Source organism: Phoenix dactylifera, chromosome 11 (assembly GCF_051530095.1).
Source record: "Phoenix dactylifera cultivar Ajwa chromosome 11, Ajwa_hap1_PhDact_Kaust_v1.1, whole genome shotgun sequence".
In the NCBI taxonomy this organism is placed as follows: Eukaryota; Viridiplantae; Streptophyta; class Magnoliopsida; order Arecales; family Arecaceae; genus Phoenix; species Phoenix dactylifera.
The window spans coordinates 27,866,826-28,006,915 of NC_143200.1; the positions used below are offsets into that span (position 1 = coordinate 27,866,826).

The 140,090-nt window shown below is 39.1% G+C and overlaps 14 protein-coding genes, 1 long non-coding RNA gene and 1 pseudogene across 42 annotated transcripts; 9 read left to right on the forward strand and 7 right to left on the reverse strand.

Moving 5' to 3' along the window:
• The first annotated feature begins 2,341 nt into the window (after positions 1–2,341).
• On the forward strand, positions 2,342–6,515 carry LOC103719028 (FAD-dependent oxidoreductase family protein). Of its 3 annotated transcripts, none has more exons than XM_008808081.5 (8): positions 2,343–2,937; positions 3,115–3,223; positions 3,374–3,518; positions 3,866–3,917; positions 4,012–4,158; positions 4,255–4,366; positions 5,537–5,663; positions 5,787–6,515. In XM_008808081.5, the coding sequence occupies exons 1-8, from the start codon at positions 2,683–2,685 to the stop codon at positions 6,238–6,240; spliced, it is 1,401 nt and encodes a 466-aa protein (XP_008806303.4). In that variant the 5' UTR covers positions 2,343–2,682; the 3' UTR covers positions 6,241–6,515. The 3 variants fall into 3 exon arrangements, with proteins under 3 accessions (XP_088563772.2, XP_008806303.4, XP_089782386.1); XM_089926260.1 differs by having other exon boundaries at positions 2,811–2,937; positions 3,031–3,223; XM_088707646.2 differs by lacking the exon at positions 4,012–4,158 and having other exon boundaries at positions 2,342–2,937.
• Positions 6,516–7,164: 649 nt separating this feature from the next.
• Positions 7,165–13,185, forward strand: LOC103719027 (proteasome subunit beta type-3). Its single transcript, XM_008808080.6, has 7 exons — positions 7,165–7,318; positions 7,434–7,615; positions 7,722–7,829; positions 8,140–8,229; positions 11,182–11,266; positions 11,851–11,945; positions 12,826–13,185. The coding sequence occupies exons 1-7, from the start codon at positions 7,313–7,315 to the stop codon at positions 12,872–12,874; spliced, it is 615 nt and encodes a 204-aa protein (XP_008806302.4). The 5' UTR covers positions 7,165–7,312; the 3' UTR covers positions 12,875–13,185.
• A 394-nt stretch (positions 13,186–13,579) lies between these two features.
• LOC103719026 (large ribosomal subunit protein eL39) lies at positions 13,580–17,994 on the reverse strand. Of its 4 annotated transcripts, none has more exons than XM_089926261.1 (4): positions 17,835–17,994; positions 17,575–17,678; positions 17,404–17,463; positions 13,580–14,313 (listed from the first exon to the last, which is right to left on the reverse strand). In XM_089926261.1, the coding sequence occupies exons 1-3, from the start codon at positions 17,835–17,837 to the stop codon at positions 17,415–17,417; spliced, it is 156 nt and encodes a 51-aa protein (XP_089782387.1). In that variant the 5' UTR covers positions 17,838–17,994; the 3' UTR covers positions 13,580–14,313; positions 17,404–17,414. The 4 variants fall into 4 exon arrangements, with proteins under 4 accessions (XP_089782387.1, XP_089782388.1, XP_088563774.1 ...); XM_089926262.1 differs by lacking the exon at positions 13,580–14,313 and adding an exon at positions 15,510–16,289; XM_088707648.2 differs by lacking the exon at positions 13,580–14,313 and adding an exon at positions 17,158–17,329.
• Positions 17,995–27,318: 9,324 nt separating this feature from the next.
• Positions 27,319–28,272, forward strand: LOC103719025 (ethylene-responsive transcription factor ERF003-like). Its single transcript, XM_008808076.5, has 2 exons — positions 27,319–27,528; positions 27,647–28,272. Exons 1-2 carry the CDS (start codon positions 27,446–27,448, stop codon positions 28,125–28,127), a joined length of 564 nt encoding a protein of 187 aa, XP_008806298.3. The 5' UTR covers positions 27,319–27,445; the 3' UTR covers positions 28,128–28,272.
• A 1,147-nt stretch (positions 28,273–29,419) lies between these two features.
• On the forward strand, positions 29,420–39,427 carry LOC103719043 (uncharacterized; annotated as a pseudogene). Its single transcript, XR_015971598.2, has 8 exons — positions 29,420–29,445; positions 37,439–37,513; positions 37,627–37,663; positions 37,839–37,922; positions 38,085–38,145; positions 38,254–38,360; positions 38,551–38,615; positions 38,763–39,427. The product of XR_015971598.2 is annotated as an uncharacterized LOC103719043 (transcript).
• A 2,335-nt stretch (positions 39,428–41,762) lies between these two features.
• LOC103719024 (uncharacterized) lies at positions 41,763–43,405 on the reverse strand. Its single transcript, XM_008808075.6, has one exon. The coding sequence runs from the start codon at positions 43,188–43,190 to the stop codon at positions 42,021–42,023; it is 1,170 nt and encodes a 389-aa protein (XP_008806297.2). The 5' UTR covers positions 43,191–43,405; the 3' UTR covers positions 41,763–42,020.
• A 4,542-nt stretch (positions 43,406–47,947) lies between these two features.
• On the forward strand, positions 47,948–52,212 carry LOC103719023 (uncharacterized). 7 transcript variants are annotated; one of them, XM_089926267.1, is made up of 7 exons: positions 48,100–48,238; positions 49,248–49,297; positions 49,489–49,616; positions 49,821–49,906; positions 50,112–50,179; positions 51,094–51,153; positions 51,971–52,212. In XM_089926267.1, the coding sequence occupies exons 1-4, from the start codon at positions 48,115–48,117 to the stop codon at positions 49,831–49,833; spliced, it is 315 nt and encodes a 104-aa protein (XP_089782393.1). In that variant the 5' UTR covers positions 48,100–48,114; the 3' UTR covers positions 49,834–49,906; positions 50,112–50,179; positions 51,094–51,153; positions 51,971–52,212. The 7 variants fall into 7 exon arrangements, 5 of the variants coding, with proteins under 5 accessions (XP_089782393.1, XP_089782390.1, XP_089782389.1 ...); XM_089926264.1 differs by having other exon boundaries at positions 50,112–50,167; XM_089926263.1 differs by lacking the exon at positions 51,971–52,212 and adding an exon at positions 51,397–51,596 and having other exon boundaries at positions 50,112–50,167.
• Positions 52,213–55,970: 3,758 nt separating this feature from the next.
• Positions 55,971–58,181, reverse strand: LOC103719021 (deSI-like protein At4g17486). 2 transcript variants are annotated; one of them, XM_008808074.6, is made up of 3 exons: positions 57,421–58,181; positions 57,037–57,324; positions 55,971–56,942 (listed from the first exon to the last, which is right to left on the reverse strand). In XM_008808074.6, exons 1-3 carry the CDS (start codon positions 57,551–57,553, stop codon positions 56,677–56,679), a joined length of 687 nt encoding a protein of 228 aa, XP_008806296.2. In that variant the 5' UTR covers positions 57,554–58,181; the 3' UTR covers positions 55,971–56,676. The 2 variants fall into 2 exon arrangements, with proteins under 2 accessions (XP_008806296.2, XP_008806295.1); XM_008808073.5 differs by having other exon boundaries at positions 55,971–57,324; positions 57,421–58,178.
• Positions 58,182–61,304: 3,123 nt separating this feature from the next.
• On the reverse strand, positions 61,305–83,611 carry LOC103710405 (Golgi SNAP receptor complex member 1-1-like). 11 transcript variants are annotated; one of them, XR_015971527.2, is made up of 7 exons: positions 83,398–83,608; positions 81,612–81,839; positions 81,176–81,343; positions 73,291–73,315; positions 72,989–73,102; positions 72,814–72,889; positions 61,305–61,357 (listed from the first exon to the last, which is right to left on the reverse strand). XR_015971527.2 is itself a non-coding variant. In XM_088707653.2 (6 exons), exons 1-6 carry the CDS (start codon positions 83,431–83,433, stop codon positions 61,329–61,331), a joined length of 651 nt encoding a protein of 216 aa, XP_088563779.2. In that variant the 5' UTR covers positions 83,434–83,610; the 3' UTR covers positions 61,314–61,328. The 11 variants fall into 11 exon arrangements, 8 of the variants coding, with proteins under 8 accessions (XP_088563779.2, XP_088563778.2, XP_088563777.2 ...); XR_005512425.3 differs by lacking the exon at positions 61,305–61,357 and adding an exon at positions 70,811–70,953; XR_015971528.2 differs by lacking the exon at positions 61,305–61,357 and adding an exon at positions 70,967–71,419.
• LOC103719020 (zinc finger protein 1-like) lies at positions 67,028–68,629 on the reverse strand. Its single transcript, XM_008808069.6, has one exon. It carries the CDS (start codon positions 67,975–67,977, stop codon positions 67,195–67,197), a length of 783 nt encoding a protein of 260 aa, XP_008806291.3. The 5' UTR covers positions 67,978–68,629; the 3' UTR covers positions 67,028–67,194.
• Positions 83,612–84,871: 1,260 nt separating the features above from the next.
• Positions 84,872–95,206, forward strand: LOC103710406 (translation initiation factor). Of its 2 annotated transcripts, none has more exons than XM_039127907.3 (8): positions 84,872–84,963; positions 85,077–85,338; positions 92,968–93,261; positions 93,346–93,392; positions 93,496–93,558; positions 93,797–93,929; positions 94,019–94,078; positions 94,153–95,206. In XM_039127907.3, the coding sequence occupies exons 2-7, from the start codon at positions 85,206–85,208 to the stop codon at positions 94,051–94,053; spliced, it is 705 nt and encodes a 234-aa protein (XP_038983835.1). In that variant the 5' UTR covers positions 84,872–84,963; positions 85,077–85,205; the 3' UTR covers positions 94,054–94,078; positions 94,153–95,206. The 2 variants fall into 2 exon arrangements, with proteins under 2 accessions (XP_038983835.1, XP_026661733.2); XM_026805932.4 differs by having other exon boundaries at positions 85,136–85,338.
• Positions 95,207–95,459: 253 nt separating this feature from the next.
• LOC103710407 (26S proteasome regulatory subunit 6A homolog) lies at positions 95,460–104,582 on the reverse strand. The gene is made up of 10 exons (XM_008796103.6): positions 104,334–104,582; positions 104,066–104,182; positions 103,403–103,510; positions 102,570–102,761; positions 102,133–102,324; positions 99,924–100,042; positions 98,761–98,848; positions 96,810–96,929; positions 96,553–96,693; positions 95,460–95,663 (listed from the first exon to the last, which is right to left on the reverse strand). Exons 1-10 carry the CDS (start codon positions 104,448–104,450, stop codon positions 95,586–95,588), a joined length of 1,272 nt encoding a protein of 423 aa, XP_008794325.2. The 5' UTR covers positions 104,451–104,582; the 3' UTR covers positions 95,460–95,585.
• A 15,511-nt stretch (positions 104,583–120,093) lies between these two features.
• On the forward strand, positions 120,094–126,227 carry LOC103710408 (two-component response regulator ORR23-like). 2 transcript variants are annotated; one of them, XM_008796105.6, is made up of 7 exons: positions 120,206–120,892; positions 121,225–121,377; positions 121,704–122,117; positions 122,239–122,315; positions 122,738–123,758; positions 123,867–124,018; positions 125,912–126,227. In XM_008796105.6, exons 1-7 carry the CDS (start codon positions 120,772–120,774, stop codon positions 125,981–125,983), a joined length of 2,010 nt encoding a protein of 669 aa, XP_008794327.1. In that variant the 5' UTR covers positions 120,206–120,771; the 3' UTR covers positions 125,984–126,227. The 2 variants fall into 2 exon arrangements, with proteins under 2 accessions (XP_008794326.1, XP_008794327.1); XM_008796104.6 differs by having other exon boundaries at positions 120,094–120,892; positions 122,738–124,018.
• A 2,582-nt stretch (positions 126,228–128,809) lies between these two features.
• LOC120111288 (uncharacterized) lies at positions 128,810–131,236 on the forward strand. Its single transcript, XR_005512424.3, has 2 exons — positions 128,810–129,198; positions 130,012–131,236. It is a non-coding gene; the product is annotated as an uncharacterized LOC120111288 (long non-coding RNA).
• Positions 130,147–134,222, reverse strand: LOC103710409 (uncharacterized). Of its 3 annotated transcripts, XM_088707656.2 has the most exons (4): positions 133,255–133,756; positions 132,831–133,166; positions 132,205–132,228; positions 130,242–130,713 (listed from the first exon to the last, which is right to left on the reverse strand). In XM_088707656.2, exons 2-4 carry the CDS (start codon positions 132,838–132,840, stop codon positions 130,412–130,414), a joined length of 336 nt encoding a protein of 111 aa, XP_088563782.2. In that variant the 5' UTR covers positions 132,841–133,166; positions 133,255–133,756; the 3' UTR covers positions 130,242–130,411. The 3 variants fall into 3 exon arrangements, with proteins under 3 accessions (XP_008794328.2, XP_088563781.1, XP_088563782.2); XM_008796106.6 differs by lacking the exons at positions 132,831–133,166; positions 133,255–133,756 and adding an exon at positions 133,926–134,219 and having other exon boundaries at positions 130,147–130,713; XM_088707655.2 differs by lacking the exons at positions 132,205–132,228; positions 132,831–133,166; positions 133,255–133,756 and adding an exon at positions 133,926–134,222 and having other exon boundaries at positions 130,147–130,713.
• Positions 134,223–138,383: 4,161 nt separating this feature from the next.
• On the forward strand, positions 138,384–139,588 carry TIL (temperature-induced lipocalin). Its single transcript, XM_008796107.5, has 2 exons — positions 138,384–139,015; positions 139,142–139,588. The coding sequence occupies exons 1-2, from the start codon at positions 138,635–138,637 to the stop codon at positions 139,325–139,327; spliced, it is 567 nt and encodes a 188-aa protein (XP_008794329.1). The 5' UTR covers positions 138,384–138,634; the 3' UTR covers positions 139,328–139,588.
• Positions 139,589–140,090: the final 502 nt, after the last annotated feature.

A 140,090-nucleotide genomic window follows, 5' to 3' on the forward strand; every position in this document is an offset into this window, starting at 1 on the left:
GACCGTCGGAGGGCCATCACCACCCTGGTGGTGGTGCAAGGCTTGTTTGCAGGTTCCTTGGCGGAAGGTGGAGCGCAACCAGCACCAACCAAGACAACTCAGGCGGAACCCCGTTCACACCGTCGTGTCAATCGTTCTCGGTTTGGACCACCAGCAACAATATGCAAAATTACCTACAAGTAATCCCCCTTGTATATTAAGGGTACTTTGAGTTTGAGCATGAGAATCATGCATCCTATGACTCTCTTGATGTCTTTTTAAATGCCCTGTTCCCCCACTACTACTACAACTATAAAGTTTGGCACATTTTTTACATCTAGCTTTCCAAACTCCATCAACCATAACTCTATCAAATTCATTCCATACAGCACTAGTCCTCTTACGAGAAGAGGTTTGATCTTCACTCGGTTCACCAGTTCTAGAGGAACTAGGAACATGGGGTTGGGGATTAGTTTCTTCTCCCTCAGAAACAGGAATGCCAAACTGACTTTCCTCAAAAGATGACATATCTATGATTAATTCAAAAAATAAAAACTAACCGCAAGGAGGAATTAAGTAGAGGGTCGGAGGGCAGAGGCAGAGCCGAGATTCCGAGCTTCCTCTTGTGCTCTCAACAGAAGCGACCTTCTCTTCTCAACAGGAACCTCCTCTTGTGTAGCACTTGAACAAACTAAAAATTAAATTGCTAGAAGAGCACTTTAGAAGAGAGAAATAATAGCAGTAGAGAAGGAGAGAATGAGAGGTTTGGTGTGGTGAGAATGAGGGAGGAATGGGCTATTTATAGAAGCCCAAAAAAATTTTTTTCCAAAATACCCCTCAATTCAGCCGTTATTGGACTGTTGGGAGGGGTAAAATGGACTTTTTCCCGAAAATAGCCGTTGGAAACGGCTATTTTCCTCTCCCCTCTCCAGACAGGCCGTGCCGGCACGGCCCGTCTGGAGCCGTTGCGGGCCGTGCCAGGCACGGCCCGTTTGAAGCCGTTGCGGGCCATGCCTGACACGGCCCGTTTGCGCCCGTTACGGGCCGTGCCTGGCACGGCCCGTGGCGTGCCGTGCCCGGCCCGGCCCGCCAATAGACGGGCCTGGGGCCGGGCCGGGCTGGCGTTCCGTGCTGGACGGGCCGTGCCTGGCACGGCCCGCTTCATAAGCGGGCCGGGCCAGGCACGGCCCGTTTAGTCCTTTGGCCTGGTGGGCCTGGGCCGGGCCGGCCCGGCACGGCCCGTTGCCCAACACTAGCTTTCGTAAACCATGCTGGTTTAGTGCCAGTATGATACGTTATGCTTGGTATGCATTAATTTGAACCGGTGCTGCATACGATGCTATTAGTGGTGTACCCTGTCAAAATTCTATTAAAAATTAGTGGACCAGAAATATTTATTTGTTCGGTGCTGCTCTTGACACATCTCATGTGAAGAAAGATGGTCTAATTTGTGTTGTTAGCACGGCCGATAACAATGGATGGTTCTAATCTCCAACTGTGAACAACACAGCCTAGCTGGTTCAGGATAGGATTAGGCGTCATATACAGGTATCTATTCTGCGAAACAATAATGTTGTAACCATGGACTGGTTCCAGCGCACGCAGACCCGCATAGCAATGTTGAAACACGGCAATTCCAAGGTTTCTTGAACCCCCCAGTACTGATGGTAGATAACAGCACAAAGTCCAGCATAGGTGCAGCCATCGCAGAGTGATTAGATTGCATGGCACCGTTCCAGTTTGCAACCTCAGGAGCTACAGCATAATAATCACTCCTGTGAGAAATGATTACAAGGAAATGAGCATGATTTTGTAAACAGCAGATTTATCTATGTTCCAAACACCTCAAGTTGCCTCAAGAACTTGGAACAGTTTTGTATAGGCGATGACCGCAGTTACGGCATTTGCATTGGTCATTGCGGTCGTCGCCAGCGCTGTCTGCGGACTATATGCAGTCATCATGAATATCATTAGATCCAAAAAGACCATAACATTATGACGAGGTTATGACAAGAAGTTCAAAACAGTAGATGCCTACTAAGATTTAAAAGTTCAGCACTCCAAACAAGCGATCCTATCATCACCATGCTTTTCTTGTTCAAAAAGAGCACCATGCTTTTCTTGTTCAAAAAGAGGATCCAAGTTGTGACATTGCCTGTGGCCGCCTTGATGATCCCTTCCATAGGAAGATTCTATATTATATCATGATATGTCGTACCGGTTCGAACCGAGCAGTATAGAGTATACCGTACCATACCGGTTTGATACCGGTATTCGTTATTGATGATGTAACGACACTTGATATGCTAAAAAAATTCCTTATCATATCGTACCAACTCTATACTAGTGTAATACCAGTAGAAGGTTCGGTATCGAAACGGCAAACCTTGCATATTATAGGCATGTTGACTTCAAGAACTATATCAAAAATAATCCATGTCCATGAAGCTATGCATTCTGATGGTTCTACTTATCTAAGCAATCATCATTTAATCTTACTAAACGATGGTCTTGATGGTGATTTCATTAAGATTCTAACCAACCACCAACTTCTTTCCTTCGAACAGCACGTGAGTTGCACGTTACTGCTATTATTACATAAGCCTGGGGAAGGCCGACAGAACTAGCGGAGGCCAAAGGCTTTTTCTTATCGGCGCGGGCTGGAGGAAAACAGTCGAACACCTGGCAGGCTTTCCTCTTCTCATGCCGCCGGCGCTCCACCTCCGCCCTTGCCTCCATCGCCTACCAACCGACTTCCCTGACCCCAACTCCAACGGAAGGAGATGCCTCCAAAGAGCTCGGGTTCCACAAAGAAGAAGCTACGCGAACGCCTCTTCTCCTCTCCTCTCGTCTTCTTCTCTCCTACAACCCTCTTCCCTTAGAAGCAAGTGTCCTTTCATGTATGCGGTCCTCGGCGCTGGCTTCGCTGGACTATCCGTGGTTTGGCATCTTCTGAAGGTCCGGTATCTTCTTTAGCTCATGACCAAAAGAAAAGCCTTAGAATTGCAAACACGGACATGGCTGCTAAAATGTTGCAAAATGGTTACTTAGCTTACTTTCTTGAAGCGAGGCCTGGCAAAACTCTGAGTATATACTTGCATTTTCCTCTTATCGGTTTATGTTGAATGGGCGCAGCATGGTCCGAAGGAGTCTCCTATGCGCATAGATATTTATGACGAAGTTGGGATAGGTGGCGGTGCATCCGGTGTTTCTGGAGGACTGCTTCATCCTTACTCCCCTAAAGGTCTGCGTGGCGATGTTTGTCTAAATTTTTTTTTTCTGAAACTCTGTGTTTCTTAATAAGCACCAGGCATGGTTTTTTAATCTGTCAAGTTTAGGTTGTCGCATTTGAAGCTGATACTGTTTTATTGCATTTTGTTACTGGTAATTGCAGCTAAGCTCCTATGGAGAGGCTCCGAATGCTGGAAAGAGTGCTTGGAACTGTTAACTATTGCAGAAAGAACGATGGATGCCGGAGCCTCAAATGGGATGATTCAAGATCCATCATGCGTATTTGACGAAACGATGATTTGGAGAAGGCAGTTGTCTCTTCCTTAAAGATTTTACTTTAGGTTTTGGTGAAGGATTTATAGTATTGGGTTTAAGTATGACATATTGGTATTCTATTATAACTAGTGTTTGTTCTACCATGTATTTGTATGTTCAGAGATGCAAGGATTGGACAGATGTTTAGAAATTTGGTAATACATGGTTTACATTAGGGAGTAGGTGCAGGGTTTTAGTATCCTGATTACTATAATAATATTTGAGCTGATCAATTATTTTCTATACTGACCTGCACCATCTCATAACTGCTACAGATGCTCAAATGCTTTAGCTTTCCTAGATCATCGCAGCCAATGCTTGTTTGATTGTTGCATTTCAGGGGAATATTAAGGCCTGCAACATCAGAGAAGAATATGGAGATTTTGAAAGAGGTATATTCAGTCAACCTCATGGACAACATCTAGTCCTTTTTCTTTACTGTCTGTTCGTGTGTTCTGATTATTTGGTTGCCTCTCAAGTGATTAGAATGCCCAAAATTGCCTCAAGAGTTGCAATCTAGAAGTTCTAGATAGGAATGCTGCTCAGTGTCTTATACCTGATTTATGTGTGCCATTCAACTTTGCTGTTTATATGCCCCTAGCTATGAACATCCATCCCAAGAGATATCTTGAGGTCTGCATATTCTCTCCTTCTTCTGTTCTTTATAAGTTTACAATTTTTTATTCTTATTTTGTTATATATGTTAATATGATTTTTTTTCATAAATAGGCACTGTTTTTAGCATGCCATCATCTAGCAGATGAGGAATCTATATCAGGTTCTGAAGAAAGAGAGATAAATTTGTTCAAGGAACCCGTCAGCAGTCTTCGTGGACTATCAGGCAATTTTCTGCACTACTTTCGGATTTTTTTCGATGTCAATGTACCTTTCATCAATAGCATGCCATAATTACTACCATGTATGTAGGCATGCTTGGTACATGGAAGACAAGAAGATGTATGAAGAACGATCATTCATGAACTTATATGGTCAATGAACATATTTCAGTATCATGTATTTATGCCAAAGAATGTTTAGTAACTTCTTTGTTATTTATTTAAGTTTAGAATGGTTAAATATGGAAATTCCTTTTGATGATAAGTTACTTGATGCAACCACTACCGGTTGTCCATCAACACAAGGTGCTTATTTTGTTGCATATGTTGGAATTCATCCTAGAGTCCAGCTGTGGAAATTCTTTGAGTTGTTCTGTCTTACTTATGAGGCATCCTAATATTGCACAATTTCAGTGAGTTAAACCTTAGCTTGAAAATTGGCTTGCAGAAAATGTAACAATGTATGTGTATTCCCTTCATGCTATGAGTTTTGTGGACTTAAAGGCCAACGGTCTGATGAATGTTTTTTAAATCCATTTTGATTTCTCATATATTGGCTGGTCGTCACATAACTTTCCATTTCCACAAATTTGTGGATCACAGCCAGGTGCATCACATGTGCCAATTCCATTTTTTTCAAGGTCTTTCTCATCATCGACATGAACTGTTTGCATCTGAACTGATTATGATAGTCATTATTTAAGCAACATACCATAAAATATGCTTTCAATCTCAAACTCCATTTTCGGTCTGCACTTTGACAGATTTCTGATTGTCTTCCAATTTTTGTCCTGGATGGAAATTAGTTTGCAGATTTGTTTGGCTATAGTCATCTGCAGCATCTTGCTGTAAGCTACTGGAAACAATAAACAGTGATTCTGATGATCTGCACGCACCAAAATTTTTGTTGCTGGGTGATACCCTCTTTAAACTTAAAACACAGATAATTTGTAAAAATCAACTTATATTCAGATACATAAAGTTGAATGATAATGCAAATAAACTCCTTATCAGATGGTGATGCCATTGAAGTGTCATTTGAATTTTTCTGGCCCTTGATATCATTTGTGGCTGTAAAATTGGTAGACTCCAGAAAATGCTGTCATTTGTATGTCGATCAACTATTCAAGGCCTTGTCTCTTAATGCGGTTATGACTCTAAATGAAAATATGCAGAGGCATATGATGCAGTGATCATCTGCCTTGGTGCTAAAGCGGACTTGCTTCCCGAGCTCTCAGGAAAGCTCCCTCTAAGGACATGCAGAGGTGTTGTTGCAGAGCTCCAATTACCTACTGATATGGGGTATGACCATCTATCTTCATCGGTGTGCTGGTTTCTACTTATGGTGTGTCATATACTGCAGTCAAACTCATCTATTCACTTATTTTCCCTTATTGGCTGTCCTGTTTCGAAATTCTATTGCAGAGGAGTATATGGTGACCAGAGCCCTTCCATACTATCTGATGCATGGCTTGCTTTTCAAGGGCCACGGAGTGTGTTTATGGGGTCAACATGGGAGTGGAGGTCTAAGAATTATGCGTCAAATGTCTCCGAAGAAGAAGCTTCAAGAGCAATGGAAGAACTTCTGCCGAAAGCTTCTGCTGTTTATCCAGCTATAAAGAAATGGACCTTCGTTGGAGCAAGGGCAGGTCTGAGGGCCATGCCGCCATTGACTCCTCAGGGATCACTGCCACTTTTGGGTTGTGTGAATGACGCCATTGGAACAAGGGGCAGGTGTATGTATTGGCTAGTTGGAGGCCTTGGTTCTAGGGGGCTTCTTTACCATGGTTTGGTAGGGAAATTGATAGCCCAAGCCGCGATCTCTTCTGATGAGAAGGTTCTCCCTCTGGAATTCACTTCATGGAAGAAGACGCTTTAGAAAGAACTACTTAGTGGTGTTTTCTGAATGTACGGAAAAACATGGGAAAGTTGCCTGAATTCCAAGTTTTGTTGGGATGAATCCTTTATTGCGTGCATCATCTGATAAATTGCCTTTTTTTTTGTTCTCTCTTAAGTGATGGTACCTAAATTAACATTACTTATCTGCAGAGCTGGTTATGCTATGCGAATGAAGCTTAGAATGATAAAGTTGGTGTATGAATAAGTTGACTGGCTCAGTTTGGAACAAAGTTTATATTCAGATGCATAAGAAAACATTGTATGTTTAGCTTGTATGCAGTATTTTTTTTTTTTTTCCATAAAGAATGAAGCTTGTGTTTTGCACAAAATGTAAATTAGTTATATTTAATATAAAAATGACAATAGAAATAAATTTTTCAATCAACAGTATAATTGTTCCAGAGTAGAACTTCAATTACTCTTCCGATATACTGTAGGCTGCCAAAGCCCCTGCCTTTTTCGTCCGGATAAAGAGTCCGACTGATTAAGCCCGGTCCATTTGATATCCGGCCCGGCCGGTCTAACACAACAAAAGTCTTTGTCGCCCTGCTTTTTTATAGAATATTTTGTGTAAATATTTTTCTAAATATCAAATTTTGTATAAATATTTTTTAAAAAATTAATATTTACATATATATTTTTATAAAATATTTATTTTATTTTAATTTTTTCGTATACATATCATCATTAAAAATATTTGCGATGAAGAAAAAAATAATTTTAAAATTTTATTTTATTTTTAATTAAAATAAATATAGTTTTTAACGAGGTTAGAAAAATTATTATATTGGAAGTATTTGCGCAAAAATAATATTTTATAAAAATACGAGAATAAATATAATTTTTTAAAAAATATTTATATAAATTTAAATTTTTTGAAGAATATTTATTCAAAAAAGTCTTTTTTATATTCTCCTGCTTCTTCCCCAAGTGGTCTTCGGAAAAGAGACGGGATCAAAACTCCTTTATTTTTTTCCTCTGCCCCTCCCTCTACTCTCCTCCATCCCGCAGGACCCGCACATACATCGCCGGCTTCTTCTTTCCTCACGCCGATGTCGGTACGTCCTTCTTCAAGAAGCCCCAATCCAAGTCTTTTTTTAACTTCTCCCGACGATCAAGTCAAATTTAGGGCGATTCTTTGTTTCTTCTTTTTTCTACCCCTTAAATGTATAGATTTTCGAGTACAATGGGAGCGCCCTTGTGGCAATGGTGGGCAAGAACTGCTTCGCGATCGCGAGCGACCGGCGCCTCGGCGTTCAACTCCAGACCATCGCCACCGACTTCCAGAGGATCTTCAAGATCCACGATAAGCTCTATATTGGCCTCTCCGGCCTCGCCACCGACGTCCAAACCCTGTGAGCGCCCCCGCCCACAAAAAAACCCTAGCCATAAGCCCCTCTTCTTGAGTTGATTGGAAGATTTAATTCGTGCTCTTGTTGTTGTTGTTTTCGGGGGTTTCAGGTACCAGCGGCTTGCCTTCCGCCACAAGCTCTATCAGCTGCGAGAGGAGAGGGATATGAAGCCCGAGACCTTCGCCAGCCTCGTCTCCGCTCTTCTTTATGAAAAGAGGTTTCATCTTTCGTTCTTCTCTACTTCTGCCTCACAATTAGAATTCTTGATTCGGAAACTTGTCGAGAAACAACCCAGTCATTTGTAAGAAGTTAGACTAATACCTCTGGGATTTTCCTTTATGCTTGTTAAATGTTGCCTCAATGATATTATTTGCGTGCCAGCACTGTGTTTTAGGTACTTGATGGTGTAATGGATTGTTCCTATAATTATTTCAGGGGAAAAGGCCCTTATTTGGGTTGATTTTTGCTTTATTATACTTGGTTTTTTAGCTAGATGACATGGCACAAAAATTTTTACGTTTTTGTAGGTTTGGTCCCTACTTTTGCCAGCCAGTAATTGCTGGATTAGGAGATGACAGTGTGCCATTTATTTGTACTATGGATTGCCTCGGTGCCAAGTATGTTTTCTTTTCACCTTTTATATTAGTTAGACATGGGAATTTTCTGTTGTTTCTTCTTTACAATGACTGCTGATCTAGCTGCTCTAAATATTCTGGGTATAGAGTTGTTACATATTTTTCAGATAATCATTCAACTTATAATCACCATCTTTATGGGAATGGTAGATGCAGAAATTCTCAGAAAGCTCTTTTTGTAAAAGTGCTTCATTCTCTTACATATATCTCATGTATATTAATTTATCTATCCATATGAGAGTGATAATGGGCCAATGGTGTATCTTAATTTCCTGATGACTGATCTTCCATTTTGTCACAATAAACATGCATAGATAGCTTTACTCATGCCTTCAAAGAGACCCAGAACCTTACTAGTAATTGAACCATACTATGATAATGTGTTGGACGAAAATCAAAATTTATTTTCTTTTATGAGTTTGAAATGAATGCAGGTAGCATTTCAGGGAGCAGTAAATATGCTGTCATATGCCTAATCAATATGTGCATTCTTGAAAGTTGAAACTTATATGTAGGGACACACCTTGGGATATCACCTCACATTTTAAAGGTGAGCAAATAAAGTTATTGAACATAGCATATACAGGATAAGGAATATGGTGACCTGATCTCGTTCTAGAAGATTCTCTGTTGCACATATTGTCTAGAACATAGCAAATAAAGTTAGTGCACATATTTGTTTAATCATTTGATGGTTTAATACATGAAAATATGGAATTAAGAGTAAGTGCTGCTATTCCAGTTTTGTGGAGGGATTGGCTGAAGGTAAACTTGCACCTGACATAGCCACATGTTAAATGCTATCATGAGGACAAACTTGTGCCTTTGGAGATGTTTCTGTGGAGCTGGTATGATTTGTCGGAATAGATGAATCATCTACTCTATCAATAGAAGCATAGAGCAGTTAGATGATAGAAGTTTGGTTTTCAACAATGCGGGGCCATCAGAGGCTCAATCCTTTTGTCCTCTTATGTATTGAGCAAATAAAAGGATATGGAGTGTAATACAGTGCTTTTAATCGAAGTGCATATGCTTATGGTGGCACGGCAAGTTTATAAGTCCTTTGTAAATGGTTTGGCAGTCATTCTTAAAGTTATCAATTTAGAAGCTATTTTTAGCTTCTAAATGTTTTCATTGCCAGAGTTGCAAAAGTTTCTTTTTCTCCATCCAACTTGTACTGTGTCCATATTGTCACACATATCCTAAACCTATTGTAGTGCAATATATCAGAAGAAATTTATGGCTAATAAACTCAACAATCTTGGGTGATAGAACATGTAGGCAAAAAATGTGGCTGTTCCAATTATGTTTGTCATTTGTACATTTGAATTGGGTCATTCCCAACTGATGTAAATTAGGCAATCCTTAAGTGGGAGCATAAGGTCAAAGTAGTTAGTATCTGATAAATTTTACTACTGCATATCCGAATATCTCCGGAAATTTCTTATTTTGTTTCTTTTACTATATATCTGATCAGTTTTGTTTATGACATCTGAAGAATTTGATCTGTTGTATCAAATGACCAGAATAGCATGTCTTGCAGATAGATTGAGCTTTATTGGTCAAACTAGGATGACACACTTGCATGTATAATACGTCCAACATAAAGTGTGGAATACATATATTAAACTCATGGCATATCTTGATGGTAAGCTTCCAAATTTCAAAGGATGGGGTATATCATTTGATTTTGAATTGGTCAATTGGGGATGTGATTTTGCTTTCTAGTGGAGGGTGGCTTTGATATTTGCTCACAGAACATGCCATAGAAAGTGTTGAGTTAGTAGTTTAGGATTCTTGTATTAATGGATAGACTAGCCTTGAGGGCTTAGATCATGTAACTGGAATATTCTGGAATGATCAGTTGTGTCTGGACCCGTTGCTAGGGCTAAATGCATAAAAGTACAATGTGTAGTAGCTGGATTTACTAGGGTGCTTATACAAGGTTTTCCTGCCCTTGCAACTCCTGTTCAGACTGGTCATGTATGCGCCTGCAGTGACATGTGAGTAATTGTGATGGTACTACTTAGGTGTGGGTTCTTGAGGGCATGGTGACTCTGAAGTAGCTGCGGCGAGACTCGTGGTTTCTACATACATGGACCTGAAGCAACAATTTGCCTTAAGTGGACTGTCATCGGATAATCAGAGATTTAAAAAGGTTCAGTCATTTATCACTGTGTTGGAAGATGAACATGTGGGAGGGAAAAACAGCAAGTCTTCTAGCAAAGCAGATGGATATCAATAACTAAAGGTCAATTAGCAACTTCTCATATTTTGTACAACTTTTCTTAATGCTAACTAAAAACTACATGGGTGAACTTACTTTTATTATGAGAAGACTGATAACATAAATGTTGGATACCCTGTGATAAGAAAAGAAGTTTGGTGAATGCAAACTCTGGGTTCCAGAGGATGTTTTTTCTGTGTTTTCTCTTTGTTTAAGGGTTTAAATTTAGTTTAAACCATATAGTTGTCTCGTAGTATGGTGATTTAAGTGAAAGTGAAAATCTCATCATATTGTTGGTTAACTTATAACCTAGGGTGATAATTTTGGTTGAAGAACTCATCTAAGTTTGAGGAATATGTATGCTTCTTGACTTTTGTTCAATCATCACATCACATGCTAGTATGGCTTATAGAGAAATTTAGGAAAGCTATATGGATGACTTTTTTATGATTTACACATGCAAATGAATTAAGATCAGATAGAATGCATAAAGAAGGCATCCTATGCACAAGAAGGTAAAATCCATGAGACCTGCACCATATCATCTGCAGGCTGATGGCTCCATATCTTGTCATGTGCAAAATCATTTTGAAATTCTATTAATGTTACTAATCTCCAACCATCTGACATGTTTTAGCTTTTTTTGTATACTTCTTGTAATTGTTTTGTGTGCATGCTCATCATGTGATTATTAATCTTGCATGCAGGGAGCTTGCCAAAGACTTTGTTGTTTCTGGTACAGCCTCGGAGTCTCTTTATGGTGCTTGTGAATCCATGTACAAGCCTAACATGGTTAGTCGGCTTTCCTTAGATTGAGTGCTTGATATCACATGCTGTCTCGTCCCTTCTTTGATTTGGTTCCATCTATATGGAAAGTTTCCAGTCAAACATCTATGACAGAAAGTATAAATATTATGCATGCTTAATGGTCATAATATCAGCACTTGCAATAGTGAGGTTTTGGAGTCTTCCCAATGATGGAAAGCTCTATCTGGTCACACTTCTGCATTCGCTTTGAGTGACAGTTGGTGCTTGACATTTCAGATGTTCAATATGAGCTTCATAGTGAATGAAGTTAAAGTGTGCATGTCCAAGCAGAATGAATACGAACTTCAATAAGCTGAAAACTCAAAAAAAAAAAAATGTAACTTGCTATTTTTCATGCAAACTTTACAAGACAAACACCAATCATGCAAAGTGGAAAATCAGGTCTCTCTCACACGATTTAGCGCATACTATAGAATTGCATAGGAAGAAACCAAAAGGATGGTGCCTCATTCTTTTTTCATTTTTGTATTTTATTGCCAATGACTGCATCTTGTATGTTACTTTTTCTCCCATATTATGTATGTTAACAAAGTTTTTCTTGTTATTAGGAACCGGAGGAATTATTTGAGACAATCTCACAAGCACTGCTATCTTCTGTTGATCGTGATTGTTTGAGTGGTTGGGGAGGACATGTTTTTGTGGTGTAAGTTCATTTATCTCTTGCTATCCATTCCAGTTTTTTAACCTCTTGACTTTGGCTGAAGTAATCTTTTCTTATTAAAGATATTGTAAATATGTGCAATCAGAAGAGAGAGATCATGGCTCTAGGCACTGCAGGCATGATCTAAAATTATTTCGTCAACTTTCCTCGATTCCATGGCAATCTGCTAAGTTAGCAGAGGAACCATGAAATACAGTTTTTTCAACACCATTATATCACTGAGCAACACCCCCCACCCCCCTCTCTTCTCCTCTTCAGTACCTTTTTTCGGACTCAGGATGCATATGTCTCCAAATTTCTCATATTTCATCCAACCCCGGGGCTAAAATTAAGTAAAACACCAGAATTTATTAAAAAATCATCACTAAGATTTATTACAATCATTTGTTGTGTTTTTGTGGACATCTTCAATTTGCGAGATCCTTACCTTATTAACTGCTAGAAGTAACCTACATTGCCCATCAAGTGACTGAAATCTTCAAATATTCGGCTTTGTTAATCTCCAAATTTTCAGCTTTTATTATTTTCAGTCAGGATAATTATCAAAGATAATCTTGTCCTTTTCAATCTGTATGTGACAATCATGAATCACTCCCATTTCTTTCTGCTGCGTAATTCAAAGGTACTTTTTTCTTGGAAGAGTACCGGACAGAAACCTCTAGTTAATCTATCAAGAATTTAAAAATATAATGGTTAAATTTCAATATCTTTTCTTGGTATGGCAGACCCTAAATGCCTTTGATACATCTCTTGATGACAAGATGTGCATTTTGTCAACAATAGAAATATGATGTGTTTGGCCGATAATAGAGATCTCAAAGTTTATGGTCTACTAAAGTTTGGCATTTCTTGGTTTCTGCAGGACTCCAACCGAAGTGCAGGAACGTACATTGAAGGGACGAATGGATTAATTCAATGTGAACCGAATACAGGCTATATTTTCACTCAACGCTTCTTTCTTAAGCCTCCAATTGCACAACTGATGGTTGATTACCATCGAGACTGTATTTTATTAGGCTGTTTTAGTTAAACCTGAGAATTTCTTTTCACCCTTACAGTGTGGCTATATTAGAATTCAGCATGAAATCTGGTTATGGGTTGTTGCCGTCTGCTTCTCAACTTTGCTTGGCTCTGTTACTTCATGGAGTTCGAGAAACATGTAAAATTCAGGATGCAGGATTTATGTCGCATTGTTATTTATCAAGTTCCGAGTTTTCCTCTTTTTTCCCCATTTTTTCACTGGAATGACAGATGTGTTCCATAGGGGATGAGTTTTTGACAAGATGCCTATATGGATCACCTGTGAAGACGAAAGAGAGGAAATCATGACATTCACAAATCACAAAACCTTCAGCTCTGCTTAGAAACCCAACTTATCTACTGCCTTTGGCTTTTTGTGGCACAAGATAACTGGGTATAAATCCATAATTGATTTCTCAATGCAAGATTTGGACAATATAAATATGGATAAGTTTTTTTTTTTTTTTTTTTTGTGGACAAGTTAATCATTTATTGAGAAGTATTCTCCATCAAGTTTGCACTCTGTTAAGCTGAAAAAGGCTTTACGAGGAATGATCCTGCCTAGGATGAAGAGCACATCGACATTTTCCATCCAGTTCGGACATTCATAACATGTTGGTTTCATGATCAGTCTTTAAACTGTTTCCATATATGTTCTTTCAGTATGGAAGCACAAATCTTTAGCTTTTCCCTAGTTAAAAGCCAAAATTTCTTGAATTCGAACAGCAAGTGACAAGAATAGGAAAGCCTGCCATTGACTCCCGAGCCTGCCACAAAACCATTGACTCCGTCCATCAATGTCATATACATAATTGCTGCCAAGAAAAGCCAGGTATCTATCTCTCTGCTGCCATTTCAATCTAGTGTGCTAGTGCTCGTTAATTCACCTGGCAACCTCCACGCGCCTCTTGGCCTGCTCGGCGATCCCAGACAGCTCCCTTCGGCTGCTCTTGTCGTTGAGGAAACCGGCCGATGTGCCTGGGGGCTGGAGGCCATGCAGGGTGCGCCGAGCCATGGCCCATTGTGCCTTGATCCTTTTTTCAGGTGAAGACCGTCCGAGAAGCGATTCAACAACGATGAGGGTTAGTTCCAACGGAAAATACGAGTCAAGAAAAGGATAGAAGAGCAGAATTCGACTTTGTTCTGGATAAGGTTGGCCCAGGCCTTGCCACTCAAGGCATAGTGGGTGACGAACTTGAGGATGTAGAGACCATGGCCTCGATCTCACCCTGCTTGCAGGTGGAGCCCGATCGCCTGGGTTCTTGGTCGAGGGGGAGCGACTCGCCGGTGAGGGCAGACTGGTCGATCGTCCTCCAGGAGCCGGGCATCACTTACAGAGTGTGGCATTAGATGCGTCGTTAGATATGATCACGACCATATTGTAAAAAAAAAAACAAAACAAAACAAAAAAAAAAAAACAAAAAGGTTCGATTATAAAGTCTATAGGCCTTAAAAAAAGATTGGAATCTTAGCAAGGCACAGGAGTTTGTCGAGGCCTGTTCTAAATACGCTGAACCTAAATCCAGCTTTGCTGCACCATGGAGCCTGGGTTCAGCACACCAACATCCATGCAGGCGGACGAGGGTCCATATAACCATTTAGACGGAGCTAGGGGCTACGAGGAATGAAATACATTCTAAATGAATGATCAAAGTTACTTATCGCTTCAATCTAGGTTAATTTAGAATATTAATTTGGTTTGCTTATAACCTTTTCTTTAAGACGGATTTTATATTCAAACGCTCGGTCATCAGAGTCATAGCTCCCTGATAAGTCCCTGCATTTGTTCTCTTAAGAATCTTTTGTTTGTTGGGTTAATATGCAAAACTCCGGGAAATCCCGACAAGAGCTCTTTAGAATTGTCGCGGTAATTTGGACAAGACCTACAGGATGTTTCTTATCTAGTCCGCGCATTTACATTGGCCTAAACCATCAGTCACTGCCTCAGAACAAATCAATCCACTAGCGAAGCAAGATGGGCAAGGTGAAAAACAGAGTAATCGCTATGACAGTCAAAAAGGCTTATTTACGACAAGCAAAGCAGAGGATCGGAAAATGTCACCTTGATAGCCCGGCAACTCAATCAAGGCTGGAACAGATTATCAGCAGAAGATTGTCATTTACTGATTGGAGCAATCCAAAAAGGCTTGCAAAGGGAGAATTATATGGATCATTAATTAGACATAAACAACAAACGCTGCCCATCCTGTTCAGGAAATCTGCTTGCACTGCAAGTTATAATAACATAATTCCACCAACCAAAGTTTAAAACTACTCAGGATAATAACACTTCATGGATGTATCACATCAAAACGGTGAAATCAGAGAAGATGAGTGCCCAAGATAAAAGCAACAGCCAAATCAGGTGTTCATTATAGATACCATAATTTCACTAAGAAGGCGAGCCCCCATAGTGAAAGATCAATACTGGAGTGTAGAATTAATGCATTAAACTGAGAAGCAGTGCCTTGAAAAAGTAGCGAAGAAACTGAGACATGCCAGAAATACATAGAGTCCAGACAAAGATTGCTGAAGTTGGATTTATTTTTCCCATGCCCTAGAAATATTATTTCGGATGAACCGGTGAAGAAACCATGACAAACTAACCCACCAATTGGCAGATACAGGAGGTGTGATAATGAAAAATTGAACTTTTTTTTCTCTTAACAGTAAGCTAATATACATGCACACAGGTGTAAGTGCATGGGTATATATATATATATATACACTGGAAAAATATTATGTATAATTGACCATATCACATCAATAGAGGTTCAATGACAACTTTAACAAACAAAATGTTAAAATCAAGTGTTTTTGGCAACTTGAATTATACTGATTGATGATACTTAATGTAATAACCACATGAAAAATGGTGCACAAAGCCGGAACTACCAGCTGGTTGATAATTATCACTATCACATTACTTCCGTTATGGCATTTCTTGGTGCAAACCCTCTATTCTTTCTCCATCCACACAGATACTAATAAAGGAAAGAAGAGAATGGAACTTATCATGAAGTAAAAAAAAAAAATAGTAATTCAATCAATATAAAAAAAGGAAGTTGAACTCTGTTATTCAAGTAGGCTAATGCTTGAAATAAAACCAAATGGAAAATTTTGTACACCCTCTCCAATGTCAACCATTTGGATATATAAGATATTCCTAACCTTACTATAGACTTGTAGATCTTCGCTAAGGGAAAGCAACACTAACTGATAAGAAAAAACACTTCGGGATCATCGACTTCTCCATCCATCTATCAAGAGTTCCTTCGTACACTCATTTTCATATTATTTGCAAGCCTAAGATAACAAAGAAAGCTATTTCAGCATACTCCTACAAGAAATTGTCACCAAAGCTATCTTTCCAATTGCTTTCCGACATCACATTCCACATATTCTGATCTTGCTCACCTTATAAATTTGAGTCTTGCACATTAAATGTCATCAATTCCAAATAAGCATTCAAAATATTCTCCATGGCATCACTCTGATAATACGCAAACCAAAACCTCTGCCCAAACACTTGTTGTCAATTCGATCTTAACAAGTAGAAGAAATAAAGGCTTCAGCTTGCAGACTACTAGGTGCTTGTAAAATGAGCAGGTTTGCTTTACCCTGTCTTACTTCCAAAAATTTTTCGCCTGGCACAAGACTTTCAGATTTTAATGAAAAATTTTGCACATTTCCACTATTCTTAGATATATCATTTTTTTCAGTTTTTCCTTTTTCTGAATTTTCAATGCATTGAACTATTCTAACCACTTGAACAATTTCTATCATTAATTTAGCTGCTTCTATGCATATCTTATTCATTCACAGCACTGTAAACTTTTGCATCTGTCATATATTTCTTCTACCTCTCAAGTCAGCCAATATCAGGAATTGACACCAGTCAGTCTCCTCAATCAACAGCTTCTCAAATCCATCTTCATCATCCAGACTGTTAACGTGTCTAATTCTCTTGTCTCCCTTTCTTGCTAATTATAATTTTAGTCACTGATGTCTTTGCCAAATACTTCTTGGGCTTCACCCTCTTTTGACAGATGATAGGGCACTCTAAATTCTGGTATCTTTCAATTAGCCAAACAAATACTAACACGTCTCCCAGGAAAACAAAAAATAAAAAACCATGCAACAAAAGCCATCAGGCACAATACCCAAACAGATATAGGCAGCCCAAGACACAAGTAATATTTGATACCATTACAAATGCTACTGTACAAGCGAACAAAATAAAACAGATAGAGTATGAAATATAGGACTAATATTTTGATTCATGGCATTAACATACCCAATAAAACCATCATAGAAATCAACAGCCGTAGCTCCAAAACATCACACTGAATAGAAACAGAGTACAATTAAGCGCCATAACATATAAAATGAGATATACTAATGAAAGAAAGGCAACCACCTAGGGCATTCTCAAAACCCTAGCTTCGTGCGGCGCCAGTGCCTGCGCTTGGCGTTGTACCTAACCATTATTGATAAGAAAAAAAAACACCACCATTTTAGAGATCAGAGCGTGGAGAGAGCGATGAAAATCCAACAAAAAAGGCCAAAAAATCGAAGGAAGAGCGAGCACCTGATGGTGTTATCGGTCCTCATGCGGATCCAATGGGGGATGGGGCGGTTCTGCCTCATCTTCTTCGCCAGCTTCTTCTTGATCCTGAAGGTCTTGTGCGACGGCTACGAGAAAAAGAAGAAAGAGTCCATCAAAAAAAGAGAGAAAGAAGAAAGAGAGGAGATAGAGAGAGATCAGATCCAAGCTTTCGAAACCCTAATCGGAGCTTTTGAAAAGCTAGAATAGAATGAGAGATCGGAAAGAGAGAGAAAGATATGTACCATTTTCTTGCTGCTGGTTTGAAGCTCGTCGACCGCGGCGGAAAAAATCTTAGGGCTATAAAGCTCGAGAAACCCTAACAGGAAAAGTTTCGATCTGGTGCGAGTCCACTGCAAGATTTATTCGTTGTATATACGAAACGAGGAAGCATGAACAAGTTTGTGTATCGTCGTGCAATTAGGAGCGAGAGGATAGCCGTTCAATTGGGCTGGACAAACGGACGGCCATGAATTGCTATCATATATGAACTGTTCTTCTTTTTTTTCACTTTCTTTTCGCCCAACCCAAACAGACCACCAATGCTAGAGGTGGGGTGCATTATCCTCAAGAAAGACTCAGCCGAGGTGATTGAGCACATCCTGAAGGCAAGGCGGAGGGCTCAGCACCCACTACTGTGCGACATCCGGCGGCTGTTGAGGAAGTGTTGTGCCTTCCAGGCCATGCACGTGTTTCATGAGACGAACAGAGTTGCTGATTGGGTCGTCTCTTTTGTTGCCCACCATTCTGAAGAAATCCTCTTGACTGGGCCTGCTTTTGTTCCTCCGCCACTGTGTAGTCTACTTTCTAATCATTCAACTAGCTATACTCATGCAAGATTAGTGTGAGCAACCGATGTACCAAAAACAGACCACTAACTTTTCAAGCTGGTCTAATTTTTCTTAAACAGATATTTTAATTAAGATTCAGGCAACTGAATTTAGATTCAGAGAGTCACTCAATAAAGATAAGTTGTATTTGACTCTCACTAGGGGTGGCAATTAGGTCAAGTGTGCTACAAGCTAGATCAAAAATCTGTTTGCTGGAATCCATCCTATTTATTAAATGTGTCAAAAATTCGTATTCAAATCTAACCATTTTATTTAAAAGATGATATGCAATAGATTGAATCAATTTAAATATATTTAACGGTTAAGCATTGTCGCCCTTATTTGATGGTTCGAATCCTCGATCATGCATCAAAACATAATAAAACAGTTTTTCTCGTTGATGCTCTTAGCATCACACATGCTGCTGCCTTGGACCATTTGACGGCCTCATGAGATTTAGGCTTAGTTGGCTTCCATCCTCAACATTTTTTTTTTTTTGAATAAATTTTGATATCGGTCCTTGTTGAAGTGTCAAGAATTTTTTAATTATCATGGGTGAAATACTTCTATCAGCATTTACGACGAGATCCAGTTAGAGGCATGTTAACCTATCAGCTAAAACCTAGAACAGCCTCATGACAAGCTTTAAGTGAGCCTAAGCAGGGTCCAACAATAATTAGATAGGCCCAGTAGTTCCCACCCTAGCCCATTTGCTAGTCAAGGTAAGAAACTTCGATTTACTTCACCAGCCATGCTGCTGTTCCTTTTTTCTATATATGAAATTCTTCTACCGATCACAAAGAAGGTCCAACTTTAATTTAATCAAGCAAAAATAACATCGACATCACCACAATATTAAGCGAGTTTAGACTTATTTATAGTTATATATAATGCTGATAAAACTTATTTACCGGGAGATAAGCATGTGTTATCCATGTTATTGTCCAATTAAACGACCCAACAGGCCCAACTCCATCGCATGCGAATGGGGATCCCCAACCTAGTGAGCTAGCCCATGACCGCCTTTGAGTTCACCTGTTAGCCCACCGGGCCAGCCAGCTACGTGAATATGACTTGCCTTCTTCGTTTTATTTATTTATTTATTTATTTACAACGGCGACTCACGTAAGTGCGCCCAAATAAATTTAAAAAAAAAGTTGATGAAGAAGAAGAGGAGCAGCCTCGAAGCTCTCATAGAAACTGCTTGCTTTGTTTTTGATCAGCCGGTTTCAACAGAGCATCTGTAGGAGAAAGTATATACTGCACCGATGTGGCAGTGCACAACGCCAATCACAAATATTCATTTCTATGTGACAGTGCGCCATTACGGGTGTGAATGCACCCACGCATGTCATAGTTTTTCAGAAAAGATGTTAAGAGTTGGCAGCCTATAATTCATGGAAACATTACATTCTATTCCCACGGGTCTCCTGAGAAGGGGAAAAAAAGAAAACTGGTTGAACCAAGCATATGGACGCCAGTTTATCCGTGGACTTTGACTTGACCAAGTGCCACCTTTGCTTAGACTTGACGAAGTCCGTTCCAACTTGCTACTTGTTCATGCAATGTAACCTCGGCGAGAACGTACGTTCCACCTGCAAGTGTTACCGATACCACAACAAACTTATATAATTGGGTTTTATAGGGCCGGAACCCGGAAAGAAAGGAGCATCTGAAACATTACGTTGATGTAGATGTTCCCATCTACGTGGCCGTGAAGATTTGGAATAGTTTGACAAGAAGGGAAACTCTAGCCCCATTAGGGCCTGGTTGATCAAATGGGAAGGCCAACTAAACTTCTTGGGCTTGAACCGAAATTTGGGCCATATAGCAGTAAATTTTGTTGTCCACAAATTTACTTTATGCACATCAGAGAAAACAACTCTGAACGACTTAATGAGCATTCTAATGATTAACGGCACACTTTTTTCTTGACATCGTAGGGCTCGTTTGGTTCGCGGAAAAAGAAGGGGCAAAATGTGGTCAACGGGAAAGTAATGAGATGCCTCTTGTTTGATTGGAGTTTTCGAAGAAGAGATACGGAAAAGTTGTATTCCCATAGGAATATGATTTCCACATTTTATGAAAAAGTTTTTCAATTGAGAAACATGGAAAAATTACTTTTCCATGAGTTGGAAATCACTCCATTTTTATTTTTTTTCCAAAAAGGCCCTTCAGCATTAAAAGAGCATTAAAAACCTAATTTTTATTAAGAGTATAATAGGAATTATACATAACTTTCCCAGAAAAGTAGATGGTCAACCAAACATAAACATTTTGGAAATCTGTCACTTTTCCATAATCAACCAAACATGCCAAAAGTACTTTTCTAGGTATCATCTTTCTAGAAATCTGCTTCTTAGAAATCATTCCTAGGAGGAAAAATACTTTCCGCGAACCAAACGAGCTCGTAAAGTAATTGAAATATAATATCCAGTTCAAATGGAGGCATGTTTCCAACATCAGGGCTTGTTACGGGAAAACACTGGTCTCAACACCCAAGCGATTGGCTTGATCAAAAATATATAGAAAAGAGAAAGGTAGGGGTGGCATGGCGCCAGAACCATGGTGGTAAAGTGGAAAGCAGAGGGGTAGTTGGGTGGTGGTCTTGTAATCAAAACAATAAATAGCTAAGTTAGGCTCAGGACAGCTTAATCCGACGTCAAAACAGGCCCTTTGAGAACTACTTAGTGCAAACTTCCAGCCTGACGAGACCTGAAGTCCATTTCCACCTAACCCGAGCCTGACTTTGGGAAAGAAGCCTGATAAGCTGGCAAGGCATATCAGCAGCCTCAACCATCATGAACAATGTTGGTGAAAGAAATGTTTCACTGAATTTTCACAGGCTTCAACTTATTCGCAAGAGGCCAAAGTCCATGATACTATGGGGCCTATCTATCTTCAGAAATTATTAGGTAGATCTGGTTCGCTGTAGACCTAGAATGAAATCATCTTAGATCATATTGCTATTACACATAATAAAGAAGAAAGTAGAGGAAAAAATGAAGCGATTTCATTCTAGGTCCACTACGATTCTAGTTGCCCCACCTAGATTATTTACGATTATAATTTAGACATGGATAAAATTTAATTTGGTCCTAGTAAATCATGTCTCACTTTTGTAAAGGAAGCAATCAAGTTTACTAAAATTTTGGTAAATTTGGCTAGAATATGCAATCCCTATGGGCAAGGTTAGGCATAAGCTCCAATGTTTGGCAGGTCCTGCTTGTAGACGGGACTTTGGTCAAGCTTGGGTTTGCTATTTGAAATAAAATAAAGCAAAAGGTCGCTATAACAATCTTTTGGTTGGGCTGCACGTATTTGATAGGGTAGGATGTACTTAACCTGCATGTAAGTCTAATTAAAATAAAAAGACACGTACACCCCTTGCGATCACAAGTGGGTCAAGTTGGATATTGGTCTAGCTTGACCTGGATCCGATTCATGCTAAATTTAATCTGCAGTCTAGATCCATATTTGGTTGGAATCCAAACTAATAATCACCAAGTTCATATTTTGGACTTGGGTTTTATCTTTCTCGCAAAAGAATAATTGATCATTAGATCGCTTCATATAGATCTCGCCTCGTTCATCTGTCTACATAGATCTTGATGTGACCATTGCACTGTCTATGAAAGATGCAAACTCTTATCCCATCTTTTCTTCTTAATTCCCCCCATCCATGCTAAATTAAGCAATGAAACTGACCATAATTTTTAAGTGCATCACTCTCAAAACAGCTGGACAAACGCGGAAGAACATGGGGTCAAGTAACTTTCATTTTCTCCATGACCTCAATCCGAATGCGCGTTTCTCTGAGAGAATTTAACTATAATGCGATCATATTTCTTCGCGCCTGATATAAAGTTTGATCCCATTCGTCACGGTGACGTAGACGCCACCTTCCCTCTTATTTCTATTCCAACGCTTCACGTGCTTTTTCTTTTTGGCTTGATTGAAGCCTTGCATGTATTTTATTCCTAAGTCCATCTCCCAGCCCATCAGTGCTTGCCACGGGGGATTGGGCCCACCATTTTGTTGTGGGCGACAGCCTATAAGATCACGTCCTAATCATAAGATGTCACCTCATTTCCCATCTTCAAGCAAGATCCCATGAAGTGCGGATCCATGATAGGTCCCATGGACTCCTCTGCGACGGGACATAGAATGAGAGCCATCTTTAATTCTTTAAGAAGTGGAAAAATCTCCAATGAGTATGTCATGAAACCGCGTTGCTAACTTTTACCATAACCATCAATTGGTGGTGATGTTTCTTTGATGATTAGGTTGCTAGTTTGTCTTTGATCTCTTTTTTCCCCCCCCCCCTCCAACACTTCATTCCACATGCTTCCATCTATAATATGGGATTTGCTGACTTACAACTTGCTAGCATAATTTTCTCCATGGATTCGATTTGTTGTGGAGCCAAAATGTTTGCGAAGCATGCGTTGGATCCTAATTTGTAGTCTAGTGAATCTAATTTTTGTGCTCGAGCTTGATATATACAAAATTTTGGATATGAACCCAATAAATTCTTGAATTCAATACTATAAACTTTAAGATCCAAATTCTTAGATTTCACTCCGCATGTGCTTAAATGTGATCGGGCGAGAGCGTGATGCTCCTCGTCCATTGGATCAATTTTGAATCTAAAATACTTTTTGTGTTCGAAGTGTAATCTTTGTTATGCTGACAAATATTGGTGCAACATATATTGAAACATCTTTGTCACCGACGAATTGAAAAATTGGTGTAAACTTTAAAAAAAGAATAATTAATAAATTTAAATATCTTTTTCAACAATAGAATACTTTGACCAGTTTTTCTTTGATGTAGAAAGAAGTACGTAGGATAAGTGCATCTTGAGTACTATAAACATCCTTGCCACATGACAAATATCAGCTAATAATTAATAAAAAAAAGTTAGTGTTAGTGATGAAAGAGAGAACAGCCTTGCTCCAACTGATGTGCTACACGCAGAACGCAGAGGCATTTTCTAGTGATGTGTACATACTTTCTTTCTTCCTTCTTTGTCTTCTCATATTTTCTTTAATATTTTCCGTGAGGACCCGTACAGGCGTGTATTTAGCCCCATATCGATTATTCGCTGGGTAGATTTTGGATACTTATACAGGATCAAGAAACCTAAATAATACCTTCCGGCTAGTCATTTTGGATGAGATCCTGGATTGTTACATATGGTATCAGAGTGGACCCGGCCCATAACTTATGTGGACTAGGGGACACTGCAGCACGGATCTATTGGAGTTGAGTACGGACCGATCGTGGTGTTTGTGATTATATTTGAATGGATTTGAACCCTTAGCCTAACGAGGACATCAGGGCTTGAACATGGGGAGTATGTGAGGACCCGTACGACCGTGTGTTTAGTTCCATATCGGTTATTCGCTGGGTAAATTTTGGGTACTTATACAGGATCAAGGAACCCAAATAATACCTTCCGACTAGTCATTTTGGATGAGATTCTGGATTATTACATTTTCTATGTAAAATTTGGCATTGAGCCCCAACTATGTTTTTGGCAACTTATAACAATCCACAAATCTAAAACAAGGACCCTTTTACAAGGTGTAGGTTGTAAAGTCTGTCGGAGTTAATTTACGGCTTCGAGTTTAGTTACATGCATCGTCTTACCATTCGAAGCACTGCATTTCGGGTGTATACTGAGATCAGTGAGACCGAATTTTATGATTTAGAGTTGGCATTATGAACCAAGAGACATCTTCCGTTAGTCTTGCCAAGTCAGTTTAAAATCCAAACCTGATCTTAGAACTAATTATAGGCCTTGGTCAAGTCAAAATTGGCTCGAGAACATATCCACATGCTCTTGATCTAACTCTTAATAATCATATAATTTTCCATTTCACATACTTGTGAAAAGCTAAACCTAGAACCTCCTTCATTGATCTTTTTTTAAAAAAACCCAACAACGTAATGGCAAGGATAGTGATCCTATAATCCTCAAATGGCTAGAGATGGCACACCACAGATTGAAGCTCCACCATGAAGTGGGTAGTGGGGATCCATCAATAAGCCCAAGAAACAGTATCGTGAATGGGTCGAGACAAGGAGGCATCAATGTATTGGATTTATTAGTTAGGCAATTAGGATAGAGAATAGATGGGCGAGAAACACTAAACGAGAAAGAAGATGCTCTCCGGTCATCTCTAGTACTTAAAAATTTATTTACTTTAAAAACAAATTTGGTCGCTGGCGGTTGAGTTCTGAAATGAAAATAAAAAATACTTGACTCCTATATCCAATTCCAATTTTGATTTTAGGAAGAAATGGGGATGTCTCGATCTTTACAAATCCAATCCCAGCTTTATCTTGTACTCAAATTCTATTTCGATTTTATTGCGAATTCGAGTTACAAACTAAATGTTTGGGAAAAATATGGTTAATTTTCTCATTCCATTATATTTTGGTTTCGATTTTAAGTTCGACCTCGAACCAAATGTTCCCTAAAAAATGGTGACTCTCTTCTTGCGTGGAATGATGGTTCATGCGGTCATTACCTTCCAAAACCATCAAACCACCATCACTATCCTCTCCCATATCATGCGGCGTATGCTCAGGTTTCACCCCCGAAGCCGCGTGACACGCACCAAAGCCTTCCAAATTACTGTAACAAGTTGTACCATTGCACTACAAGCCAAAGTGGACATTAGAGAATGTTGCATTGCATGTTGGTAAAAGAAAACATACCACTTCCCATTTTCCATAGTAAGAAGGAAGTAGAAGATGAGAATTTTCTTTCTTTGAACAGAGCCTGAAAAGAGAAGTGGAATTCTTGCAGCTGTTTGCGTTAGTAAGTTTGCTATTGATTTCTATTGAAGCGTATAATGGCTTAAATTAATGGTGCTATAACTATTATATCTGCATTTAGTGAGATAAATAACATAGGAAAATAAAAATACTCATTATTTTCATAATTTTATATTATTTCTTACAACAAACCATTCTAATATAAATAACAGCTGTTATTTTTATTTATACCTTTTCAATAAAATATTACTTTTAAAATTTTTATTTTTCTTTAGATATTTTTTTTAAAATGATCGTACGTACAAAAATATGTTATTTTATCTATAAAAAGACAAAAAAAAGAGGACAGCATTATTTTATTATTATTGTTTTTTTTGTTATAACACCATTATAAAAATGTTATTTTAATAATCATATCAATATAAAAAATAAAATATTCTTTGAAATAAATGATGGCTATTTAACCGTTGTAAGGATTAATAACAGTTTCAACGGATTGCCCAGATAACGTGTTATTTAAATCCTCGGAATGCACACCCTAAGCATCATTGTAAACTATTTATGGATCCTCTTTTGGCCATTCATCCTTGCTGCGGGCTGTCCGTTATCACTACCCAGAGTCCTTTGTACCAGTCTATAATGATGCCAATTTGGATGTTTTTTTTTCCGTGGGACTCGTTCGGTTAGTAATTTTTACTTATTTTTTTAAATAGTTTTTAAAAATATAAATATTTTTTTAAAATATAATGTCTAATTTTTTAAAAAAATATAAATAGTTCTTAAAAATATGATTTTTGAAAAGATAATTTTGGTATGTTTGATTGATCATAATAAAATGACACATCCAGTATGACTTATATTTGGTTTAGTATCTACTCTTTCAGAAAAAAAAGTATATAAAATATTTATTATATTCTTAAAAAACAGAAAGAGCTTACTTATGAATTTTGATGGATTAAGTGTATTTTTGGACAAAAAGACCCTAATTCTCAACCGGTGGGAAAACAGCTTCCTTATGTCCCCTGAGTTTTTCTTTTTCATGAAACACGGAAATCTTATTTCCATAATAATACTACTTTTTCATCTCTCTTTTTTAAAAACTTCAACCAAACAAAAAATATTTTTTTTGTTTTTTCATGAATTACACTTTTTTTTTTCTTCTTTTCCCGTGAACTAAACGAATCCTAGATGATTTTTGCATGCACATATATTGTTATGGCTTGCTTTGCATTGCCTACAATTGCTGCAACCTTTATGCTCAATTGAAACAGCAAAATAATCATTTCAGATATGAGTTGTAAAGTAGCATGGTGTATCATTATAATTTGGCCTGCATGACCTATAGATAGGTTACATAGAATGCGATTATATATCGAACATAAGGAGGAAGCCATTAATTAGACCATACTCTTATAAACAAATTAACAAGCTTCCCTATTTGATGGATGGTCTCAATTTTGAGCATTAGTGGAGAATACCTCTGTAGGATGTCTTTGGGTTTGAATAACATTGAGCCCTGTTTACGAAGCTACGAACTAAATAAACAAGAATAGAGCAGTTGTGGCTTTGATTGGCATCTCAACTTAGCATATTATAGTAATACACTGCAAGACTCTAAGTACATTGACATTGAGCTCAAGGTGCAAGTGGTGGAGCTAGTTGAGAAGCTACAGTTTAATAATCAGCTGGATGGCTGATATAAGTTGGACATTGTGCCTATATGTATACAGGCCCTCTGATCAATGTTATCTTTGTGAACCAATGTGACCTTTTAGGGTTCCCATGTAGTCTGAGATGGTAATTGGTTGGAGCTAGTTTCTCTAGTCATTAGAGTGTTTGCCACCAATAAAAGAGAGGGAGAGAGAGAGATAATGGGGTGGGCAAATAATTCCTTTCTTCCACTGGTTATCTTTTGTTTACTTTGACAAGTCCCAAACTTATACCAAGCAAAACCGACCCCTACGCCATGTGAAAGCGCAAAATATGGTACTGAAATCGATTTGTGATGGTGATGAAGGCAGCAGTGATTGACCAAACCTTGTGGGTCCCAATCCTAATTTGGATGCCAGGAGGGCTGAAAGGGGCCCAACCTCTCGACAAACTACAAATCTCTCCCCCTCCCCCCTCACAACGCTCCATCCTCCTCCCTTCAGAACAGAGCTCCCACACCTCCCCTGTTCCTCCTCCCCATTCCACTCCACCCATCGCCCATAAGAGAAACAGAGCAGCTTCTCATCATGGCTAGGCCTCAGAAGAGATATCGAGGCGTTCGCCAGAGGCACTGGGGCTCCTGGGTTTCCGAAATCCGCCACCCTTTGTTGTAAGTCTCTGAAGTCTTCTGAACAAATACGTCTCACTCCCCACCTCTGTTCCAAAGTTACCACCTTTTAGCTCCTGTGCTAGTCTCAATTGAAATAGCTGCTGTGAAATTTTCGCAGGAAGACGAGGATATGGCTTGGCACATTCGAAACGGCAGAGGACGCAGCCAGAGCGTACGATGAAGCGGCAAGATTAATGTGCGGGCCGAGGGCAACGACCAACTTCCCTTTCAATCCCAATGCCTCCCCTTCATCGAACTCCAAGTTCCTATCGGCGGCTCTCACCGCAAAGCTGCACCACTTCAATTTAGTATCACTCCAAGCCACCCAGCCCACTGCTAAGGATACACCGCGCAAGTCTCCCCTCTCGGTAAGCAGCAGGGCTACCAACAACAGGAAGTCAGAGTCCATTGATAACCACACGGCGAAGAACCCGGTAGCAGCAATGGAACAAAAAATGGACACCAACCGGGTTGTCGCAGAAGAGAATGACAGTAGGGAAATGCAGTTCGCTTGTCTGGAGGAGCATCATATAGAACAAATGATTGAGGAGCTGCTGGATTCTAACCTCTCTATGGAGCTCTGCTTCGCTGCTCTGTAAGCAGTCACGCCATTTGCTAATGTAACCTTTTTCTTTTTCTATCTGGAGATTGACCCAATTCCCACCTACTCAAGTACCTTGAAGCAATGAAGTCATTGCCCAAGTTCTGTTTTCCTTTAGTATACTACCAGAGTAGTTCATCTCACTTGTAGATCTGCAGTGCTCTTTACACAATATATGCACCTTTTGTTCCAGTAGAAATGGTGCTGAAGGGTATAGTATTGAGTGAATTTAAATATGCTGGAATCCCCATTACAAAGTCGACATCAAAGTGATAGGAAGTTGGATAGCCCTTTGTGAGGCTGCCCTGTTCGACAGCTTTACTAATTAGTTGCATGGGAAATTGGTTCTTTTTTTTTTTTTGGTTTGGTAAAAGAAGGAACCATAATAAACTGCTGCTATTGTGTGATGGATTTGGAGAACAACGACATAACCAAGTCTAGTTTGATGGAAACAAGAGTTGGGATATTGTGTTATTTATCCAGTTCAAACTAGCTTTTCATTCCCACTCTGGTATGGGATTGCCCCCTCCTAGAAGGCGTGAATAAAGGAGCAAAAGAATTGGAAACAAGATGATCCAATTCACACTAGTTCCTTTGCTCTTTTTTCCTTGGGTGCTGTCTGCTTTCGGAGCATGGAATCTGGTGGGCTATAGAAAACATTTGAAGTCAATAACATATGTGCTTTGTTGAACGAATTTCTTTACGAGGGATAGAGAGGACCAGTGGATAATTGATGGTGGTGGACTTTCTATGATTTTAGAAGGGGTTGGTGTAATAGGGAGTGGATCTTTGGAACTCGGAATAATGATGGAAAACAGCACTAAATTGTAAAAAAAAAATCCAACTGCGTTCAGATTACTATTACCATTACTATTATTTTTGGAAGGCTGGAAGCTGGTGCTGCCTCTGAGAAAGGGTGGTAGGGCACCAGAGCTTTGACCCTAGGCAAAGGCCCAAACTTTTGACCCGCCGGCTGGTCTCCCTATAAACACAACCTAAAGCTGTAGAGCTTTATCTTTGCATGCTGAGAGGTGGCTGAGATTGGGCTGGCACTTTGTCCAAAAAAGGGTTTTGATATACGATCCATTTTTCCAGCAGAAGAAAGCAGCAGTACCAATGGATTGCACTACGAAGTCTAAAGACTATTAGGCTCTTTTCTCTCATATAGATATATTCTACGAAAAGTTCATGAATGTGTAATATAATAGAAAAAGACATTAACAAATCTTCCACTTCGTTAAGAACAACTCTAAGTGTAGCATTTGAACAACAATTTTCAAAATTGTAAATATGGCAGCTCATGAAGCTGCAAATTGGTTAGTTAATTTTGGAGACTGGAGGGAGAAAATTAGACTCATTATTCAGCTAAGAGAACATGTTTTTATAGTAGCATTTTGTTACATCATGATATATATTTGTGTGTTCGATTTACAAGCCATCTTCTAAGGTGACAATCTTATTTTTTTGTGAACTAACTTACTTTAACAAGCCATCTTCTGATGGGCTTTGGCTCCATATGTGGACACATAGTTAGGTTTGCATTGGATCTTAGACTAATACCTTTACTTGCTTGGCTAATGCAAAAAGAGCACCAGACTCAAAACAAAGCAAGCGAGGTGGGTACGGGTCCACACCTTAGACCAAATAAATACCTAGTTTAATCCAATCAGGTCACGCGGGGACTTGGGATTTGACCCACTGGCATCCCCACTGAAGCTATGACACGGTTGATAGCTTCAAATTTGATGCTGTGGTGTTGGGAGAACCGAGAGCAGGGAATTGGCTTTCTTTATGAGCTTTTCCTCCTCCCAAGAGATTTATAGGTCCGTAAAATTAGCAAGACAGAAGCATGCCTTGCGTTCTGAGTCTCACGTTATTTCTTCTCCATGCTTCTTATCCTACAAATACTCCTTTTTTTCTGGCCATTCGTGATCTTTTCAATTGATGCCACCTGATTTCAACTTTGCTTTTATTCATTACCCTGTCTTGGGTTTTTAATGGCTCTTCCTTTGCTCTGTTTTGCTCATGTTCACCCACTCAGAACTCCTCATGATTGTAATCCATTAGATCACTTTCCGTACGACTGAAAAGGGTATGATAGGGCCTTATTTTAACATTAAACCTCAAAATATTGGCGAACTCGCCTAATTAAATGGTTTGCAACTGACAATCTTTACTAGCGTTCCATTTTTTTACCTTCAAATGAGTTGGATTCGAGGCGTGCAAAGGTGAAGTGAAACAGCTCTGCCAAGACCAAATTTCACCTAAATGACAGTGGCCTCTTTAATGGAGAAATGCCTACTCCTCATAACTCTTATACCTTTCTTGACTAGGTTGACACTCAGCGTAAGAAAGCCACTACCCAAAGTTTATACACGCGCCCAAGTACATGAGTCAAAGCGACCAACTCAAGAGGTGGGGAAGGCAGCAGCGTCAAGGTTCTTCAGGGAACTTCAAGAAAGGTCTAAAGGTCAACAGGAAATGATGCATTCAAGGCTCGCCTCAAAAATGTTTCCTGTATACTTCCATCTTGATGAGAACTAGAAGAGCAAAAGAGAGACTTAAAAGGAGAAGTGGACCAAGAGGTAACCTTTGAGGCATCCCATTTGAAAAGAACTAGCTTGTTGCTAACTTTGGAATCCTGGTGGAAATTACTTTCTAGATATGTGATCTTGGTACTGAGGCACATCTATAGAAGGTGAATGGGATAGCAGACTGCGTCGTCTCTTATGCAGTACAGTGTTCTAGTGAAGTTTTATGAACTAATGTGCCAATCATCCCACCTCTGCTCTGTGATATTTTATTTTCTAGTTTTGCTTGATATATTCATACCAAATATGCATGATCCGTCCGTCTCACCAAAAAAAAAAAAAGTTAGAATCATAAAGAAAAGTTATGGGTACAAGTATTCATGCAGGTGAAATATTAATGTAACATTGTTCATGTGCAAAGTTTGGCAGGCCCGGATTTAAACAGCAGCCGGAAACTAGGGGCATATGGGCCTGCCTGATCTCGTATTGATCCCGGCCCTGCAGAAATTTATATTTTCTGCCCAAGCTAACCCATTTCTAGCCTTCCATCTGTGATAAAAAAAGTTGAAGCTGTACATGTCAGAGGGACTAGCAGCATCTTTCTTTTGTACCATAAAACCTCTCAGGGATTCATTCAGTGGATGGTGGATACATCATGCACAAAAAAGCCTCTTTAGTACTTGGCAAATTAAGCGCATCCTAGGCGCGTAAGAATGTTGAATGATGACTCCCTGAATCTTTCTTTGCAAACGATCAGACTCCATGAATTCGTACCAGCTCCTTATAGGATGATATGAAAGTGTTTGCTCCATTTGATGGCCACCCAATGCAATAATAACATCCATACAAATTTAGTTGTCTACATGTTCTTGGATGAAAGGCTTACAAGGATGAGGAGCTGGTCTTTTGTTTCTCTTATTGTAGAAGATCAAAAAAGCTTCAAGTCGCAAATTAGATTTTCTAGCTTTTAAAAAAAAAATTATTTTTCTATTTTTTCTTCCTATAAAAAGGTACTTTTCATATAATGTTACGAAATAACTACAACATATTTGATATTATTTTAAAAAATACTTTTATAACTTTAAAGTGAGACAATATTTTCTAAATATATATATATATAATACTTTTATAAAAAAGAAAATTTGAGAAAAATATTTTTAGGAGAAGCTAGAAATATCGTTACTATTTTTTTTAAAAAAATTAGAAATAAAAATTTTATTTTTATTTTTTTTAATTTTTTATAATAGAAAATATGCTTAGTTTCTGTTTTTCTCAAATAATAAAAAAAAAAGGCTACGGCGGAAGTCGGAAGCATGAAATCAAGCACGTAGAGAGAGTGGAGAGGGGGGGAACTGGGGACAACGTGATAGGAGCTGCTTAAACAGGTGCGTGCTTGATCGAATCGACGGATGCTGGGAATAGATAAACGCAACTGTTCCCAAGAGAACGAATGATTGACAGGACGATCATGGAAGACAGACACTAAGAATGATTGATCTCTTTCGCTACGGTAATCTAGTTTTAGATCTTTCTCCCTGTCTCTAAACCCTAGCTCTTCGAATTCTTGCATTTCTCTTTGTTATCTCTTTATCGTTCGGACAAACCCTTGGCACGAGGGGAGTGTTCAGTTGGGTCTTGTTGGGATCAGTTCTTTCGTGTTTTTTTCTTGTTGTGTTTATGAATTCTTCCATGTTTATGTGCAGTGGGATTCTAATTTTGGGTAATTTTTCTCCTTGCTAACGCTTGTGGTGATTATTGTATGCCCGGACGTTAATTCACCAGCAATACGATTCCAAAGTTGTTTATTTTCTTGTTACTTGTTCTTTTGGTGATGATCGTTAGATGTATATTGAAACCATGGGGAAAATTTCAAATCTTGAGTTGATAGACGATCTTTAATTGATGCCACTGATTGTTTTTCCTTATACCGAACCAATTATTGGTGGTTGTTCAATTGCTTCTAGAAGTTTAAGGAATCAAGAACTGTTCTTTGTTAGGATCTTGATGGAATTAATTGCAAAGAAGGCGGCTTTTTTTCTTGGTCTAGTTGTAATGATGGAGGAGGTTTGTGGTGATATGATCTTCATATGTAAATAAGGCAATAGAGAAAAAAGTTTGAATCTTGAGTTGATGCGTGATCTTTAATGCTCTCACTGGTTCTTTTGCTTTATTTCAATCTGATTACTATTCTTTGTTGAGTTGCATCTGGAAGTATAAGGGATCAAGAGCTGTTCTTGTTAGTGGACTAACTCATGAAGGAGGTGGTTTCTAGGTTTAGTTGTAATGATAAATGAGGCTTGGTGTGATTGTGTTACGTGGGCGAGATGGCTCTGGCAGCAAGACAACATTGATAATTCTGCTGAAGACAAGGGAGAGTAAGGGGAGTATATGGAAGTTAACTCTTTCTGATCCATGGGACCCTCTTTAGGTGTTTTTGATGCCTCTGCATATAATATCACTGGCTTTACACTGTCAGTAATAATTCAGATATATTTATACATGGTCCACTTATATCAAAATACAAGTTTCTAGGATATACCATGATTAGCTCTAAAGTATTAGAGCTTGCTTTCAGCTACTTTGCTTTTATGCGGATCCATGGAAGCATTAATTTTTTTCTGGAATGGCTCACAATATCTTCTATGTGCTGGTTGAAGTACTTAAAAAATTCAAGCTAGAGGAAACACTATAAATTTAGGGCCCTGTATTTGGGATTGGAGTCTGTTTAAAACAAGAAGGCACCGTTGGAAATATCAGGTGATATCGTAGGTAAAGTCTCCTCACAAAGTGTCTCGGATGGTTTCTTTTACATTGAGATAATCATTGTCTGTAGAAATAAAAATACTTAATGAAAAATATAATTATCTCAATCATTCATATATGATATTGCTATTAACAGTGAGGTTGTGGAAACATCTTCCAGACAAGCCTCTACCATCCTTTTGATGGCACAACTTTTTTTCCTCCAGATACACACATTAATCTAAATCTTATTGATTGTCTTAGCCTCATTGTTACCAGGGTTTCTCACCCTTAGCATATGGGGCACTTTGAAAATCTGAACATCTAGAAAATCAATTAAGTAAATTCCTCATCCAACCAAGGATCCAGATTTTAACTTATCTCCTTTTGCAGCTACATGAATTCAATTAAATAGAAAGGATGTGAAGGATAAATTCTGTAGAAACTATTGCTTCCTCACCATATAGTATTTCCCTGAAACCTGTCCTTGCTATAGTTCGTCGCTCCCTTGCCTCCACAGCCAATCGCCCCTGCAATGATAATGTTGTTGCCACTTCTAGTCTTTGGATGCCTTTTTATTTTCCAATGTAGACACACTCTCCACAAAATTAACAAGACATGTCTTCCTCGATCTCCCTTGCTTCTTATTTTTCCCAATCCCCCTACCTTGTTTTCTATATGTGGTTGGGGGGCTAAATCTAGTCTGGAAACAGCAAGTAATGAGAGCATATGAAGACACTTAGATGGTAAACCGAGAGGTTAGTTTTTGGTTATGTTGGTAAGACCAACCACCTCCTAAATTGCAGAAAATTATTTTTACTGTTTCATGGGCCCACCTCAATCCCATTTCATGGTCTAACTGGACATGTAAAATTTTCAGATTCTGATAGGTAAATTCTCAACTGTGTCAACAATTATCAATAATATCATTTAGGAACTTTGATAAATATTAATTTCAATCCCGTAATCCACATAGGCCAATGAAGGCAAAAATGCAAATCTTTTCATCATTAGTTTTAAGAGATAAGGCTATATAAATCTTGCCATGGATGGTTAAATTTTAGTTATGAATCTCACAATTATAGACTCATTTCTATTGATGGGTTGGGAACAATAAAGGAATGGCAATAGTTGGAAGTGAGAAAAGATGTGCAAAATCTGAGTAGAGGATATCTATGCCACTTATAGTTGTGGAGCTATCATAGTCAAGATCTTGGATTTCTATTGAAGAGTTTTAACAAGAAAGGGATAGCCATATATGATGTAATTGGGAGTCAGAAAGCGCATACAAAATCTGGATAGAGGACCTATGTAGCCATATATAATGTAATTGGAAAAATTCAAAAAAAAATCTAGAAAATAATCTTTAATACCAACTGTTTACACATATTTTCTACATGAAAATAGTAAAGAAGTACCTCTTCTATAATGATCTACTATATTGACTGCTATTGTTATAACCATAATAATTAATTTTCTAAATTTTTGGGGGAATTCCTCTCGGTTATATGATTACCCACCCTCATGGCCACACCCATCCACAGCTGCAATAATAAATGAGGGGAATCTACAGTTACAAATTTTGTTAAGCATACTGATTTTATATGTGGAGAATCAATTTAGAAAGTTTGTGCATGCATAATTAAGACTAGAGAAGGCTGTGATAAAGGAGGGGTTCAGACTTGCTTGGACAAAATGAAATAAAAGGACAAATTTGAAGAAAACTTGTACCGAGACTGTAGAAAGGTCTGAAGAAGGTTGTATTGGCAGAGAATGGCTTCTGGTTCACAAAGTTGTGCAGAATGATTCATAAAGCACCAATATGATTTGGTTCTTGGTGGAGCTTACCTTATATCTGCTTTACGTTTTTTTGTAAAGCATACCTCATTTCGGATTTTCCTCATATATGTGGAGAATCAATTTAGAAAGTTTGTGCATGCATAATTAAGAGTAGAGAAGGCTGTGATAAAGGAGCGGTTCAGACTTGCTTGGACAAAAATGAAAGAAAAGGACAGATTTGAAGAAAACTTATACAGAAGCTGTAGCAAGGGCTGAAGAAGATTGTATTGGCATAGAATAGCTTCTGGTTCATATATTGTCCAGAATGATTCATAAAGCACCAATATGCTTAGGTTCTTGGTGGAGCTTATTATTATAGAATTATATTGGTGAATGTGTATTGTATTATCTGTTGCTGGACGAGCATGGGAAGCAGAACCAATGAGCCAGTCTATTTTAGCTAAGGATGCAAGTAACTACAGTTCTGCCTTTATAACTGCGAAGATAGAAACAGCCTACAAATGCTTCTCACAGGGAAAAGGCACAAGCACCCTATGTTTCATTGGAAGCATCTCTGCCTTCTCCCTTTTCTGCTTCTCACTATAGAAATAGCTATTAGATTTATCACGGCCTCCAAGTTTTCATTTTGGAGTATAGATAAGGTATTTTTATTAGGAAAGAAGATTTGATAGACAATGAACTAGATAATAGAATGATAAGTTCTTATCTGCTTGTCTTCCAACAAAAATACGTGTATTGCCATGATTAAATATGGAACACTATCTGACAAAGTTCATCTGCCTAAAACTTTGGAAATCAATTTATGATCTCTTTTGTTGACTATTTTCAAGGGGTTGAACCAGATCTTTTCCGACATTCTAGCATACTGCCATGAATACAGAGAGTTTGAGTAGTAATCTCATGGAAAAAACAAATAATCATGTGTATGACGCAGACTAATCAAGCTATGTTGGACTTGTTGTTGGCATTTTCATGTAAATCTGTATTCTCAGTGCGTTGGAAATCTTTTTCCACACATGATCAATCTAATAATGGTGGTTCTGCACCAATGGTGTTGCAGCTAGGCTTCCTCAAATCTGCTGTCCATCAATTCACTACACATCCATTTCCTGAGCATATTAACTTTGTATATCTTTTGCAGATGCACTGTTCTTTTTCCAACTCGCAAACTACGTTCGGCTAGAGGGAATGACCCCCCAACGGACATCAGGGTTTAGACTTGTAGTGGATGCGGTGTCTCACTAATGCAACGCTTCCTGGCATGATTTTAGTATGACTTCAGCTAGTATTGAGGGAAGTGGAACGATTTGACCGACCCTGCTCCTGCCACGACATTTGCACATTTAGATGCTACTACCGTACTATCAAGAGTATTAGCTGCTAAAGGTATTTATCCAGCAGTGGATCCGTTAGATTCAACGTCAACTATGTTACAACCTCGAATCGTTGGTGAGCATATGGTCCATATAACATAGCTAGCCGGTCTGTCTCACTCTATTGATTTTCTATTAAATCTATATAGCACACTGTAGGCGAACTGATAAGAAATTGTTGAATTTCCATTTTGGGCATCGTGACCTATGAGAAATTTAATGTGCAGACAGTAAGTGGCAAAACTAAAACTATAAGGACACCATGTCAAAGGTCTTCTAAACTCATATATTTAGTAGCAACTAGCTAGATAAACTTAAGTCGATTACAGTGACAAGATAGATATAGTAGATACATAGTTCTTATCATTTTATTTTAATGTCATGGAGGAACACTTGAGTAATACTACAAACTAAGCCTTGTCCCATTTATATATGTTTGGCCGTGAAGCATTAAGTCCTAAGAAGGCTTCACATAAGGTTGGAAAATATTAGCATAGGATACTTGCTTCATCGTTTCTTTGAATGAATTTATTGCTATTGCTCCTATTGTTATCGATATCGACCTACTCTCCTGGCAAGTTTCTTGAAGTTGTGCAATGTATTTTGTAGAATAGCTTATTAAGTGTAATACTCGGGCCCTGTTGCCTTCTCATTTCGAAATTTTGGTGTACAATGTTTTTGAATATTTCTTTTTTCATGTTATTTAGAAAAATTATTTTTGAATCGGAAGCTAACTGTATGGCTGATATTTTTGTTTAGAAAATTAAGTAATCTTCTTTTTTTTTTTTGAGGCTTGATATCAATTCTGGGTAACTGTCTGCTGGTGCATATTTTTGCTTACACTACTCTACTCTTTTCAACAGCCCTGGAGGGATCAAGTCTTTCTGTTCTGACGTGGAAGTTGATCATACTGATGTCAGGATGCTTATGCCTGCCTGGTAATATATTTTATACCTGCCATTTTGCTAGTATTGACATCTTGTACAAATTTTTGTAACATATGTTTCCCTTCATATGTTACCTACCAATTAAACTGATATGAGTTTATCAGGAAAATGAAAGCCAAAAAACAAGGATATTTTACCCTGGTATATCTTCCTTCTAAAATTGTTTAAATAATTTTTTGATGTCTTGCTGTTTAATGGATGTATTTTTGTAATCTTCACTAGCTAGATTTTGCTTCCCCCCACCCGCCACCCCCTTCTTTTCTCCTTTTTTCACAAATCACAAATGTGTCTGTCATATTACTCCCTTCTGTGACAGGAAGAATGGAGAAGAGGCCTAAAGGAACTACGTGCTGATACTATCAACAAACTAAAGAAGGCACTGCCTGAATTGGTGAAAGAGGTCAGCATGCAGTTTGTTTTTCTAAATTGTGGTCTATTCAGCCCCTATTTTCTATATGGATTTTCCCCATACGACTTTCTGCCTAATTTAAGCTCTCATGTACTTTTCTCTGTACCTTGATAACACATGAAAATGTGCTTGTATTGTTTCAACATTCTGAAGGTGACATGGCCATCGAATTTCTTGGACTTCTATTCATATGCATTTCATTATTGCCTTACAGGTTTGCCAGTTTTTGGGTCTTCAGTTTTCTGATTTTAACATTACGGGATTATGGTTTTTGTTTCCCTTACATTCCTAAACTGTAATTTTACGCCATATACTTCTGCAGAGGACAAGCAAAAGTGCATAGACATTGAGAATGCCTGTGAACTGCTGAATCTTGTATTAGGATTCCTATTTAGTCCGCAGGTTGACAAATTTATTGAGTATCTCAAGGTCAATATTTCTTTCAGTTTATGTATCTTCTGCAACCTAAAAAGCTTGGTGTAAAGGTCAATCATCAATTCATTAAATCATCTATCAGTAGACCTGCTAGATTTCCAGCAGTTATCTTCTTAGTATGTAATTCTATGCTTTGCAGTTTTTACCAAGCAAATTTAAAATTGTTGTACTTTGAACCCTGCAGTACCAACATGATTACAAGGTAATCAACCTGGATCAGTAATGGGCTTTCTCCGATTTTGTAATGAGGTACGATTCTGAACCATTTGCTACAATGATTTTATTACACTTTTGATCATCTTTTATAAGTTTTCCCATGAATTGTGTGTCTATGATCTTTTCCATTTGCCTGTTATTCTAGTACAGGCATTGAAAATTCTATTTTTCCTGTTACAGATAAACTTCCCATCCCTCAACAATTATGACTCAAAACCTTGCTTGGCCCTTAATTTTGGACAATTTTGTGGAATGGATGCATGGAGGCGCAAAGTTAGTTCTCTGTTCTAATATGGTGTAGTTATTGCTGCCTTCAACAAAGAATGCTTCATGAAGAAGGTAGCCAGACTATTTTCCTTTTCATCAGTATGGAAGCCGGAGCAGTTTGAATTAATTTTATGTGAGAGAATTTTCTATGTACCAATAGAAAGTTCAAACCTCATTCTATTGCATCTGCATACAGGTAAATGGATAGATTCTTAAAGAACAGTCGCAGGAATTATTGGTCAGAGTGGGTACTTGGCCCATTATGTGAAGGATCATTTTATTTCTCTCTGAAAATGCCTGGAAACCCTAGTATGTTACTTTTGTAGCTTTAGTGCCTTCTGTAAGTTTTTTTTATAGGGATACCCTCAGGTATTGAATTAAGAAGCAGATTTTTTTTTGAATCTGGAATAAAAATGACAACATACTTTTGACTGGTGAATATTGTCATCGATCAAATTGTGACAACTAAAATGGGCAAATGCTATGTTGTACATGGTTTATTTCATGATATATTGTAATATAATGATGTAAAACCCTACAAAATTTATGGAATCGAAGTTTCCAAATTCATATAACTCAAATAACTTTTTTTTCCTAATACCAGAACAAAACAGCAGAATTTGTTTTGAGTACTGGCTCATCATAGGTATATTGTGTCATTTATTATCCTTAAAGTTCTGTCCTTCAATTACATTTCTACCAATATTGATTGGAAAATGCTGGGAAAAAGAGACTGGATCTTACATTTAGAAGCATAACCAAGTGACGTTAGGTAGTTCTGTTCAGGGCTTTGAAGATTATTTTCTGAAGATATTTTACATTTTTAACAATCATTTTCCAAAATACTTGTAGCTTAGGACATCTTTCATGTATTTCTAGCAGCCTGATATATAAAAGTTAGAGATTATTCAAATATATGAAGTATAGTTTTTATGTATTTTTTCCATATTCAGTAATTTAGACCTTCAATTTAAATGATCTATCATTAATCTTAAATTATTGTTGTTTAAAAGATCTAAGATATAACCTTTTTTTTTTTTGACAAAAAAATCTCTCATCTACCACTTTTCAAGCCTGTGTGGGAACATTCCAGTAGCCGTTCAAACGTTTGTGGACGAGGATTAAAGCGAGGACGGACTTCAGCCTTTAGGCTTTTACAGCCAACGGATGGTCTCCATTGCCTCTCGCTCCGCCGTCCTCTGTTGACTCACGGGCGTGGAATCCGTCACCGTGGAATCCATCACCGTCGCTGGACGACATTTTCAAGCATTAATAAATCCAGCATATGATCTACGGCTGGGAATGCTTACCTCCTCGTCAACCGGTCAAATCAGCCCACCCAGGGCAGCGTAGGTTCTAACTTTGCGTCGCGACCCTCCATGTCGCCTACCCGGGAAGAATAAGAGGGAGAACTGCAGGGACACACGCAAAACGCGTGCAACTGGTAAAGGCATGGTCCCACCACCTTGCATGATAGCTTCCTCTCCCTCCAAACTCCCTAGAAAAAAAAAAAAAAAAAAAAATATTAACAGCAAAATTCACCGTATTAGTATCGGACTTCATACCGATGTTACACTAGCATAATATCGATACGGTATGGTATGTACCGTTCGGTTCGGTACGATATACTATAATTAATGCATTTTCAATACAATGTTAAATATAAATATAAATTTATATTAAGTGAAAAATAATGATACTACTTTTTATAGAAATTTATTGAAAGTAAAGAAAAAAAAAATGCTGGGAGAAGTTTAGTCAATCAAAATCTTTCTTTTGCTGTGGGTGGGATTGCACTCACCTAAAACCTCGGAATTCCACGCAAATTCAGCAACTCCCGTCCAAAAATGTTCTATTTGATCACTGGAAATAGTCAAATACTATATTGATTTAAGTTGAATGTGGCTAGATTTATATCAGTTCTCTGTCACCACTGTAACAGGTTAAAGAGAAGTGACCGCCGCCAGCTCGGATAGCTTGGCCCGTGGATTGAGTTGAGAACATCTAGATTTGCTTGTTTTCGATACCCTGATTTCCCATCAAAAAATAATTTACAATGTGCTTACGTAGTCTTAAGATGGCAACCGGTAGATTCCGTCTTAGGGAGAGAAGGGATAGATAAGCTGGGAGAGAAGGGATAGATGAGCTGTAATATTAGTTTCATATTTTTCAACAATAATAAAAGAATTTTTTTTTTGGTTGGATGTGATGTGTGCATGCTTTCTGATTTTTTTTTTTCTTTCTCCACTCCACGGACTTATTTAGTTCAAGTAGAAAAAACTATCATGAACGAAAAAATAAAAAATATCTCATATTTAATTACAGTTTTCAAAATAAATAAATAAATAATAGTTTTTACAAAAAATAAAATTTTATATTATATATATATATTCAATTTTAAAAATAAATTTTATTGGGTAGAAATTGAAATAATTTTTTTCAAAGTGTTATTAAGTTTGTAGATAGAGTAGAATAATTTTTTTTATTAAAAGCATTACAGATATTTTATATAACTTTTTTAAAAAATAAATATTTAATTAAACATAAACTATTTTAAAATATTTTATTTTTTATAATTAATCAAATATAAAAAAATACTTTTTCAAATATCACATATTCAAATATCAACTTTTTTAAAAAAAATATTTTAAAAAATAAAAATTTTTCCAACAATTTAAATCAATCCCAAATAGCAAACTCTCTCGCTAGCAATCCACACCCAGAAAGCAAGGGCAACGTCTAAGACAAGCCTTCATAAGTTCAATATATTGCTGCATTCATTGCAGCTACCAGAAGAAAAAAAAAACATCTCAGAACAAGAACATACCACAGCCCACAAGCAATCTAATTCCATGCAACATATCATATATCTAAGAAGAGCAAAGACAAGTCAATCATATTATTCTCCCGTTCATTCGAAAAAGTCAGTATTCTCATTAAATTTACTAATTTCCACCATGCTCTTTTTGTTTCCTCATTTAGCTCTATGCCTATATCCAAAAACACAAATTAGTCAGTTCCATATTTCTGATCTTTTTTAAGAAAAAACCACAAATTACAATAAGAACCAAAAAGAGAAGGCCCCCAAAAGTCCACAATATTAAAGAGATTTAAAGGCCAGGAAAAAAAGAAAGAAAAATCCCCCATGTCGTCATTCCCAAAATGCACCTGCTAGCTCTTCCAGACGTGGACCAAGAGCAGGAACCCGTCGGCGTTCTGCAGCTCCGTCTCCTCGGGGCTCGCCCACTCCATCACCGTCGAGCTGCTCGCCGACGACGCCGACGACGACGGCGAGGAGCAGGTCGTCTTCAACAAACTCTTCTTCCTCCCTCTCCTCCTCCCTTCCACGTTGCCGCCGCCGTCGCCGCTGCTGCTCTCGCTCCGATTCCGATTCTTCCCCAAATACCCCCCGATCCCCTTATAGTAGTACACCCCCCTCGCTGGCCCGCCGAAGCCCTTCACGAAATGCCTCTCCTTCCCGGCCTCCCACTCGAACCGGAACAGGAACACCGCGTGCCCGAGCTCCGCCGCGGCGGCGGCGGTGGTGGGGGCCTTGTTCTTGCGCTGGAAAAACCAGTTGTAGAGGTCCCACGAGACCTGGATCCGCGTGCCGCCCTCCACCTCCACCCGCTCGCTCCCACGGAACTTCCAACGGAGCCGCCGCACCTGGAGGACAATCTCGCCGTCGACACCCAACAACATCCCCACATCCCTCTCCTTTTCCTTCGTTTCCAGATCGATCGAGATCTCTCTCTCTTTCCCCCCGAATCGCGCCCTCGTCTTGTACGATCTGCCGCCGCCGGATTCCCCCAAGGCTACATGCTCTCTTCTCGAGATCAGGATCGAGTTCCATGGGCTTTTTCCCCTTGCGACTTTGGTCTTTCTGTAGGCCTTGTCAACGAGATCGCCGGCGACGAGGAGCATCTCGCCGCCCACCACCACGGCGACGAAGTACCCGGCAGACGGCTCGGGGCCGCCGCAGGCGGGAAACCGTGCCCGCGTCAGGTCCCACGAGAACTCCACCGTCCGGTGCTGCTGCTGGTCCTTGAGGTGAAACAGCTTCGACCCCCTCCGCTTCCAGAACATCCACGGCCGGATGCGGAACCTGGGGCTCTCCTCGTCCTCATCGTTCTCGTCCTCCGTCGCAGCCGCGGCTCCGCCGCCAGCGCAGCGGAGGTCCGCCCGGAGTGAGAGGCCCAAGACCGTCCGGGACCAGGAGAGGGCCGCGAGGCCGAGGTGCGTCTCGTAGATCGAGGTCGTCTGGCTCGGCCCCGTCGCCGTCGACGCCGGCGGCACCGCGACAGCGCCGCAGCGGAAGCAACTCAGAATCGGGTCTGCCATCCTCTCCTCCTCCCCCTTCCTTCTCCCCTTCCAAATTACCCCCAAAATTCTAAAATCCGTAGGGATTCGGAGCTAACACAAGCTAGTCTCTTATCAAAAAAAAAATAAAAACCCCAAGACTGAATAGATAGCTGGTAGAATAGCGAAAGATAGAAGCGAGCGAAAGGCAAAAAGCTACAAGGAACAGAGCAAAGCCCAAATGACCGGTTTATTTCTCGCGTACGTTTACCACATCTCGATCCGATCTCTTGCATCGCGAGGAAGTAAAATAGTAAATGGACTATAAAATCCTTACCCTTTGTATGCTACACAAAAAATCCCGCTTCATGCCCATTCGGATACGCCGCGAAGCAGGAACTACATTAAAGTAGCGTGGTGGCCCTCCTGGTCGTAAACAGAACATAGGTTAGATAATATCCCTTCAAATTTATTTTTATACCAAAATTTATTCAGACATAAATAAAAATTTAGCTATCTAACTAATCTTAATATTTATATTTATGTTTAATAAGTAAAAATAATTATAAATATAATAGATAACTATCCGATCTATATCTTAATATTTAATTTTATTTGTAACTTTATCTATTTTTATATAGCACTTGTAGATTTTTAAAAAATAAATGGCTATATTAATATGCTATTGATTTGATTTATTATTTATTTAGTAATATTTTTAATTTGATAATTATAAGGTTTAATTATTTAATTTATATTCATATTTTTGGTATTCAATTTGTATCCATGTTCATTTAAACTAAATATAAATTTTTACATTCGATTAATATTTATATTTATAAAAAATAAATATAAATATATTAATATTTTATTTGATTTTATTTTTAACTACGACAGTGACCAGAAAAGAGGAGATAGACAGAGCAGGCGATATTTTATTAAGCTCTTTCTCTCTCTCATAAAAAAATAAAATTATAAAGTAGATACAACTAGAAGGATCAAACAATAAAATATAAAGAAGAGAAGCTGGAATAAATGCTGTAGGCTTCCAAGTCAAAGAGTCAAAGAATGCCACCGAATCTGCCGTATAATTTACTTTTCCAAAAAAAGATTTATCTGACTTCAAAAGATTCCGTGATGTGCTGATGTAACAACTCAACTCAAGATATCATCGTTAGCCGAAAAGTATTTATTAATTTTTTAGCCCTTTACAAATATTTAAAATTTTTTTTTAGATAAATATTCGAGGTGAGGCTAAACGCCGCCGGCACGATTACTCGCAGCTGATCTTTGGGTTAAAATGAGGAGGAAGCCGAAACTGAACAGTGCAGCTTTGATTCAACTAATAGGTTGGTTTGCTTCGTAAAAAAAGGAAAAAAATGGTCAACGAAAAAGTAATGAAATATCCTTCGTTTGATCGGAGTGTTCAAAAAAATACAAAAAAATTATATTTTCATAAAAATATAATTTTCATATTTTATAAAAAAAAATTTCTACGAAAAATATGAAAAAATTATTTTTCCGTAAGCTGGAAAACAATCTATTTTAATTTTTTTTAAAAAAAATCCTTCAATATTAAAGAAGCATTAAAAACCTAATTTTTATTAAGGATATAGTAGAAATTATACATATCTAGAAAAGTAGATGATCAACCAAATATAAGTCCTCTGAAAATCTGTCACTTATTTATAATCAACTAAATATGATAAAAATATTTTTTTCAGATATTTTTTTAATTTATTTTTTAAAAATTATATTTTTTAAAAAAATATTTTTTACGGACTAAACGAGCCTATAGTGATTTTGGAATCTCCCCGTAACTAGTTCCCTAGCCTTCGAGATGGAAGTGGCATGGACAGGTCTTTCCATGTTTCTCTCACCGCAGCGACAGGGATGGAATGAATGTGACCCGGCCGTGGCAATAAATGGAGAGTTCGATCCTTGACGATGCGTTACATGGAAAGGTCTCTCTTGACAGTATTTTAGGCAAAAAGACATGGTAATCCACCTTTCCATTTCTTGGTAGGATCATGCACAAGAAGGTAGACCTTCTTATCACAATTCACAGGCTCTTAGCTTCCATGTGGCGTATCATTCTTTTCATTATTTTTCTGGGTGGCAATTGTAATTTGTACTTTTTTGATCATACATTCTGATATTCTGCTTTAGGATCTAAAAGCAAGGATAGCCTCATCCTGGGAGATGAGCATTTATACAAGTGGAGAATGTATGGTATTTTTGAATTAGTTTTTCGGAGGTTCGGATTGTATCTTTCATATTGGACTTTTTTCATGACATAAATTGTTAGATCTTACTTTGCATAAATTTTAAATATTTTAATTTTTTAGTCTATTTATATAGATTTTAAAATGGCTATTGTGCGATCTAACAATTGATATTGTAAAAAAAAATATTTTTTCATGCAAAAGACACAACCAGAATCCATTTTCAGAAACATATTACAGGCGGGGCCTTTTTAGCTTATTTGAAGAGATTTATTATAAAAGTAAGAAGTTGGCAGGTGCTTAGAGACAACAAAATTTGGGTAATATTCAAATTTAAGATCCAAACTATTAAACATAATATATACTAAAATATTTTTTAAAAACTATTATTTATATATCCTGGCAATCCCTAACCTACTTATCAAGTAGATATTAAAATGAATGATTTTAGTAGCCTGATATTATATTTTATTATAATCTAATCATCAAACTCCAGTAAATTTAAATCTATTTACGTTTTAATATATATAGATCATGGTCCATAAAATAAATTTTTAATTTACATACACTATCATGTATTTTCTAATACTAGTGCACTTGATATCACTCATTTTTATACCAACCATGTATCCATTAGAGACCATCGAAATATATAGATGGTAGTGGAAATCTTTGGATGGTGCTGAAATGTCACACGTACATGGCGAGCTAAACCGAAGGAGACAACTTGAACAATATAGTTGCTGATTTTCGTAGGTGCAATTCAGATGCCTAATGGTTTAAAGGAGGTAACGGTATTCGACATGCTTGCATATTACAGTTGTTTATATGTGTGTATGTGTGTATCTGTGTACACACACATGAACATACCCGTATGTATGTATGTACAAAGTACAAACCCATTCTTTTTTTTCCCCTAAGAATTACAAGTTAGGACTTTTCTTGTTGTAAAATAGTTAAACTTGACACCGAAATCTGAACCAGCACCCTTTCTCAAAATTTGGATCCAAATGTCCAGAAATTTTTGAACCAGGTGATGAGCCAAGGAAAGAGAGGTGCGTATACACCCAAATGTCGATCGTATAAAATCCCAATCTGATACATTGGTTACCAATATAATATATTAATGAAAGCTAATACATACTGTGCTAATCTGTATTGCACCTGATTTTAGATGTAAGGATGTCTCAAATTGGTTTGGCTTAGATGATTTGGTTAGGTAGGGGTCTGAGTTAGCTGCCCTTTTTGCAATCCTAATTCTATTCATAGTGCTCCAAATAATATCTTCCTTCAAATCTGGCTCATGGGCCTAAGCCCTTTAGTGGCAGTCCCGGAATATATATTGCTACATATAGTATGTATACATGGATCATTTGTTACTTTTGGTTCTCCTGCTGTTTGGGGAGTAGCTGCTGCAGGCGCCTTGAAGCTTTTACAGGTAGTTCAAGCTGGCCAAACTTGACTCAAATCCTGCCAAACTGATTCAAGCCGCAGCATCCTGCAATGATGCATGCTGAAGTCCTCGTGAAACACGCGACTCGCTGCTTACATTAAAATTGGATCGAATCGAGTAATAAATTGCTACTCTACTTAACAGGCAGGAAATTAGCATGCGAACATATTTGTCCTTTTTAATAGCTAATTATGTTGGAAAAGTTCCCTAGACTGACGAGGGAAAGGTGATTAAAGCGTTTAATAATTTATTATTTTTTAACATTTTTAGATATATTTATACTAGAATTATGTGAGCCATCCACTAAAAAAAAAAAAAAAGGTGTTATGCAATAGTAGAGATGGGTTCATGGATCCACTTTTAGTCGACGCTTCAAGTTAAAAATGCTTGGGTACTTTTTTTTTTTTTTTTTTTTTTTTTGTACATTAGTGGCTCACACATAACGGATATGAGTATAGCCCACAAAATCAAAAAAAAGAAAATAATGTAAGGGAGATGGAATAGACATGTGGTTCTCTCAAATAAATTCTCCAAAATGTTTAGCCGCATAGGCTGCCCACCCAATCTGCAGTACAGTTTGCCTTTCTGTAGACATAGGTAGCCCGATAGGAGGCACGCTCACCCAGAAGGCTACAAACGTCGTGGAGCAGACATATCCTACCGGCAGTGCGCCTCCGACCTTGAACCTACTCGATCCCCATGGCTAAGTCTTTCTCAAGGAGGATATAATCCGTGCCCAACACCTACGTCACGTAAGTGACGCCTTTTCATGCTGCTCTGAGCTCAGTGTCGACGACGGTTTGATTGAAATTCACTGACCTTCAGCCACCACTAATATGGCATACCGATCTCTGATAACAAATCCGACACCTCCACTGCTCTTTATCCCCACCGACGCTGCCGTCGAAGTTCATCTTGAGAAAATCAAGGAGTGAGGGTTCGTAGAAGACGAGCACAATCCTATATACTACAAAAATGGAGTGGAAACTTCAAATTTTTTTTAGCCAATCTAAGAGACATTGATGCAGGATACCAGTAACCTCTGCCGTATGAAAAATGGCTCTGTCCACCGTTACTCTCGGATGTGCTCTCTTGGTGCACTGGCGCGCTTATAACGCTCCAGATTAGAATTTGGATGTGGCAAAAGATAAGCTGCGGGGCCCTGTAACGGACAAAGGGATCATGATGATCTCCTTCTGTCCACGGATCCAAGCAATCGACGCTCCAGATTAAAAGCAATCCGAAGATCCAGCAGGGTGGCGATATAAGCATAGTAGCGGCGTTTTCGATGTTACCCGCTCGGCTCTCCTGTTCTTGGGGTCAAACTCTTGGCTTTCTTCTCAAGAACTCATCTTCTTCTCCGTGGTACTGGTTAGCCAAGGGTTTAGGGTGGCACCCCTCGCTTACTAAGCGTACGGCTCCTTTTCTCGTTCTTCTTCTTCTTCTTCTTCTTCTTCTTCCAGGTGGGTTTTGGCCGTGATGTTGTTCTTCTCTCTTTCTCTCTTCCTTCTTTTCTTTCTTCTATCTTGCTTTTGTTCTTAATTCTTTTTTGCCTCTAAGTAGCGTTGCTTTTAGGTTTATATGAAGAGGCGGTGAGGATTTCTATACGAGGGTTTGCCACATTATGAATCAGACAGAGATCGCCTATTTTAAACGGCAAGGCGATCTTGGATGGTTTGCTGCCGTTGTGCAGGCAACGGATTTGCAGCAGTTTTGATTTAGTCGCAGATAGTCTTCAGACTATTAATAAAATACTGGATTAAACGGTCAATCTCAGCCTCCTCTTGGTTTCCCTTGATTTTCCGATTTCTGTCGGTCTCTTTCTTTTTCAAGATTTTGTTATTCCAAGGTTTGTTTAATTTCGTTGAGGTACTTAATTTATTCACATGAGTTGTTCCTGTGGTTTCTCAAGAATTCATAGGATTTGGACGCCGATGAAAGCCTGGGGGTAGGGATTGCATCAGTAGCGGCTGGGGTTTGGAGAACCCAAATGCTCTAGTTTTTTGTTTTAGTAATTGAAACTTAGGGTTTGTTTGCATGGTATTAGGGTTTATCCCATTTTAACGGTTTTGAATCTACTTCCTTCCAACCACTTGTTCTTGTTTGATTGACTCTATTTTTCTTTCTTTTCTTTTCTTTCTTTTTTTTTAAGGTTTTGAATAGATTCCCCCTTAAGTACTCCTTACGCTTTTCCTTCCCCTTTTTTAGCAATGATATCACCAGAGGCAACTTGACAAATTTCCATTGTTATCCTTCAGACAAACTCTACGTTCTTGTACACGTTCCTGTACCTACCCGGTTCCGTAAGGTAGTTTCTCTACTGCTCCTCTGCTAACGTTGCCTTTCCAGGGTCTACAAGGGTTTGCAACAGATTCAAGGATTATCTTGTTATAGCCGATTTTTTGAGACTCCTTAATGCAGGTGTTGCGGGATCTCGCATAGAAACCTACCTGGAGTGGGTATTGGATAAGGTTTTCAACTTCTACTTTCTGTTGGTGATGTTGTTAATCTAATAGTTAACGCAATCCTTTAATTGTTTATGTTGCGGCTTTGTTCACTTTTCTTACTGTTCCTACTTGTCTTTACAAATGTAGTGATGATTTGCTTTGCTTGTATGCTTTTATGCTTTAAATACCTGGATCATGTTCCCTGTTGCTATTAGGTGGTGGTGTATCAAGAGCTGGTGCATAAATTTTTATGCAACCTGTTCAGATTTGAGGTGTGGCATGGGATGGAGGAAGATTTTGATGGCGAACGGTGGAGGGGGTTTTTAGCAGTAGGGAAGATGAGGTAACAAATTCCTTCACTGTTTTTTTTTTTGGTAGAGAATGAATTCCTTCACTGTTTAAATACTGGATATTCTAGCATTTGCTTCCTCAGTCAATACAGTTATTCTTGTTGATGATATATACTTCTAGAGTTGATATATTCTTAATGAGTCGACATGATTACTCTATATGCTTCCTAAGTTGATATTAAATCCAACAATTGCAGCATGTGGAGATGAGGCACATGTGAAAGATGATGAAATTGACACCAAAGCAGCGTTAGGCTCCAGAAAAATCAACTAAAAAGTTAAGGTGAAAATATACTCTGTAGTCTGTTCTGATAGTCTAACAGCAGTCCTTGTAAAATTATTATTCCTTTTCCTTTTTTAACTCTAAAAAGTTAATATATTGGATGCTGATGAAACCAATTAAAGTATGACTGCAGCATTAGTAATAATACCTCACTCTTCCAATGGTCTTACTTTTCTTACTCTTTGTTCATATTCTATTCATGAAGGATGGTCCCGCAACTGTGGAAAGCAACATACAAGAATTATCAACGTCTCTACATTTGTGAGTTGTCAAGTAATTTTAGTATTAATGTTGTTTTGGTTATAGAAAATTCTTTCTTTCTTTTAGTTGTTAAAATTCCCGACAATGTATTTCTTGCTAAAAAGTTTTGGAAATTTGTTTTTCCTGCTTAATGGCTGCATTAAATCATTTTCAGAGAGGTCAAATTACTGTCCTGCTATGACCAAAGGTGTTCCTGATATCCACTTTTATTTCCTTATCTTTTTTCTGTTGAGCCTCTTGTAGACAGTTAAAATTTGATTTTAACATTAAATTACTCTCATTTAATTTCTTTCCTAGAATCAAGTAGTTGGTGTCTGAAGCCAAAATGTCTTATGATTGATTCCCTGCATGTCCCTGGGAGATGATTTTTACAAAGCTTTCAACTAACACATTAGAAGTACTGCAGTGTTTGAAATGAAAATAACTTCTATGTTCTCAATCTCTTCAACATTTCATTTTCAAATTTGACATCATCATTTCTTTCGCTTCTTAAAGTAGAACAGTCACAAATCATAAGTTATATGTTTCTTTCACTTGAATGCATTTGGTCTAACAAATTATCATTTCACACTCTGATAGGTTGATGTGCAGCACTGGTTCTATAAGCTTCTGATTACGATGCAAAAATATGATGAATGATTTTTTATGTGGATTTTGTTGAGATTCTTAGTTTTTTGAGTCTTATCCACAGAACTGTGCAGAAAGTTGATAATTCTTATGATTGTAATGCTATATTACTGGTTAAATTTGCCTCTCTCGTGATGTTAGAGTTGTACAAGGTGGATACAAATGTAGATTTTTTTTCTTTCTTTTGTGCGTGCGATCATATAGATATCTGGGTTTGTTGACTTCTATTTTTGACTGTTTAGTATGTCTTTTCTTATTGTGGCAGTAACTCCTAGTTGTTTTTTCATTATATTGTACAGGTTGCACCCTTTCAGATTACAAGGCTGAGTTCTCGTTATCGAGCTCTTTGCACCGTGCAGGTTAGTTATATTCTCTTTTTTGGTTTTATCTAACTACATGAATTATTATCCTTGTGTTCTTGAATAAATACTTTGAACATGGTTACCAATCATCCAACCTTATCCCAACTATTTGAGCTAATTGCATTTCTTTTTGTTTTTTGTATAGGTGTAACCTTAAGTTTCAGTTTATTCAGCTAGTTCAGCTTCTAAGAACTTTCTTTACGTGAATTTCAGTACTTTACACTGATGTTAATTCTGCAGAGAGGCAAAATATTCTCAGTGATAGATACACCCTTATCAGGTTCTGCTGCAAGATCAAGATTTATTTTATTTTTTTGGCTCTTAGGTCATACTCCGAATTATGTTTTACTTTGAGTCCCAAGATATATCATACTTTTTTCCCCTTTTTGTTAGTATATGACATTCTTTCTTTTTGGAAAAAAATATCTGCTTTCGGTGTAGAGATACGAGTGAGAAATTTTCGTTCATCTTTATTTCTCCTCCTGCCCTTGAGCACACCTTCCTTTTTATTGTAGTCTTTATGTGTATTGTAAGGGCAAATAAAAGTATGATACACAAACTGGTCTTTTCATTGTCTTGTTCAAGATTAATTGCAGAGTTTAATGCCAGAAATTGTTGCATAAAACAATGCCTGATGAATATAAATGTTTTGAACTAAAGTTTAGTGGTGATACGCTTGATGTTTGATTTGCCACAAGGTGGATGCGCATGTAGATTTTCATGCTTTTCTTTTTTGGGCGCGTGTGGTCATAGATACTTGGGTTTGTTAACTTGAAATGTTGACTGTTTAATGTCTTTCCTTATTGCATGCTAGGGTTTTTGGATGCCAAATTCTCGAATACACTGTTCTGCAGCCTGTTGAGAACTGCTGTGCCACATGCAACTTGTATTTACGTTTTTCTAACTACTTTTGTACTAATTTTCACTTTATTGTGTTACATAAATGGTTAGATTATGTTGATACATCCCTTTTTGGATCTCTGTGATGTATGATGGGAGATGAAGAAATGGGGGACAATTTCGAATCCAAATGCTCAACCTTTCCTTCTTGTTAATTATTCATATTATGCCTCTGAGCTCCTCTCAGCAATACTTTCTCTTGTACTTCAATAACTTTTCTTTTAGGATTGTGATTTCTAAGCCTTCTTCTGAATTCGTTTCTTTAGCCAGTGATCCCTCCTTTTAGGTGAATGGTGAAGGCAAAATTTCTACAGCGTACGTTGCTGCATTAATGTTCCTAGAAAATCAATTGCAAAATTCCTGAACAAAACAATTTATTCCGTCCTGCAGACTCTCAAGTTAAACCAGATAACCGTTGAAATCACAAATTTCAGTTTTATTTTTTTCTCAGTTAATGGTTTTCCCAGATAACAATTTATTTTTTTCTCACTATAACACACACACACACACACACACACACACACACATATATATATATATATATATATCTATGCAATCTTCTCCATTTATTTATTTTAATGACATTTAAGAGGACAAATATGGTTTTATTTATCAAATAGTTCATAGAGAGAGAGGAATGCTGCTATTCTTCAGTGTTATAGTGCTCCTAATCTCATGTCATACACAACCATTCCTGGTGCTTTTTTTGCATGTATTTCTTCTATTTTGTTTGATCTCTCTGCCGCTGTATACTTAGCTTCCTCCATGTTAAAAATTATAGGATAACTCCTGAATTATTTGTGTTTTCTTCACTGAGCGTATGATCTGAATTACTGTTTGGTAATCGACATTGAGAATCCTGCAATGGTTGGCAAATATTGACTTATTTCAATTATTCATGGCTCAGTATAAGTACCTTGGAGTATGACTAGTTAGTGATGATATTTATTGCTAGTGTAATTGCTGTGCTTATCATTGTTACTTCTCCTATGATTGTTTTAGCATCAATAATAAATAATATCATATATGTACGAATGTTGTATGTACTATATGCATACATATATCTGCGGAATAAGCGTGTATATGTTTTTTTTTTTTTTTGTGTGCTAGAACGGGCATTTCATACATCACGGGTACAAGCGTGTATATGTGTTGGAGCTAGTGCTTGCTTGCCTACAAGTGTGTGTATTGCTCTTGTTAATATAAATTAATATAGCTTGAGATATTGGTTTATATGATACTAACTCTTATCATCTAAGACTTTACTTGTTTTCTTTACTTTTATTGTGGATTTTTAATCATTAAATTTATCCTGTTATAGTGGCTGTTATAAATTGGGGGATTACAGGAGTTTTTTTTTTTTTTCATTCTCCATCCTTTTAAAATATTTTTAAAATGAAATATCTATGCCAATATTTTTTTAAAAAAATACATCAACGAGTACATCATTGAGTACCACCATTATTTAATTACCCCTTATATTTTTTATTGTAAAATAATGGCCTTCATAACAGTCTTTTCAAAGATTCTCATCAAGCTCTCCCAATTATCATCAAAACAAAAGGAGCTCTCCCAAACAGGGCCCTCGTCAGAATTTTCGCAAGGCTGCTGGGCGGCTTGAAGCTGTCTCGTCTTAAATGATAATTGCATGATCAACAAGTTGGATAAGAAGGTGGCCAGAGTATGAGAGCCGACCCTTCTGTTCGTCCATTGCTAGATACCTGTGTTTGTACCATTTTCTATCTCAATTGTCCATTTGGTACATAACAATTTTGCTGTTCTCCTTGTCCTCAGGGCTTAGAGGCCCTAATGGAGCTTACAGTATAGTCCGCATCCGAACGGGCATGGGAAAGTGTAATGGTCTTAGGACGCTATTTATATAGATTAAGACGGGTTTGTTCTTGGGGTATGGAAACGCATATTATGCTCCCTCTAAGGTGACAATTAAAAGCATCAATCTCGTTGAGAAGGAGAAGAGACCTTCGAAAGTTATTGAGATCATGAATTGTGGTCAAGGGCAAGATTTAAACCTAGATCACTAATATCCAAATCCCAGTAATTTTACCAACTAAAACTGTTGGCACCCTCTACGATTACTAATATGTATTGGTAGCCCTGTACATCAAGAATGATATATATCCAAAGCAAAGATATGTATATGCAAATCTTCTGAAGTTCTTTATTGTTTTTTTTTCTTTCTAGTACAACGATGGCTCATATCTAATAGATATTAATGCCGCCAATAAAATTAGAAAATAAAAGATTACAAAAAGCTCCGGTGCAGACTCGTGATCCATTCAGATAAAATTCTCCGAGTAATGAGCGGCAAAGAAGATAACCCAGTCTGCAGCATTATTTGCTTAGGATTATTTTTTTTCAGCCCTTTATTAAAGTCAATCACCAAATGTTTATCCGTTAGGTGGTTTGCGATCGCCAGCTCTTCACACTTAAATATATCACCACGTAAATAAATGTTTTTACTTTACGTGGTCAGCCTTGATTATTCTCATGGACGTCGGGTGATAGAAAACTGATGGTTCTTGAACTGCTGACTTCTTGGACAATCTTTTTCCACAAAGCTACTCAAATTAGTAATAGATAACACCAACCAACCAACTTAACACATGATGCATGATCTAAGTTTACTCTGAAGCTCTTTAAGACCAAAGTAATCAAACTTGTGAACTTTGAACTAATGATTAGTTGCCAGACGTGCATAACACCAAGTCTTCTCACCAGTTATTATTATCATATGCGATAAAATAAACCAATCAAGACGCCCACGGAAGTAAGCTATGCTGCCTACTCTTTATGTTTGTAGGACCTCTCGATGGATCAACGACACGAGAACCTTGTCTGGAATGAACTCACCTCTACCTTGTTTTGACTCATTTACGTGGCCACTTATTGTTCGCTAATCAGAATTCGACCTCATCGAAGGGTCCTTCTGGTTCCCCTTTGGGTGCAAATAGTATCTTGATTCGGATGCCAATACCCTTTTAAAATCTATTAGGCTTGAAGCCACTGCCACCCCATCCCTAACATGACCTATTCAAAGGAAGCAAATATCCAAAAGCCCATTTGGTTGGAGCTATTTTAACGTAAAATAATAAATTTGATGCCAGACTACCATATTTAACACTACAAATAGATGAGAAAGATGGTAAAATAAATGATCGAATCCCATATCTATTTTTATGAGAGAAAAAGTAACCCATGTTGAATCATCGAGTAGCGGTAAGATGAAAATACCATTTGCGGGTGGAAATGCACTCACTTATATTATATTAATATTGTATTAATTACATTAATATAATTAATATTAATTATATCATATATTATTATTATTATATTAATATATTTTAAATATGTTAATATATTGATTAATAATATTTATAAGTAATAATATATTTAATATATTAATAATACTAATTATTGATAAATATTTATTAATTATCAGTAAATCTAACATAGTATTATTAATAATAAATATATTTATTTAAATATCAAAGCACACCAGAATTTATTTATAAAAATATATATTATATATATTATATATATAATTAATTAATTTAAAAATATTTATTAACTTATATAAAAAATATTTTAATATTCAAAATAGCCTATATTGACGATTTTTATATAAATAGGCTATAAATGATATTAAAAAATATTATTATCTGAATTATGTATTTGAAAGTATTGTTAAAAATTTGACAATATTTTTATATAAAATTATCTCCAACCAAACATAATAATTTTTTTTGATATTATTTTTTAGAATAATTTTCAACTAATCAAATATCATAAAATTTATTTTCTCCTCTAATTAGATAAATAATTTTTAAAAACTATCAGATTATTTTTGTAAGCTGACGTACCCGATCAAACCAACCATAGAAGATACCAACTCCTGCCAAAAGAAGGGCATTGCTATCATAAACTAGGAAGAAAGGGAAACCCACAGCCCATAATTGATATCAGCCGTCCGTTCACCATTACAAACTATATCCGTCCTTTTCAGTGCCATCGAGACGAAAGGATTAACCCCGAGGATCGGGGTGTTACAAAAAAAAACAAAAAACAAAAAACAAAAAAACCCGTGGACAAGGGCGCTCTAATGGCGCCAGTTATTTATTTTTTAATTATTATTACAAGAGTATTCTTCGAGCGGTACCGCCGAAAGCAGGATCGGTTGACCCTCATCGGTGGACCACGCATCTCCACCTTTTGATCGCACACGTGCGTACGCCGGCGATGCTTCCCCTTCTTGTCCCGGGGCGGAACCACCAGACGATAAACAGTACCAGCGGAATCAGCGAACTAAAACATGGGATCGAATCCGCTGTGGGTCGCAAACAGCGGGATAGCATCCGCGCACGCAGTGGGACTTCACGTGGATTCCAAAAATACACGCAGTAAGGATTTTTTTAAATTAAAAAGTGAGACAAAATCCAGTATCTAGTGAGATGGAGACAGCTGTAGCATTTAACGAAGCAGTCAAGAAAAAGAGAAAAAAATACAAAGAAAGTATTTTTTTTTTAAAAAAAGAAAGGAAAATAGTTTTTTTTTCTTTTACACAACTCTCGCCGCCGTCGCCGCCTTCGCCGGCGGCGGCGATTAGACCTTTGAGGTGGAGGAAACCCCAGATAGAGAAGAAGATGATGAAGAGCGCCGATTCCTTCTATGGCTTCTAGTTGTCCCCGAAGAGGGAACTGTGGAAATGGATGCCACAGTAGTAGTGGAAGAAGCCGTGGTGGGAGGAGGGAATCGAGTGGAGTTGCTCCTCAGCTTCCCCTTCTCCCCTTCTCGGTTTCCCCTGGCTTCCTCTCCCCGACTCCTCACCGCCGCCACTTGCACCGGCAGCACGCAATTTAAAAGAAAACCTAGAGATTTCGACCAATAGACCCTCAGAAACCTCCGAAAAATCGAAATTTTGGATCGAAAAAGGAGATTTATCTACTGTAAACGGAAAAGCACCGATCTTGGCGAGGCGATTGACCCAGCGGGGGATGGGCTTGTTGGTGAGGCGAAGGCAGGCATCGTTGCAGAAGTGGTTGCAGTTCTTGGAGATGAGGTTGTAGGTGTTGCCTGTGTACTCCGTGGCGAGCTCCTCCATGAGAGCCCGCACCTCCCGTGGCCCGAGATCCGTGCGCCCGATCAGGATCGACTTCCGGAAAACGAACCCCAGGCACTGCCGCGGCTCCCCGTCGAAGATCCCCGTCGTCGCGTGGCCGTGCGCCCCGTACGCGAACTCCACGCCGTGCACTACCCCACCCAAAAACATTAAACCTGGCTCAATCACCCATCGAAAAAAAAATCCCAACCTTAAGCCGTGGAAGGGGGGAGAGAAAAAAATGTCACCTTGGACGCCGGAGTGGTAGACTCCGAGGCCGAGCCAGTAGGCGTAGACATTGATCGGGGTCAGATCGTAGACGTTGAGATACACGGGTACCGTCCCGGTCTTCCGCTTCCCGGAGCGCCCTCTGATGACCATCTTCCGGTGGCGGAGGCGGCGGAGGCCGGACGGAGTCTATCAGACGGCGGCCATGGGGACGGCTTGATACAATTTCACTTTCTAATACTGAGTTGATGTAACCTCCAACTATTCTTAGCTGGCGGTGAGGATAGGAGGGAGGTGGAGGGGCAGATAGGGACGGGAGGGAAGGGCAGGGGCATTTAGGGAAGAACAAAAGGGGAATATTTCTCTCTCTTCGAACTGGGGCTTGTCTTTTATTGTGGAGGCGGCGGCTCGCCTCGGTTTGCTCTCCGCGCTCTCTGTCGCTCTACTTCTATCCTCACCTTGGCTCTGTAAAAAATCTATTCTTTCCGGGGTATAATCCGATGTTGCTTTGGAAGGTTAGTTTTGGGTTCGTCTTCCCGAAATGCCCCTTTTGTCACTTTTTGGACCGGTACTCGTCTCGTATCGGCGACCCGTTTTATTCTATTACCGAAATGCTAATTTTCCGTTACGGTTGCTATTTTAGTGCAGTTTCTTCTGCTGTTCTCCCGGCTATTAAAAAGAACAACAGGTGGGAGCCGCGTGGGCGACGCTCCTTATTTTTTTGGTTTAATTTTCGGAAAAGAGGTTTACGTTATCGACCTGTTACCTTATAGGGAAAAAATTATATTTTACATCTCATACACCATACCAATCACAGGCCCTCATTTTTATAGGTCATCATCAAAATAAGTGCTTGTTGAATGATGCTCACACCAACAAGCATGTACAGTTGGCATGGTGCATTACCACATGGTGTAGGATATAATTTCTACTATATGGGTGGTTTTTGGAATCGGAACTAGTGTTTTTTTTGCATGAGGAGAAAGGTGGTGCTGATGAAGAAGTAAAGCCTACCTAAAGACAAAAAAAATGATGGAAGCATCCCTGCATAGGGAGGCTTATAGCTTTTCGGATCGAATGATGTTCCTATTAGGGGTGGCGATTGTATTAGATACGAGTCGGATCAATGTGGGTCGAGTCAAAAATTTGATCAATCCAAATCCGACCTGTTTATTAAACAAGTAAAAAATTCAGATTTGAACCCAACATGTTTATTATATAGGTAACCCGACTTGATCCATATAACTTGTTTATTAAACAAACCAAGTCAGGTTAAATGAATTTTTAACGGATTAAGTAGATTTAAACAGATTAAGTAGGTTGGGTTAAACATGTCGGTTAAATAGGACAAAAACATATTAAATAGGTTTTAAACAGATTAAAAAGATCTCAAATGGATTAAATAGGTCGGGTTATAATCCAACCCAATTATTAATTGGGTCAAAACGGGTTAAACGTGTCAAAGGTCTAAATCTGAACTCAATTTATTGAATAAACGGTCTGTGTTTATGATTCAAAATTCATTTATAAGAAATCCGAACCTGCATAAAGCAGGTTGTCCACGGGTCATATTGATAGGTCGGGTCATAATTTGCCATCCCTAGTTCATATGCATTAGTTCATATGGGAGGATTCTGAAGCAGCAAACGGATGGCAATGTGTAAGCAAGGGATGCCAATGTGCAATATTAGAAGAAACTAATTCCTATCTTTCCTACCTTCTATATATCCATATCTTATCTATGGGGCTGACTCCAACTAGAATCAAACTCCAGCTCCCTTGCTCAAGTGGAATGGAGTGATATCGTTTGAACTTGCTCAGTAGTTGTTTTCTTTTATTTATACATTAAACCATATTATATCTGAATATATCTGAGGTTACCTTCTCATCCGGAGGGATTCGCTAACATTGAAAAGATGATGGATTGCATTTAGTAGCCCAAAATAAGAAGTGACTTGATGAGGCATATCTTGGGTTATAGACTAGGGGGTTACATGTCCATTCTTGCAAGATGTTTATCTAGTATTTGATGAGAGATTATTGCATCATTGTTTAAAATTGTTGTTGACACTTCTACTATTATTTTTAAAAGAGTGGGTCATAAGATTCTAGTTGGCTATGCATAAAGGTTTGCATGTATAACAACAGGGTCTAGTTGAAAGCATAATGTGAAACTCAAGGTAGTTTAGATGACCTCTACACCAGCATGAACTTATGTTGTTTTTTTTTTGATTGAAAGGGAGGCAGGAAAACAACCACCCAAACTTTGTTAAAAAAAAAGATAAAGAGTCAGGTTACAATAGAAGTTTTGTGAAATGACCTGAGATGTATAGGATAAGTGAGAGCCGGCTCGATCGGCTCAAGTGAAATACCACCACTTTCAAGGTGCTTATGCTGTCACAGGGTGAAACCACCTTTTTAATTCACAATCTTTATTTCCCTAAGGAAATCCACATTCCTTGTGCCTCGCATGAAAATAGCATACCTCTCCATGGCTAAGGTTGCATACTGTTCACAAGTTGGCAAAATGTATGATTGTCACCATAGGTAATTACCAAATCATGAAATCCAAATGAACTGCAATTTGAATTCCTCAAAGCATGGCTTCATTCGCAGCATCCAGATGATTGGAAGCTGAAACCTTAGCTGCAAAAGCCAAAACCAAGCTTCCAAACCAAGTGCACACCTTTTGTTCATGTTCATCGTGATTTTTGCTACTTTAATTAGAAGGTAATGCTGTTGTGTTTCAGTCAAATGCTGTAATCCCTTGTTAAAGCATATTCATGATGGTAGCATACTATGCTAGATTTTTCTTTTACAGAGATCTTCAATCATTTTGTGGATCTTTAACCTGCTCTAGTGCATATCGTTTGCGAAAGCACTTCGCATTCATAATAGGTAAACCTGCCAAGCTATAAGATTACGTTCTTTGTTTCCAGTTGATATCTAATGCACACTTGCTTTGAAACTATCATTAGTTGTTCTTTCAGAGCTACACTGAAAAAAGTTAAAAGCATGGTCTTTTAGATACATTGTAAAGACAGAAGGGATTTGTAAAACTAAAACACAAGGTTATGCCAACAAGTTAAAATGGTTAAAATAATATGACATTATATTGATTCAGCAACAGGGGTCCTGCCTCTTGTTGTCCAACCAACCAGCCTACACTAGCAAACCAACATGGCTTCTCCATTTGTAACATACTCTTCGGATTTAGTAGTAGTTCTTCGGATCTGCATTCTTATATGTTTGACAGTGTTCATTCTGAAGTTGTACTTGCGCCGCGCAACAAAAAAACATTGCATGACCGAGAAAATTGCATGATAAGAGAACAATAGAAACAACATTTTTGAATAGTTCATGTTTTGGGGACCACTGAAGTTTGTACACAATTTTTTTTTCTCGACTGCAATTCTAGCTTTCTAATATTACTCCATCAATATATGAAAATATTAACTGTCTTTTAAACTTGTTTGTTATCCGTAAGTTTTTTTTTATCTAATTCCAGATTATAGTTGTCAAGTTCTTTCCTGCCCAATTACAGATAATGGTTTGCTTGCCCTTTACCATGGTGCTTGATATATTTGATCTGTTTCTATCTATTTATTGTATGCAAACTATGATTATAACTCGTCTATATGAATTGGATTGGTATGAAAGTAAGGATACAAAAACTCAAAATCCATGGTAAGATCACTATTTAGATATGAAATAATATCTGGATATCTGCACATACATGTAGAGCACACACATACACACAGAAATAAACTTATTGCACATATAAAAAGAATATGCACACACCTATAGTAACATGTCACGAGGCCATTTTCAACAATAAGGACTCTCTGCCATTCCATTGTTTATGAAGCACCCTTCTCTTTTCACCTCTTCAAGACCATATCTAACTCCATCTGAGTTCATTCTGGCATTACCAATCCATATGCACTCCTTCAACAACTGTCATCAGTTGAAGATTGTGATGACATGACAGATTCTTGATTTTAATGAACAATATGAACAATAATGTATTTTACACCAATATAATTTGTCTTGAAATCTGCATGACTCAGTCATCTGTGTGTGTGTGCGCGCGTCCGCATGCGTGCATGTGCATGCGCGCACAGAAAGCATTCATATACGCATGCATAAGCAAACTTCACCTTGTTCAGAAAACAACCTCTATTAGAAGCTATCCATGTTTCCTGACAATGTGGTGAATTGCAAAGTCTGTATATATTTGACTAATTAAAGATTACCATACAATGAATTTATTTTCTTGACAAGACATCTTTCTAAAAATTTTAGTTTCTGAACCTGAAAAAAAGTTGATAAGGCTAGATGGTAGACATATTTTTAATTGTCAATGCTTGTGCCATCTAAATTAATTTTCGTCTGTTCATCGTCATAAAATTTCCATACAACATCATATATCAATTACATCTATCGACAATAAGCTTTCATAATATGAACTGAGTGAAAATCATCTGATTTATGAACCATATCCAAAATTCATGGATGACTTTGCTCGGCTGAGTACGAGGATGCTGCTAAAAGGATCATGCTTTTAAGTTTGCTTATTTCTGGCCTTCTCTATTGATTATTTGATGTTGCCATCCAATCTAAGGATCATGTCCTCTGTCCACCTAGTCCTTTTTGCTTGTTTCTAGCTGAAGGAAGAGTCCATAATGCTGGGGACCAAACATTTTGTACAGCATTCTACTGGAAATTTTTCCAAGTTTGTGGCAGTGACCAAGGTTTTGGTTTTGCAATTTAAAAGTAAATGGATTCTTACATTATAGATGTTTTTAGCCATACATATTTAAGTACCTTTCTTACCTATGTACACTGAATATTCAAAAGCAATCATGAACCAAGCAATTTTGTCTCTGGGATTAATTCATTTCTAATAGCCAATGATAAATAAATGATGAACAAAAAGTTCTCTGAGTCTCTCTCTTTCAAAGAGGCTATTGCGACTTGTTTTTTATTGCCCATCTCATTCATCACCTAAAATCATGATACATCAAGCACAAGTTAATAAAATTGTTCATTGCTATTGAAGTGTTTATGTTCTCAATTGGTTAAGCTTCTCTGTTTCAATCTCATGCTCATGATTTTCTGTTAAACTAACGCTCATTTGGTCTCAGGTCTCAACCCTTTTTCCATGTTCTAGGTTGCCTCTGACCAATCTCCCTTCCCATTTTGTTAGAAAGAAACCTTTTTGATTTTTTCGCTTACATTTCAATATAATGTTTATGTGATAACTTGCTGTTAAGGGGTCTATAAACATCTAAAGCCAAGGATCCAAGACTATAGAGGTGACGACTACTTGACCTTGTGTTTATGGATAACAGCACACTTTCACTATCTTTAAAAAGTCCTACTGGTCTTCGTGGCAAAAGCATGGGGTGGGCGTACATAAACTCCGTCCACAAACAAGATATATCTCCAATTTTTTGCAAATTTAACCTCACCATGTCCACTAACATTAAAGTATAATATTTTTATGTCTCAACCAAATTGAAATGACACATAATAGGACAACATTGTAAGCTTCATTCCAATACATTCTCGAATTATCCTTTGATTCATCCTCTTGGGTTGGGTGCAGAGGAGGCTCACCTTACACAGCCTCAGCCTCGATGAAACAATGCATCATGCTATCGGGATTAACATAGACAGGGGTTGTATCTTTCACATGAATCCGCCATTGGATTGTGCATTGGTCACTTCGAGATCAGTACAGGATGAATGGAGGAGTTCGGAGTGCTTCAAGGTCTATACATGGCGCGATCTTACAGTCGACATCGCGAAAAAAGATCAATCATTCTTTCCACCCAAAATGCAACCCGAAGAATGTTCTTTGTATCCTGCAACCAGGCATGAACTCCCATCACCAAGCCCATCTTTAGCCTGCGTCAGGGAACTCTACTAGTTCCCACACAAATTTGAAATCTCAAGTAAACTCGAATAGTAGATGTCCATGTGGTGCAATTTGTTAAAACCTCCTTGCAAGAAAGACAACAATAGGAGAAGGCAAATTGGCTTCTAATTAAGATTAATTCCTTTGTTGTGCCCGGCCCAATAAAGCCTGGACCAACTGGACTCCAACCCAACACTTCAACCCTTTAACCCCCATATCTCTAAAATTAGCCCTGTTGAAGGCAAGGTTCCACCTACTCTACTAGCAAACTAGTTGACAACTTCATTTGTACATCCAGTTGAATGGCTTTCCAAAACCATTTGGTACATTGTTCCACTTTGTACATTGCTCATTTTTGTCTCTGAGGTAAACTACATGACTTAGGTACACAGGGGCAGCCATGGATGACAACCTTATAGGAAGTTACTTTAAACATACACTGCAAATCCTTCCTCAATACTTTTATTAGATTCTTGTACTCTTCTTTATAGATGCATCCCTTAAGCTCATCTGAATGAGAGTTGCCTTGACCCAGCACGACCTCTCTTATTCCTAACTGAAACTCCCTAAGTGGCTTCTCTTATTGCTTGCCATGGGACTAGATAACTCCCAGCCGAAGACTTTAAGCCACACTAAATGCTCATTATCTTGGGAATCAATGAAAGGGCTCACATGCCTAAAAACTTCTTGAGACAATGCTTGCAGAGTAAAAGGCAACCGAGAGGGCAATGGGGGGCAGCTGTTACCTTTTTAATGTGGCATTTAATTAGTTTATTTTTAATGAATTTGCCTCCTCTCAATCTATGAAACAATTTACAGAGAGTAAAATTCCAGAATGCAAATGATAATTGGCAATACTTTGCCATGGCTCTGTGATTGATATCTCAAAACTAGCATGGTAAAAAGTTGGGATTTTATGCTTTGTTTTGTTTATTTATAGAGACAACTATCAAACCGTGAGTAGAAACAATTGTTGGAGATATTTTGTTATACATAGCGTGTAATGTCTTTATCTACTATAATTGTTAATAGTTGTCTCTCTTGCAGTGAATAATGAGACAAAAGGGTCGCTGAACTGCTTTCTTAAGCCAGCATCACAAACAAAAGATTACCCGATTTGAATATCGTAAATATTTCTATCTTGAGGGTGAAAAAGGACACAGTGACAGTGAATCTAAGGAAAATCTTGGGTGGTTCTATATACACCCCCCCTATTGCTAGGGTAGTTCTATATACACCCCCCCCTATTGCTCAGGACACCCCCCAAAAACCAAAAAAAAAATACCCAAACTAACCTTTAGTGTAATTACCATATTGCCCTTGAAATTTTCTCATACACCCCCCCTTCCTCCTCCTCCGTTTCGTTTTGAAAAGAAAAAAAAAAAACACTCCTCAAACCCCCCTTAAACCCCTCCTCCCCCGTTCCCCCTTCTCCCTCTCGTCGCCGGCATTCTCCCGATCTCCGACCACCTCGCCGGCTTCTCCCGGAACCACCTCGTCGGCTTCTCCCGAAATTTTTTTTTTCACGGTTCGTGCTCCGTTCGGCACTGGATCGCCGAACAAAAGTCTTCTGTTCGGCTGAACAGTGCCGGACAGAAGCCTTCTGTTCGGCAACCCTCAACCGAACAGATCTGTTCGGCTGCACAGTGCCGAACAGAAGGCTTCTGTCCGGCACTGTTCAGCCGAACAGAAGACTTTTGTTCGGCGATCCAGTGCCGAACGGAGCACGAACCGTGAAAAAAAAAATTTCGGGAGAAGCCGGCGAGGTGGTTCCGGGAGAAGCCGGCGAGGTGGTCGGAGATCGGGAGAATGCCGGCGACGAGAGGGAGAAGGGGGAACGGGGGGGTTTTGGGCATTGGCGAGGTGTTTTGGAGGGGAAGACCGGGGTGGGGGGGGGTTTGGGGGGTGTAGAGAGCAATTTAGGTGAGGGGGTGGGGAGGGTGGGGGGTAATTTAGGAATTTTCAATTTTTTAGGGGTGTCCTTAGCAAATGGGGGGGTGTAGAGAGTATTTAATTTTTTTTTAATTTTTGGGGGGTGTCCTGAGCAATAGGGGGGTGTATATAGAACCACCCCTATTGCTAAGGACACCCCCCCAAAAACCAAAAAAAAAATACCCAAACTAACCTTTAGTGTAATTACCATATTGCCCTTGAAATTTTCTCATACACCCCCCCTTCCTCCTCCTCCGTTTCGTTTTGAAAAAAAAAAAAAAAACACCCTTCAAACCCCCCTTAAACCCCTCGATCCATTTACATCGTTTAGGCAATCTTTGAAGGAGATTTAAGCCCCATTCGAAGCATGGACAAGCAACTAGTGATTTGGGACGAAGAATCGGCCGCAAAGGTACGTGTTCCACCTTGTTTCGGAATTTTTTTTTTTTTCACGGTTCGTGCTCCGTTCGGCACTGGATCGCCGAACAAAAGGCTTCTGTTCGGCTGAACAGTGCCGAACAGAAGCCTTCTGTTCGGCAACCCTCAACCGAACAGATTTGTTCGGCTGCACAGTGCCGAACAGAAGGCTTCTGTCCGGCACTGTTCAGCCGAACAGAAGCCTTTTGTTCGGCGATCCAGTGCCGAACGGAGCACGAATTGTGAAAAAAAAAAATTTCGGGAGAAGCCGGCGAGGTGGTTCCGGGAGAAGCCGGCGAGGTGGTCGGAGATCGGGAGAATGCCGGCGACGAGAGGGAGAAGGGGGAACGGGGGGGTTTTGGGCGTTGGCGAGGTGTTTTGGAGGGGAAGAGCGGGGTGGGGGGGGGGGGGTTGGGGGGTGTAGAGAGCAATTTAGGTGAGGGGGTGGGGAGGGTGGGGGGTGGGGTTGGGGGGGGGGGGTTTGGGGGGTGTAGAGAGCAATTTAGGTGAGGGGGTGGGGAGGGTGGGGGGTAATTTAGGAATTTTTAATTTTTTAGGGGTGTCCTTAGCAAATGGGGGGGTGTAGAGAGTATTTAATTTTTTTTTAATTTTTGGGGGGTGTCCTGAGCAATAGGGGGGGTGTATATAGAACCACCCGAAAATCTTTTGCAATTAAACTGTTCTTAAAAAGCCACCCTCTAATAGTATATTTTATGAGATATTTATTTATCGAAATGCCTTTTGTTTTGGTTAATAGAGAAACCTATAGAAGATGGGAAGAAGAAAAACTATGCTAGGTTGGTGCTTATTTAGTTTGATTATCAAAAGTTTGGGAAAAAGTTTAAAATTAGAATAAATTGTCAATTTTTCTCAAATAATAAAACCATGCTTAACTCGTTACCATATATTTTATATGGTAATATTAGATTAAAACACAAAAACCCTTTGTAAGTAGGGGGAGGATCCAAACATTATCTTATATCACTTAAGACGTACTATTTGGATTCTATTTAAGAATAACACTATTCCATGACGTCCTGTTAGATTATAGGCTAAAATGTTGGATAAAAATAAATTTTAAAAAGATAATTGTAGATTTTGAAAAGTATTCGATGTATGTATAATCTACTCCTAATTCTAAAAGAATTTTAGCAATGTACTCATAATATTAATACTTTAAATATATTATCAATATTAAAGAATATACATTATATTATAATATTTATATTATATTATCTAATAAAGGTAATGTATATAATATAAGATGATGTTAATACCCATTGATCTCTTAAACTAAACAAGCTTAATCATCCAATCCGTCGGGAAGCAAATTCCCAACCGCTCACAGACCAGAATTTATGAAAGCTATAAGAAGACCGTCATCAACACGTCAAAAATCTCCTGAACTACCGATCCATATGAACAATTTCTCAGCGGTAACAAGAGGAGGACCAAAGCAGAGAAAAATCTGCAGCCAATTCCAGAGATCAAAAATCTAAAGCTGCTACAACTATTATTTACTCTAAAGCTTGAGAGACAAGTCGAGCTTCTGGACCTCCTCTTTCCCAGCACTCAATTGATTTCCACCACCCCACCGGTATCCTCCGGCCGCCACCCCGGGCTCATCGAACCTTGCAGAAGGAGCGGCCCAGAAGTCCTCCATCCGTAACCTCCCAACAGCTGGCCGCTGATCGATGATCGGCGCCGCCGGCCGGCACCACCCATGCCGCCCATTTAGCACTCCCCCGGCCATGGAAGGTGCCGCCCCAAAGTAGGGTTTGTGGACCATGGAGTGCACCTGAATTCCCAACGGCCTCCCGCCAAACGCCCCATGCCGCGGCAGCGCCGCCATGTTCGGTGGAGAGAAGCGCACGGGGTGGTCGGCGAGGCCAAGGCCTGGCCGGGGACCCCGCTTGGTGAGGGACCGCTCGCGCTTGTGGGCGTTCTGGTGCCCGCCGAGCGCCTGCGAGCTGTAGAACTTCCTCCGGCAGTAGTTGCACGAGAACACCCTCTGCTTTGACTCCGGGGGCTCCGGCGGTCGGGCCTCGATGGCGGTCGGGCCGGCGGCGGCGCCTAATGATCCGATGAGGTCGAGCTCCAGCACAGGCTGGGCTGACGACGAGGTGCCATCGTCGGAGTCTTTATTGGACAAGCTGAGATCTAATAAGATTTCATTGCATGCTGGCTGTTCTCCTCCTCCTCCTCCTGCTCCTCTCTCCTCCTCGTTTGCCTTTACCATGATGGCTTCCTTGCTTGAGATGCTTGAAGTGGCCTCAGAGTGGGTGGTGGCTCCGAGTGATTCCATGGGAGAGAGGGTCAGGCTTGGGATTGGCTATTGATGTTTGGTGCTGTTTTAAAAAGAGATGGTTGGACTACAAGCAAGGGAAAGCAAGACATAGTAGATGATGAGGGTTAAATGCCCTCCTCCGAGTATGGAAAGATGACCTGGTTTACGGTTACTTTAGGCTTGTATGCTTGTTAGGCATATAAGTTTTAAAGGGTGCAACGAGAAATAGGAAGGAAACTTACCCAGCAATAAAACTCTCTCTCTCTCTCTCTCTCTCTCTCTCTCTCTCTCTCTCTCTCTCTTATGAGTGCAATTTGAATACCATCTAAGCTGAGTTTGATAGATCAGTTGTTTGGTACAATAATACCTTATAAGAATGATAGCAATCTATAGATTGTTTGTCTTTTTATATATTAAGACCAAGGAAATACGAACGAACCAAGTCTTTTGATCAAAATGAGACTCCTCTCAACTCTTTCCCTTCAAGTGATCGGTTGGATTCAGGATAGATACAGTCGTGTTGACAAGCACCTGCTATTACGAAATATGTGTGAGCTCGTGGGAGACCTCATAGCTTTCCAAGCCACTCTTGTTTATCGGAAGGCGAATAGTACTGCTTTTTGGGTTGTCTCCTTCACTGCGCACCATTCAGAAGAGTTCTTTTGGGAGAGTCTCGAGTCTTCTTCTATTTGATTCTTATGGATGTACTCATGCGCGTATGGTGTGAATTACCGCTATATATATATATATATATATATATATATATATATATATATATATATAAAATCAGCAAGGACACAATTATGTGCTACTGAATAGATGCCTTAAAGAAGATCATGGCATTTTTTTCATGGTGCGACAATATGACAAGGCATACAGGCCCCACCTTATTAGCCAACAATGGCCCGACACATCGTACAAGAAAGCCAGTTGTTCTCCCTGTCATTGGTGTTCTACATGATCTCTAATGGGAAACCATGGGGGGGGGGGAAGCCCGGCCGACATGTGGCCGGCAAGTCGGTGGTAAAGCTTATGCGGACCGGCCAATCCCACCTTGTAGTCTCAGAAGTGCAGTCCTGCAACTCCACACCTACACCTCTTTTGTGTGCTACTACTAACGTATGCAGCTAATATGGTATGGCCGCATCCTTTGGATACCAGCAAGAGACTGCCTCCCTCTTTTGAGGTCCTCACTCCATTCCTCTTTCGACTGTCATCACAAACTCTCAAGTCCACTACAGCACACTTTTCCTCCTCCCTTCCCCCACTTCAAAAGACACCGTGCGTCGTCACGAATTCGAGAAATTATTGGCCGCAAGTGACTCCTTTTGCTGTGCTTCATATATATCTACTACTCCGTCAAAATGCCTTGAAAGCTCATACAGCTGATGTGAGAACATCTTTTTTTCCAACTTGTCTATTTCATCAAGGAGCATATCTCCTTAAGATCTCTAAATGTCTCCATCCTTCCTTAATATATATCCATATTCCACCAAAAGAAACTTTGGCTGAGATCAGCAGATATACATGAACGAGGAACACCAACCAATAGGCCTAGACCGAGGACCCACTTCCTCCTTTGGAATAGTCATCACCTTTTAGATATGCCCATCGACTAAGATAGAAGCCTTGGGACCATCTTTTTATCTAGAAGATCAATTTCTAGGAGAATTACAATGACTCCCAATTGACAGCGCCCGCCTGTGTAGGGCGGTGGTCTGTTTATGTTAAAAGAGTTGGAAAACGAAGGTGTTGGAAGTGATTCAAGCTACTGGGGTCATGCAAAATGATATTCTACAAGTACTGTGCCATCACACTGGTGCAGTACAAGGCATCAGAAGTTCATGATCAGAATATATGGCTTGATTTATCTTCACATAATGACAGGTGGGGGCCTCTCATGTATTCCTTCTGACCTGGTTCTTCTGCACCCATTAGCTCTAAATTCTGTGGGGGGAAAAGGTTAAAAAGGACTTGGAACTGTTGAGTGTTGACTGACCCGTGAAAATGCAACATTGAAACCTGTGTTGGAAAAGATATTGTTAAAAGAAGAGCTGCCAATTTAATCTAATTGTTTCTGATTTGCAAAAACATACACTAGTCCATTAGTGATGTTGTGATCATGTCGAACAACACTTTGACTGTCGGTCTGGCATCTACTTTATTCTACACACCACATGCAACACAACTTTGCCCTACTCATACTCCTAACAATTATTTGATCAACCTCGAATGAAGTATGAACCCAGATAAAGTAGGGATGAATTAGTCTCCTAAAAATGCTTTTGAATGTTTGGTTCAAACTTGAATGAAGTATAGACCCTGATAAACTAGGTCTAAAATAGTCTCTAGCTAATAAAAATGGTTTTCTACATCAAACCGAAGGCATGATGCTTATTCTTTGATAAATAGCAACTATATGTATTCTTAGATCATCAACAAACTTACTACAGATAAACCGTTCTCCACACATTTTCAGCCACTGACATGTATGTCTTGCTTAGCAATATTAGATCAGCTATCAGGGAATTGATGGTATTATTCTATGCATATACAATGGTAAAAATTAGTTTGATGCCTGATCAGTGACTTTCCATGATTGTTTAAGTACACTGCACTTTCTTCATTTGTTCATTGAAAGGATTAAATCTGACTTCATTTAATTGTCCAACAATTCTCAGGCACTTCATATCAAGTTATTAAATTCAACAGATCATAAACTCATCATTATGCAGAGCTACTTCAGTCATGTCTCATTTGGACAGAGATTGGACGACTTCTCAGCTCTCATAGCTCCGTAGTTTCATAACCTGAGGCACCACTCATTTCCCATTGACTTGCTACTATTCTTAATGGGTGGAAACAATTTTTTCTTTCAGCAAGAGAAGACAAACCATCTGATCTGACGCCATTTCCTCCGAGTAACCTTGTTGCTCTTGACAGAGTGGGAGGTGCAGGGTGCCAAGCAGGCAACAGGTTGATCACTCTTGATCCCTGATTAGTCAACATAAATTCTGTTTCTAATGAGTTCCTGAAGTTACCTGATGGAAAATTTTTTAGGATAGTAGATGAGAGAATAAAGTACCATATGGACAAAAGAAGATTTAGAAATAGGTAAGAAAGCTCGAGAAGACGATTTATAAGAGACCGTTGAATACAAAAAAAATTAAAGGGATTTCTGCTAATAATCAGCAAGGTGATGTAAGTTAACAAATGGACTGCTAATTGTGGGACCATAATCTGCTAATGCTCCTCCTCATATGATCGTTGGAACCTCAGGTCAATAGTGTAGGATTCCTACCCCAACTGGTACTGGAATATCTAATATCCAGTAGTCTCGATCTTGTTAACTGATATATTGAACAACTGCCAGGTGGAGCTGCATTCATCTTCCCCTCCTTCAGAACAAATTTATGCCTTGAATCCTCTCCATTTGTATTTGAATTATGCGAGCTGAGCTCTATTCCATGAAGAATATTAATCAAACAAAGAAGCTAAGGTACGAAGAATTCATGATGAGTATATCAGAACAATACTTAATATTACATATCTCTGTCCATCAATCAACCAGTCAAGTTCTGCAAACTTTGACACAAAACCCAGTGTCAGTTCGAGAAAGTTTATTAAATTAAATAGCCTGTCCCTGACCTAGGGATATATCCAAATCCTAGGTGAAAAGCTAAAGTGCTAGTCAACCAAATCATGGTGACTTAAGTCTGGTCAAGACTTGCACTTGAGAAATTTCCAGCTTCAGTTACTAATTTCCAGCTCAAATTCAACTTGAGACACAGAGCAGGTAAGACAGCGAAAGGTTTAAGAATGTAATTTCCAACCTGAAACACGGTCTTACTGCTCCAGCTGCCTCCAGGAAATCCACTCATGAGACAAGATTAAGAAGATGGAGGAACTCTTCCAAGTTCCAACAACTAAAAACAAATGACCATTTGACATAGCAAAATCTAATGAAACCTTCACATTGCTAAGTCCAGTCCTAGTAATTGGGCTGATCTATTTCCAGTTAAAATTCCACCAGACTCAACCAAACAACCATGACATTAACCAAACTTGGGCTCCTCTGGTGCTGTGGAGAGATCAGTGGTGCTGCTTGGATTATGCCTTGTTTCTAAAGATGATACAGCTTTGTGCCGATGCTTGACCATGTATCACGAAGCCCCCGTGCCCTGCCTCTAGGACCTGATCAGCAAGGAAACATGCATGGCTCCGCATGGAACTTTGTTATGCTGTAACTACACTTTTTGCTAAACAACATTGCATTGGATATGCTCCAGCTCACAGAAGAGTTCATCTTCTTCTGGCTAACATTACAGAAACTAGCATTTGGCAAATACAATGCAGGTCCTTGGTATAAGAAGATGGTTGCTATCATACAATAAAGAACAGCATGAAATGATCAGATTAGGTGCCTCCGGTATTCCAGCATGCTAAGAAGTGCACTACATCTCGACAATGGAATTTTGGCTTGATTAAAAGGGGAGTGACCAGTTTATATCCTCAAAGCCTTCAGTTGCTAATTAGATGGTGCGAATGAAACCAGAAAACCAGCAGACAAGCATCAAAGAAATTGTCCATGATGTGCAACGTATTTCAATAAGCATACATTAAACACTATTCAACAAATTATCCATGAAGAAAAGGCAAGACAAAAAGATATATCTGACTGCATTTGAGCTTTCAAAAACCAAAATTAACTAATGATGAACACAGAAATGAAAAATCTTAATATAACAAGCACTGCACCTAGACATGTGTAATTACAGAGGAAGATCATTCAAATGGCAACGTCACAAACTGCATCTTACTTTGACAACCAGTAAATCAAGATAAGAAACGTACAGACGGAAGCAACAAGCGAAAGAATGATGGTATCCATTGATTTTTTCCTTCTAATTGCTGAAAGGATATGATTTACCTGCACAATTAATTCACAGTATGATGATAACTGATCCATTCAACAGTATTGCCATCAAGCACATTACTCTGGATCAGGTGAAATATACTCATTACGTACCGTGGGAAGTCGGCTGCCGACATTGCTTATCTTGCTGCTGATGCCACCAAATGTTGAGCGTTGAAGAACAAGTGCTCCCAAAGTAGCTTGGGCTTGGGATATTACACCATCCATCTGTAGTCAAATACATCTACAATGAGAGTTGTGGGTGGAAAATATTTGATGATTGCATAGCTTCTAAAATCTCTTCTTCAAGTCATGGATGCTAATTACGTGAAGTTAAAAGTTGGCCAATCCACTTAAAAACAATCACAAATAAAAAGATTTCATTCAAGTTGACATATAGTAAGAGAAGAACAGACCGCTGTCCACCCTGGCAAAAAGAACCTGCCCACAACAAAACCTTCATTATCCACAGGAAGTGAATGGAAAGGTGGTCATTCAGGTAACCAGAAGTATGATAAATAATAATAGTGTTTCCATAGATAGACAATACCAAGCGAAGAATAACAGAAGAACATGGGGCAATTTTAAATGGTTGTGGCTTGCAGACACCTAACTATTGTAGGAGATTTGGAGGCTTTGCATGTTAGCGGCCATGCAGTTTTGCTGACAGGAATTAGTTAGCATGCCGATGTATATGAAAGGGTTTTTTCTTTCCCCAAGATCTAGGTGATGAATTCAGATTCCAGTGGCAGGTAAGTATTTGGTCGAACGGCATATATCTGAGGAAGAGAAAAGACAAAATTGTGTATGTTGCCAAGTTTTGTAGTTTTTGCATCAACAAAAAAGAAGGTCAATGTAGTTTCGTCATAAATTGCTCATAAGGTAATGGTTGTAGGATCATGAAATTCACAGTTTTCAGTTTCAGCATAGCTTTATGTTTTAAATGTAAGATCACTTTAGAGAATCATAAAACTAGTTCACTTGTGAACTTAAATTGATTCCACTACGGAACCAATACAGAATTAAGGTATTTCCATGCAACTTTGGCGCAAAAAGATTCACTACTTAACAAATTGGTTCATGTGTTTCAGTTTCGTTTACTTCATATGAAAGATCCTTCCAACTATTATTTTGTTGACAAATAGAGGATATCAAATATAAGTGTCACTGGACATGTTCATTGATAATATTCACAAAGTATCACAACTCTGAGACCAAGAGCTAAAACAACAGTTTCTGGACATACCCTTCAACAAGGAACCAAGAGTTAACAGGAATTGTAGTGGTCAGAGCAAAAGGAGATCCTTTGTTTCCTCCTTGTTAATCTTCCAGGAACAAAGAGGACCAAGGCTAGAAGGCAAACACCATGTCGCAACTAACATCTCCCAAATCAAAAGTCATCTAAATAAGCTTCCATGTAAGATTTACTTCCATCTTTCAAGAGTCAAGATGATATGGCAGGTGCAAGCTTGTCAAGGGTCAACAAGTTATTATACAAACCCTGTTCAAAACTATCTTACGATATTTGATCACTTAATTGAGTGGTCATCCATTTCTTGGAAAATCCACTTCATCCTGTGTGGGAGTAGAGAATGATGATTGTGAGGGGTAAATGAGCTAAGCACATCTTTCACTAGATGCCATAGAATCAAATAATTCACAATTTTTGAAAGAGAGAAATAGTTGAACAAAAATAAGCAATCATATTTCTTTTCACCCCAAATACCTAAAAGAATTGCTTCTCTGATAACTGTAGCTATTGCAGTTTCTGGGGCTTATCGAGGAGCGTATAGTAATATAATACCTTGCACTTTTTTGTAGCTCCCCTTGTCCTCCAAAGCCTAGATTAACGTGTGGCATTTGTTAAAGCCATCTAAGGAGTTTGCTATAGTATCGTATTACAGATTTTACTGAAGATAACCTACAGCATTAGCACATTTAATCTTTGTTTTGTACTTAGCTACATCCTGGTGGACTGTAGCCTTGCTATTGAGCCTGTTCCTTCATTTTTGACGTTTCTCATTCTTTCCCAATTCTAAGTGCCCTCGTCAATTAAGAGTTTTTACTACTTTACTGCAAAAGACACTTGCTTTTCTATGCTTAAAATAATGTGGTTTATTAAGAAGAAAATAGTGTCATGTTTATTAGGAAATAAATGCTTTCCCACTTTCACTCGCAACTATTTTTTTCAAGGTTCGGCTTAAAGATGCTTATTAAGGAAGAGACTTGTAGTTCACTGTATGGAGGTAACTAGAGGAGCATATCATGGTACCTAGGCAAGAGTCTTTCACTCAACCATAGTTATGGTCCTTTGTGGTCAGCTTCTAGTACTTGAAAAAGGCAAAGATCAGCTCTCTTCTACAAAAATTGAAGGATTTTCATCATACTCATGTCCGTAGAGTTACAGTTGAAGGGCCTTAAAGAACTTGCTAGGAAAATATGGCAAGCCACATTATGTTATTGAGAAAGAAAACCCTAAAATCTTCTTGAGTGAGAGAGAGAGAGTGTGTGTGTGTTTGTGTGTGTGTGTGTGTGTCGCAACATGCTTGAAGGAAGGGTAGCACCAGTGGCCCAGACTCATTGATAACGTATTTATATAACCTCGTATCCTGGTAATGAGCTATTAGTTGATTTACTAATAAGGTTTTCAATTTTGCTTCCAGATCTTAGGCTTGGTAAACTTTTGACCTTGGGCAGTTTGATGGAGATTAAAGTTGCAAGAATTAAATCTAGGCCTCTTTTGGTTTATCAATTATAAAGCAGTAGCACAGCGCTCCAACATAACACACCCTGGAAATAGTCGATATGCATTGATTAAATTAAAAAAATCTGCTTAAGAGACCAAAAACCCACATGCACAATTGATTAGTCAGACAATGGATTTATGCACTAAAATTAGGTGTCAATAAGTTCCCTTAGCGCTTAAACAATGGCACCTTTGTTGTGATTTTGTAAATATTAGCTATGATATAACTTTTATAAATCGGTAAAGAATCAACCCTAGAGAGGGAGTTCTACTCTAGTAACTATACCTACAAGCAAAATTTGAGTATCAACTAAACTGGTTGTTTAGTTCCCATGTCTATAAGTTTATAATACTCTGGTAATGACTGGAATATAGATTCAACACAAGTACGCATTTTGAGAATCTCTATTATTTGAAATATGAATGGACATGCGACATATATATCCGCAACAAACTAATATTATAAAATATTGGATTAAGGGTAATAAGTAGATATACAAATGCAATGTGCTGCTTGGTGATATGTGACTAGAAGTGGATAGTTTTATGAGAATGATAGTGGTGCGGACACCAGTGCCAGGTCAGCCGGTCGTCACAGGATCCAGCCAGCTCAGCGGGTTCCAGCCGATTCAGCCAGCCTGATTTTATTTTAGATTGATTTATTTTATGTTGATTGGGTTTATTTGCATATTGTCATTTGGGTTTATTTGCATATTGTCATTTTAGGAGCTTTTTGGAATTATTTTATTTGTAGGGGTTATTTGTTATTTTGTGACCCTATATATATGGGTCCATCCTGATGTTTAGGGTTTAATGAATTAATGAATGAAAAAATTGGTCTTCTTCTTCCTCCTCCTCTTTTCCTCTTTCCCTTCTTCTTCCCCTCTTCCTCTCCTCTTTCTCTCTGTATTTCAATCCGTACTTCCGTCCTGCATCAGCTTTGGTATCAGAGCAGGGCTGACTTTGCCTCTGTTGCTGAAGTCGAAGGATCCAGTTTATGGACGGACCCCCGCCGATTCCTTTTCGGCCTTTTCCTCACCTGTATTTTGCTAGATCATTTGCACCGCAAACGCCGGAACGTACGGAAGGTCGTCGCACGGCACGTACTCCGAAGAAGAAGGGTCGCTCCCTTTCTTCATTATTTTCTTCCCTGTTCATCACCTCACCCACCGAGAAGAAAGAAAAAGCAAAACCCTCCCGTTGGTCGACTGTCTTCCGGCGTCAATCCACAGATCGCCTTCGCAAGACGCCGCCGCCGCCCTCTCTTCCCACCGCCGCTGCCTCCGACGCTCTCGCCCTTTCTTTCCCTCCTTCTCTCGGATCTCACGCAGTGAAGAAAGGCACTGTCGCCGGAAAACCCCAAGGCAGCCCGGGAGGCAAATAAGCCGGCCTCCTCGTCAATTTCTCCTCCGATTGTCACTGTGCAAGCATCACCCACCGCATCCGTTTCGCCGCGCCGCCGATTCGCCTTCGGTCGCCGCCGTGCTTCCCCGGGGGTTTCGGCAGCAGCTTGCTGCCACCGACCGTGGCCGGACCAAGTGAAGGACGTCGCCGCCCCGTTCACTGCCGCACCAGCACCCCGCTCCACCGGCGCAACGTCTTCCCGCACCCACCGCCGCAAAATCAGGCGAGATCCGGCGGAAGCGGACGGACGGTCGAAGGTGGAAGACGATCCACAGTACGGGTAAGATTTCGACCCGTTAACCCATAACCCATTAGCCCGAACCAATTCAAAAAAAAAAAAAAATCCTCGCACGTGACTTGCACGTGACCAAAAAAAAAAAGAAAAAAAAAAAGAAAAGAAAAGAGAAAAGAAAAAAAAAAAAAACTACCTGTCATCTTCCTCGATCGGCCGCCCCTCGCCGAGTCTCCACCGGTCCGCATCGCCTGCACCGAGCCGACGCCGCAGCAGTACCGCCGCCGCCGAACACCGACGCCCGAGCCGTCGGCGCCTGAATCGTCACCAGCAACCGTCGCCGCCTCCGCCGAGCATTCCTCCTCCGAGCGCAGTCCATCCTCCGCCCTCTTCCGCAGCGCCGCTCTCTCTTCCAAGCATCCCGAGGTCTCCGCCGCTTCCGCCACGGTGATTGTCAGCCGCCGAGCGCCCCACCGAGCCGTCGCCGCTCGAGCAGAACGCCCGCGCGCCATCCTCCACTACCGCCGCTCGCCCCGACCGCCTCCGCCTTCACTGCGACCCGTCGACGTCTCCCGTGAACGACACCGGAACCAACGCCTCCGCCTTCCCGTCCTCGCTCGCCACCCTCTTGTCTTCCCCAAAATCCCTTCTTCACCGCCGTCAACCTCCCTCCCGACATTTTCCCCTCTTCACAACACGGCCATCATCTAGCCCACTTCTGCACCACCCTCTCTTTCTAGCCTGTGGGCCTTTCGGGCCCAGCTACACCCCAGCCGCCCGGCCCCTCTTTCGCGGGCCCTACTTTCAGGCCCGCCTCTGTGCATCACAACCCCACCCTCTATTCAAACAGGCCGCCGTCGCCGGACCTACCAAATTGCTTTGCACAGGCCCGCCGAGTTGCTGAGATCAACCCCAATTGGAGTCGTTTGACAAGCCTACTTGCTGTGCAGCGCTTCTGGTCGTCACCCCAACCCAGATCAGGTTTCTTCCCTTACTACAAATTTTATTTGTTTGTCTAAATTTAGAATTAATTAACTCTTAAGTGCTCTATTGATATTGCTTCCTGAAAATTCAACACATCCACTCCAAACAACACCAAAACCCTACTAGTGGCCTATCTTTGTTATTAATTTTAGGGCTATCTAATCTTTGGAAGTTCTTTTAGGCTCTGTGCAGCCCTGCAACACACTGAAAACTAGTACTATTTGACTGCAACTTCTTATCTGAATTTATTACGTAATTCAAAGCCAATTTCAATTGCTTGAGTTAGCTTCCGATTATATTGAGTATCTACTTTGCAATTTTGAATTCATTTCATGCATTAGGTCTACTTAGGAACATTTATAGTTGGTCGGATCATACATTTTGTCATTCATTTTATGCATCTACGTAGTGGTCGTGACGCATCTCATCCTGAGTCCCAATTAGGCATGGATTCCAAAATCGAAGCCCTATTAAAAGCTATCCAAAACACTAATGCCCAAGTCCAAAAAACTAATGCTCAAGTCCAAAATACCAATGCCCAAGTCCAAGCAAACAATGCCCAAATTCATGACTTAACCACAATGTCCACCCAGGTTAATGCCCGACTCGATTCAATTGAGGCTTCACTTCAGAGGGTTATTGGATCCCAAAGAGCTAGTACTCCCCATTTACCGGGACTTGAAGAGGACGACACCCTAGAACAAATCCTAGAACAACAAGGCTCGGTTCGGCAGGACAACTTTGATAATAGGTCTGTTCCAGGTCACCATTATGCCTTCCCTCGCCCTAGGGGACCTGGTCCCATTCCTCATGTTGATAAAGGTCACCGACATACCGTAGAACCCAGAGCTCTTCGTGACCCTGATGAAGACGTAATGAGAGGCATTAGGGTGGAAGCCCCCACTTTTGACGGTCGTCTTGACCCGAAAGTCTTCTCCGATTGGTTACACGAAATGGACCACTTCTTTGAGTGGTACAATCTGTCTGAGAACAAAAAAGTTCGATTCGCTAGAATGAAACTCCTTGGTCGAGCTAAGCTGTTTTGGCAAAACACTGAACAACTATTAGCTAGGAGACATCAACATGAAATAACTGATTGGGTAGAGATGAAAGAGAGACTTAAAGAAAAATACCTGCCCCTTAACTACCAAGACGATCTCCTAAACCGATGGAACACTAAGTCCACATTTGTAAGGCGCCCTGACACACGGAGCACTCCCACCGGCCTTAATTCCTTAGGGTCCAAACCTTCTGTAGGGTCCACTACTCATAGGCCCCCTCCTAATGCCCATGTCACAGGCCGAGACACTAATGGCAAGGGAATGCTTGGTGAGCCTCCCAAACCACATTCCAAAATTCGGTGTTACAAATGCCAAGGTTTTGGTCAAGTTACCTCCCAATGTGCGAACAAATTTTTCGTTATTGCTCAGCAAGAGCAGGGAGGTGACATAGATGACTTAGAGGAGCAAATCTATGAACCAAACCTCGATGACATTCAGGACATTGAGGACGAGTGTGATGACAAACCTGAAACCCTAGGATGCACCCACACTCCACCTAGCTCGCTTGCACAGTCAGATAACGAGTTTGACCAGTCTACCATGAGTGTAGTTGGTTATGCCCCCGCACAACCCATCGAAACTGATGTTAGGATTTCTGAGCCTGCATATGCATTTACACAACACATTCATAAGTTGTATCAGGAAATCCATAAGGGCATTCATGCATGTACTGCTCAGTATACGATGCAAGCTGATTTCCGTGCTAAAGAATTTCAAACTTGGGGTTACGTAATGATCCATCTTAAGGAATTGCAGTCTCTTAGTATTGGACCATTCAGGGTGTTGCACAAGGATGGCACTGACGCCTATGCCATTGACTTTCCATTTGATTTCGGTCATAGCCTTACTATTAATATTAAAGATTTGGTTGCAATCCCTAATGACTCTTTTGCTGCACACTCTCCTGCGCCTGATGTTTATCCTATTATTGATTCCATGCCATCTTCGTTTCCTTTTACCCTCCATCGAGCACAAAAAGAGTATATTGATTCTATTTTAGCCGAGCAAATAGTTTTTACCAGTGATGGAGGCATCCAACATTTCCTGGTTCATTGGCGAGGACGACCAAGGTCCGGCTACACTTGGATCCAGCGCGAGGAGATACCGCCGATTGACCCGGACTTGTTGGAGTACTACCGGGGCTTTACCGAGCCGCTTTCGTCGAGGTCGACTTCTTTCCACCCGAGGAGAGTTGGTGCGGACACCAGTGCCAGGTCAGCCGGTCGTCACAGGATCCAGCCAGCTCAGCGGGTTCCAGCCGATTTAGCCAGCCTGATTTTATTTTAGATTGATTTATTTTATGTTGATTGGGTTTATTTGCATATTGTCATTTGGGTTTATTTGCATATTGTCATTTTAGGAGCTTTTTGGAATTATTTTATTTGTAGGGGTTATTTGTTATTTTGTGACCCTATATATATGGGTCCATCCTGATGTTTAGGGTTTAATGAATTAATGTTTGAAAAAATTGGTCTTCTTCTTCCTCCTCCTCTTTTCCTCTTTCCCTTCTTCTTCCCCTCTTCCTCTCCTCTTTCTCTCTGTATTTCAATCCGTACTTCCGTCCTGCATCAGATAGCCTCGTATATAGCATTGTTTAAGTATGTTCATAAAGTGTATGAAATAGTATTTGAGTACTGGAATTGAAAATGTTGATTGAGAATTGATGAGACATCAATCAACATTAGAATGTCACATTTAAAAATGCCAAGCTAGTAAAGATACATGTGTGTTGCAGCTAATGATGCATTCAAGAAGCACCGAACCTGGTCATTCTGCTAGTTGCATTTTAACACGAAAGCCAGCACAGGCTGCAGGACAAGTTGGGGAAGAGAAGGGAAGAGAGAGGGAGGGGAGAGAGAGAGAGAGAGAGAGACCTGTCCTGAACTTCTACTTAGAGCTGCTTGTTCTTTAAGAAGAGCCTGATCAACAGAACCAGCACCATCTTCCATGTCCAATCTTGCCCTCTCGAAATCCCTGAAGTCCAGAAGGAGTGATGCATGTTCCTGCTTAGCTCTAAGGCTAGAGCGGAGCCGATAAAACTCCTGAGTCAAAACAATTAAGAACCAAGGTTAGCATTTCCCAGATTCTATATGCACCAAGATTTGACATAGTTTTGAATTTCTGATCCCAGTCTTTTCTTTTTGATGATTGGTATAACTATAAAAGCAGCACAATAATGCTAAATACCCAAGGACACTTGATCCTTGGTAGGTACTAGGTGCATGTTCTAGGTATAGTTTCAATTAGAATTAACAATCAGATTTGGCTTAAATTTTACCGGTCCTTCATTTGGTTAAAAAGCTTTTCTACCTGAGTAAGATCTTGAAGAATTTCTCTATGCCGAGTTAATGTATGTGAAAGGATTTCTGAGCCTCCTGAAGATACCCAAGTTTGCATCTGTGAATTAACTTGCTGAAGTTGTTTCAGAAATCGCTCTATTCCAGATTCAAGATCACTCTCTGAACCATCAGGTTTTGTGGAAACCAATCTACGATATGAATTCATCAGCTCATCCAGCTGAGCTTCAAGTTTCCTTGCCTGCATGAAAAAGAAAAATAAACAGTTTCACTAATCATTGAATATATTGTATCATGTGTACACTTCATCAATGGACTGCAAACAACCACCAGCACAGTATTCGCTAGTCGCCAAGGAAGCAATACAGCACATTATGATCATCCAGCACAATGTATGTTTCGTTGTTCTAATTTCATACTGGAGGAATATATGCACATATTTCATATCTTTATCCTTACTTGAGGAGTTTCAGTTTTATTCTTTGTTATAGAGGATGAATTTCTCTAATTATAATGGCTTTTACTGTCTTGCATGAATGGGGTAATGTAAATTGTAGGGCCCAACAAACCCTTGCTGCAATTTAAAAAACATAAGTTACAAAACAGTTCATCAAAATAAAACTGCAGTAAAATCTAACAATTTTATAGATAGAAGGTGGAAAAGAACTACATATATGGCAAGTTTAAAAATGCCATAAGGCCAAAAGTAATGAAAAGGGTCCAAATGTGCACTCAATAGGATTTTACTAAGGACTTGCAGCAAGACAGCCAGCTGTATGAATCCAAAACAAGAGAAAATCTTGGAGCAAAGAAGGAAATAGTCATATATAAAGCACCCAGTACTCGCATAACATAGTTACGGTCGTAGAGTGTAAATCAGAATCTTCTGTCAACTAAGACCCCCTCAATACTAATTTAATTATCACTCGTAAAAGTATGGTTTAAACTTTAAAGTATTGGCCTAAATGTCGCATCAGTGGATCTTTGTCATATTAGTTTGATATGATCATGTGTTGCTTAAATTGAACTGTTTCAGGCAAAATCCATATGGCTCTTGATGAAGCCTGTTCCTGTTTAAATTTTGGGCTCGAAGATGAGAAGAAATCCATGTTTCAACCCATTACAATCTGTGAGACTTGCTTCAGCCTTCCATAAGAACAAAAGGCCTGATCCAGGCATAAACCAAGCCAAGTGAAGAGTTTCGATCAAAGTGGAAGATTGCCAATCTGGAAGCCACTTGGGACCCATTTTAAGCAAACAAGAAGTAAACATTTATATCAAATATTCTTTTTTTCTAGAACAATCCTGCGACATGATGTATAAATAATATCAGATCCACAATAAATCCTTCAAGATTATAAGCAAAACGTTAGTTTTTGTTTAATCTTCCAGATTTTTGTGAAAAAGAAGAACTTTTTCCAAATACAACCCATTGTTTAAAACTTCAGAAGCTAAGAAAGTTTCCTCCTATATGGAACAGACTGGATCTACATTCCCAACTTACAAGTTTCAAATTATTAAGAAGCTACGCATCATCTCTCTGAGCGATAGATTTAATTAAGACCGTGGAACCGTACCCAGGACCTAAAATCCATATATCCACCAAATAATAATCATTTGAGTACAAAAAATCCTTTTTTCTTGACCTAATTTTCGACATGGAGAAAATTATACTTCAAACTATCTTAGCTCACATTACCGAATCAAATCAGCACCAACTCTTCCGAAAATTCGGACTGGCCGCATACAAAACGAAAATAACAAATCAAGAAAGATTGAAAATTCTCATGGTAGGGTACCTGTTTCCGGAGGGCGTCCCATGACGACGCCTCCATGCCTCCTCGCCCGAGATCGATCGATCGATCGATCGAGACAGGAGAGAGAGAGGGGGGAGGGAGAAATCAGAGGTCGAGGAGGAGGTTGCTTCGTGGTTCGGACACAGGCGTGCTATTAATCGATGGAAGGTGGAAGCCGCAGATGAGGACGAGTCGCCCGTCCATCCCAACCCCTTCGCTGTACGCTGGATCAAGAGATGCTCGGTGTAAGTGAATCGGAGTCGGCAACCATGACGCCGACTCTATTAAAAAATTGCGCCGAGAAACCACACTTCTTACGAGAGGAGTGAGCAGTAACTGCTCTCTTCAAATCCAACGTCAATAATCGGATATCAAAATCAAAAATTCATATTAATAATCCCGATATATACATTTAAAATTATCTACAAACTAGATATCATATAGTTTTGTAACCTATACATCATGTAAGCATAAAAATGAACTATTTTTACTGCACTAGCATGTTAAAAAAATATGATAAAATACTTAAATATATATTAAAGAAGTGTAGTTGAAATTTTATGTAAAGATCTTATAAACTTATATTGGTCATTCGTATTAAAGATCTACCCCAAGATCACAATCTAAACTACCAAATGTGTAGAAATTATAAATAAAAAATAATCTACAAGACTTTAACTTATGAATTAAGTAATACAAAATAAAAATGTAGGTGAAAAAAAAACTACAACTAGACTCATTCATTAAGGAAGAGGATAAATTATAATCTTTTTTTTGCATCTATTCTCGATTTTCCTACTTGATTTGCAAATAGTATATCAAAAAAAATTTAAAATCAAATAATTAGACTTGAAACATATAATTTGCTTTATGCATGGATCTGGTATAGATTATTCCAGACTCCCTCTTTGAAGAATATACCACTCAAGACTCCAACTTGGAATCTCCAATTTTCAAGCTTAAAGTATGACCACTGAGATAATCCTCAATTGATCCCACCCACTTGGATTTGAACCTAAGAAACAAATATGATGTTAACATAAATCATTACAAAGTTAATCATTAATTATTCTGTTGATAACTTACGTAAGGTTATGACATGAATTTAGTTGCTGGCTCCGAAACATCTCGGTGGTTACTATTTTCTTGTCCAATATAATTTAGAATAAAATTTATCAATGCAGTGTATACACATTATTTATGGTTCATATTGGGACAATTTTCCACCTAATTCCATCCAAAATCCCAGCAGGATCCACATAAATCCATTCCAACCTGGGAAAAAAGTTGATCCGATTTGTATCCAACCCGACTTGCTAGTGGTCGGGTAAGGGCTATCGAGTCTCATTTCTGAGCATGGGTCCGATCCAAGTGAAGTCGGACAGGAGTTGGATCCGGTCACACGAGACCCATTTGCCCACGCGTCGGACATAATCTCGGTAGATCCGCTTGGCGGCCTCCAATATTTGAAAACCATCTCTTTGGTACGAACCCCTCCAGGTTTTCTCCTCGTGACCGGAAAAATTCGAGTTATTTCCTCCTCGCGACCCTCGATTAAAAAGAAACCAGGTACATTTTGCTTGATATCTTGTCTTCTTTTTTTTTCTTTTTTATTTAGCTTCGATTCGAGAGATTGAAACCAAGAGCTTGGAGGAACTGACTGCCGATCTTCTGCTAATTAGGGTTTTTTTTCTCAAGCCCTCTCCACTGATGCCTTGCCGCCTGTTTCGATTTCAAACAGGGCTTTGGTTCTCCAGATCCCTGTCTCAGAGCTCTCGTTAGGTCGGTTATTCTCAAAGGCGAGCCTTCCAATGGCGAGAAGGGGGAGGAAGAGGGCGGTCGCGGAGTCTCCCCTGAAGCCGAAAACCAATCAGGAGGCTGGGCCGAGCGAGAACAGGGCGGTGCAATTCGCGGAGAGACAGCGTGGGTTCAATAATCGGGAAGGTATTCGATTCGCCTCTCCTCCTCCATCTGACTTCAAGCTTAATCTATTGGCAAAATTGTGATAGATGACGAAAAAAAGTTTTAGTCATTCCTCATTTCCACGATTTTCTTGTAGTTGTTGGTCACTAAATGTCATATCTAGATAATTTTTTAAAAATATTAATAGGGTTTGTCTAACTAAGATGATGCTTCTTGCTCACGTGAATTTAATCTATGGAATGCTCCTTTTCGATCATCTAGCCATTTGATTTTAAAATGATAGTTTTTATGGTTGATTTAACCTCCTTTCCCATTTCAAAGGAGCTCTTATTTGAAGTGGATCCACTTAAACGATCGGAATCCAAAATCTGTGTTTTTCCCTATGGGACAACACTTCTGTTTTAAGTTTATCCTATTAGAAGTAAATTTGTAAACTGTTGATAGCCACACAAACCTGTTCGTGGATATTCTGTATCTTTTAGTTTCAGGACAGTATGTCTTGTGATGCGGGATTTGCACCCCGTCACCAGCAGAGTCCCCACCAATCCGAGCAGCGGAAGAGAAAGTGTCCCTCAGAAGGTATTGTCCGCTTTGGGTCCGATTCGGGGGTCGAGCGTACCCGGAGCCCTCCTCACGGCGCCTCACGGTTTTGCCCCACAAAAAGCGCCTCCTAAGGGAAGGGTTATTGAGCTCCCCATTATATGGCACAGACCTTCCCGCTACACGGTCGATGTGGGACTAAATTCGGGGAACCCCCCGTAACACAGCCCCCCCAGCGGGGAGGTCTTGTGCCCGGGTCGGCTCCTTACTGGATAGGCGGAGGGCCGAGGCCCTCCTTCTAGCGCCATATGATGCGGGATTTGCACCCCGTCACCAGCAGAGTCCCCACCGATCCGAGCAGCGGAAGAGAAAGTGTCCCTCAGAAGGTATTGTCCGCTTTGGGTCCGATTTGGGGGTCGAGCGTACCCGGAGCCCTCCTCACGGCGCCTCATGGTTTTGCCCCACAAAAGGCGCCTCCTAAGGGAAGGGTTATTGAGCCCCCCATTATATGGCACAGACCTTCTCGCTACACGGTCGATGTGGGACTAAATTCGGAGAACCCCCCGTAACATCTTGCATGTACACTTACATTGAGGGTCTCATGCATGCAAACTGCTCTGTCTAATGTAGCACTCTTTCTTTGAATTATTTCCTTTTTTCTGACAAAAGGATAGTAATATGTCTACAAAAGCAAATTTTAATTTCTAAAACTTCAAAATGCATGAGCAAACAATTGCATCATGCTTCCTGTACCACGGTCAGAGGATCCGCCATCTTCTTAGCATAAACAAGTCTGCGAAGATGAAAATTTCATCCATTTCAAAGTCTTTAGCTGTATAAATCTTGATGACTTGGCTATGGGTCTCCTTTCTTTCACCCTCCCACCCCAAAAAAAGAAAAAAAAAACCTCGGATGATGGAGATTAGCTTTCTAATAGACAATTAGTCCAATGGGTTTTTTTAAAGTGCTGTTTGAATGACCTCATAGAAGGGCTTCTTTGGCTGAGTTAACTCTCCCTTTGTTGGTGTTGTTTGGTTACATTCACAAAGAATTTCATAGATATAATTTAATTTTAGATTCCATATGGGTGACTCGTGTGGTTTGTGTGGGTATATATCTTTCCACAAAGTTTGGTGTCTTGCCTACCACTTATTGTTGCCTTTTCTCTCTCAACATATACTACCTCATCACTTCTTCCCTCATATTCACATATGCTATGGTATACTAAGCACAAGCATCATCGCATTATCAACCTTGCACTCTTTCATGTCATTGTCTTTATTCCTAGTTTTCTACTTAGTCTTAGACATTAGGGTGGCATTTGTTGACCCAAATGGGATCACCAAGGTGATCTTAGATCTCTGAATAATCTGATCCTCAATGATCTAAGATCACCGTATTTGATATGCTATCTTTCGGTGATTAAATATCTCTGGGTATCCACAAGTAACATGCTTGGTATTTTATAAGAATCCAAGATGACCGACTATATAATACCAAAACTACCCTTGATATATTTCATAAAATATATTTAGTAATTATATAAAATATATCATAATAAATTTTTAGTATATTAATTATTAATATTATTCTATAAAAATATATTTATTAACCTCATAAATTATTATTTCTATAAAAATATATTAATTATTATTATAGAATTAATATTTTTATTTATGCTTATAATATATTATTATTTTAATACTAGTATTTATTTTGATAGGAAAATAAGGCAAATAGAAGTAATATATTAAATAATTTGATAATATAAATATAAAGCACAATAACATAATACTTTTATAATTTAAAATTATAATTTAATAATAATATGATAATAATATGATTAGTAATAAATTATAATATTATATATATCATAAGTACAATATGTGTAATATCAACATAATATAATATATATATATAATATTGATATAATATATTTAATATATTGATATACCATTTTTTTTGCTAGATTGAGGGGCACTTTTGTCTACAAATTTTAGCTCAAGATCATTGTCTTGGCTTGAACTTGGATACTCGACCTTAAGGACAATTTTTCTATTACTGGGTTGGGTGGTGATTTGAGAAGTGAGGGTTATTTGGGATCACTGCCTCGTAAAATCATCATGGTGCAACCAAATGCGGTAATCTTGTCACGTCCACCGACATCACCCTTCATCTTGGGATGGGCACTTTATACCAAATGCCTATGTAAAAATTTTGACTGCAGTGCATAATCAACACTGGCCTACTTGATTGCTTCTTTTTTTCATGTTTCTTGGTTATCTTTTTTTCCCCACCTTTGGTGAAGTAGGCCAATAAGTTGCTTAACTATTTTGTCCAGTATAAACCCAAACATAAAGGAAAAATTATGATATCTCTTTGTGCAAGAATTTCAGACCTCTCATGCAATCACCCTCTTGAGAACCTTGCCCATTATCTTCTTGTTCATTACCACCTCTTCTTCGAGGACTCTTCTCATCCACCTCTATCTCAGATGTATAAACCCAGGTTTTTCTTCTCATTCACTTCACATGGAGGTATAATTTGACAGTAAGGGGATCCATTTCTACCTTTTCCTAGTCTTTCTTTCCTCTTCTAAGTTACCATCCAGTAAACATAGTATTTTTAATCTAGCACTCGCTCTTATTTCCCGAACTTTCAGAGCTAATTTGCAACCATGTTCCTGTTAAAGAGGTGCAAAAGCATCTAAAGACTATCAAGTGGTTTTGTACTATCATAGCTGACTAGGATGGTTTAATCTGGTGTTGTAAATCCCAAACAATTATATGTAGACTTAACCAAACTGTAGCTTTATTTGCCAAGATGACAATCATGCATCTGTTGATTGATATAGTTATGGTTCGGAACTGGCCATCATACTAGCACATCATGAAAAATGTTTTTACTCTTAAGCCTTCATCGTATGTATTTACTCCAACATTCTCGTGTTTCTGATCATTATCATGTTTGTTTGGACCATCATTGTCCAACAACCTGACCCATATTAGATTGCAGGCCTTACAGGCAATCTGGATCTCTTTTTTTGTCTTTTTTTGTGATCGAGTAATTTTCAGAGGCATCTTTCCACTTCATCCAACTCCCATTAAAATGGTATTACTCATTTATTACTAAAGTTTCGCAAAATAGGTCCAAGATAACTGAATCCTTGGTCATCAAATCTACTAATCAGAATCATTACTACGTATCGATTATCCTTGCATTCTTATACTCTATATTTAGATTCTTGTTTTTCCAAAACAACCCTCTATGTCTACATCTCATCATTCTAAGTAACATACACCATGGGATTTGCTTCAAAAATATCTACTTTTTTCACTTATAACCTTAGTTACCTAAATCAGCAGAGGCAGGGAGGAAAATGAAGTTCTTAAATAATACATTATGATAATTGCTTAGGAAACAGTATATAAAACTATATCTGAATGTATCACAAAACAATGCAAATTACTCATTTTCTTATTCTTTAAAGAAACACATCATTATTTACCAAAAAAAAGAAACATATCATTGAGGGCTAAGAGATATTGTAACAGGGCACAGCACATTTATGCAGAGATTGATTTTGATATGCAATAAAAGGTTCCAAATTTGAGATAGAGTGGAAGTTTTAGTAGGCAGATGAGATACAAGAGCATCAATGTGATTCTGGAGAAATTTTATTGTGGGTTGTGACTCTTTAAGTCGTAGATTCTAGTTAGAAAGCTGAGGACAAGTGCAAGGAAATATCCCAATTTAAATACTAAGTAGGCAGAACTTTTCAAAAAAAGCTAGCTACTCGGTTGATCAAAATCAGTTCCAAAAACCTTAATTTCATAGTAAAGGGAAAAGTCTTTACTAGTAGGGGGCTAGCGCGCCCCTATATCTATATTGTGTAAGCGTTTTCTTCGCAACTAGCGCGCCCCTACTCTCTTCTTAAGCTTGCCCCCGTGCTGAAAAGCCATATCGCGCGAGTATGCATGTAGAAGCCAGTGGCGAATCTAGGTACAGATGGAGATCCGCGGAGCTGGGAGGAAAGGGAGCCCGAACGGTGGAAGAGCCAAGGGAGGCCGGGTCATTTGACGGAAATGGAAGGCTTTTTCCGAGCGGCTCATTCATTCTTGGAAAAAGAGGGAAATGAAGTAAGATAAGTAGTAGGAATGAACGAACATGTTTCAATAAAAAAAAATCTTTCTTCTTCCCCAATTTGATTCATAAACTCTTGGATAGAGTGGTTGGTGTGGGGCATCAGATGAGGGATTAGCTTCATTGAACTGAAAGGGCTGGTCAAAAGCTAAAGCAGTACGAGGAAATCAGAGAAAAAGGGCAAGTAGGTCGGCTTCAAAAAGGGCTAGGTGCCGAGACCGTTGCTTTCTCTCATTCATTCTCTCATGTAATCCAATTGACCAGTCATCCCTTTAGCTGTTGGACTCCATTCTTTGTCCGTAGGGGAGAGAAAGAAAAAAAAATTTCAATAAAGAAAAAGAGGCTATAGCCCCGGAACCCGACAAAGTCAAGATTTACGGGAGCTTCTCGACTCCCCGAACGGTACTTTTAGAATAAGAATCGGTACTGTAAGAAGCACTGAATTAGACCCCTTGGGAAAGCCCTAAAGGCAGAAGGGGCCCTTGCTTCAAAAAAGATCATGTTGCACGCTTTGGAGCGAAGAATTTTGTAGATAACGATCATGCTCGTGCCGACCGCGCGTTAGGTGAAAATGGACATCGCTTCTTCTTTGTTGCTGAGTTAGCAGATCCTGATCGTGATCCTTGATGCACTGGAAAAAAGCCCTATTGAACTACCTTCCTTTGTTTTCCACTCACGAAGCTAGGGAACTAAGTTCGCGCTTTCTCCTTAGAAGGAAGGTCCTCAAAACCTCTTCATTCCAATGATCATGATTAAGAATCAAATAGCTCCTCTCAGGACCCACAATCATCTATCTTTGAGAAAGATTTGAAACCGGAGCCTCCAAACAAGGCAAACAAATGGCAGCACCTGGGTAAGAGGGCGGCTACTAGGGCACAATCCAAACTTGGGGCTAAGCCCCACTCCACTCTATTTCAAAAATTTTCTTTTCTTTGACTGAAAAGAAAGGTCCCATCATGTAATGTATAAGGAAGTTTCAGGCTGGAAGGTTGCGCCCTGGTAGGCTAAGCCAGAAAGAGAGAAAGAGAAAGAGAATGTTAAAAGGCTACGCACCTTGGTCCAGAGCGAGGATTGGGCCACTAGGGGCGCCCTGAATGAATAAGAAATGGACAGCTAAGGTCAGGCTTAGCCGAGTCTTCGAGAGGTCTACCGTCTACCGCATTCACAGACCCTCCTCCTATCTACCTCCTATGGGTCCGCGGATTGCTGCCTGGGGCGAGGCGTGCCTACCACTTAGCGGAAAACCAACTCCTTTTCAATTGTCTTCACTTTGTTGTGCCATGTCCTTCTATTAATATCACTGTCCTCCTCGAGCCATGGGGAAGTGCTCCATCTGCTTTCTGCACCTTATTCTCTGATGTCCTCTTGTTCTTTTCCCTTCGCCCGCGCGTGTCTACCTGGCGCGCCGCTTTTTAGAATATAATGTAGAATATAATGAATCCTTATTTTTACCTCTATCGGGGATTTGTAACGAAGAGTTCCTCAGTTGATACAAGAAAGAGTAGGAAATAAGGGAGACTGTGACTCTCCCCCTTTATTTGTTCTATATCAAAGTAAAAGAGGGGCTTGCCATCTAGCGAAAATATGTTTTGCAGCGAGGGTCTTGACATCTTTCTTAAGGATTTTTTTCAACGCCTTACAATCTGTTCTCAACAGGATGGCGAGAAAGAGGCATTCGCTACTTCCGAATCGGAGTCTGAATTTTCCTTCTTCGGCACTCCCAGATCGGTTACGCCTCAATCTTCGGAGAATGCGGCGTTGTATTAGAGAAAGTTCTCTGTTCCGAACATTTTCTGGAAGTAGACGACACATCGTCTTTGCTTGCTTCTATCTAGGGTGAAAGGACCTCTTTATGATTTCGAGTTAAGGGGCATTCACGATAGAATCGTGGAAGCGTTTACCGAACCCGAGGTCTTTGATCCTTTCTCTCTCAAGCCATCAAATAGAACTATGGCTTTACAGTCTGAGACGAAAGTCTGACTGTGCCCCCTTCTTCATTCCTGCTTCCAATTTCTTAAATGAGAGCTTTTTGCTGCTTGCGAAGTGGCTTCGTTCGTTCCTTATCGGCACTAAGCAAACTTCGGAATACCTCAGCTCTAGAACTGAGAATGGCAGACCAGCGACCAGTGAAGCCGTTGGAGAAGTGTTTGAGGCAGAAGGCACCCATTGAGGCACCTTTAGTTTAGCATCCACTTTTGTGCTCTGACGGCTCAGCACGAAGGTGCTTACGAGACGCTACTGGGAAAACATTAGCTACAGGCGGCCCGAGTTGGGAAGGATTGGGCGGCAAGCACACAGTCGATGAAGTAGAGATCCGGCCTAGGGTTACCCTGCACTTGCAAGACGGATCGAAGGAGGAAGCCGTGACGTCAGGTTCAAATTCCAGCGGAGATGAAGACCATCAGACACTGATTCTGAGGATTCAGGACACAGTCCAAGAGAGAGAGAGATGGAGTCATCTGGTTGGAACACGACTTGGGAGACATTTCTTGATGAGTAGCTATACAGGTGTACGAAAAACATTTTTGAAAGACTATTAAGCGCTGGAAGAACACTTCAGGCAGGTCCGTTGACAAATGAGACTGGAGGCTTAAGCAAGACCATGGACATGGAACCCTGTCCAGCTTATGAATCCTTATAGGTCAACCAATCCCTTAATACCTCCTATATTAATCACCTAATCTTTCCTGGTCTTTGTGTTCCCCCTTATCATTTCTGAAACCACTCTTCTCAGATTTATATCATCCTATTCGATGATAATATGTGTTCTTCGCTTTAGTCAATAGTACATACTCATATTTGGTAATTAGTTTTTCAGTCAAATTGCATTCTAATATCACAAGTTGCTCCTTTTTTTTGTGGCATATTTTCTGATTGTTAGGTCTTGATGAGATTTAGTCTCTTTTTCCTGCCTTGTTTATTTTGTACTTTTAACTATTCTAAGTGAAGGTTTGCATGCTTGGATAGTTGAACGTCGAATTGCTGCAATTCAAGCTATTCGTGCAGCAGAGACTGAAAACTTGCTTTCTCGGTTGCGCTTGCTTCGCTCATATCTAAGCAAGGAACAGCTGGAAACTCCAGCAATAACATTTTTCCAGAAAAATTTGCCCAACCTGTCAGTGATAAGAAATGAGAAGTACAAAGTTTTTGAGTTGCAATGGAATGACAACAACTGTTATTTGCCTGGAAATCAAGTTGATGGTAGAAATGTGCGTGCTTCACTTGATAATGTTGGTGGCCTTCAGTTTTCAGTAAACTCAGGTTTGTATATTTTTCCATACATGCATTTCAGCTCTCTGATTCTGAATATTAAATTATTTTACTGCTTGATATGATTTTTGACAGTGAAAAAGAACTTATTAGAGGCTGCGAACCTGCAAATTCCTGATTTTGTATGTTATGTGAACATTTGCCCTCTCAAAACTTCTGAGTCTCATTATCGTTTCTTCACTTGAGCTTACAAATTTGTTTTGCTTCAATTTTCCTTTGTTCTAGATTTTGAATGAACCATCAGAAAACCAGATGCCTGGAACGAGAGACTTTTTACAAACTCCTGGGGTGTGTACATTATTCATCTTATGGTCATGTGCCTCTATTTTAGCTTAAAGGCTATTTGTTGGCTCAGATATGGATGATTCTCTCATGGGCTTGATAGATGCTTAACATATGCGTGAAATCACCATTTAATTGAAGATGTTGCAGATAACATGCACCCCTTTTTTAAAACCTTTTCTTCCCAAGAAGCATCAGAAGAGATCAGTTTCATAAGCTCTGGATATTATCATATTCGTTGCAGGCAACTAGCAACAGATTATCTTTTGGCATGACTCCCAAAACTTTAAGGCTGCCAAAGAATGGCGAGATGCTCTTGTCTGTTCATGGCTCACCACTAGGGGTGTACAAAGAAGATAACTTAGCAGCCATACACGGTAGTTGTTTCTGCACTTGCACAACTATTTGTTGGAGGTCCTTTTATGTACTTTCATCATATTTATTTTCTTCAACTGGAAATCTTCAGAATCTGGAGACGGGAGCCATGATGGTGCCTTCTGATATGAGAGGGTTTGCATCTATACTGGTCAGTGTTCTTTTTGCTGTAGATGACAGAATTTTTTTTCAGCATTGTATATAATCTTATCTATTTCGTTGCAGGAGTTTGCGTGACAGAGTACCGGGCTCCTTATCTGCTTTGTTGCTTTCTGACTTTGTTGGCTGCATCCACACCCGCAGGGTGTGAACCGCTGTTGTACCCAAAAAAAAAAAAAGAAGTTTTAACTATTGAATCAGTAACCTCATTGTTTGTGAAATGTTGGAAAACATTTTTAAGATTCATCTAAACTGTCTATTTTGCCAATTGTTGACCTTGGGTGCTATGCAGCACAGGGGACATGCTATTGTTCATGAAGCATCATTATTGCAGTTGGCCATCTGGTACTTTTCTAACTGCTGTAAACCATTGCTGCTGACTCGAAGGTCCACATGACTTATATCTGATCAGTATTGGCATCCTACCAATTTAGCAGCAGGGCATTTGATCTCACTTAAGTGGGATGTGGTTGTACTTTTTTAAGTCTGCTGACCTAAATGTCATCTTTAAATTGAGTGAAGGTGATTAACTTTTTAATGTCATGTTTAGCTTCAGGGCGGAAAACGATAGCATTCACTAAGAACTAATCTACTGCGACCAAGTTGCAGGGCAATCGGTCGGCTCCTGCCACCAAATAGTCGGTTTTTAGCCCTTTTTTCCAATAGCTTCTCAGGATATCTTGTTCAACGCCAGAAACGTCCATCTGGAGCCTAGCCATAGAACACTAGTTAAAGTAGTGTCGGGCAATATAACCTTCAAAAGCGAGTCCCACGGATACTTAGATCTTCACTAGGAGGACCATCTGAAATGTGGTCAATTATCAGCACACTTGTACTAATTCCCTCTCAAAATTTACCATCATCATCTTGGCTATCGGAGGTCACAAGGTAATGTCCGGTCAGCAAAAATGCTCATTTTCGCTGGCTCACACACGCTAGATCTAAATGTTGATCGCTTATCAGAGATCTTTAGACGGGCATTCTTCTAACCAGCTGGCTGCTTTGGGTCAAGGAGACAGTTGATTAAAATACTATTAAGAAAAATATTACGCTATCCAGGAGATTGCAAAGTGAAACTGATAAACAAACGCGATTTGCTAGTTCCCTAATTCCCTAAAATGCACACAATCAAGGTTCACATTAAACTATGCGTTCATCAGTGACTTATCTACTTGAGTTGTCGGTTTTGCTGGTGAGTCCCAAATATGAATTAGTGACCTTTTGCATTGAGACAGCACCAACAATCATTTCTGGTCATTGAAGGTGGTTCTCCAGAATGGAACGACAATCTGAGACCTGTCTCGAACAAATGAATGTTCTGAAAGTGTGTCGCCTGATCCTGATAACTTGGTAAAGTACAAAGCAAGAAAACATTTGCTGATGCATCATGATATATTGATAAAATATATTCTAAACAAAGAGTGTTGGAGAAAAATGAGAATTAATATTTTCAGCATATAACTTCAATTCAACTACATTACAAGCTCATATGCTAAGTATTAAGCATAATAATTCAAACTGGCTTTCTTCTTGGCTTGGACTTGGATTATCCCTTCATTGAAATCTTCATGCATCACCTGAATTTTTTTTTAAAAAAAAAAAGAAAGAAAAGAAAATATTGTAAGTTGATTATTGTTCTGATAACAATAGAAACAACATAAAAAGACGCTATTTGAGCAGTATTGTAGTTATGGGTGGTATTGGGCTCTCCTAAATGGATTATGGGTGCATTTGAATCTTTAAACATAGTAAATCCAACGGAAAGTAGTGTGATCATTACATTGAACCATAGAGGTAAACAGACAAAAGTTCGCCCCGCCATGGATTCAAGTGCCAGTGGCACGGGGTGTGCCAGCCACAGGCCATGTCACAGTGCCACCACACATGTTGCTTGCTGAACAAATAGATAAATAAATTAACCCTGTTTAAAAATATTTATAAAGATATACAACATGCCATGCCCACCCATGCTGGGTGTCCGCACTATCTTTGGCATGGTGTGTGCCTGCCAGCAAAGATCTCACCAGAGGCTGGCACTTGAAACCATGACTCTATTGCATAAGATATCCATGGTCATAACACAGGAAGAGGAATTTCCTGAAGAAAGTATTATGTTTATAGCCATTCTATGGATGCATGCACAAGTAAAATGACCCGGCTTTGTAATAAATTTAATGCATTTAAAAAGAATTGAACCAAAACTACACAAACACAAGAAAAACAATGACATGGGACAAGACATCTTAGCAAAAGTTAGTACACACACGGTGAAAACAGGGAACATAATGTGCAATGGTGGGGGACTGCCTGCCATTTCATTGTGAAACTAGAGTTCATAATTAGCCATGCCTAATATTATGCTATCTTATTCCCAAATCAACACCATGATAAGTTTTCCCACAAAAAAAAAAAAGAATTACTAAAGTGACATAGTATGAACCAAGTATGTAGGGACAAGATTAGGACCTCAGTTGCATCTCGTCGCAGAGCGAGCATGCCAGCTTCTACACAAACTGCCTTCAATTGTGCCCCATTGAAATCATCTGTTGATCGAGCCAGCTCTTCGAAGTTGACATCAGGGTGTACATTCATTTTCCTCGAGTGGATCTAAATTTCAACAGCACAAAAAAGAAAGAGAGAGAGCTTAATTTCTACCGGAGCATGCATTAGTTATACGCAAATGCGCGCGCACATGTATTGAGGAACAGACAAGTTATGGCCACCTGCAATATCCGAGCTCTTGCTTCTTCAGTTGGATGAGGGAACTCAATTTTGCGATCTAAACGACCAGAACGCATAAGAGCAGGATCAAGAATGTCAGCACGATTTGTTGCTGCTATAACCTGTAAAGATCATAAAAAAAAAAAAAGCAAAAACATTCTTGTCAAGACAGTAAAATAGAACCAATAATGTTTGCTGATACTACATAGTTGCTAGTCCATGAGAACATAGATCTAAACCAATGTGAAGCCTTACAGTTCAGAGATAAACTAATAGAAGCATCTAATTCCATCACTCTTGAAGTATTTTATCTTAACAATGGCCAAAGCAAAGGCAACAAGAGCAGATTATTGTTTAACAAAAAAAAAAAAAGAGGAGGTGCATAAGAGTGGTCTGAAGTCTCGTGTACAGAATAACATAAAAAACCACAAAGATGGGCACTACAAGTGCACCCCTTTTTTTGGTACCTAGTGGAGCATGGACCTTAAGAAAAGAAACCCTGACTATAGCAAAACTGGACTACATTTGCTTTTGTTTGAACCAAATATGCAAGAGATACTAGTCAACTTGATTCCATAAGCAATATAAGGAAAGCCTGGACTTCCAAATTTAAACACATCAATCTAAGTTGTTTGAAATAGGAGAGATGCTAGAAAAGCATTATGAACTTAACAGAATACACATCTTTGTTTTCAATGGACACTCAAGAAGTTACTGTTTCTTAGAGAAAAATTACCAACTTGAATACCCCATGGCAACAAATATATATCCCATTAATTCCTTATTTTCTAAGATCCACGATCCGCTATAAAACAACTGCTTCAGCCAAGTCATAGCCAATAATTTTCATGTTATTTAACTTGGAAAAAGTGGACACAAGTGGCTTAATATACATGCGCACATCTCTTTACCTATTTGCCAATTCATACAGCTGCCGGATCAAATAGAGATAAATGTCCATGAACTGAAAATGTTTTCAATATCACAAGGGGCACAGCATAGAACACCACCTTTCTCCTCTTCATGCACATCTCATTACTTATTGGCATGCCCTTTCAAGAATTGTTTATTGGTAGATCAAATAATGATTAGCATCAGAAAACTCAAATTGCTTCAAGGATCCAGGACATAAAAGCATTTACCTATTTACAGATTCCTACATACTGTAGATCAAGTAGATATGGATCTCCAAAAACTGAAGTCCTTTGCGGTATAGGACCTGGCTCTGAAAACCAGAACATGGAGTGCAGCAAAAGAAACTGGCTTCCTGTTTATGCACATATCCCATTACCTATTGGTAGATATCATGCCCTACCAGATCATTTGGAACAGAATATAGAAGTACAAGGTTCCTTCTAAATTATCATACATACTAGAATTAGGTTCCCTTGCCTATAAGCTCCATTTTCAGATTCATTGAAAAAGGTAGGAAGCAGCCATGATTAGCATAAGTTCTCAAATGTACAGCAGGCTTCTACAAAATTAGAGAAACAATCATGCTTGAGGCAGTGGAAATAATGTTATGCAACAGTTGATTTTTCTTTAAAAAAACTCGAGAATATCATTTAAAAATTAACAGAAGAAACAAAGTTGTTAAACAGTCAATTTTTGTTGTTTGTACAGCATAAATTAATTATCATAAATTAAAAAGAAGAAATTAATTTATGTCTGACACCAGGAGAGGGGAGGAGGGATGAAGTTAAGGATTTCAGGAGATTTTTCCTAACAATTGACCAGAAGGTTTTGAAACCAAATACAATGTTGTCTAAACATTAGAGGACAAAAGGAGAGCATGATTATATATGCAGGACTGCTAAAAATACATAAAATGAAATCTGGGAAATTATAAGCCATATTGAATGTTAAAGAACAATGTAAGTCATGTTATTCATTCTCAAATTTTAAACATGCAGGAAACTTTATAATACCAAATAAAAGAGAGTATATACTAACCTTTATTCGATCATCACTGCCAAAACCATCAAGCTGATTAAGTAATTCCAACATTGTCCGTTGCACTTCCCTATCTCCACTTACTTCACTGTGGTAGGATGGCACAGATAGAACACATTTAGTACCATGAAATTATGAATAGATCTGGTACTCTCTGTTTGCAATCCATTTTTTAGCATCTTTCAGCAATGTAGTACACTTTACAAATATAGGTGTCTTATTTGAACAGTGCACTCTGAAGTGCTAATTTCCAGTTCATGGAAAGCAGATCCTAATGTATTTAGCATGGAAATTTGAATTTCCTCATGGGAAGAAAACTAGGTCAATGTGATGCCATGCATCATATAAGCTACTTAAATATGTAATGTAGGACATATCTCATCCCCACAGATAAGTAATGCTTTCTGGGAAGTTCAAATAATGCTTTTTTTCTTTTTTTAAAGAATGAAAAACGAGATTTTGGGATCCAAGAAAACCTATTTGATACTTGTGAGGAAGGAAAAAACTAAACTTGCTTGAACTGGTTATTCAGCATTGTATAGGCATGAAGAGTGACAACATGTAAAACTGACCATGATTGAAGGTATAAATAAGTATTATTGAATCATATAGCAGATATGGTTGCAAAAAATATTTAAATAATGCTTGCTCATTTTTGTGAGAAACAATATCAACCCACACAATAAGAAAAGGAGAGGGGTAAGGGGAATATGCAAGAGATGTACAACGAGCTAGGGCAAAGGAAATAACTAAGGAGAATAATGTTGTACGGACCACCGAATTGGTAATCTTGCTATGACAACCGACAAAAATTGGCTACAGCAACCCACAAAAGCAGCTAAATGGATACAATAAATATTAGACACATTAATATTGATAACTTCAGCATTATAAGACCTCTCTCATAAGAGCAAGATTATGCTCATTGCAAAATGAGTTCATCAATAATTCTGCATGATAGAATCACTTGATATGCTGTTAACTTCAAGGAAGAAAAGTCACTAGGCTGTTCACATGCGATACAAAACAGGGTAACACTCTCCAAAGGACTTATAACAAGCTTGGACTACTAAAGAATGATTTACAACTTCTACCTGTATGAATAAATGAGAGGAACCACATGCATATATGATGGTACATCATAAAGTGGGAACATGGCATACCTATCAAATCGCTTGGTTCCGATTGCATCAATCTCATCTATAAAAATTATACAGGGAGATTTTTCCTTCGCAAGCTGAAAGGCATCACGAACAAGTTTTGCACCATCACCAATAAACATCTGAATATTTCCAAAAAGAAACTAGTCAGTTTCACATGCTATGAATGATGCAAAAAAAAAAACATTGAATCATTCTCTCTCATAACTTCAAACAATTGTAATCAATTTTTCTGCATCAATTTATAGTTTCTCATAGAAAAGAATATCATGCAATGAGTAGAATAACTTATGAAGAACACATGTCATATGAGTTGCAAAGGACGAGCAAGAACCCAGTCTACCAGATGTACCTAAAGTTATCTTCATTAACATCTAATATCTAATTTCATTTCCTTGACAAGATGATGAAGCTCTATCCTTGTAATTTTTTCCCCTTATATTACCCCAACTTAAAATACATAATCTTTTAGATGTTATCTGTAACACCTGGGCCACTTCAGGCCCATGAATCCAGCCCAACTGGCTTGAGCTTGGACCTAGACCAAACCCAGGCTCCCCATCACTGCCCTCTCTTTTCCCCCTTCGCGTGCAAACCTCAAACCCCATCGCCCTCGTCTTTCTTCTTCTTCTCTCACCAAGCACCAACACCCCCACTTAACAGCCTCCAGCTCCTATTTCGCAGTCAGTCCAAACACCATCCCATCGATGACCTCTCTCTCTCTCTCTCTCTCTCTCTCCCCCCCCCCTCCCTCCCCCTCTCTCTTTCTTCCATCTCACCATTTTGTGCATACAATTGGTAAGAAATCCCTCTCCATATCTCTCCCCCTTTTTATTGTGGTTTCGCTCTCTCTCTAATTTAAACCTAATGTGGGTTTTTATGTATTTAAGGAGACGAGACCACCACATTGGTTGTGTGTAGATTGGATTCAAGGCCCAGCTTCTAGCCAAAAGCTGAGGTAATTTCTAGCCCTAATGCCAATATTATTTGATGGATTAATGTGGTTTCAGGGTGAATTTACGAAAACCTAGGTCTAGGTCTATGTCGTTGGTTACCTCTGGCGAGTTTCTAGTGACACAGCATATTCCTTTGAAGCCCTCATATTCAAGAGTTTCCAAAAAGACCGATATCATAATTTTTCCAGATGTATTTTGATAGTTGAGGGCTATTATGCTGTAGGAAAAGCCTACAACTAAATCGATGGGGTCCATCGGGATCATTCAGTTTCCAAAATTAGCCATAAATTAGCTCTCCTATTTATTTAAAAATATTTTTCACTAAGTTTCATCATTTTTGGAGCTTTATTTTATTAATTATGAATATTTGCATGAAAGTTTGGAGGTTAATTGAATTAAGGGATAATATAGATCTTGATTAGGTACTTAGACCTATTAAAGAACTCAAGAGACTATAGTTTGATGTTTAAATTGTTGTATTTGTTAGGTATTAGAGAGAATTTGTTTTGAGTGGAGGAAGTCTTTGTTGGACTTAGCGTGTTCAGTAAGTAACCTTGTACCTAAAATGGAGTTGCAACTCCATCCTTTCTAAAGCATGTATTTGTTAACCATTTTATAAAAAATTTGAAATGGAATAACTGTTGTATTTGTGTGATGCTTTATCCTCTAAAATATTGTACCTTGTATTTTTTTTAGAAGTACTTATGTAATTTGTAATATCTCATGATTTGAAGAATATTGTTATGAAGAACTCCATTCCAGAATTACTTGCTTTAATTTCCATCAAATTGCATTTATGTCAATTAGTTTGTAAATACTTTTGAAATTTGTATTTTAACTTGAAAAAACATTTTTTTTCAAATATAATAATAAGAGATCTGATGTGATATCTCCAGGTGGCAATTTTTCTTTAAGCACAATAAAAGTGATGCTAGCACATAAAGAAATGATGTAAATAAGGCACACCAAGTAATTAACAATAAACTAACGACCTATTTTTCAAATAAGAACTCACAAAGAAAATCGCATTTCGTCGATATGTGTCATTCAACAATCAATTAACATACGGCATTGCATAAGAAACAACTTCAAGAAATGCATGGTCGCTATGACTTAAAGAGGAACGAACTGGTGAAGCTCTTGGACAGTTTCTTTGGTGCAAAAGATGGGAACAGAAGTAGATTTATAAGCATAAATAAATAGCAACAAGAAATAGCAGAATGAGACTGCAAGCATTTTTGAGTTTTCATAATAACCTGAACAAGTTGAGGTCCTGCTAGCTTCAGAAAAGTAGCATTTGTCTGCGCTGCACAGGCACGAGCCATCAGTGTCTTCCCTGTTCCAGGAGGTCCATACAAAAGCACCCCTTTAGGTGGACGAATCCCTAATTTCTGAAACCGGTCTTTGTGCGTCATTGGCAGCACAATTGCTTCAACTAGTTCTTGGATCTACAGAAATAAACAGAAGCATTTAAGTGGAAGATACAGAAAGGAAATAAGAGTAAGAATTTCTTAATTAACAACAACCTTAGGGAGGATTCCAACAAGTCCAGCATATCTATAGAATCAAAAATTACCAAAATTTAATTTGAAAAGTAGAATACCAATCAGCAGTTTTTGTGGTTGAATTTCATTAAAAACATTAACAAAATAAAATAAAATAACTTATACCTACATCACGGAGGTAGAATTACCTGCTTCTCGAGACCACCAATATCATTGTAATCTTCAGTTGGCTTTTCATCAACCTCCATTGCCTTCACTCGTGAGTCATATTCAGAAGGAAGGGTGTCCAAGATTAGGTAGCTGTCCTTGTTAACCCCAACCAAATCTCCAGGCTTAAGCTTATCAGGGTCAACTAACCCAACAACGGGAAGGAAGATAGTCTGAAATCAGATAAGAAACAGAAAGAAATTGTTACCAATACTTGATCACCTAATTACGTACATATGGGCATAAGGTTTTTAGTTAACAAGGGGCATCAGAATCCAAGGTCATGCCAACTACAAAAATCAGCACTTCAGAATATAGAGAAGGTTGCAATCCGAGAACGAGTTTCTATCAGTAAAAGCAGTAGAAAGTAGTGGAGGAAAGAAAACAATCATAGCTATTATTTTAAAAGTCCAAGTATCAATAACTACAGATAACAGCAGGGTAGTAAGACTAAATGACACAGAACCTAGTGTGCACATTGTCACAATTATATATTGAAAGACCAAAAACAATGAGGACAACAGTTCCATCATCAAGGTTATGCTTTTTTCTTGGATTCAAAGGGCCCAATTGAATATTGAAACAAACGTTTATTTACACCAAAATGTTTGTGACTCTTTAGTGTCAGAATGGAAGGCAACTTGATCAACCAAATGATTGCCATCAGAAGTCAGTTAACTTTAAATAGCTTTTGCCAAGACCGCTTGACATTTCAACATTCAGGTCTACATTTAGATATCCAGATGAAGCAATAGGTATGCTCAAGCAAGGGAAAAATAAGCAAACTATGGATAAATGAGGACTTCTAGCTTACTTGTCGTGTAGAAGTTTTTAGAACCACACATTTTCCCTTTCTCTGCGAGTCTAGATCAACATTTGCACCATCTTCCTCAGCCTCATCTTCTGGATTCATCTCCAAAATCTAAAGAAATCAAGAAGGTCAGTTGAAAGAAAGGAAGAAAGAATGATAGGATTAATCATAAGGCATGTAACATGAAAAGGTAAATGTCATAAAATGCTGAGCTTAAACTGCTTCCATCCTTCAAACCACTAATAACATATAAGTGGAAGCCCCCATTGCCTTGGTGAAATATCTTTGAATCTAATCATAAAATTTCTGAAAGCACCATCAAAGACTTTATCTTATCACGCCGACAAGGAGGGGTTACAAACCCTAGAACCTACAAAACTGCTGCCCCGGAACTTGGACGTTGAACAACATGATAAAGCATTGCACAGGAAATATTATAGGTCAAGAAAAAAATCTGACGAAATCCATACTTCTTTTCTTGCCCTTTTTTGACGTTAAAGTTCCCGGATTGAATTGATTAGATTTTAGACTACTTGGTTGAGAAAGTTAACACGCTAGCTAGATAATATTCTCTCTCAAGAAAAAAGAAGAAAAAAAAGAAAGAAAAGGGAAATCAAACGCTCGGAGAGGAAGGAGGGGGGTTTGGTGGGAAGCAGAGAAGAGTACCTCGACGATGTTACCAACGAGGTAAGGGAGTTGCTTGTTTAGTTTGATTTTTTCCTGGTTCTCCTTGATCTTTTCCTTAAAGGACTCCAACTCGAGATTCGTCCTCTGCAACTCATCCTGCCGCAGATCCCAGAAGAAATCAAGATCAAAACAAATTCTAATCAATCGCTGAAAGAGCGTGACAGGAGATAGGAATGAGGAAAAGAGATGGGGAGAAGAAACCCTAGATTGATTTGGGAAAAGGACGGGATCTTGATAAGGGTTTTACCTTGAGGATCCGGACCTCGTTGTCGAGGAGGCGAGAGGCCCTGACGATGTCGTCGGTGGTCATAGAAGCCAGTTGATCGTCTTCAAAACTGGAGTCCTCCGTCATTGCTGAAGCCATTGGAGAAGAGTGAGGCGGAAAGAGGACAGAAACGAGGGACGGTGCGGACTCTTTATCAGCGAGACGAACCTTACATAGCAAATAAACCCTGGATTCGACAGCCAAAGTGCCAACCGTATGAGCCACAAAGTAACGTCGGCACGATAATTGCCGACTTTTGTTTATAAAGATTGCAATAACAACAGCAGATCTGGGACCCAATCGGGGTTCTAGTTGTAAAGTGATCAGGAGATGCTGACTTCACTTTCTTCCTTTCTTCTTTTTTTTTTTTTTTTTTTTTTGGTACAATGATTGCTCAGCGTACTTTGGCATTTGGCGTAGGTGCAACCAGTAGAATAAAAAAAAAACTATCACTCAATATTGGAGGAATAATCTCCTGGTCAGTCGAAAAGATCTCTCCTGAATGCTGGGTAGTATAGGAAATGACCCAATCGGCGGCCCCGTTCGCCTTCCGATATACGTGTACAGCCCGAAAAGTGCTGCAGCTCTCTACCATTCGTCGAAGATCGCGAAGCAAGGGGTTGCCATCTCTTTCCTTTTCTCCTCCTAAATCTAATCGATTACCATCGCAGAATTCCCTTCGAGAAGGATGCATTCCGCCCTCAGCACTCTTCTTGCATAGAAGATGCCTTTCCAAGCTGCCCTGAGCTCCGTCCCGGTCGCTGACAAGATGCCCAGCTAAACATCAATTTATTTATGTTCATTAGTGTGTCATCCCTGATTTATATTAATTTTTGTATGGGTTGCTGAATCACATAGAAATTTATACTACCAACCTCTATTAAACATGCAACAAAACTGATATAAATATGATCGGTAATCAAGGAATCATGCAACAATCTCATGTTCATGGATTGAGAACATACCTTGCATCATAGATTTCGACGCAAGTGAAATCTCCCTTATCTCACAGCATGCACCGGAGATCAATTCTCTCTAGACCGGATTCCTATATTCATAGCTATTATTTTACCTTCCTATTATAGTTGAAGTTCTAGCATAATCCTTATCACCTACCATTGTGCAATTAGGAACCGTGTTCTAACTTAATTGAAAAATTTTAAGATGATTCAAATTTTATCAAACCAAGGTCTTAAGGAATTTTAAACTAATAATAATTTATATCATATTAGAAAAGTAAAGCTGAACATATCATTTTAGTGTAATCTACCTTATTCAAAAACAAAAAAAAGTCCCAAATCAAAACTATTTGGATATTACTAATCAAAACATGTGCATAGGGAACTTTAGGAAAATAACACCAAATCAATATTCTTCACGTTGCAAAAAGAGAAAAGATGTAGATTGAGAAGGTTTATATATAACAAATTTATCCGCACTAGTAATAAAACATGGCTGTAGAAGCAGAATTTGTTAACTTTAAATAATGTCGGCAAACCTTCCCGACATCACATGTTCTTCGCGCCTGTAATGCATGATTTCACTTCATGTACAAGCAGCACAAGGTATGATATTGCTTTTGAGATGGAAAGCTAAGTAGATATATAAGAGTTTTAAAATATTTTCAAAAAACATGAGCTATGATAAATTTTGTTATATGAGATTTTATTACGGTCGAAATCATTCTCACTCGTATCAATACATTGTGATAGTGAAGCCATATCATAAAGAACATATAATCAAATATATAATGGAATGTACAGACAAGTCTGAATAGGATATAGCTATATAAGACAATTAATTACGAATGAAGTGATTATTGTTCGTTTTGTGAGATCAAGTCAAAACTTGGCAGATCCATTCGGCAAAGACTTACAAGAGATTTGATATTCAAAACATCAAAAGAGATGAGATTTACCTCCATAGTTCAAAATCACTAATTCTGGAAACTCGACTCAACACTCGATACAACATCAAGCCTTGCATTCAATGAGACAACATTATACAAGTGATCGCAAGCACTACAATCTAATTTTTAAGTCCTTTATATGTCAAAGTGCTAGGTACCCATGATGTATAAAAGGAAGGTCGAGTTAAATACTTTTAATACATCTGTAATAGAAATATGCTTCTCATGGCTTAGGCTTGGCTCTTGGAGCAATCATGAAAGGACGCAGATATAAAGCAATCATCAAAGGATACATAAAAAATCAGCCTATGTTGAGCATTCACCGGTGTAAAAATATTATGTACGAGATATGTTCAATTAAGCAAAATAAAATCGTCGATTCAAAGAATAATCTACCATACCATTCTGACTAGCTCTAACTGGTCCTCACTGAGTGAAGGTTCAAATTGCAAAATACCGTTATTTATGCATAAGATTCTTAAGTTATCAAAGATCAAGCAAATTTAATTTATTTTGAAAATGGTAGGGGATTGTTGTATATTTTCAAAATAAAGAGAAAAAAATATAATTCTATATATAGCAAAAAATAAAAACAATTTTTGGTTGAGCAACTATGAAGGCAATTAATCAGATTGATTTAATTTGAATTAGTTTAGATTTTAAAATTTGAAATATCAACTAATAAAGCTAACTATTATTTAAGAAAATTGCTTGTGATGTGCCTATTTAGAAAGAACAAAATTAAATATTATTTAATAAAACTAGTATCAAATACTAGTGAATGTTCAGTGATTGGATTTAGCTGGTTCAAATGCAATCAAACATTAGGTTCCATTGCATCTTAGGGACGTATTGAATTTTTTTTTGCCCACTAGATTGGTGAGGATGGATAAAGCTTTAAAAAAAGTAGTAGCACTACATGTCTTAAAGTATTTTCTTAAAAATTTATAATTTTTCTCCCATCTAATTTTATGGTCCTAGAAGTTCGGATATTTCTACCCATAAAAGGCTGTTATGACTATGAGTGCGTATATGAAGTTGAGTTATTTTAGTTGTGTAGGAAGTGACTTTGGGCATTTGATTGTCCAAAGTGATCTCCCACTTTGAGACAACTTGAGAGTGTATTTGATAAATGACCAGAATCGAGATCAGAATGAGAATCGAAGTAGCCATATACCTTGACCTACTTTATTCGTGATTGAAATTGAAATCGGAATTGGAATAGAATTTGAATACCATAGTAGAGTCGTGATTGAGTTTTGGGAGATTGAGATATGCTATTCCCCTTGAGAATTAAAATCGGAATGAGGCTCCCCCAACTAAATGACAGAAATGGAAGTCAATGATTTTGATTTCTATTTTAGAGCCCAACTCCTTCCAACCAAGTATGCCCTGACCTAATAGATGCCCGGAGTTTAGGCAATGGGCACTGAAATATCTTGAGCGAAATACGTTCCAGCAAGACAACCAAATACGTCGGTGCCCAATCAAAGAGGCCCAGCTCATATCATAATAATGTTAACGATTTCGAATCATTTCATCGTTGGGTGGAGTTTTGCCTTCGTCCAGAAAAGGCTGCTTGCTTTTTCTTTGATGGCTAATTTTCATAAACCAGATATGATGATCATATACTGCTAAACAATACAACTGGTCAATTAGTAATAATCTTTAGTAGTCAAATAACTAGACAATTGTCTACCAAAAAACTAGTTGATTGCGTTCGCATTAAGCGAATACTTTTATACATTGCACGATTCTTGTAGTCCATTGGGCCTGACGGTGAAGCCGAGGCCCATTCATGTAGTGAAGGTGAAACAGCTTCTTGCCGAGGGCCCAGTCCATGAGCTGTTACCTTGCTTAGCTTTTGGGCTTGCAAGCTGGTAACCGGCCCGTTGACAACTTCATAGGGCATACCGGCCCATCACCACCTTGATCGAATGACGATGTGGCCTTTGCAAGAGCTAGGCCAGATGTAATTCTTAAACTGAACTCAACATGTTAGGTTATATTTCATGTAAGTTTTCACGAATCATTTATAATTTCGCCAAGCTCATGGTTGGAATAACTTGAGCATCAAATATTGTCATGCAAGGTTAATGATATGAGATGCACTCACCAACTCTTTCTCAACTGCAATAATTAGCTATACAAGAGCGCATCATTTATTTCCACATAATTAATTCCTGAATTTGTTCCCACCGGGTTAAGTCCATCGTGCTCAAATCAAGAGGGCGACATGGTTGCTAATTAGCACACTCAAATGTGATCATACTCAAAATGCGGATATGAAAGTCTAACATGTAACCCGCTTGACCGTATTATAGATACTCCTCTCCATTTGCTTGCTGAATTAACCTAATGCACCCATAAAATGCCAAATAGGGCTGAAATCGGATCAGATACAGATCAAATACTAGTATATTCATATTCACATTTATTTTATTTGATAAATACAGACACATATAGGGATGCTACTCGGATGCAAAAATTCATATTTATATTTGTTTTAAACGGATGCAGATACAAATTGGATACCAGAAGCATTGACATAAATACATATATAATTCGGATAACAAAACTTTAGAGCATAGAATCAAAGATATTAGCAAGCATGGGATAATTAAGTTAATAATATATTAATATGGTCATTTATTTTTCTTAAAAATTTATGAATACTATATAAAATTAAATAGCATTACAAATAGAATTGGATGTTCGGATACCGATCGGATAGTTATCTATCCATATTTATATCTATTTTTTTTTTAGGGATATGGATACAAATATTAGTTGAATGCTTGAATTTCTATCTATATTCGGATAGATTCGGATATGAAAACGTATACGGGTGAATTTATCCGATCTACTTTTATCCCTAATGCAAGACATGTTAACTAGTTTTTTTTTTTTTGTTTTGTTTTTGCAAGGAATTAAGGTGCATGAATGTATTGTCATGCCAAGCGCACACCTTCTAATGATATGGACAAACAAACATGGCCTTCTAAGCATCAAGCAGCCACCATCCTTTCTCCCTAGGTATGGACCACTTAGATAATTTCAGCACAGCTGAAAAGAAGACCACCCATTCAGAACAAAAAAAACTCATCCCACTTTTTAGAAAAGCTTATGCCACTGGATGCATGCGAAAGATTCCAAAAGAGGGATCACCATAATGGCATGGAAGGGGAGAGAATGGTTCAGCCCAACGCTAAAAGGCCTTCGGGACCACAGGAACTATACTACAAAACCAAAACCATAACTAGCTTTTAGTCAGGGATCACAGCTATGTGTACGCCTTTCTTTCTAGAACGCACTTAAATTAGCCTGTTTGTACTTTATTGATGCAATTAGCTTGGTGCCTACTACTCATCCTTGCACCTTGTATATTAGGAAGGTCAATGTTGCGTGTGTAGGCTGGGCAAGGGTCAGCATTGGCTGGAGGGTTCTGGTTGTATTTTTCGTGCGAAAGAATGATTGATCTTCTTTCATGATGTTGATAATTGAATCGTACCCTACACAGACCTCAAAATATTTTAAACTTCTTCATTCATCCACATGTACGGGTGAATTCTTCTTTGGCATGAAAGAAACGACCCCCATCCTTGACTAGAATCCATCAGGCCAGTGACCTCTCGAGGTGCTGATGTGCTAGGTTCAAACCCTAGGGTTAAAACTAATGGAACCTAATTTTTCAATTATATTTGTAACAGGTCAAATGAAATTAAACCAACACAACCTAATAACATGGATAGACCTAACCAAATCTAGATGAACCTGGCATCACCATACTTCATTAAGTGGATTAGGTCTAGGTTAGACTCTGAAAACTAGATTTAATAAAGGTTCAGTTTCAAATTTATATCATGTCCGATGCAGTTCTCATCTGATCTGCACCCTCCACTTCATTCATCGTGGCTCATCAAAATTAATTATTTTAGCTCTGATCCAGAGTTCAGATCACCGTATAAATAATGTTGGATTTCTTCAAGCTGCAAATAAAGTAAGGCATGTTTAAAGGAGCGTCCACTGAAACCAACCGTGATTTTTTAATGAAGAAGACGTGAGTTAAAAATTAAATTATGGCGGAGGTCGTGTTTCTGTAACTTAAGTTCTGCTGGGTAATAGCTTTCTTATTGGTTGTTGTGACATAGCAGCTTTCTTACCAAATTTGTAACTCCACCTTTAATTCTATCTGCTCCATTAATTATCTCATCTCCTTCAAGTACTCTATCAACTCAACCTGAACCACCTCCATTTGAGCACCTTAATCCAATGCTTGATGACCTACAAATTCCTCATTGGACTCAACTAGGAAAACCATCATCCTACCTTCAAGATGATTCCTATATTCAAAACAAGCTCATCGGTTCTCACAAAAGTACAAGCTCCACCATCTCTTATGACCTTCTGTCTCCTCATCAAAAGTTTGATTTAGTTGTCTCTCCCACTTCAAACCAAATGGCATCTCTCTTCACCGAGCCATGTCAGAAGGATCAACTCGAATCTTTGAGCAGCCAGTTGGGTGTTCTTGAGATTCACACTCCAACTTGAGGGCAAGTGTTAAAATATGGAGAAGGTTATGATTTCAATTACCATGGTGAGAATTCCAATGCTAAATATATCTATATATATATATATCCATCAATGAATGAGAAAAGCTATGGCCGTAGGGTATCCCGTTATTCTATTAACCAAGTCTTGATACTGCTGTAATGTTGGGACCACCCTTATCAGGCTTGCACTTGCTAAATCTTGAGGATAACAAATGGACCACAAGTTAACATATAAAAATCTCATGCAACCCTCAGAGTCCAAGAAATATTACTGTATTTGTGCTTCCAGCTTCCCCCTCTCTCTCCTGAAGCAGGATTATATGATCCCAATATGAATTATTGGGAGGGCACAATTACAAGGCTGCGATCTTTAGGCAAACAGTAGTCCATGTGAGGAAGTACAAGATTTTCAGCATTTTAGTACTAAAGGGTTGAGTTGGGTTCACCCCCACCTTAGAAAAGTGGTGGCATCTTTAGTTGAGCTTCAACTTTGCTTATTATTAAACTCGCCTAACCAATCATGCTACTCAAGCAAGTTTGTGCCACTTCAGAAAGCAAAGAATATAAATACTACAATGGAGATAAGAAGCTTGAGATAAGGGTAGTGGGAAGATTAAATAACGTAGGGGATGGATGGGATAGCCACGCTGTGGACAGCTTACTCGATCTAATTTCTTTTATATTGATTAGATTCATTTTTTCTTATTTCGAGCATGATCGATTGATTTTAAATTGTGAGATGGTTCCACCAACCAGAAAAGATAGCCTTTTCATGCCTTGGTTTTCATGGCGTCAATGAGGAAATGAAATTGGATGGGCTTGGTTAAACCAGAAGTTGCCTTGGACTTAAGCCCGAGTCTCAGCTTGATGAGTCTTTGATTGGGGCTAGTCATTTGGTCTATAAAACAACATGATTTCATCTCAAGATACAAATACATACTTGCATACAAACATGCAATATATACATACATACAGTATATTTTTATGGCCATGTTAATTAGTATTATGTCTCTATGCATGGATAGATGAATGGACAATACCTAAATAGGCTATTGTTGATGATTGAAAAAACTAGAGAAAAGATTCCTTGTATAATTGTTGTCTTACGAAGGAAATCTAGAGTTGAGCTCTATGTTGCCACATATTAACACTTAACAGCTTAGATGTATACTTATTTTCTACAACTAAGGCCAATCTGTGTGTTGAAAATTTTATTGATGGTCTTCTTACCAAATAAACACTGCCCTTAAAATTTCTATACAATTTCTTCTTCTTCTTCTTTTGCCGATTCAGTTGCTTTACAAAGTTCTTAAATAAATACTTTCACCTGTATCAATCACTATAATATCCTGAAGGTAGCCTGATAAAATAAAGGAGGTCTCCCATAGCTCCGCCCTATTAGTCTTCTTGAAGACATGCCTCGGAGAACATGAAGTAAGGTTCGGTTCGAGTCTCCAAATATCCATCATGGGGGATGATTAGGTCTCTGATTTTTGCTATTCATATCTACATCGGAAAGGTCCTCAATTCGGATCTAGAAAGTGAATTTTCTAGCATAACACTCAATATAAAATCATTCACGCGCATTGACATGCCTCATGCAATATTTGTGTGTGGAAAGATTATTCATATATTTTTCTATCATCAAATGTTTTATATCAATGCATCAGAAACTCTATGAATTGATAGAAATGTGGAATACTATAATTTAAAGCATCACACTTCCTAAATTCCTCAAAACCCCGGAATCAACGCTCTTTTGAATGACATAGGTCCTCCTCTATGAAATCTAGGAAACCCTCAAGATCTTTAATTGGAAAGTGCAGGCGTGCTTTGTGGTAAAGTTTGTAATAGTTGCATCCAGAGATCTAGATCCAGATCTCATTTTCCCCCTAATGTGGGAGACTAGGGATGTTTGAGAATAACTTTTATTACAACTTTAGGGTAAAAAATGTAACCCAGTCAAAGACCCATCTCCTTTTTTGCTTTCCTTTCTCGAATGCTTGTGAAGGGCAGACTGGTGCTCTACTTGTACTGTGATGTACGTGTTAAATTTTGCCCTCCATTAGGGGAAACGTTCAGCTCTCCGAAACTCAATTGAGACCTACTAGCCTGCCACGTAGTGATTGAGTCTTGTCCTCGCCTTTTCTGGATTTTACCCACTCTGACGAGCCCGGATTCAGTTTTCGGCCTCGGCGAGCTTTACTCGTGCGTGTGGTGTGGCCCCACCACACCTCCGCGCGCGCTGTTGAGGCGCTCCCTCGTACGTACACTTGCACGAAAAGTAGGAGGACGCAATCTTCAGCAAATCAAACGGCACCGGACCGTCCGATCCAAACAAAATCGTACGGAACGGGCACCAAGGAAAAAAAAGAAAGGACAAACTTTCGGTTTTGTCAATTTTTTTTTAATGTACGTATGAAAAAATAAAAATTATAGGTCCTATTTATTAATAAAGTCCTGAGCTCTATAATTAAAATAATAAAAAATATATATAGTATAAAATGTACAACCAAATAACACATATCAAATAAATTAGTTATTTAGCAAATCAGCACGCACAGCTAAATAAATTAATATACAATTATTAAAATATGGTGTTCATCAGTATACAGAGTATAGTCAATAATATATACTCAACAAATTAGTCATTTAGTAATTTAATACATACTTCTAAACAAATTAATACATAATTTTTAAAATATCTTATTCATTAATGCACACTATATAGCTGGTGATATGCATCGTCAATTTTTTAATATATACTGCAAACTTTTTTTGATACACATTCAGTAGTGATTAAATACACATTTTCAGATAAATTGATACAGAATTTTTAGCATATATTTTTTACCAATATACACCATATGGCTAGATAATATATACTAAGTAATTAACCATTTTAATTTTTTTTTTAAAAGTTACAAGATTGAGGAACTCTATTTAGTAATGTGTTAGTAGCGACGAGTGAGAGCCTTATTTTTATTTAATTTTTATTTTTTAAAAAAGTAGATGCTAAAAAAAAGGCAAAATAAAAATCTTGTTTATATATATTCGCAAATAAAAGATAAGATTAGTCGCAAAGTATGTATTAATTTTATTATTAGTTTAAATAACAACATTTATTATAGGCCGATCTTTTTTGAAACACTATCTATTATGTAAAACAAAAAAAAAGGTTACAGTCTTAAAGAAATTTTCTAGGGAGCCCTTTTATCATACAGAAAGTAAAAATGAATCTAATTTGCACTGAATACAAGATATCAAGCGTCGAAAAAGCCAAAGAACTGAATAAGAACTAGAATAGAGAAGGATAACAGCATTCAAATTGCTATACTAAATATATTATTGTCTGCACTATGTTTTATCTAACTACTCTTTCAATCTTCGTTATTATCATTTATTACATAGAAATAAGAAACAACAGCAGTAAAATAGCATTATTATTTGAGTTGGATTTATAAACATAACTTTTAATCAGTAAGGTAAATAATGGCTATCTGTATTATATTCTATTTCAGTGATTATAATGAGTTAGAAATACCTCTCATTCTATATCTATGTATACTACAATTCAACGGATATACTCCCCGAATTGTTCGTTATTATGGGCATGGCTGCAATAATTTCCTATCTAACCATATATATAATTATAGAAAGACAAATTATGTTGCTAACTGAGTTGCTTTCTTTAATGTACATTACTCGGAGGTTTTATCTAGTGGATCAAGTGCCTGCATGGAGCCTCTTTGTAGCCACTTGTTTTCTGGTTTTGTTGGTTATAATCATATTCCATGTAAAATTAAAAATGAAAATTAAAAAAACCGTACCATTAACTTAACGCATAAGGGTGGACGACAGATTTTGACTTCCCGCATGCATGCTACTGTGACATCGTCTCGGAAACGCGGTTTACCAGCTGGCGCCAGTCTATATCCCGATCCAACAGTCCAGAAAAGATCCTTCTCTGAAGTCGGGACACGTGTGCGGTGGATAACAGGAGGACGAAGCGGACAAGCAAATCCCGGAGGAAGCCAGCGAGGATACGACCGCGTCGGGTTCACTCCACGTCAGCTGATATCGCGTGGGCCCCACCCCCCGGGCACGGCCCGAAACGCGTCGGGCCCTTCTTCCGTTATTTAATTAACTCGATATTAATTAATACGAGAGGGCGTCGCGCAAGGCGCGAGGGCCCGCCGTTGGTCCAGAGATGATGAATGATGAACGATCTCGTCATGTGGGCCGGGTTCGGCCGGTTCGCTCGTGAGCTGTGGCCTGTGGGAGGTGTTTTATTTTGCTTGAAAGGGTTACCATTTCCCTTCGCAACAACCCCCTATCTATGAATATTTACTCCTGTTATTTCTTTACAGTTTAGTACTGTTTACTTTGCCCGACTTCGTATTAATTTTTGATAAATTTAATTGCCAAGGGAATCAAGAAGTTGGATTTTCTTTTCAAGTACATGTACTCTGCTTTGGAAAGTGGGTCTACATTGAGAGAAGAAAGGAATCATGCATTAATAATTGGAGGTATTTACTATAAAGCCACGTTATAATGCAAGTGTTATCACAAAAGATTCTCTTTTAAACATGAATCAATATTTTTTAAACAACCACACAGGTGCTTAGAGAAATGCATGTTTGAATGAGTTATTATTCATCAGGGAACAATCTACAATGTTACAGAGAGGGGGAAAAATATTGGATATGCGTGGCATGTGAACGCAATATGATGCCCATTATCTGTCCCTACCAGATTTCATGTGATGTGTCAATGATTTTTTAACAAGAGGCCTGCAATACAAATAATTTCATGCTGCACAAAAATTTGTTTTTTTTTTGTTTTTTTTTTTGATACAATGGCAACCTATACTAATCATGCATGAATACAACCAATAAAATCAAAAAAAAAAGTTGGTAAAGAGGAAATGAAACAGGCTTGTCATTCTCTCAAAAGAACCCTCTCGAGTATTGTGTAGCAAAAGAGGCGACCATCAGCAGCACTATTTGCCTCTCGATAGACATGAATGGCTCGGAAGGAGCTACATCCTCTCAAAAGCCTGTGTATGTCCTCCCATGCAGCTTTTAGCTCTGCTCTGATGATAGTTACGTCGAATATGAATCGTCCCCCGGCTGCGACGAGTCTAAAGTCATAACCTTCGATCACAAAGCTTACTCCTCCTCTGCCTTTACCCTTGGACACACTACCGTCAAAGTTCACCTTAAGAAAACTAAGAGGTGTGAGCTCTAAGGAAACAAAGGCAACCTTGATCGCCGTAAAAGCTGAGTGGGAGTCCCAGATGTCCCTAGCAGTCCTAAATGAAACCACCGCAGTAGTCCTAGTGATCTCAACAGCATGAAGTAGTGCTCTATCTATCACTATCCTCAGATGCATCCTTTTGTCCTCAAAGATCCGGGTGTTTCCGTCAGGCCGAATATAATAGGCCATATAGGCACATCTGATATGCTACTCCACAGTGCTGCGTCTACGCAGGGACTCCTTCAGATGGCCTAAGAAATCCTCTACAGACACAAACTGTGGCATGCTAGATGAATCCAGAGTGCACCTCCAAATCTGGGCCGCCCGTGGGCATCCAAAAAGAACATGGCTGACAGACTTCTCCACATCAGGGCATCCCTCGCAGGATGTAGTGATTCTCACTTTCCTTCTGGCCAGCACACTCCTAGTTGGCAAACATCCCCATGCCACCTTTTAGATGAACAAGGCAATATGGGGGTGGCTGCGCATCATCTAGATCCAACCTCCATCAATCAGTCGAGTCATCCTCCCGCTGACCACATCATGTAGGCCTCGAGCGCTTATCTTCGACCTCTCAATCGCTCTTCAGACCCTCCTATTTGTGGTCTCCCTCATGGGGATCGGTAATGCCAGGACTTTTTCAGCCAACTGCTCTCCAAAAGCACGTCGAATAAGACCCTCATTCCATCTTCTCTCCTCTGGGATGATCAAATCATAGTCTCTACATCCGGCCAAACACACAGGGTCGATCATGGTAAGGAACCGTCCGAGAGGCTGTTCTGTCAACCATTTGTCCTATAGCACATTAATAGCCCACCCATCTCAAATTGCCCATTTGATCGAAGGGAGCACTATCAAGGCATGGGCACAGATCTCCCTCCAAATGAAGGAGTTGTGGCACACAGTGTGAAAATCGGGCACAACAGCCGGAGCCTCGTATTTGGCCCTCATTAGAGTGCACCAAAGACTTTTAGATTTCAAGAGGTACCTGGCTGCATATCTGGCCACAAGGATCTCTCACCTCGCTGTCATAGAGTGAACATCCAGCCTGCCACTATTGGTCGGCTGACAAACCACATCCTATGCCAGTAAGTGAATGCCGCTTATATCCTCCCGCTTGCCTCAAATAAAACTCCTGAACATCTGCTCCGAGGTCCTCAGAAGTGCCAGAGGCATGATGGTGTTGGATAGCAGATAAACCGGGATCAAGCTGAGTACTCATCGAACAAGAGTGACTCTATGCTCATCATAGATAGAACGCTCGACTGCCAACTCTCAAGCCTGTGCCTAATGCTTTGTTCAATGGTGGAAGATTCCTGATGATGACTATTGATGGAAACTCCTAGATATCTCATGGTGCCCTTCTGCTCACCCACTTCCAGAATCTCCTTAATGGAAGCCTTCAGTCGTAGCTTAATCCTCGGGCTAAAGTAGATAGCTGACTTGGCCAGATTGATCTGTTGCCTAGAAGCCACACTATGCTCCTCTAGAAACCAGAAGCATGTAATAATCGACAAACAAAAGATGTGAGATCTGAATAGAATCCGACACCAGCCTATAGCCTCCAAAACTTGAGCTCAGAAGCATACCAGAGCACTCTGAACAAGGTGTCAGCACAGATAATGAACAGAAGGGGTGAGAGCAGGCAACCCTACCACAGTCCAACGGTAGACTCGAAAAACTGTGGTGTACCATTCACTAAAATGGCAAAGAAAGGTGCCCAAATGCACCCGAAAATCTATCTGATCTATATCTCATGAAATCCAAAGCTTTCCAAAGAGTGAGTCAAAAAGCTCCAGCTCATTCTGTCATAGGCTCTTTCTGTGTCAAGCTTGACATCCATCAAAATTCTCCGGCTCAGAGCTCTTTAAAGGTCGAACATAAACTTATGGGCTATAAGAACATTGTCGGTAATGTTGCGTCCACCAACAAAGGCTTCTTGCTTAGGATTGATAAGCCTTATACAAGATAGTGCAAAAATTGATCGATCGACAATGGCTCGGCTCCATGGCATCCTGCCTCTTTGAGATTTTGGTGATGAAGGTCTGCTTCCAATTACGAGGTATCATTGCTGTTATGAAAAACTACTGGATAGCCACGGTGACATCCTGCCTAATGATAAGCCAATACCTTCCGAAGAAGGCTGGAGGAAATCCATCTAGCCCTAGGCCTTATCCTTGGCCAAGGACCAGAGGCTCTCGATAGGCGATCCTCTACCACCTAATTGATCCGTCCACGTGGATCTAAAGAACTGCTCCAAAACTCTCCTAATGGTATCAGAGCCGTTTGTCATCTACCTACTTCTATCTTTGATGCTACTGATTTTGTTTCTCTGTCTCCAGATGTTGGTATATCCTCAATTTCTGCCTCCATAGGATCTCTTGCTACCAGAGGAGCAAGTGATACATGACTAGCTGCTCCTTTTGAGACTGGAGGTTGGCAATAAAGGCTTCTGCCTCCCCTACTCTTCTGCCTCCCCTACTCTTTTGAATATGTTCCTCCACCTCTTTCTGATTCCACATGCGTAGTGGATGCTTACTCATCTCTAATTTACGGGTCACCCTATACATTGCATCCCTCCACACAAACTACGCCACGCCTCCCATACAATATCTTACGACCAAGGATATGAGAGCCAAATCTTTTCAAATCGAAACAGACAATGATAGAGGGTAAAGGAAGAAGTACTAACTAGGATAAGGCAATAGTCTAAGCTTATTCTTGGCAGATGGCTCACATAATAGTTCGAGTATCTCTGAATCTAGCAAGTTGTGGCGAACACCCTGTCCATCCTCTCCCAAACTCTCGCTCGGCCCAACCGATTATTGTACCAAGTAAATCTCGGTCTCGTAAACCTGAGATCAACTAAGCCATTGGCCATGATGAAATTTTGAAATTCTCGAACTTCAATTTTGTTAGTGAGAGCATTTTCCCTCGTTTCTCCTAAGGGCTATCAATACAATTAAAATTTCCGCGACTACCGTTGAACCTGTTAAATCAGATGGGCTACCTCGCCCCATAGCACCCTCTTTTTTGTAGAGTCAATGCTAGTATATACTACAGATGAGATCCATACAAGCCCATTTCTTTCTAAAATCATCCTAATAATCTGTTAATTATACTTATAAAAAATATTAAAATTACAGCTTCCTAATTTCAGAGTCACAATAATCCCATCCGACAGCTTTTGAGATTTCGCTGTATGGGACCCTAGAAGGGACTGCCTCCGGAGCTGGTCACAATATTTATTTTCATTATGCTCAGCGTTTCACTCGTTCTTGCTCAATAATTTAAAAGCACACGAGGATATAAGTACCATTTAACATTGCATTTGTCTTTTAAATATAAACCACCACCTAAACAAGTTTAGTTGGCATGTTTAATAATATGCGTTAAAGAAAAAGCTTCATCGAAGTACAACAGCATTTAATGGTTGACCGTGACATGGCCCCACATCACAAAAGCGGGAGAAACCACTGCTTCAATTTGGGGAAAAAAAAAGAAACAGAAAAACAAAAGCAGCAAAGCACTAGTAGGTAGGACATGAACCTACCTCAACCCTTGGCAGGATTTGTGGAGTCTCGAAGCTGGTACAAAGAATGATAGCGACCGCAGGAAACGCCATACTAAGCCGTGTGACAGATCAAACTCATGGATTTAAGTATAGTTATCCTTATTTTTTATCCCACCAAGTCCTCGTGGAATCGAAAAAAATAAAAAATAAAACCCCATCAATCATGAAGCACTCATTAACTGGAAGTGCATTTCGAGAGATTGAATCAAGTGTCTAGGTTTTTCGTCATCCTATAATTTGGATATCTAATTATCTAATCAAATTATCCTAAACAAATATTTATACAAGCTAGTATTCAACACAAGACTCGCACGGACATAAATTATTCCACGCGCTACTGATTCCTGGTATTTATCAAAAATTATTCTCACAAAAATGGGTATAAAATAGTATAATTGCTATATGTTATTAATTGTAACATCTCGTTTGTATTTAAATGTAATAAATATGGCTCATGGGGCATACTGCATCAATAACATCTTTAGAAAAAGCTGTCAAAAAATTAATTAAATAAACAAAAGCTATCCTTTTTTGTTTTTCTAATTTCCTTCGGCTAACTAGCTTCCCTAGATTCCAGCTTTTCCTGCTCTAGAAATTATTGCTTGGGTTCTCAATTGATTGCAGGGGAAAAAATCAAGAAATAAAGCTAAAAAGAAATTAGGTCTCAACTCCACCGCTACCAATCTCTGTTGTTGCTTTCCCCATTTGACTCCCTTCCAATTCCCATAAAACATTCTTTTCTATCAACCCTTTCCGTCTATGTCCTCTGCCAACCCATGTTCCCTTTGATTCCTTTCAAAGCCTTCATCTTTCCTTCTCTTCGCTCTGTTTCTCGGTCTGGTATCGAGGAGGGACTCGGGATCTCAACGGTCTCTTTCTACTCTTCTCTCTTCTTCCCTTTGATTTCTTTCACACTTCCTTTTTCTGTCTGCCATGGGGTTCTCTTGGAGCTCTTTCTAGGTTCCTAAAGGGAGTTCAGAAGGTTGAGTGAAGGACTTTTTAGGTGCTCTGAGAGTTGAAGCAGCTCTGTGTTCAGTTCCAAGGTGATCCTTTTCTTTTGTTTCCTTGCTTTTTTTTGGGCGGAAACAATTGGAGGAGGTGACGGTAGAAGAGAGGAAGGGGAGCATGGGGAGAGAAGGTGCGGCCAAAGACCAGTTTCCGGTCGGCATGCGGGTTCTGGCCGTAGACGATGATCCGACCTGCCTCAAGTTGTTGGAGATTCTGCTGCGCCGCTGCCAGTATCAAGGTTGGATCTTTTTTACTCCTTTTTCCTCTTTACTTCTCTCTTCGTTTAGTTTTGTCGATGCTGGTTTCGAATTTAGTCATCAAGTGACAAATTAGTACAGTTTAGTAGGTTTCCACATGAAAAGATTTGAGCTTGATTTGCATTTGATATCTTGATTGTGTTAATTGATGGGGTGTTTTCCTTTGACTCTTGATTTGTATATATATTTGGTGTCTTAATTTTCTTTGGTCTGGGTCAAGTTCGGATTTCTTTTCTTTTCTTTCTTTTTCTTTCTCTCTTTTTTACAGTTTAACTGGGATCTGCTTAAATATTAGTTCATTTGGTTCTTCTAGTCACGACGACTAATCAGGCGATCACGGCTCTGAAGATGCTGAGGGAGAACAGGGACAGGTTTGATCTGGTCATCAGCGACGTCCATATGCCCGACATGGATGGTTTCAAGTTGCTGGAGCTTGTGGGCCTCGAAATGGACCTCCCGGTCATCAGTAAGTCTTGGATATTGTCTCATTTTACCAATCATTCTAATAACAAGGATACTATTAATCTTCTTTGACTCAAAATTTCTTTATCTTTAATGATGAGTGTGTATTGTGTCTGTGTGACAAGTAGGTTTATAGGTGGAATGTGTTTAGTAGCGATAAGAAAGAATTTTGTTTTAAAAAATGTTTTTTAATACTCTAATTGTGCATTGTCGCATCACCAAACTACCTATTTGATAGATTGAGATCTAGTTTTTATGAATTATATAGAATCTGGAAATTTTCAGTTGATACTAAATGCAGTTGCTAAACTAAGAAAATCAATAATACAGTGCTATCAGCGAATGGCGAGACCAAAACCGTGATGAAGGGGATAACACATGGTGCCTGCGACTATCTACTGAAACCCGTTCGGATCGAAGAACTTAAGAATGTATGGCAGCATGTAGTTAGGAGGAGGAAATTTGACCACAGAGATCACAATAATTATGATAATGTGGGTGATTCCGAGAAACCTCAGCATGCAAATTCTGAAGGTGGGCAGGATCATATTCCTAGTGAATCATCTGATCATGGTGGGAAACTTAACAGAAAGAGGAAGGACCAGAATGAGGATGAGGATGATGATGGTCAGGAAAACATGCATGAGAATGCAGATTCATCCGCTCAGAAAAAGCCGAGGGTTGTTTGGTCTGTTGATCTGCACCGTAAATTTGTAGCTGCCGTCAATCAGTTGGGAATCGACAGTAAGATTTTCCTGCCACAACAGTTTTTTTTTTTATTGCCATTTCATGTTAGGACTGGACTGAGTATTACTGAAAACATTCACACTTAAGTCTTATGTTTCTGTTCATCTTTCTGTTACAGAGGCTGTGCCTAAGAGGATACTTGATCTTATGAATGTTGAAAAGCTCACAAGGGAAAATGTTGCAAGCCACCTACAGGTACTCCATTTCTTTTGCTTGTTGATTTCCTTTCCCCTCCTCTTTTTTTCTGAATTGGCATGCTATGTTGGTATTGGGTTAACACTGCCTACAAGTCCACTGCAGTCGTTGCTACCATTCTTAAAAAATATTGTAATAGTTGCCATGGGAAGTCTTTCATGTACTGGTGCGCTGATAAATGGGGGCTTTTGTACTTGATGATGCCCTGAACATTAGTAGATGTATCGAGTTGTCTAATTAGTCAAGTCCTCTTGAATGATTACAGAAGTGAAGGACCGAGGTTTTAAACAAAGGAGCACATTTAGTAACATTACCCTCCAATTAGGAAATATAGTTATCCGTCCCTCCTTCATACAGTTTCATCTCTCATCACAGGACTATATTCTTGCTCTGAAGCTGACCGTCAAATGTTCTGGTTGCAGAAGTATAGGCTTTACCTTAAAAGACTTAGTGCTGTGGCAAGCCAACAAGCTAAAATGGTTGCTGCTTTTGGGGGTAGAGACCACTCCTATTTACCTATGGGTTCATTGGATGGATATGGAAGTTTTCATACATTGTCTGCTTCTGGTCAGCTACCAGCCCTTTCATCTTTCCAAACAAATGGAGGGCTTAGTGGAACAAACCCAGCGGGATATGGACTGCGTGGGTTTACTGCCTCTAGAATAGTTCAACCTGGACGCGTCCATGGCAACACAAGCAATCCTATCAATGATCTTGGTAAGCTTCAGCGCATTGATCTACCAGGAAGCCAACATGGGAATTTGCTCCAGGGGATGCCCACGGCATTGGAGCTAGACCAATTGCAACAACACAAGACGATGCAGGACGCAGATATACATTTGCCTGGTGGTTTCTCTGGTGCTGGACTGTCTACTGGTAGCTCCAGCAACATTTCTGTCAGTGTAACAAACAATCCTTTCTTATCACAAGCACATCAGCAGCATATGCAGTCAATGGTGTTAGGCAATCACTCTTCTGTAGGAATGTCTGTGAACTCGGACCCCTTCCAAGTGAGTGTTGGTGGTTCTTCCCATGTGCCTAACCTTGGTAGATGCAATGAGACCTGGCAGGGTGATGTTCCATTAACTGGGCATACATCCAACTCTTTGTCTACGAGTGCCCCTTTTCATCATGATGACTTAGCTAATATGGGAGCCAATGTTCCAGTAGGCTCGCACATAGTCAACAATCCTCTGAACGTTTCTTGCAGCAACGTAGTAGCAGCACCTCCGCATGATCCTGTGACTGGAGGAGATGTACAGTGCCAAGCCAGGTCTTTTGGTGCGAATATGATGATAATGCCTTCAGCTTTAGATGGAGACTCAAAATTCTTGAACTTCGGAAATGCAGGCGTTTCTAAACAGAAATTGGAGGAGCCAAATCAAGATCATATTCGTGAACCTAATCTTGTACTTAATTCTTACTTAAATTCTCCGTCATCAGGTAATCTTATAATTGGTCCTATTGCTGAGAGTCAGAGACTGAACAATGGCCATTTTAACAAAAAAATGGACTTACATGGGGTTGGCCAAACAAATTTTATTGTTCCAGATCCTACACAGAATTGCAAGATTGATAATCCAACCACCAATATCCAGTTGACCCACAAGGAGGAGTCTATTTTGGAAACTTCAAAATCACAGGGTGGATTTTATTCTAATGGTTGCAGCTTTGACGATCTAGTCAATTCCATGATAAAACCGGTATGATCCTTTTTCATTTGTTTACATGTTGCTCTAGATGTTACTCTTTTTGTCTTGTCTAATATCACTAATTATTGGTTGTGTGTTTCTTGCTGAAATGCTTACTTGTGGTGAGCAAAGTTCTCAACATAAGGTTTTATTTGGAAGAAAAACATATCTGATGTTTCTACAAATAAAATATAAACCATCATATATTCAAAAACTGGGATGCTGCTCTGCAGATTAAAGTAAATGGAATCCAAATCTTCAACTAAAAAATAGATCGCTGTCAGCCTCCATCTTTTTCCGTGGTTTCACTGTTCATCTTCCAAATCCATATCACAACCCTCTGCCAGCATTATTCAGCTTTGCCACTGTAAGGGGCGTGCTCCTCTATGGCAAAGCAGTGGGGATCACAAACCCAAGCTCCGACAAATCAGTAGATATGGATGCCCTTGGGACAAATTTGAACAACCCAAGGAGTTGTAATTCAAGCAAACAACTTTTTGGTTAATGAGCACCAGCTTGGTTGTCAGATTTTGTTGAAGCTCTATTGGTTATTAGTTATGAATGTAAGACTTCATTGCATCATGGGGATCCAAAGTAACAGTGTGATTGGAATACTTGTGTACAAAGCCTCCATATTTTATTATTTGCGATGGTCTGAGGCCAACTATTTGAGGCTATGCACTGTGCAACCTGAGGAGCAATTGTTGAAGTTAATGCAAGTTTCTCATTAGGAAGTGAACCAATAACCACTTACTTGCAGATCAACATGCATATAGAGGGTTATCATGGCCCTCCTATGAGTGCTGACTTCTGATTGGAGCCATGATACTTATGCTGCACCACAACCTCTTATTTATTTCATCACATAAGTTGAACAAGTGGACTGCAAATTATGCTTCTCTTCTTGCTGCAGAGAAGGTTGCATTGCATGCGCTACTACTGGAGTATTACTTCGTTGTGGCCCTTCAGCAATTCATGAAGTCAAAGAAGTAGTGTATATGCGGATGAGTTTTTTATGATACCTGAACAGCATATCTCTTAGAAAGTTTTTTCAAATGAACATACTATGAATTAAGACCTCATACAAGGGTCATTGGCTTGGTTGTTCTTATCAATATATGCAACTTTAAAATGGAATATTCAAAATAATCTCGGAGTATCTAACACTGCTATGATATTCGAGGTTTACAGATTCATTGTGGTTAGGAGGAGACTTCTGTAAAACGTGCAAATGCTTTATTTGGAATGTTATGAAACCTGGCAGGTTACAAGATCGTATCTCTTGGATTAAAGTTAGGATATGATAGCGGAAATATGGTTGAGGTAGTTTTGTCAGTTTTATTTGTGGCTGTTACTTTCCTGCACATTGGTGGCTCATCCAATCTTTCCCATCTTTACTGTTGATTTGAAGAAATATATTTTCTGCTCAAAATTCTAATATACACATGAGCTTTTCTTTCCGTAGGATAAGTTGCCTTTTCACTGTAAAGATATGAAACTTCAGGGTCGATTATGTTGGTAGAGGAGCTCTTCCATAATTTTTTGCTAGTATAGCATCAAGTGCCACATTCTAAAAGACATTCTCTCTTGTGAGAGTGCATTCATTTCACGTCAAAACTAAATTCTGGCATAAGGTACCAATTAAACCGAGTACTGACAATATAAATTCAATTTATTCTTCCTATTTATTTTGATGATTTGGATGATGGTGGGTTGGATTTATCTTTAAAAGCTTATTTCTAAGAGAATCTGGTTAGGTATATTCTTTCTTCTATTTTAAGAGTTGTTTTTTTTTCACCTTTCTACCTTTGCATGTTTCCATTTTTCTTGGTTCACTTTTGTACTGCAAAATTTGCAGCTGTGATGTTTCTCAGGCATCTAACTGCATTACCTTGTGCCCTGCAGGAGAGGGATGACATTGCATTCATGGATAATGACATAGGATGCGACTTCTATTCTCTAGGTGCCTGCATGTGAAGCCCTTTATAGGTTGGTTGGTGCTGCTTTCTGGTGGAGGAGTTTGCTACATTATGTTGCTAGTCTCTGTGGCACAAGATTCCAGCTGCCATTGCTGCTACTATTCTCTCTAGAATGATTTATTGTTGTGTAGACTAGAATTGTTAGATAGCAGGTGGTCTTGCATCTGGAATTTTGTGATGCACAACCATGGATTTTGATTTGCTGGTTTCCATAAATTATGATGCTAGTGATTTGGGATGCATTGTGCTCTTAGAACCAATTTCTAGTCTCCGTGATTTCCATGGCTGAATTAGGTAATCTTGCAATGCTTTGGGGACTGCGATCTCCATTACTGCATGTTGCTGAATATTCCATAAGATCAGAGCGCACAACTTGACTTTCATAAATCTGATCTCTCATCATTCAGGTTCCAATTTACAGGTATCATAGTGGTGGCAGACAGGTTTGTGGCAATGAGAGGGCTGCCTGGCTGTGTGGCTTTCATCTCAATGCAAAGATGAGATATTAGAGCACGAGCTGCGGCGACCCTCTGATACTCATTAGAATTTAAGCTGTAGGGAAAAGCAGTTTGATGATGGTGTTAAAGCTACAAGAAAAGTACATAATAGCATGTAAGTTAAGCCCAATGGTGACATCATATGACAATCTCGATGCTTGTGTTTGACATTTTTGATATTCATTTACTATAATGTATTACTTTTCCAATTTTAAACCTTTATATCTTATAGAAATTAATCTGCAAAAGAAACTATGGTATTTGGCTGAGCAATGAAATGATTCAGTGCTGTTATTTCACAGTTATTGTTTTTTATAAAATAATACTAGCTAACAGCTGGTGCTACACACTTGTATTGCACCAACAACATGATGCTTAAATGGTGGGATGTTGAACACTTGTAATGATACAATTAATGGCTAATAACAGTTCCAGCCGAGACAGTTATGTAGCTGTCCACTCTTCACCACATACTCTTCCCTGTTTTTTTTATTATCTTGATTGTTTTTTATTATGCATTTATTAGGTGAATGGTCTAAAGTAAATGGACTACCTACATTCTCACAATAAAAGATAGGGCCAGCTCCTAATGACGGGTCATATGGTAATGACGTTGTTTAAATCATTCAGGCATCTAAAGGACCTACAGATGTATGTGCTAATGGCTCTTCTTCTAGGTTCTGATGCTGGATTTGATGAATGCTATACTCTGTGTTGAAAGGATTATTAGCTGAACAATGACAGTGTAATAAAGATAGGTAGGTGGCTTTATTAGTTCTGAAATGTTGAGGACAAGGAACCTTATCCCGGTGGGATGGAGGTTTACGTCTTCTTGGCAGGGTTTTGAAAGGAAGAAGAGTAGTCGGGTGCCACCCTTTGCTTTGGAATATTCGGATTATGGTAGATAGAGACGTCACTTTTTAGGCCAAGCATGTATATAGAGAGACCAATAGAGCTGTAGATTGGGTGGGCTTATATGTGACTGACCACTCTAGAGGGCTTAATAGGTTAGTGAGAGAGAGTTGCTTAGAGCGCTCTGCAACTTATCTTTTAACTTTTTGGATATATTCACACTAGAAATGTATGAGTTATCCATTATAACAAAAAAAAAAAGAGTAAAAATAATTAAATATTGTTAAAATGATCTTTCCTAAGTAGAAGTAACTAGACATCACGTTTTTAGAGTCAATTCAAGAAGGAATGTTTCTTTCAAAGCTTTAAGACCAAAAAGTTGTCAAACACCTTTTCTATTAAGAAGAGCACAACCCAACTTTAATTAGGAATTTGTTTAAATTGGACATGGACTAATGTCGCCTCTTGCCAATTAATCATAGTTGAGTTGGTTTTGCAGTGCCATTAGGATTTCATATTTTCATTAGTTGTGTGGATGGGTGAGATTTCTATTATACCTAAGCTTCTTTATCATGGTGAACTATGAACCATGCATGCATGCCATCGAGCGCAAATTTTGTACAGCCAAGGATGCTTTAGGTGTTACAATTGCCCACCATAGAAAAAAAACAAAGGAGTGCTACAATTGGGCACAATATTTTGCATCAATCAGGACCTAACATTGAGAGCATTTAATTACAATGTTCCATGGCATGGTCCAAGCGTGCAATCATAGTGGACATAACATCTTCATATATTGCTCTAAGAGAGTAACTTGTGGGTTGGGTGGTACATACTTTCGGTTAGTTGGCTGCAGAGGCCCGGGTTGGGCCGACGCCTATCAGGCCTGGAGGGCTTAAGGTCGGGCTATAGGCCTGGCCCTAGATGGTTTGGGCTCAGGTTCGTATTATGGAACCTGCATAAAAACCCGGCCTATCCTGGGCCGCCACCCGGAGTCCTCAAGCCTGGCCTGGCCCGCCCAAAACCCACTACCGCCCCCGTCTCCGGCCTCCCGCACGCTCCAATCTCACTCTCTCCCCAAAGCCCGGTTCGAGCTTGGGCCAGACTTGGGCCTAATCCTGGAAATATTTTTGACGTCTACATGCAGTCTACAGTTAGAAAATTGGTAATGGACCGGGCCTCGATGTATGTAAATCCGGTCCGACTCGATCCAGTTTCAACCTTGGCTCCAGAGGTCCGGGTCTGTTGTCCCTTGCTAGAGAAATTAAATTTTGTTCCCCAAGCAAATTAGGAAACCTATTAACAAAGAAAAATTTATAGATCTCTTTGATGTATCGTTCATATTGATGCCTAACGTGTCAAAGCCGGCCACACCAACCTACTCCCAACGTGGATTGTCTTCAGTTAGGAGGCCGGGGCCCCTGCCACCCTAGAATTCTCTTGGGCTTAATGAACTTTAGGTCATCCCCATCTCCGTCCCTCATCCTCGCCTCTGCCGTTCTCCTTTCAGACCTCAGACGGCCAGAACTAGAGGACCTCTGAAGCAATAATGGCCATACAGAGGGAGTTCTCATCGCAAAGACGACAATAATTTACCCAAGAGCTCACCCCCACGAGGCTAGAGTTATCCAGCTCTCAAATGTAGACAGAAAGTGCTCTTTGCTCATGTACTGGGTGTTCTTTTACAGGTCGCATTCACTCCACCAGGGTCCGTCAGCTGGCTCTCTTTTCTCCTCCTTAAAAAGGGGCCTGGAGGAGACCCCGTCGGCCTGGTACCCAGCTGCGGGAGACTGTCCTTAAGCCCAGCCACCACTGGGAAGGCTTCCACTCATTTGAAGATCTCGGAGCTTGGAGACCTCTCTTGGTACAATGACTTCTGTTACAGCTTAGAATCATGCACCATTTTCCACATATTGTATGCACAATTTTGGTATGATATCACAACTGCCATATATTGCATGCACAATCTTGATATATCAGCTTACATCAATTTCCAAAAATCATGAGATTTGGTTGTTATATTCAAAATTAGTATTTATATCAAATCATAGGATTTTGCTGTTGTATTATACTATATCTGATCCCTAGTATCTTTTTCATACTTATGGAATTTTATTGTTGTATTGTACTATATCTATAAGCTCAACTTGTATATAAAGCACATCATTCAAATCATATGTTCGATACAAATTTTTTATGGTGTCAGAGCGGAGTTTTTCTTGATCAGTCAACTCCTCTTTCTTGTTCTCCTATCATCCTCTCGGTGTTTGTTTTTTTTTGCCATGTATTCTCCATTTGATAATCATAGCCTCTTCTACTGTTATTTCTAATCCTAGTGCTGATATAACGTTACCGTTCTTTCTCACCACTTAGATAACCGGTGATGTCACTCCTTGGCTTATATTCATAGTTTAGTGACTAATAAATAGGGCAATCTCACCACTTAGATAACCGGTGATGTCACTCCTTGGCTTATATTCATAGTTTAGTGACTAATAAATAGGGCAACAGCTTCCTGCAGGCTGCTTCCAATGTTCTTGTCTACCTAGTTAAAACCCTTAATTTCCATTATCACCACATAACTCGTTCATACTGTTTACATATTAGCAGAAGTATTTGAGCACATTTAGTTGAGGAACATAACTTCCAGATGAAATAAAATCAATTGCTGTATCAGATGATGAAAAGGTTAAGCTGCTATGCAAAATGGTAGATTTGTCATTCACCATACAATGATATCAACAATTTCGACCTTACAGAGGCCATCCAGCTGCTAAGATTAGTGGCAAAAGAAACATCAGTTGGCACCAACTAAATCAGAAACAGAGACGAGCAAGATATAATAAGCCAGGGCTGCAGAATTTGGTTGCAGCAAAAATATACAGCATATTAGATTTGACATCGACTAACCCAAGGCATGCATCTACATTTTGCCAAAAGGAGGACATACTACAGACACTCTTAGTGCTGTCCATCATCAAAAATATAGATAGACATTACAGTTGTTCATCGCTATTGAAGAAACACCTGCTATGGCTACAAAGAGCAAGTAGGGGAAAAGCCTACTAAACTATAAGTCATCCATCTTGCCAGCCCAGTTGACGGGCCCGCCGCTCCCAGAGTGCTGTAATCTTCTTCTCCTTTGCCAGGGCTGCCTCAGCCTGCTCTCTGGCCTCCTCACATGTCTCTGTTGCAGCATTGCACTTTTCAGCCTCTTTTTGATACTGGGAAGCCAATCTCTTTGCTTCAACAAGGGTGGCATTCATGTGATAGGTATGCTCCTCAGCAACATCCTCCTGCAGCTTCAGCTCCTCTGTGAGGAGATCCACAAACTGCTTCTCCATCTCCTTATTCAGCTCTGGATCATGTTTCCCACAATCTGTCATGTGAAACAGTATATCCACCAGCAAGTTTGATAAGAATAAAGAATAGTTCTGGTTCATATTATAAACCGAGACACCATTACCCATATAGAAGTTGAAGGGGGCAGTAACAGGGTCAATGACAAGGAAGCAGTGACTTCGTGCTGATTAAATACTCTCTCCTTTAATATCACATGCATGGATGGTGAACATAAAGCCTTTAAGCAACTGAAGAAGCAGTGGATGGAATAGGCTAGGCTGGAGCTTGTAGATTCTACAATCCTGTGGTTTTTCAGATGCCACAGTTTATTTTAAAAATAATGGTGATATTCCATTAATTGACGCAATAGGAACTGCAACTCAACAACCATTTCAAGTGCAGCTACCATCCATATATGGAAGACCCTATTCATATCATAAACAGGAAGTCGAGCACAGTTATGATGCTTAGATACAATGAAATTTTACTCTCTGTTGCATACAAGGAACGTTTTCTCAGAATGGTGGGTAATGTATGTGTCTACGCAGGTTAATCATTTCTGTTGCATAAGTTTGACAAAACCTTTTTTCATAATTTTTTTCCTCCAAATTTTCCACATTCTAATTTATCTTTTCTTTTTCCTTTTCACATATTTTCTTCCATGCTCAACCTCAGCACCAGGAAATTTTGGTAATAAAAAGACGCTGAACTTGAAAAGTGAATCACCTAATCCTACCAACTATGAAATTTACTCACAAAGATTTGATCTGCTTTGAGTTAACCTTCACAAAGATCTTCCTAAAGAAATGATGAAGCAAGCAATAACATACATGGCTCCCATTCCTTTAGTGCATTTGCAAAGAACAAGCCAAGAGAAGACAAACAAGAACAGTGCCTCTCAGACCACAAAGTATCATAGTAAGCAATAAGGAGGCCAAGCTGCCAGGATACCTCTTTAAGTTCATTCTGCATTTATTAGCACAATCTGAAGTTACTCCATTCTACAATCAGTTACCTTATCATGACAATTATTTTTGCTTCTAAATATACAAAAAGATAAAATTATACTAGGTCCTACCAATTATCCATTCTCCCCAACTCTTGGTTTTATGATCCATCCACTCTTAAGCCATCTATTTCTTCGAAATAATTTTCAGAGTCAAATTGTTAGAGGGATGAGGACTATATCAGCATGGAAGCAGCTCTACAAGATGACAAGAAATAAGTTGAATATTGAGGTTTCCACCTTCACAAAAAGTGAAGAAAAATCCACATGTCATTTTGTTCCATGCAGCAAATACAATGAGGCAGTTCCTGAATGCTTAACACATCAAATAAGTGAAAAGAGCTATGCACGAATTAAGCACCATATCTTAACCTCTTTAAAAACATATATATATATATATATATATATATATATATATATATATATATATATATATATATATATATATATAGAGAGAGAGAGAGAGAGAGAGAGAGAGAGAGAGAGAGAGAGAGAGAGATTGTTCATGGGACGAGTTTAGACCTCTAATGGAGAGGTTTATTAATCCTGCAAAAGAATAAAATATCAATAAGCCACCAGTTGGAATGCTAAACATACTGCAGAAATCACATAATTCGGAATAACAAGAATCAAGAAGATATAAATGCAGTCATCAAAAGAAGACAAGCGTTTCTGAATGAATAGTTTGCAGTAAAAGTAAGTTCCTTTCAAAGCATAGTATAATAAAATATGAAAATGTAGCACCCATTGTAATCGATTTTACAACCAAACAGCTTATCAGACAGTTAAAATATATAAAACCTTTATTTTACTCATGAATATTGGATTTATGAATGAAATAGGGGGAAAAAGAGATCCTTCAAAATGAGATCGTTCATACTGCCTTAATAGGAAGGCCAGTTCAAGACGCAAGGGTAGAAGGAAAGTCACAGAGGAAAAAAGAAAAACAAAACAAATAAATATATATAGATAGATAGATAGATATATGAGAAAAGAGAACTGGGTTCCTGAATACCGAGGAGTTAGCCACAATGTTCAGTTCAGGATGTTTGATGCGAATTCATACTCAACAAAGAAACCCAAACATCAATTTTCGTCTTAAAACGTCACAAAAAGTATGATGGATAAATCAATCCTCTCTGACTTACCTATAGTCATCGAAGTGAATCTGTTAGCGTGCCATATATACTCAAAGTGAATGTCTTGCAATCTATTTCTCCTAGGGGAATGAACAAGGAACTCAGATGATATAACGAACTTCACCAGTCAAGTGGGGATGGGGCAAAAGAGGCTAACTTCAGACCTCTAATCTACAGAGCTACAGTTAAAGTTCTAGGCAATTCCTAGAAAGTCTTTTCCAACAAGAGATGAACATGTTGTACGAAGGTGTTTTACAAATAAGAGGTTCCATTTCCCAGTGATTCCTTCTAGCAAATGACTGAACGCAACAAATCAAGGTTCTTGCTTTTTTTGTATGCTTCAGCCTGAACATGAAAGAAAGATATATTGTGCATTAAGATAATCACTTGTTGCTTCTTCAAGAGAAGAGTTGTTGGAAGGAAGGAAGCAAACCTTTTTTTAACCATCCTAATCCATGAATCCCTTCGATGCTACTCTCCGTATAGTGTAGATTATAGACAAATTAGCATGTGATCCTTCCTGCTAGTTGTTTGATGCAACATATCTTTCATAGCTTATGTGGATGAACTGAAGGTTGCAGGGCTGCAAGATATCTTGAGGCAGTCACACGTATAGATACACTAGAAGGAAATGATTACTACGTGGAATTAACAGAGGAATAGGTCAACAGCATATGCCGAAACAATCCAGTTGAAAGGGTAACATTACCAATTTGCACGAAATAACCATACCAACAAGTCCAAAAAAGGGAAAAAAAACTCAAAAGAGTTTTAGCTGCAGGAACTAATGATTCCCTCCAGATCTAGCGACCCATTCTGACATCAACGAAAAATACCCAATCAATAGGAAAATTGGATTGTCTTCATCCATCTTCCTCGGCGACACACGATCACTCATTATCAAACCCAAGATCACAGATCGAATAACAATCTCCCTAAATTGAAGGAAAAATCAAGAATGGTTCCCACCCAAATTCAAGCCAGAACCTCGAATCACAACACTGAATGCTAAAGAATCGTCAAAAGCCAGAATAATTTGGCAAAATGAGAAAAAGAAAAAAAGGAATCAAATGAATGGGGAGCATAAAATCAAGAAAAGGGTACCAGGCGTGATCTTGTGGAGGGAGAGGGGAGGGGGGCAGTCGCAGACGCAGGGCGCGCAGGAGGAAGAAGAGTAGGAGGAAATCCCGGAGAAGCGCTTCTTGTATCTCCAGTAGAGAGCTGGGCCCGAGACGCTGAGAGCGGAGGCGATGGCGAACAACACCAGACAGCACCTCACGCACGCCCCCGACCGCCGTGACCCGCCCGACATCTCCTCTCGCTCTCTCTCGCGCGCGCGCTCTCTTTCTCCCTTTCTTTCCTGTTACTCGCTTTGCGAGGGTGGACGGATCTGATCCTTCCAACAAATTCTTTGGAAAGATCTACTGCAAGGTTTCAGTGAGTGACGTGAAGAGTTAGTCAAGAAAAATATATATAATTATGTATACGTATAACTATGTGATAGCTTGGTCAATGTATAATTTAACCATGTCAAGCATTACTACTCTTTTTTTTTTTTTTTTTGATTCACATCTTATGTGCAGTTGTGGATTGGTACACTACGGGATATTGGCGAGTGTCAACGTATAGTTTTTTTTTATAATAAATAATTTATATAATTATAATATAGATATATTCAAAAAAAATTAAAAAATGATAAGTCTTGAAATGCTTTAGGCACCTCTCCTTTCTAACCCATAGAGCTCTTTCGGAGTAGTTAGCTACATATGAGGCCACCCAATTTGCGGCTCCATTAACTTTTTTATAAACATGCTTTGCCTGAAAGACAACATCGCTACTTGTCATGGTCGGGATATTTTTGGAGTGTCACATATAGTTTTGACCATTTAGTCCCCATATCAGAAGATAAATCGAGTACATTGGAGAGAGAGAGAGAGAGAGAGGAGGAAGGATTAGGCTAAGTACCCCCTCCTAGTACTCTTTTTTTTTGTGCACTCTTATGTAACCTACAGAGTAATGGGGGCTTAATCCTATGACTTAATTATTTTGACCCAACAATGCCGAGTGAGATCAGATCCTTTGAAAACCCTAGAATCTTTTACCAATCCTATTCCAATTTTCTCGTACCTCGTAGTGGTGAGCCAATGAAAACGCGGGGCCATCAAACCTGTCATCTTGGGATTTCCTTTGATTTTCTTATGTTCGCCAAGAGCCATAACCAATGATCGAAGCGGAAACTACATATGCTAATTTAGGCTTTCTTATATGTTAAATTTTATCAAATATACTTTAAGAAGGTTTTATTTGTAATTATAGGTAATCACACAAACGAGAATGGTTCAGATTATTGTAGAAAGTGAATTAGTTCTTTGTTTAGATTGCGACTTGACGGTTATACTGTGAGAAGAATTTGCAGCTATTATAGCAAAAGCAAATTGAAGCGACATAATGTTAATGTTATCTTTCAGCATGTGCACGGCTTTGTTGCAAGGTTCTGGGATCACTTGTGTATATTTTTGTTTTTATTATATATTTATTATAACTTTGATTTCTTAATTTTGAAATAAATATTAATTTTTATATTTAGTGATGGATAATGATTGAAAGTTTTATTATTTGGTACATCGGCAACTCACATACAACAGGTGTGAGTGGTGCTTAGAAAGTCAAAAGATAAAAGAGATTGCACGGAAGACGGGACAAAGGTCTGGTCCATCCAAACAAACTTACCTGAGTGATGAGCCGCATAGGAGGCCACCCAATCTGCTGCACTGTTGGCCTCCCTGTAAACATGAGTAGCTCTATGAGAAGTGTATTCACCTATCAGGCGGCGAATGTCATGTAGCAATCGCATTTCTCCACCAGTACTCCTGGACCTCTAGATCTCCTAAATCACCGTGGCGGAATCCTCCTCCAGGATGATACAATCTACTCCTAGCACCCGTCTCACATAGGACATATCCTTCCATACTGCTTTGATCTCAGTGCTATTGATGGACTGGTTGAAGATATGCCGACCCCTAGCCGCCACTAATCAAGCCTGCTGATCTCCGATCTTTCGATTGATGCTATCTCACCCTTTTTTGGAAAAAAAGAATCTTCGTTAGGCACCGTCTTTCTAAGTTGATATCTCACTTCAACACGATCGTAAAGAGAGATGCCAATCAACCGATTGAAATCTAATTAGAGAGTGATATGGGGGAAAAGGCAGGAGAGAGAAGCTAGATGGAGTGGGAAAGAAAATCGCCACCGGAGGCAGACGTCGAGAGAGTAAGCAATATGGGGACCGAGTGGAGGATCTCAAGATTCTCAACCATGGGATCATCTGCAAAGCACCTTCTCTTCACCCATTCTAGGCTCCCTATTGGAAAGGAATGGGATAAGGGACAAGATACCATTACAAGCCCTCAACCAGTCACTACTTCCAGATAAAGCGAACAGAATGTAGTTGTCCTTCTTTTATAAAACCAGTATCTTAATGTTGATGGCTGAAAATCACTATTAGGGCTACCTATACATGTTCAATTACTCACCAGCCCAGCCCAAACCCTTCTACATTCTTTCAGTTCTTTCCTGGCTTCTTCTGATATTTAGGGTCAACCTCTAGTGAGGTAATAGTTAGGAACAGCAATGGATCGGATGTAGGTCAAATAAGCTATTATCTATATCCGTCCCATGCTTATCTCAAGGTAGGATAAGGTAGATAGAGTTAGATAGGATGGGTTAGATAGACTAGATCGAATAAAGTTGCAAAAATTATTTTTTTATAAATAAAAAAATATAAAAATAAATTTTAGTATGTAACATAATATTAAAAAAAATAAGAATTGAGGACATAAAATATAACAAACCAAATTTTTAACTATAATAGAACTATAACAAATAAAAATATTATTCTTTAAGAAGTCAAATACTCTTTAAATTAAGAAAAAACAAATAACTAAGTATCTAAATTTTTACATATTTAATTTCTTTATAAATGAAGTAATTAAGATAAAGAGTAAGAAAAGAATTTATAAAAAGTTATATATTCAAGTTAAAGTTAGATCGGATTTTATTATTATTTGTATTTATTTTGGATAGGTAGGGTCAGGTAAAATCCGGCTTATAAGAGCTCAGCTGAGTTGGATATGCGATGGGGCGAAGAAATTGCCACCGAGAGTCGAGAGACATCCAGAACCTTCCCCGGACCCCCCACGATTGCCTTCATGGGCAAGCAACTCGATCCTTTCAGCCCTTTCCCTCTCGTTATACCGCTCCCAAGCAACCGAAGCATTCGCTTAGGGAACGGTGGAGACTAACTCACACTTGCGGTAGGAATCAACCAACGTCCAAACAGCCATGGAAAGTTCAAAACCACCGTTACCGAGAAAGTTCAACTTTCTCCTCACCCCCCTCTTGCCTTTCCGCCTAAGCAAAAAAAAAAAAAAAAAAAAAAAAAAAAAAAAAAAAAAAAAAAAAAGAAAAAGAAAAAAGAAAGTTCCAACTTTGAAGGAGAAAATTCCAAGGGTGAGGAACACTCAATGTTGTGATGAGTGTACGAAGATTGAGGAGACGATTGATCATATCCTTCTGCAGTGCCCCAGAGCTAGGGGCATTTGGAGCCGATCGCCCACATTGCTGCCCCATTCAGTCGAGTCGACATAGGATTTGATTCATTGGTTGAAAGTGGCCATGCGGCGGCCCAGCACTGTTGAGGCCGGAATCCGGTGGGCATATTTGGCTCATTCTATCTGGCTGGACAGGAATGCAGGTATATTTGAGGGTAGGCGGTTACCCCTGCGGATGGTGGTGGACAGAGCCATGCGTCTTGCCAGGGAGGTTTCTACTACTACCATTAGGTTCTCTTCTGAGATGGCCAGGGACATCTGGGGTACTCTTTCTGCTGTCACAGCGCCCAGGTTTGCCCTAGTCTCTTGGGTACCCCCACCCCTTGGTCATCTCAAAGTGAACTTCGATGGTAGTATGTCGGAGGACGGGGTGTCAGGAGGAGTTGACTTTGTTATCAGAGACCATCTCGGCAGTTTGATAGTAGCCGGTGGTTGCCGCGCGCCGGAACTTACTGTAGTCAGTGCGGAGCTGCGGGCAGCCTGGGAGGGGATATTCTATGCGAGGCGGGTACTCCATGCTGAGCATATATGCCTTGAGGGAGACTCCTCTGTGGTGATAGAGTAGATTTGGGGAGTGGACAGATATGGACATGGTCATCCTCTCATCCGTGAGATTCGGAGATTGGCTCAGGAGCCGAGTGTTTTCCAGGCTTTACATGTTTTTCGGGAGGCGAACAGTGCAGCAGACTGGGTCGCCTCATTTGCTGCTCGGCACTCCGGAAAGGTCATTTGGACATCTGTAGGAGATATTCCTCCTATCTTGTACTCTTTATTTTATTTTGATATGGTTAGATGTATTCAAGTTAGAACTATGTGAATTGCCGTTTTTATAGGAGAAGTAGAAGAAGAAGAAGAATTATTATTATTATGCACAATAGGTACCTGGGGCAGTGGTAAGCTCACGGAAAAGTAACCGGAACCCGTTTATCATTCTTCTCATCGTTTCACAGGCACGGCACTTTATGTCGGCGTTATTGGCTGGGGAGGTCTAGAAACTCCCTTAAACCACGGAGCCCATAGAAATGGAAACGTGGCGCTGGAGATCCGCCACGTGTCCCTCCTTCCCCCTTCCTTATCCACATCCACCTCTTCCCACCTTCGATAAAAGCCCCCTTTTTCCTTTCGACCCAACCCCCTCCAAGCTTCCTATTCCTTTCTCAAAACCTCACGCCATAAACCCTCGTTAAAAGAAAATAAAAGCTAATGGCGCCGGCGGCGACGAAGGCGATGACGGTGGTGAAGGGCCTGGACGTCGAGCGGTACATGGGGCGGTGGTACGAGATCGCGTCGTTCCCTTCTTTCTTTCAGCCCAAGAACGGGGAGAACACGCGGGCCACCTACACGCTCAACCCGGACGGCACCGTCAACGTCCTGAACGAGACGTGGAGCAACGGCAAGCGCGACTCCATCGAGGGGACGGCCTACAAAGCGAACCCGAACAGCGACGAGGCCAAGCTCAAGGTCAAGTTCTACGTGCCGCCCTTCTTTCCTATAATTCCGGTGACCGGCAACTACTGGGTCCTCTACATCGATGACGGCTACCAGTACGCCCTCGTCGGCGAGCCCTCCAGGAAGTACCTCTGGGTATGTTGCTGTTTCTTCTCAACAAAGTTGGTGCTTTCCTTCCATTTTGCTTCGTTTCTCCGGTTTCGAGAGATCCGATCTCTCGTTTAGCCAGGATTTTTATCAGTGTTTTGGTTGTGTTGACAGATACTATGTAGGCAGACCCGCATGGATGACGAGGTGTACAACCTCTTGGTGGAGAAGGCCGAGAAAGAAGGGTATGATGTGAAGAAACTCCACAAGACACCACAAGCAGACCCTCCTCCAGAGGCAGAGGCAGGTCCCAAGGACACCAAGGGCATCTGGTGGATCAAATCCCTCTTTGGCAAATAAATGGATAATGTTTGTACTGGAATAAAAATGAAATGGTAGAGAAATTTCTTCTTTTGGTCCGCTGTAAGTAGCCCTTCCGTTGATGCCGGTGTACTTTTTTACTAGTGCATGTATGTCGTATGTGCGTGGAACAAGACTCGACGTTGAAGATAACGAGTCTTTAATGAAAATTTGGTAGATTAAATATGGACGAAAATAATGATGTAATTCTGGTTACCGTGGTTTAATTATATGATAACGGATTTGATGTCTTCTTTAGCATGATCTGCATTCTTATAGCCTTTTAGCTTACTTTCTACGTTCCACTAGAAGTACATTTAAAGAACTAAGCACTCGTTTGGTTCGCGGAAGAAGGTGTGGTCAACAAAAAAGTAACGAGATGTCTCTTGTTTTGTTGGAGTTTTTAAAGGAGAGAGACGGAAAAGTTATATTTTCATAAGAATATGATTTCCATATTTAATGAAAAAACCTTTCTTCAGAAATTACTTCATTTTTATTTTTTTTAAAAAGACCTTTCAGCATTAAAGAGTCATTAAAGATCTAATTTTTATTAAGGGTATAGTAGGAATTATACATAACTTTCTCAGGAAAGTGGATGGCCAACCAAAGGGGGGGTTCTATATACACCCCCCCTATTGCTAAGGACGCCCCCCAAAAACCAAAAAAAAAAATACCCAAACTAACCTTTAGTGTAATTACCATATTGCCCTTGAAATTTTCTCAGTACACCCCCCCTTCCTCCTCCTCCGTTTCGTTTTGAAAA

Coding starts and splice junctions, on each gene's coding strand:
- LOC103719028 (XM_008808081.5), top strand. CDS start 2,683: ATGCCGCCGGCGCTCCACCTCCGCCCTTGCCTCCATCGCCTACCAACC. Junction 2,938..3,114: donor TGGTTTGGCATCTTCTGAAG/GTCCGGTATCTT, acceptor GAATGGGCGCAG/CATGGTCCGAAGGAGTCTCC. Junction 3,519..3,865: donor GAAACGATGATTTGGAGAAG/GCAGTTGTCTCT, acceptor GTTGCATTTCAG/GGGAATATTAAGGCCTGCAA.
- LOC103719027 (XM_008808080.6), top strand. Junction 8,230..11,181: donor ATGGATTGCCTCGGTGCCAA/GTATGTTTTCTT, acceptor TCTTGCATGCAG/GGAGCTTGCCAAAGACTTTG. Junction 11,946..12,825: donor GGAGGACATGTTTTTGTGGT/GTAAGTTCATTT, acceptor TGGTTTCTGCAG/GACTCCAACCGAAGTGCAGG.
- LOC103719026 (XM_089926261.1), bottom strand. Junction 17,464..17,574: donor AGGACCGATAACACCATCAG/GTGCTCGCTCTT, acceptor AATAATGGTTAG/GTACAACGCCAAGCGCAGGC.
- LOC103719025 (XM_008808076.5), top strand. CDS start 27,446: ATGGCTAGGCCTCAGAAGAGATATCGAGGCGTTCGCCAGAGGCACTGG. Junction 27,529..27,646: donor GAAATCCGCCACCCTTTGTT/GTAAGTCTCTGA, acceptor AAATTTTCGCAG/GAAGACGAGGATATGGCTTG.
- LOC103719024 (XM_008808075.6), bottom strand. CDS start 43,190: ATGGCAGACCCGATTCTGAGTTGCTTCCGCTGCGGCGCTGTCGCGGTG.
- LOC103719023 (XM_089926267.1), top strand. CDS start 48,115: ATGTTACCCGCTCGGCTCTCCTGTTCTTGGGGTCAAACTCTTGGCTTT. Junction 48,239..49,247: donor GCACCCCTCGCTTACTAAGC/GTACGGCTCCTT, acceptor TCCTTAATGCAG/GTGTTGCGGGATCTCGCATA. Junction 49,298..49,488: donor TGGAGTGGGTATTGGATAAG/GTTTTCAACTTC, acceptor TGTTGCTATTAG/GTGGTGGTGTATCAAGAGCT.
- LOC103719021 (XM_008808073.5), bottom strand. CDS start 57,553: ATGGTCATCAGAGGGCGCTCCGGGAAGCGGAAGACCGGGACGGTACCC. Junction 57,325..57,420: donor CTACCACTCCGGCGTCCAAG/GTGACATTTTTT, acceptor TGGGTGGGGTAG/TGCACGGCGTGGAGTTCGCG.
- LOC103719020 (XM_008808069.6), bottom strand. CDS start 67,977: ATGGAATCACTCGGAGCCACCACCCACTCTGAGGCCACTTCAAGCATC.
- LOC103710405 (XM_088707650.2), bottom strand. CDS start 83,433: ATGGAGGCGTCGTCATGGGACGCCCTCCGGAAACAG. Junction 81,840..83,397: donor GGGACGCCCTCCGGAAACAG/GTACCCTACCAT, acceptor TTTTTCATGCAG/GCAAGGAAACTTGAAGCTCA. Junction 73,103..81,175: donor TAAGTAGAAGTTCAGGACAG/GTCTCTCTCTCT, acceptor ATTTGACTACAG/ATGGATGGTGTAATATCCCA.
- LOC103710406 (XM_039127907.3), top strand. CDS start 85,206: ATGGCGAGAAGGGGGAGGAAGAGGGCGGTCGCGGAGTCTCCCCTGAAG. Junction 85,339..92,967: donor TGGGTTCAATAATCGGGAAG/GTATTCGATTCG, acceptor ATGCTTGGATAG/TTGAACGTCGAATTGCTGCA. Junction 93,393..93,495: donor ACCTGCAAATTCCTGATTTT/GTATGTTATGTG, acceptor CCTTTGTTCTAG/ATTTTGAATGAACCATCAGA.
- LOC103710407 (XM_008796103.6), bottom strand. CDS start 104,450: ATGGCTTCAGCAATGACGGAGGACTCCAGTTTTGAAGACGATCAACTG. Junction 102,762..103,402: donor TAAAAACTTCTACACGACAA/GTAAGCTAGAAG, acceptor ATCTGATTTCAG/ACTATCTTCCTTCCCGTTGT. Junction 96,930..98,760: donor GCAGTGATGATCGAATAAAG/GTTAGTATATAC, acceptor TGATCTTTACAG/GTTATAGCAGCAACAAATCG.
- LOC103710408 (XM_008796104.6), top strand. CDS start 120,772: ATGGGGAGAGAAGGTGCGGCCAAAGACCAGTTTCCGGTCGGCATGCGG. Junction 120,893..121,224: donor GCGCCGCTGCCAGTATCAAG/GTTGGATCTTTT, acceptor TGGTTCTTCTAG/TCACGACGACTAATCAGGCG. Junction 122,316..122,737: donor ATGTTGCAAGCCACCTACAG/GTACTCCATTTC, acceptor TTCTGGTTGCAG/AAGTATAGGCTTTACCTTAA.
- LOC103710409 (XM_008796106.6), bottom strand. CDS start 134,133: ATGTCGGGCGGGTCACGGCGGTCGGGGGCGTGCGTGAGGTGCTGTCTG. Junction 132,229..133,925: donor CCTCCACAAGATCACGCCTG/GTACCCTTTTCT, acceptor ATTCTTTTGCAG/GATTAATAAACCTCTCCATT. Junction 130,714..132,204: donor AATAAACCTCTCCATTAGAG/GTCTAAACTCGT, acceptor TTCACATGACAG/ATTGTGGGAAACATGATCCA.
- TIL (XM_008796107.5), top strand. CDS start 138,635: ATGGCGCCGGCGGCGACGAAGGCGATGACGGTGGTGAAGGGCCTGGAC. Junction 139,016..139,141: donor CCTCCAGGAAGTACCTCTGG/GTATGTTGCTGT, acceptor TTGTGTTGACAG/ATACTATGTAGGCAGACCCG.